The sequence below is a fragment of the Macaca mulatta genome, chromosome 17, assembly GCF_049350105.2.
Source record: "Macaca mulatta isolate MMU2019108-1 chromosome 17, T2T-MMU8v2.0, whole genome shotgun sequence".
Taxonomy (NCBI): Eukaryota; Metazoa; Chordata; class Mammalia; order Primates; family Cercopithecidae; genus Macaca; species Macaca mulatta.
This window is the reverse complement of record NC_133422.1, coordinates 71,189,355-71,333,533: the sequence shown is the minus strand read 5'-3', so window position 1 is coordinate 71,333,533 and position 144,179 is coordinate 71,189,355.

The window sequence follows — 144,179 nt, the reverse complement described above, 5'->3', positions numbered from 1 at the left end:
TTTGACAAAATTCAACAGCCCTTCATGCTAAAAACTCTCAATAAATTTGGTATTGATGGAACATATCTCAAAATAATAAGAGCTACTTATGACAAACCCACAGCCAATATCATACTGAATATGCAAAAATTGAAAACACTTCTCTTGAGAACTGGTACAAGACAGGGATGCCCTCTCTCACCACTCCTATTCAACATAGTGTTGGAAGTTCTGGCCAGGGCAATCAGGCAAGAGAAAGAAATAAAGGGTATTAGGAGAAGATGAAGTCAAATTGTCCCTGTTTGCAGATGACATGATTGTATATTTAGAAAACCCCATTGTCTCAGCCCAAAATCTCCTTAAGCTGATAAGCAACTTCAGCAAAGTCTCAGGATACAAAATCAATGTGCAAAAGTCACTAGCATTCTTATATACCAATAACAGACAGAGAGCCAAATCATGAGTGAACTCCCATTCACAACAGTTTCAAAGAGAATAAAATACCTAGGAATCCAACTTAAAAGTGATGTGAAGGACCTCTTCAAGGAGAACTACAAACCACTGCTCAATGAAATAAAAGAGGACACAAACAAATGGAAGAACATACCATGCTCATGGATAGAAAGAATCAATATTGTGAAAATGGCCATACTGCCCAAGGTAATTTATGGATTCAATGCCATCCCCATCAAGCTACCAATGAGTTTCTTCACAGAATTGGAAAAAACTGCTTTAAAGTTCATATGGAACCGAAAAAGAACCCGCATCGCCAAGACAATTCTAAGTCAAAAGAATAAAGCCGAGGCATCACGCTACCTGACTTCAAACTATATTACAAGGCTACAGTAACCAAAACAGCATGGTACTGGTACCCAAACAGAGATATAGACCAATGGAACAGAACAGAGTCCTCAGAAATAATACCACACATCTACAACGATCTGATCTTTGACAAACCTGAGAGAAACAAGAAATGGGGAAAGGATTCCCTATTTAAGAAATGGTACTGGGAAAACTGGCTAGCCGTAAGTAGAAAACTGAAACTGGATCCTTTCCTTACTCCTTATACGAAAATTAATTCAAGATGGATTAGAGACTTAAATGTTAGACCTAAAACCATAAAAGCCCTAAAAGAAAACCTAGGTAATGCCATTCAGGACATAGGCATGGGCAAGGACTTCATGACTGAAACACCAAAAGCAATGGCAACAAAAACCAAAATTGACAAATGGGATCTCATTAAACTAAAGAGCTTCTGCACAGCAAAACAAACTACTATAAGAGTGAACAGGCAACCTACAGAATGGGAGAAAATTTTTGCAATCTACTCATCTGACAAAGGGCTAATATCCAGAACCTACAAAGAACTCAAACAAATTTACAAGAAAAAAAATGAACAACCCCATCAAAAAGTGGGCAAAGGATACGAACAGACACTTCTTAGAAGAAGACATTTATGCAGCCAACAGACACATGAAACAATGCTCATCACCACTGGCCATCAGAGAAATGCAAATCAAAACCACGATGAGATACTATCTCACACCAGTTAGAATAGTGATCATTAAAAAGTCAGGAAACAACAGGTGCTGGAGAGGATGTGGAGAAATGGGAACACTTTTACACTGTTGGTGGGACTGTAAACTAGTTCAACCATTGTGAAAGACAGTGTGGCGATTCCTCAAGGATCTAGAACTAGAAATACCATTTGACCCAGCCATCCCATTACTGGGTGTATAACCAAAGGATTATAAATCATGCTGCTATAAAGACACATGCACATGTATGTTTACTGCGGCACTATTCACAATAGCAAAGACTTGGAACAAACCCAAATGTCCATCAGTGACAGACTGGATTAAGAAAATGTGGCACATATACTCCATGGAATACTATGCAGCCATAAAAAAGGATGAGTTTGTGTCCTTTGTAGGGACATGGATGCAGCTGGAAACCACCATTCTCAGTAAATTATTGCAAGAACAGAAAACCAAACACCACATGTTCTCACTCATAGGTGGGAATCGAACAATGAGAACACTTGAACACAGGAAGGGAAACATGACACACCAGGGGCTGTTGTGAGGTGGGGGGAGGGGGAGGGATAGCATTAGGAGATATACCTAATGTAAATGACAAATTAATGGGTGCAGCACATGAACATGGCACATGTATACATATGTAACAAGTCTGCACATTGTGCACATGTACCCTAGAAATTAAAGTGTATATAAGTGTGTGTATATATATATATATTTTATATATATATATATATATATATAAAATACCTGAAGCAGTTTAAGTTCAGTAAGGAATTGTGTGTGTGTGTGCGTGTGTGTGTGCACGTGCTTTGCTGTTTCATACTTGCTTGAATTTGACCTTTTTTTCTTTTCAATGACAGGTATTTATTATCTCAGAAGAATATGAATTATAATAATAAGGCAAAAGTAGGTGTCGATTTCAACCTTTGACTGTGAAAATAGAATCTTGTGGTCCAAAGACAGGTAATAGCTCTGAAAGCTTTATGTCAGAAGAACAACTTTTTTAAAATTTAAAACTATTTTTTTTGTTGTTTTTTAAAACATATTAAGAACAAAACTTGTGGTCTGAACTGAGATTTTAAGCCATAGGAAGTAAGAACTCAACATATACCCAGGTTAAAAACAGAGTCCCTGTAATTGAAGAGTGTGAGGAGTACAGAGAAGGCAAGGAAGGGCTCAGAGTCCAGGAGAATGGAATGACCTTTCTTCCTGCTCCCTCAGATGAGCAGCAGGCTCCTCTCTAGCCTGAGTCTTCCCTGCCTTGCCTTGGGTGTGAGCAGTGAGAAGAAAGGAGCTCCAGGGGAGGACTTACTGAACTCAAGGAGATTACCATGCAGGGAGTCCCTACTCGAGTATCCAACATAGAGCAGTGGCAGGTGGAGGAGATGGTGTCGTGGTGTGTTTAGACAGAAAGGGGGCCTGAGAGAATGTCCCTGCACAAATATCAGCTCCCAAGTGAACTGTCAGGATTCCACAGATTCCTCTGTTGCCTGTCGGGGTTATAGAAAACCAGTAAGGATAAAATTAAGCTGATGGCTGTAGGGTGCCCCCAAAGAGCAAAGTTGTGGCTATGTGTAAGGAAATTGGCAGTGTCCATGAGAGGAAAGGAAAGACTGATCAATAATAAGGCATTGGGTGATGTCCTTGGAGGCAATTATATGATTGGCCCAGGCTAAGGAAGAAATTCACAACTGATATCAGCCATAGCTACTTCAGCAGATGCCCAGAGGCAAACGAGACAATACATTCATTCGATAGATGGCATCAGAACCTCTGACTATCCAACTCCATGAGAACATTCAGCTTTCCCTGTACCCAGACACTATCTTGGAAGGGAAGCAGGAATGGAAGGCCCCTTGAGAAACAAACAAACAAAAAAGGGTTTGGGACCAAGATTACACTTTGACCAGTCTCCATTTTTGTCCAAAAGTGAAGTCCCCCTTTAGTTAGAAAGTTTAAATCATCCTGCCAAACCTGCCTGCCATCAGAGAAAAAAGTATTCGGCAACATTGTGAATGTATGGACAATAAAGAAAAGAAACTTTTGTGTTTTGCACTTTGGAGTATGGTGTGAATTTTCATCCTATTCCAACCTTCTGAAAAATAAGTTTTTCAGAACAGAACATTTGCTTCATAGATACAGTTGTGTGGCTGCTGCCCCTCCCAGTAACAGCACTAAGCTGAATGCTTGACTTCTTGGCAGATATAAATTCTGCGTCCCACTTCTTACCTCATTACTGTCAACTTTGGAGTCAGAAATCCTTTGAAAAGGCTTTGAAATATGATGCCAGTGAAAATATATTTTGTGCACCATGATGGATCAATTATTGTCTATATTTTTGAAGAGTAAAACCTGTTCTTTACAAGAGAGTCTTCCATATGTTATTGAGAACTATTTTATTACACTAAGGTCTAGGGTACATGTGCGCAACGTGCAGGTTTGATACATATGTATACATGTGCCATGTTGGTTTGCTGCACCCATCAACTAGTCATTTACATTAGGTATTTCTCCTAATGCTGTCCCTCTACCAGCCCCCACTCCCCGACAGGCCCCAGTGTGTGATGTTTCCTGCCCTGTATCCAAGTGATCTCATTGTTCAGTTCCCACCTATGAGTGAGAACATGCAGTGTTTGGTTTTCTGTCCTTGTGATAGTTTGCTGAGAATGATGGTTTCCCGTTTCATCCATGTCCCTGCAAAAGACATGAACTCATCCTTGTTTATGGCTGCACCTGGAGAACAATATTTAAAAGTAGATACATAATGGGATTTGTATGGCTTTAAGTTGGAGGATGAACCTGAGGTGATCCAGTTGGAGAAGCCAGTATCAGTTAAAAATAAATACTCTGATGTTTTAGGATAGTGTTCTTGAAGGAGTGTATTGTCTGTCCAGAACAAAGCACGGTTGTTTCCTCTTGACTGCAAAGGGTTTCTTGCTTCCCCTGATGTTCAAAATTCCTGCCATGGGGCTATTTATAGGTGAATCTGCATCAAGAAGTTCCATACTTATGGAATCACAGTTGTCATCTGAGTTTCAGGCTTTCCTAATACTCGTACCAGTTTTAGTTTCAATATTTCAAAAGAAATTAGCATCTATTCAAGAGTAATGAAAATACATTATCTCTTGTTAGGCACATACTTAGACCATGAATGAGATAGATTTGGGTTTGGAAATAAGAAAGAATTTCTTGCCTCTCACCAGTCTGACCTATAGCAATGATTCTCAAAGTGCTGTTATTAGTCCACCTTCACCTGGAAATGTGTTATGAGAAATTATTGAAAATGAAAGCTCTCAAGCCCCAGTCCGGACTGACTGAATCCAAAACTCTGGTGAGGGAGGTGAGGACTTGTGTTTTAACTGGCAGATGATTCTGATGCATGCTAAAGGTGGGGAACCATTAATCTATAGGACATTACTTAAATGTCCTGAAATTCCTTAAAATAAGAGGGATGACTGCGTATACAGAACACTTTGGTAAAAATATTTCCAAGAAGTAGTTGGATGTAATAATCTATTTAATATTACTTTCTTGACATATATCTAAAATGTTTAATTATGCATTTCCCAAAATGGTACATATAGTGTAGATCACTTTGGTCACTGTTTTAAATGTAAACATATGTGATAAAGAAGTTAAAGAAGAAAATACATGTAAAATATTTAGAACAGTGCTTAGAACTGTGCCTTGCACTTAGCTGAATGCTGTAAAAAGTTATAGCTCCTAATGGACATTTACTTCATGTAGGTAATGTGCTAGCCAGTTTTATATAAATTATCTTATATAAATATCCAATTTTTTAAAAAAATTTAAAGTTACAGGATACATGTGCAGGAAGTGCAGGTTTGTTACGTAGGTAAATGTGTACCATAGTGGTTTGCTGCACCTATCAACCAATCACTTAGGTATTAAGCCCCACATGCATTAGCTATTTATCCTGATGCTGTACCTCCCATTCCCACCCCCCTACAGCCCCCATTTGTGCGTTGTTCCCTTCCGTGTCCGTGTATTCTTTTTGTTCAGCTCCCAGTTATAAGCGAGAGCATTCAGTGTTTGGTTTTCTGTTCCAGTGTTACTTTGCTGAGGATAATGGCTTCCAGCTCCAACCATGTCCCTGCAAAGGACAAGACCTTGTTCCTTTTTATTGCTGCATAATATTCCATGGTGTATATGTATCACATTTTCTTTATTCAGTCTATTATTGATGGACATTTGGGTTGATGCCATGACTTTGCTATTTTGAATAGGGCTGTAATGAACATACACATGCATGTATCTTCATAATAGAATGATTTATATTATTTTGGGTGTATACCCAATAATGAGATTGCTGGGTCAGATAGCATTTCTCGTTCCGTCTTTGAGGAATTGCCACACTGTCTTCCACAGTGGTTGAACTAATTTACATTCACACAAACAGTGTAAAAGCATTCTTATTTCTCCACAGCCTCACTGGCATCTGTTGTTTCTTGACTTTTTAATAATCATCATTCTGACTGGCATGAGGTGGTGTCTCATTGTGGTTTTGATTTGCGTTTCTCTAGTGATCAGTGGTGTTGAGCTTTTCTTCATATGTTTGTTGGTCATATAAATGTAATCTTTTGGGAAGTGTCTGTTCATGTCCTTTGCCCACTTTTTAATGAAGTTATTTGGTTTTTCTTGTAAATTTAAGTTCCTTGTGGATTCTGGATATTAGACCTTTATCAGGTGGATAGATTACAAGAATGTTCTCCCATTCTATAGGCTGTCTTTTCACACTGATAGTAGTTCATTTTGCTGTGCAGAAGCTCTTTAGCTTAATTAGATCCCATTTATCAATTTTTGCTTTTGTTGTGATTGCTTTTGATGTATTTTTCATGAAATCTTTGCTTGTGCCTATGTCCTGAATGATATTGCCTAGATTTTCTTCTAGGGTTTTTATAGTTTTGAGTTTTATATCTAAGTCTTTAATCCATCTTGAGTTGATTTTTGTATAAGGTGTAAGGAAGGGGTCCAGTTTCCATTTTCCGTGTGTGGCTAGCCAGTTTTCCCAGCACCATTTATTAATAGGGAATTCTTTCCCTATTCCTTGTTTTTGTCAGGTTTGTTGAAAATCAGATAGTTGTAGATGTGCAGTCTTGTTTCTGAGTTCTCTGTTCTGTTCCATTGGTCTGTGTGTCTGTTTTTTTTTTTTACCAGTACCATGCTGTTTTTGTTACTGTAGCCTTGTAGTATAGTTTGAAGTCAGGTAGCGTTATGGTGTCAGCTTTGTTTTTTTTGCTTAGGATTGTCTTGGCTATACAGGCTCTTTCTTTGATTCCATATGAATTTTAAAGTGTTTTTTTTTTTTCTAATTCTGTGAAGAACATCAACGGTAGTTCAATGGAAATAGCATTAAATCTATAAATTACTTTGGACAGTATGGGCATTTTCGTGATATTGATTCTTCTTATCCATGAGCATAAAATGTTTTTCCATTTGTTTATGTCCTTTTTGATTTCCTTGATAAGCGGTTTGTAGTTCTCCTTGAAGAGGTCCTTCATGTCCCTTGTTAGCTGTATTCCTAGGTATTTTATTCTATTTGTAGCAGTCGTGATGGGAGTTCATTCATGATTTGTCTCTCGGTGTGTCTACTGTTGGTATACAGGATGGTTGTAATTTTTGCACACTGATTTTGTATCCTAAGTCTTTGGCTGAAGCTGCTTATCAGCTTAAGAAGTTTTTGGGGTGAGATGATGGAGTTTTCTAGTTGTAGGATGTCATCTGCAAGCAAAGACAGTTTGACTTCCTCTCTTCCTATTTGAATACCCTTTATTTCCTTCTCTTGCCTGATTGCCCTGGCCAGAACATCCAATGCTATGTTGAACAGGAGTGATGAGAGAGGGCGTTCTTGTCTTGTCTCAGTTTTCAAGGGGAATGCTTCCAGCTTTTGTCCATTCAGTATGATATTGGCTGTGGGTCTGTCATAAATAGCTCTTATTATTTTGAGGTATGTTCCATCACTACCTAGTTTATTGAGAGTTTTTAACACAAAGGGATGTTGAATTTTATTGAAGGCCTTTTCTATGTCTATTAAGATAATCATGTGGTTTTTGTTTTTAGTTCTGTTTATGTGATTAATTACATTTACTGATTTACATATATTGAACCAGCCTTGCATCCCAGGGATAAAGCCAACTTGATCATGATGGATAAGCTTTTTGATATGCTGCTGGATTTGGTTTGCCAGTATTTTATTGAGGATTTTTGTATCAATGTTCATTGGGGATATTGGCCTAAACTTTTCTTTTTTTGTTCTATCACTGCCAGGTTTTGGTATCAGGATAATGCTGGTCTTGTAAACTAAGTTAGGAAGAAGTACCTCCTTTTCCGTTATTTGTAATAGTTTCAGAAGAAATGTTTACATTTCTTGGTACCAGTTCCAATGGAAATGGAGGTACCAGCTCCTCTTTGTACTGCTGGTAGAATTCAGCTGTAAATCTGTCTTGTCCTAGACGTTTTTTGGTTGGCAGGCTATTTATTACTGCCTCAATTTCAGAACTTGTGATTGGTCTATTCAGAGATTCAACTTCTTCCTGGTTCAGAGTGTGTGTGGTGTATGTGGGAGAGTGTATGTATCCAGGAATTTATTCATTTCTTCTAGATTTTCTAGTTTAAAGTATTTAGTCTTCACAAATATAAAGTAACTTTCCAAATGCTACCTAATCAGTAGGTGATGAGTCATCTGTAAGTCTGTTGCCTAACTATAAACCGACCTCTCTGAGTAAATTCACTTTAAGGGCCCTCTATATGCGATGTGCATTAATGACCATGATGGGATCTTATTTTGAAATACTAGTCCCTTAGTAATAATCAGTGTCCAGATGACAGAATGTGTTTGATTAATATGAGGATTCATGTTGGAATAAAGCCATTGAGGAGGTGGACCATCATTAGTAGCATTTATATTTATGATGTGCTTAAGTATATCTTCCATATCCTATCTTTGATATGAAATCCTCTTCATAATGTGAGCACTTTAACTTTATTACCTTTCCCGTGACTCTATTATATATCACTTAAAGAACAGTCCTCATAACTAGACTGAGAGGAGCATATAATAAGAATAGCATTTAAGTCAGTAATTTGCTGAGTGAAATTTTTATTACATTATTACAAGAAAGATCTTTCCTGTAAAAACTAGAACTCTGTGCTACATTATGGCTATCATAAACATTGGTTTTGATAAAAGTAGTGATAAAATACATTTGTAAAATACTTTGTCATTCTATGTAATGTTAATTGGTATTTCAGTGCTGTATGAGTACAGATCAACATCAATTACATGGAATCTAATTGCCTGTAACAATTAGGTGTACCTAGCAATGTCTTGAGGGCTGATCCTATGAGTAGAAGTAGGGAAGAACAGAAACAGAAATTTAGGAGACCTAAATTCAATAAAAAATGGTAAGTTTTGGCTGGGCACAGTGGCTCACACCATTTATTCCAGCAATTTGGGAGGTTGAGGCAGGTGAATTGCTTAAGCCAAGGAGTTCAAGACAAGCCTGAGCAACATGGCAAAACCCCATTTCTACAAAGAATGCAAAATTAGCCGGGTGTGGTGGTACATGCCTAGAGTCCCAGCTACTTGGGAGGGTGAGGTGGGAGGATCGCTTGAGCCCAGGAGGCAGAGGTTGCAGTGAACCAAGTTCATGCCATTGCACTCCAGCCAGGGTGACAGTGTGAGACCCTGCCTCAAAAAAAAAGAAAAAAGAAAAGCTTTTATCATGAGCTCAGAGTTCCAGAGAGCACTGTTATTATTCAACCAAATCATTAAGAGGTCATATAAAATTTCCGGGTCATATAAGGCTCTTGCTTTCTCCTGAAACTAAACTTGACCTAGAGTAAAAAACTGGTTTCCTTTTTTTAAAAAGCATAAATAAGGATGAGTATTATAGGTTGAATCCTATCCCTCCAAAAAGATACATTGAAGTCTTAAGTCCCAGTCCTCAGGATGTGATGTAATTTAAAAATAGGGTCAGGGAAGATGTAACTAGTTAAGATGAGGTGATACTGGAATAGGGTGAGCCTTTAATCTGATTTGACTGGTCTCCTTGTAAGAAGACAGAGACATAGAGGGAAGACAGCCATGTGAAGACATAAACACACAGGGAGAACACCCTGTGACGATAGAGGCAGAGACTAGAGTGATACATCCACAAGCCGAGGAAAGCCTGGAGCTACCAGAAGCTGGAAGAGGCAAGGTGGGACACTCCCTTAGAGGTTTTGATGGGAGCCTGGCCCTGCCGGCAACTTGATCTCAGAGTTCTGGCCTGTAGAACTAAGACAGAATAAATTTATGGTGACTTAAGCCACCTTTGGCCAGATGCAGTGGCTCATGCCTGTAATCTCACCACTTGGGGAGGCCGAGGTGGGTGGATCACCTGAGGTCAGGAGTTCGAGACTAGTCTGGCCAACATGGTGAAAAGTCATGTCTACTAAAAATACAAAAAATTACCAATTAATGGTGATGGGCATCTGTTATCCTAGCTACTTGGGAAGCTGAGGCGGAAAATTGCGTGAACCTAGGAGGTGGAGGTTACAGTGAGCCAAAATCACGCCTCTGCACTCCAGCCTGGGCAACAAGAATGCAACTTGGTCTCAAAAAAAAAAAAAAAAAAAAAAGCCATTTTCTTTGTAGTACCTTCTTGAGGCAGCCCTAGAAAGCCTGCACGATGGGAGAGGAGAAAAATACAGCAGAAATATGTGAAGCCGGAAAGCCCCTCGGAAGCATTCGTTGATTCAGCAATACCAAGAAAGCTGACTTCCAAGTTCACTATGATGAAGGTCAGGAAACAATTTGATTTCCATTGCCCATTCTCCCTCTATCCCCCAAACTCAGAAATTGTTAATACGAGGTACCTATAGAAGCAGGAATGAGGGAGAGTAGCGACAGAAGGATGTAAAGGTGAACAGAGAATCAAGTAAGTAGAGAGACAAGGATTATCATGTAACACTGGGGGCTTTTGAAGAGAAAGAGATGAGGACCTGGAGAATTTTCTTGAATTCTTGGAATGTAGCAGTGTTTTTGCAGATATTATTTCTATTACGACCCAATAAATCCAAGCCAGGAGTAGTGAGCTAGCGTGGGCAGATCTTTTGATATTTTAAATGTTTAATGGTCTGACTTAATACAGTCTAAAAAGATTGGGCAAGGTAGGAAAGAAGACAATTTGTCGACGATGATATAACAAAAATAGTTGCATCTTAGCAACAATGTGATTTGACAGGACTCAAGAGGAAGTCAAATTGGAAGAAGTTGGCTTCCATGTAAATATTCTGGTTTAGGATAGGTTTGCAGGGAAAAGGGCACCCAATTAACTCTAGGTTTTGAAAAGTAAGGACAAAGACACTTGGCTTTGACCAGGAATTTGTCAGTTAATTCACTTTAAGACTGCAGTGAAAGAATCACCTTATTGTACCCAAATTGGAATAAATGTAAAACCTTTGAAACTTAATTTTAAGTATGAACATTCTAACAGCAGTTTATCAATGATTTGACTTTTCGGTTTGTCAGAATTCCCTGTATTTGGTGTTTTTCTTTACACAGATGTTTGTAAAAATCTACTTTGTATTTAATTCTTTTCTTATACTTACTTAATGAGGAACTTTTATTTTGAAAATAATTTGTTATCCTCCTAGACTGTTTTCCTACCTCAAACTTGAAAATAATAACCTTAATAGTGTCTGTCAAATGAATGAACCGAAATTTCCTTTAACGTGTTACTGGAAAAGTCCCAAATTAGATTAAACCATTAGGTATAATCCCACAAATCAAAAAATACATTTTTATAAAATGTATTTCTGTTTAATGGAAATACATGTATTTTTGCATAACTAATAAATTGTATAACTAATAACTACCTCTATTTCTGATAAAGATCATCTGCTTTTAAAGATTTTTAATTCAGAGAAATTATAGAATAATCATATTGATGATTAATATAGATGAATATTAATTTCCTATTACTTAAAAAGTATCTTGAATCTAAAACCCCAGATTTTTAATTTTCTTCCAATAGTCTCTCAGAAGATTCATGAAGCCAAATTGCATGATAATTAGGACAATGTAAATATTTCTAATTATGCATAAATACTTTGTGTCTAGAAGAAGTCAAATAATGCAAACTAAATTTAATTCCCATATTATAGTATTATAGCCTGTTTTTAAATTATCTATCCATCTATTTATATCTTAGATGGCCAGAACAAAAAAAATGTGTTTGTATGTTTTAAGTTTGACATTTCTCAAAATAAATGGAGTTCATTTGAACTGGTAAATGTGGTATTCAAGAAACACCTTAGATTTTAAAGAATTGGTTCACATGGAAAAAATACCACTATTTTGGTGGTTTATTTTTCCTTCAGAAAGCAGTTATAATGCTAACTCTTTTTGTTCACAATGCCCCATTTTCAAACCGTGTGGTTTAAAAAAGTGAATTTAGGTCAAGGGCTATTTTGAAAATCAAACAGGGTCACTACTTCTCCCACAGAATTATAACTAGTTGTGTAGTGAACCAGTTTTCATAAATGTTGACTGGATGGCATATATGTCTTTATTCAGGTATTGTAATGTTAATGCTTGTTTTAGTTGTAGGTTATGTTTATTTCAAAAAGATAGCATTACTTCACCTGCTAGCTTGATGTTCTTTTTTTAAAAAAAATCTTTTTCCTTTCTACTCTAGATGAATTTGTGTTCAAAAGAGGCTAGGCTACATAAATCAGAAATTCAGACTCAAATTTCCATAACAAACTGTTCATTTTACTGAAAAGTTAAATGGAAAACAATTTACTTGCAAAAATGTGATGAATATCTATTACATTGAAAGAATCATGACCTAATGGAACATATACAAAGGTGAAGCTAATATATAATAATTTCCATACATGCCAGATGATGCATTCTAAAATGAGGAAAATATCAACATTTTTACCACCAGATTTAAAAGCTAAAATTGTTTACAGTAAATTCCTATGAAGATAAATGTTCCCAAATATTAATGTCAAATTCAATCTTCATCAAATATGAACATAGATGTGCAATTTTTTTTTTCAAACAATGGCTATGTTTCAACTCACCATCACTATATAGGTTATTTTATTGTTTTGGAAGTAGGGTGGATTTGTTCTAATCAGTTCTCACATTCTTATTGTGTTCAGCTCTTCCTTAGGATCAGTGTTTTCCTAGTGAAATAGCTGTACTTAAACAGGCAGCTTCTAGGTGCAGACTAATGATAGCTAGTCCTCATCTAGTGCTTTCTGTGTGCCAGGCACTTTGAAGCCTGTTATACCTATTATCACAGGTTATTCTCAGAACAACCCACAAGGTAAGTACTATTATTATCCCCATTTAACACAGAAAGGTTAGGTGACTTGCCCAACCTTATGCAGCTGTTAAGTAGCAGAGACTCAATTCAGATTCAAGTACTCTGGTCCACAAGACTCTGCCCTGATTCATAATACTGCAGTCCAAGATTTTAAAGTGATAGCTATATGGAGTTATTCACTCACAGACCTATCATTAAAGATACTGATTTTGATAAACTGAGCTAAGCATGGAAGAGGGAGGCAGAATCTACTCTGATGTACCATGCAACTAAGGGAACTAACCCAATACATAATCATGTACTTGTAGAATTCATCCAGTGACCTGTTTAAAACACATTATTATTTCTGGGACGTTGACCATGATAAAAGAGAAAGGAGTAACTAGAAAGAGATCCCTAAGACTCACAATTGAAATCATCAAAGTTACTAAATGTTTTAAGTCAAAACAGAAGAAGAAAGTACTTGAGCCTATTTTGATTTTAGTCACAGAGGCATAAATTACTTATGTTGTATCTGACAGTTACAACAATTGAACTGTTTTCAGATCCCTCAAATCAATTAAAAATAAACATTATGGATAAGAGTTAATCAATAAACATGTCATCTGGTGCTTGATCACAGCCAACTGTCTGAAGAACTGAAACAACTGGCATTATCCTTCCTTCTGTATGTGAACACTGCAGGGCAGGAATAGCAAATAGGTTTCAGTTACTGCGCAGCTTCAGTAGCTTGCTAGGGCTGCCCAGGTGCCCAGGGAGCTGTGCTGCAGAAGGTTCTGAGGCACATCCAGAAACCAAAGGGAAAGAAGCTGCAATGAATTACCAGCAGTTACCAGGATATTTGTCATCCTGGTTATTAGGCAAAAGATCTTAATTCCAATAATTATGAAAAGAGTCGTCCAATTTAATGTGTAGTCTAATTCTCTTTACTTCAGCTTGCCTTTGTGTTTATACAACTCTGCCTCTGCCTCTGGAGGTTGTTGTCAGGGTATGATTTTTTTGTAATTCATAGTCCTTTAAGTGAAGGTATTATGGATGTATAGAACATTTTAATTGTTCAAGGTAACATCATAAGCCCTGTTAGGAAAATAAACAATTGAGGAAACAAACCTCAAAAACATGATTGCCTTTTTGTTGTTCTTCTGAAGAAGTTTTAGTACTAGAAAAAGAGTATTTTATTTCCTCAAAGAAGCAAAGCATAACATGCTTCAGAAAGAATCACGTATTTGCAATAAAGTGACTGGGTTGGAATTTTACTATATATACATAATCAGGTGATGAAAATTCTTTACATTGTTACTTCTGGTGCAAGTATTTAAATTTAGTGAAACATCATCCTATGAATAAGTCTCGCTATAGACTTCTTCAAAAGTGTTGATATTAGAATAAAATTAGTAATGAGTTAACTGTTGAAAATTATTCAGCATCTGGGCCTTAGAGTTGCCAAGAACCAAAGTGTGCTTTGGTTATTGGCTGAAATTCTGGAGCAGATGAAGGAGGAAGAGGAAGAAGAGTAGAATCCTATGCCAACATCAGATGAGCAAGGTGCTAAAATGACTAATGGGATGAAGTTACATACAGTACCCTTAACTCAGAAAACATTTCTGTTTCATAGTGCTAACTACAAAAGGAAAAAAAAAATACCCAGTAACTTTGAAGTTCAATCTTTAAAGATACAACTGTTAACACTTTTGGCTGGAAATTCAGAACTTTCTTCATCCCAATGAATGTGATTTTGTGAGTGCTATGGTTTGAAAGTTTTTCTCCTCCAAAATTCATGTTAAAATTTAATCCCCAATGTGGCAATATTGAGAGGTAGGGCCTTTAAGAGGTAACTGGATCATGAGGGCTCTGCCCTTATGAATGCATTAATCCCATTCATGGATTAACAGACCAATAGGTTATGTAGAGAGTGGAGTTGGTAGCTTTATAAGAAGAGAGATCTGAGATGAGCCCATTAGCATGCTAAGCTTCCTCACCATGTGATACCCTGCACTGCCTCAGAACTCTTCAGAAGGTCCCCACCAGCAAGAAAGCTCTTGCCAGGTGTGATCCCTTGATCTTGGACTTCTCAGCCTCCACACTGTAAAAAACAAATTCCTTTCTTAATAAGTTACCCTGTTTTAAGTCTCCTGCTATAAGCAACAGAAAATAGACTAAGATAGTGAGCATGTAGGTTATGGCACATTTATCAGTAGGCAAGAGGAAGTTGTCCAGTTTGATGAACATGAGGTGCAGTCTTGAACTTTGCTGGTCCTCACAGAAAAGCATAAGTTGGCTCCAATTATGCTAGATCTTCAGCAGGCACTATTTCCACAAGGGTTACTAATTGCTCTGTTTTGGTACCAGTTTACAACCATTGCTCCCAGAACAGCCCATGATGAGGGCTGTGGCATGCTGGGCATCTTAAGGGGTCATTCCTGGGCATCATTTTATCAATGAAGAACTATTAGAATTACTATCTTCATCTGAATTCCTGGTGTTAATATGCCTTTTCAAGTTTCTGTGCCATTACACATGGAATTTCCTCAACTGAAAATGTTCTCCTTCTTCTTTTCCATAAAAATTCCATTAATCATTGAAAACTAAAGGACAAGTGAAATAGATACTTTTCTCCTAAATCTGGCAACGGCTTTTGCTTTCAAGTCACTCCAGGGTGGGAGTCTCTCCTACTGTCATATAAATGGCACAGTTGACTCTTGAACAACACAGTGACCCAGGGGTGTCATGCAGTAAAAAATCCACAGCTAATTTTTCACTCCCCCAAAACTTAACCACTAGTGGCCTACTGTCAATCAGAAGCCTTACTGATAACATAAACAGACAATGAACACATATTTTGTATATGTACTGTATATGGTATTCTTATAATAAGGTAGAGAAAAGAAAATGTTATTAAAAATCATAAGGAAGAGAACATATATGTACTGTTCATCCGGTGGAAGTGGACCACGTGGATCACCATAAAGGTCTTCATTATCTGTCTTCAAGTTGAGTAGGCTGTGGATGTGAAGGAAGAGGAGAGGTTGATCTTGCTGTTTGTTTCAAGAATGCTAAAAACAAAAGAGATCGGGGAGGTAGAAGGGGAAGCAGGAGAGGCAGGCATAGTCCCTGTAATTTTTTTTTAATTAAAAAAATATTTTTTTAAATGTGTGAGACAGAGTCTCCCCTTGTTGCCCAGGCTGCAGCGCATTGGCTGGAGCACAATGGAATGATCTCAGCTTACTGCAACCATCCCCTCCCAGGTTCAAGCAATTCTCCTGCCTCAGCCTCCCAAGTAGCTGGGATTACAGGCATGCGCCACCACACCCAGCTAATTTTTGTGTGTTTAGTAGAGATAGGGCTTCACCATGTTGGTCAGGCTGGTCTTGAACTCCTGACCTCAGGTGATCCACCTGGCTTGGCCTCCCAAAGTGCTGGGATTACAGGCGTAAGCCACCATGCCCGGCATTTTAAAAAATTGTGATAGTTTTGGGGGTACAGGTTTTTGGTTACATGGATAAGTTCTTTAGTGGTGATTTCTGAGATTGTAGTGTACCGGTCACCTGAGCAGTGTACACTGTACCCAATATGTAGACTTTTATGTCTCACCCCCACTCCCAACCTTCCCCATGATATCATTCTTATGCCTTTGCGTCATCATAACTTAGCTCCCACTTATAAGTGAGGACATATGACGTTTGGTTTTCTGTTCCTAAGTTACTTCGCTTTTATTGAAAAATCTGCATATAAATAAATGGACCAGAGCAGTTTAAACCCATGTTGTTCAAGGTCAACTGTGTATATGCTAATTGTATTTGCTTAAATGCAAGTCTGGTCTTGGAAATTGATTTGCTCCAAAAGATAAACAAAAAATTTGAAGGAACTAGAATATTTTATAGGTGTAATTTACAAAAAGACTTTATCTTCTGCATACAAATTGTGGTTACTTGTGCATACCACTTTTCATCATTAGATAAACTAAGATGAAAGCTCCAATTTAAAAATAGTCTGTTTTCAAATATAATTGTTCCGTCAGGCTGGAGCTCTTTCTTGTTGGCGAAAGGGAGACAGGGACATTTCAATGTGTTTTTCTGCACTCTGTAAGACTGTAGCTCTTGGTTTTTTTTTGTTTTTGTTTTTGTTTTTGTTTTTTAATTAAACTATCTTTAAATAGGCCAAAATTTTGGCTTTACATTACAGGGCACGACATAGTTTTGTTAAGTACGCCCTTGCCTTGATGTCCTCAGAGCATTGTTTAGAAAATTACTTTTACTGGCATATTTCCTCTTTCACAGCACCCTTGAGAAAATTGCTACATGGAAATGGGAGGGTAATAACCCAGTCTCTTCCTAAAATTCTTAGGAAACTATATTCAAAGACAGATTTAATTAACAAAAGATACTAACTCATACACACACAAATATTTTGTTAGTAAGAGTCTAACCATGTGGTGTCATTGGTATTACTTTCACACCATTAATAACTTTAGGGAGGACTGCAAGTGAGACAGTGGGTCTGGTCTAGGAGTAGAGCTGCTGCTGAGTAATCATCTTCCTGGTGGGCCAGAGTATATTCCTGGAGGTTCTTGATTTTCAGACTTTTAACAGCTGGTAATTTGCTGTAGAGTCACAAGGGATTGTAGAAAAAGCAGCTGTGTTTCTTCCTGAACAAAAAAGAACTTCTCTGAAATTTTCTGAGTTTTTTGTTTTGTGTTTGCTTTTTTTAAAATTCAGGAATAGTAGTCATATTGAAAGAAACAGTGGTTGGCCTTTTATATATCATTTTACTATTTACACAGCACATTCCTAGATTTAATTCTCATAACTTGTGAAATGGGTATCATTATTAGGCACCAATTAAATTGGCTATAGAGCTTACACTGATTTTTCCAGTGGCCATGTCTGTCTTTGCTAATCCCATCCTTTCTATCGGAGAATTGATTTCTTTTTCCATCTCTGGCTCACAGGATCCAATATTTTTTAATGACCCACACTCTCTGGCTTAGCAATTGTTAAGGATTGGTCATGGTTTAGCAATTGTTAGGGATTGGTCATGTGACCCAAGCCAGTCAAAATCCTTCATTGGAATTTTATTTTGTAATATCAAATGTGTGCATGGTGGGCAGGTCAGTAAGTGGATATGAAGTAATTTTAGAGCTATTGACAGTCATGTCCCCAACAGGGTGGCATAGGCCTCTTTCAGAGAATAAAATCTACATGCAGAGAGAGACTGAGATAAACTATGGAGAAAGACAGACCCCACCTGCAGTTTGGTTCCATAAGTCAATTAACTACCCATTATGTGCTCAAGTCATTACTACCACTGAAGTGAATTGACACAATACTAATTCCCAATTTAAACTGGAGAAACTGAAATCTTGTCAACATAAATGACCTTTCAGAGATGTTAAAATGTGTTATTTTTTTCTTCCCTTTTAGACTCGTTTCTATTGAACTGCTCTTTCGGTTGTGCCATTAATGTAAACCGAAGGAAGCTAAAGAATAAAATTCTCATTATGTTGACTCAAGGCTCTTTCAACCTGCCATTCATTGATACTATACAGTGTTTCTCTTGTAGCTAGGGGGAGTTTACCTGAAAGTGTTTTCTCACATGTCATTATAAGGAAATGTGTCGATATAAGGCAAAACATAGATTCTCCCAAATAAAAAAGTTTATAGCTTGAAAACATTACACGTTTTAATACTGATTTTGTTTCCCGCTTTGTTTGGTGAAACAAATGTAAACCTTCAGCATCTCTTTAGCAACTGTACAGAACTGCACAGTACACATTTTCTACTATTCATCTCCCCTTGTTTTGTTTATATTTTGTGCATCTATTACTTTTGTCATCAAGTTTTGATTTTATTCCTTTCGTATTATGTGCATTTGTATAAATAGGAAATGAAATAAAAAGAATAATAACTAAGTATATTTCAGTGGAGTAGCTTGCTATGCTTTTTTCCAGACTTCCACTAAATATTATTGAAAACTGATACAGGCAGAAACCAGCAATGGCACTTCAAGTTAAGGATAGGGGAAAGGCCCTCTGTGAAGCCTTTTTCATTCCATGGGCCAGAACTTGCATTAATACCATATCTTTGGGAGGCGTATATTAAGATTCTTAGATAACATGGCATGTGTTTTACTCTCTGAACAGGAAATATATGCGTTTTCACTATTGAGATAGGAAAGGACTTTCGCATCTCATAATTTTCTGCTACTTATTAGAAATGGTGACTGATAGAAACACTGAGTTGAAAACAGCTATCATATAACTGCTTAGGATCAATGTTTCTGAGCAGGACAGCACCAGGAGAACCTGTGTTTCTAATTTCACTCATCTCTCAACACATAGTGATGGCGGCAAGAGGCAGACAAATGCCTAGGCAGATAAGGAAGGGTCCCCGGAGAATCTCCAACCTGCCCTGTAAGTATTTATGCCAGATGTTTTTGTGCAGAAGAGGGAGCCTGCACAGTCTCCTCTGGGCATGCCTGCAACTGCCTGGAGGCCCACAGGCACTGGGGGAATGGGATGGAGCCACCAGGAATTAGTGCCTTATGTAGGGGGAGGATCCTGGCTTCAGCTCATGAGCAGTGTCCTGGTATTCAATCTGTGAGGTGGGAGCCTGTAGTAGGACCCCCTCTTTCTTTGCCGAGAGCTTTCTTTTATGCTTAATAAATCCGTTCTCCTTCACCCTTCAATGTGTTCCCTTGCCTAATTTTTTCTGGTCATCAGACTGGAACCCGGTTTTAGCTGAACTAAGGAGCAAAAATCCTACATCAATAGGACCATCAGCTTTTCTCTTTCTTAATGCATTCAGAGACCACTTCAACCAGTGGCCAGAACAGCAGAAGTGTTTTGCATCTTGGGATGCTTAGCTATCTAAAGATTTTCATTGGCCCTGTTCATCTTTTCACATTATATTCCTGTTGGTCACTGTCCACCCTTAGAATGAGTTAGGTCTTAGATGACAAGCTGACTCCTGGTCCATTTAATTGGCCATGTGTGAAAGCAGGATATATGGTACAGAGCCTCACTGTGTGGGCAGTAGGGCACTACTGTGAGCACTGCTCACTGATTTTTCCAGTGGCCATGTCTGTCTTTAGATTGTCTAAAACTCAGTGAGCACTACTGTGGGCAGGTAGTCAACCTCACAAAAGGGTATGAGCATGGCAGACGTTTTGAAGATTGCCTAGTTCAGCACAAAGGCATATTTAATTTATTATACCTCTTTCTACCTTTATAAAATCCTTAAGGGTAAGAATTTACCTCATGAGTTTTTCTATATACTTTATGTTTTCATATAAACTACATTATTATTTTCTAAATACTTTGTAATTATTTTAATTTCCTTTTTTACTCACTAGTTTGTAGAAGGAGTTTCTAAATCTTCAGGTATGTTTTAAAATTACACATTTGATGTTGATTTCTAGGTACAGTGGTTAGAGCATAGCATGAAAAAATGTACTTGTAGAATTTCTTGAGGTTCTTTTGTGATTTAAAGTAGGGTATTTTTGGATAAATACTTTTCTTTCTCTATAATCTCTTACACACTGAAAGTACTCTATTTAAATATCTTGCCTGGGTCTTGTGTTTTGTTCATTTCTTTCTTTCAGTTTTTCCATATATTTTAATGCCATGCTATTTGTTGCACCCAAGTTTACATTTATTTTACTATATATGCTGTTGTGAACATATAATTATTCTGTTTGGCCTATTAAGTGCATTTGGCATCAAATTCTATACTGTTACCTTTTTAAATATACCTTCCTTTTTCCTTTTATTTTAAACTTCTGAGCCATTTTGTTTTAAGCACTTCTTTAAAACAGCACATGTTTGGAATATCTAGAAACTTAATCCTGATATATTTTCTTCATAATAAACTTTTAAAATTTGTTTCTAACTGAAGAAAATATTAATATATATTAATATATACCCAATCCTTGACTAGATACTCACTAATGAGCAAAATAATTAGAAAAGGGTAATATGTTCGAATAAACATTAAAAAGCATGTATTGGAAAGCCATGAAAATAGACAAACTGCTGGAAAGCGTAACCAGAACACCAACCTAAATTAAACACAATTACAAAATTTTAAGATAAGAAAATGAATATAACTAGAAATGTGGAGAAGAGTGAAAAGAGTGAAGTGTATACTTTATTCTTTCTGGATAACTTTATGGCAATGAATTGGAAAGTATATGTAGATTGGAGAGATACAGAATGCTTCTGAGCAATAGTGTAAAGATGTCAATATTCCTAATAGAAATTCACAATTTTGAGGTAATTCCTATTGTATACAATTGTAAATTGTTTTAAAATTTCCAGTGGGAAAATAAATTGGTAAAGCAATCATAAACTTTTTTTCTCTTCTTTGAATACATTTGAAATACTGTTACCAGATGGAAAGTCTTGACTGAGAGTTGTCCATGTTCTTGGTATGTTGAACAAAGAATTGAACAAAATGCACAAACAAAACAACAAAAGAACAAAGCAGAAGCAATGAAAGCACAGATTTATTGAAGTGAAAGTACACTCCACAGAGCAAGCAGCTCAAGAGCCCTAATTGCAATGTTCTTCAGGGTTTTTGTTGAACTAAAAGAATTTGTTAACACCCTGAGGTACCCTTTAGAGACCACCTATTGGTTACACACTATCTGAATGAAGGATTGGCCTGCAACCAATCAGAGGCTGAAGTGAAGGCTTGGCTGGCAAACGAATTAGAGGCATTTCCTGTTTCTGACACAGGGTAGGAGGAGTTTTGTAGAGGGAGGGGTCTCTGGTCCCTTGTCACTTGGGGATGGAGAGGTGGAGTTTTCCTTTCAGTCCAAATCTAAGAAGTCCGCAGCAGGTTGACCTTAGGCTTTCTGTCTCCAGACCCTATTCTCCTGCCTCAGTCTGAAAACCAATTGCAATCAACAGCAAGTGTGCAACAGTTTTTGGCTATATGAATGCATGAGAGAATAAATATTACTTGCATTATCTGGTATTAAGACATAGTAAAAAGACACAGTGGTTACAACAAGATGGTACTGGTCTTAGTGTCATACCAGCATTCTAGGTATGCATATTTAATAGAACACGGGATAGGTTTATTTAAATAGAAAATAATAGGTATCGTAACACAAATCTTGACATGTTATCATGGGAGGAGGTCTGTGAATAACTAAGTGACAAAGCTATTAAAAGACATTTATAGTACAATAACTAATACCCATTGTTTACCTATTAGGTACTTTTCTATGTGCTTTTCTAAATTGATAGTGAAACAATATTATAAAGTAGATATTATTTTCTCAGTTATAGATAGCAAAGAAGATGGTCAAAGAGGTTAAGTTGTACAGGATGAATAAGTTTAGAGGTTTAATGTACAGCAGAAGGACTAGTTAATATTACGTTGTATATTAAAAATTTGCTAAGAGTAGATTTTAGGTGCTCTAATGCAAAAAATGGTACATGTGGAAAGTGATGGACATGTTCATTTGCTTACTTCATTTCACCATGGATATGTGTATCAAATATCATGTTGTATGCCTTAAATTTATACAATGAAAAGTAAATGTTGTAGAAAAGAACATCAGCCAAGAGGCCTGGGAAGGAGGAGCCAAGGTTTATGTTAAGTTCTGACCCCAAGAGCCAGGTGATAAGTAATATGCCAACCAAGAAGGCAGGAGGCTCAGGAATCATCATATAGCCTTACCACATCCGTGGAGCCTCGTACAACCACGTATCTCAGTAGATGCACTTCTTAAATGCACCAAACATTGAGTCAGCTTGAAGGGCTTAATTTTACCACTTCTGGTCACTCTGTGTTCTCCAAATCAGTCTCATCAATTCCATTCCCAGTTAGTTGTAAAAGAAGTAGTTACTGCAGTTACTCAAATTATCTTTTTTTTAAAAAAAAAAAATAATAATGTTAACAGATCAGAAGACACTTTCTGCAAATCAATTTCAGCTGAGGACTCACAATTTGAGTACGCTTCAAGATCAACTTTTCACCCTACTTTCGCTTTATGTATTTTTTTTCCTTCATTTTCCTCACACATTGTCAGTGTGAGATGTCTATTTGTGGATTTGAGAGGAATCTTTACTGGAGCAGAAGAGATGGCTTTCTCCGTACGAAGAGGAACTCTGCACGGCTGGAAAGTGGGCTGTCTTACCACTGTCATAGAACACTCTGTGACTTGGACATAGTCAGAAAAGCATCTGGAAATCTGTAAATAACCACTGAAATTTTTGATTCAGTTCATACTAGAAACTCTCCCCCTCCATTATCAATGAATATTGGTTGGCGTTTGTTTAAAATTACAAATTGGAGCTAATCGATTTAGCGACTATCTTTTAAACAAAGGGAGGTTACTTCTATTATTTTCCTGTTGGGGCGGGTGGGGAAATAGTCAGAAATAGAATGGCACTTCAAGTACCTTGAGAACTATTATTAATGTTCTGACTCACAATCAAAGGCCACAAAGAATAACAGCTCCAATTCTGAATAACAGTTAAAATCCTAGAACAGGGGTAAAGGAAGAAGCAAATGAATGGAATTTTCTAAACAACCCAAAAGGGGAAAGAGAGAGGGAGAACCTGGAGAATCCTGTCAGTAGTAGAAATCAGAAAACAACCGGCATTCATCAGATTTAATTTCTGCAAACCAACCAGTGTCCTGGAAATCAGACATTTACTCAGCAACTCTGTGGTAAGCACCATGTATGACTTTTGAGGAAATGAGTAAGGGCATAAATACGTTTAAAGCGTAATATATGCATATTTATAATAATACCCGAAAACATAAATGTTCTAGAGTTTGCCTTAGGTGAAGACTACATAATGCGGTTTCAAGGGTTAAGAAATCGCCACTAACAATGAAGAAAATTTCCCACTTTCTGTTTACTACATCTGAAATTGATTTATGAGCACATACCCTAAGGCTTAAACTTAACTTCTGGAGAGAGGTAACTCATTAGTGTAAGGAATATATGCATGATACTAATGTTTTCTATTACGGGAGGGTCATGAGGTAGGAGGACAGAAAATAGTAAAGAGCCCTTAGCAATAGTAAGTTCACAGAATGATACCTCACCTCTTTCACAATTTTGTACAAACCTGGACATGCATATATCTCATTTATCTCAGCTGTAAGAGAATGGTTTTAAAAATGAAGATATTTTCTTTACTTTTTGTTTTCTTCTGTTCTTGTTTTGAGAATCTAGCAAATCTATAAATGCTGTCACAAGAAAAAAAATGTTCATATGTGCATTCATCTGTAATTTGGGGGACAATTTCAGGGATTCAAAGACTCTCTGAAATCTATCTAAGATGGCAGGTTAAGAACAAGTGATCAAAACATTTGTTGGCATCATTAGAATAATGGGGTGTTTGTTAGAAGTCCTGAATGTGACAAGCACTTTCATGTCAGTTGGGAGAAAAAAGGTCTGGAAATATAATTCCTGAGTGGTGTCTAGAGTGAGTTGGTTTGTCTGGTGTGAAATGTGCAAATGAATAAAACAGAAGACAAAAATCAAAAACTCATAACCGTACCCTGGTCAAGCATAATTTGTAGAATGCGAGTCACAGAAAAAAATGTGTTTCCTTCTCTCACTTGTCTCTTAGGCTGCTCAGTGAGCTAGAAATTCTCCTGCCCTTGCATGAAAAAGGGAGGTTACAGGACACCGCAGAATGTAAGCCAAAGGCTTAAGATCACTTTAAATCACCAAATAGTCTCGTTTGGTACTTAAAAGTACTAATTGTGTCATATACAGAAGTTAATGCTTCTAATTTCTACTGGCTGAGGGAAAAGGTGAGGGGGTTGACATGAGCTACAACCTGCTTTGATTCTCTTCCCCACCCATCTCACTAACCCTGATGTCCAATAGCTCTGAAGTGAGAATGTTGAAAGTGAGGGGATACAGGGGTATGAGAAGGTTCTTGCTCTTGTAAACCGTCTTCATGCTAGGTCTGAGTCAGGCAGGTTCAAACTCACTTTTTTCTTAGGGGTGGGACCCCTGCTTCTTCATTGCTGGAGATCTTTTATTAGCAGTTCCCTTGATGTACATGAGGAACATTTATCTGGCTCCTCATTTTCTTTGCTTTCATAGTCCCTAGGAACCCTGAACTTCCCTCTTTACAGGACAATTCCTCAGCATACCTCCCCGTGACCCTTTCTCCCTGATTCTAATCGTGAGAAGGAGTCATCATTCCTTTGCCCTGATGCATTTTTTTGATCAACATAGGAACCCTATTTCTTTTTCTTTCTTTCTTTATTTTTTTTATTATACTTTATGTTCCGGGGTACAGGTGCACAACGTGCAGCTTTGTTACATATGTATACATGTGCCATGTTGGTGTGCTGCACCCATTAACTCGTCATTTACATTAGATATATCTCCTAATGCTATCCCTCCCCTGTCCCCTAATCACACAACAGGCCCCGGTGTGTGATGTTCCCCTTCCTGTGTCCAAGTGGTCTCGTTGTTCAGTTCCTACCTATGAGTGCTACTTCCACTGCTGGGGTAGCTGGTTGGTTTGCCTTCTCCTTTCTGCAATTCTCAGGCAGGATTCAGACTCAAGTTATTAAAATCCCCCAGTTGCAGGAGTCCCATTTGAAGCTCAGTGGTCCTGTAGAAGTTGAGGTGATAAAAACAGCTTACCCCATTCCTCCTCCTAGGTAATGGTGAATGGCTCTTTGTACACTGGCAACTCTGTCTACAAGGTCTTTCTCACAAATTCTCTGTGGACATTTTATATTCTCTGTGAGGAGGAAGTACTGAATATTATCTTGAGCATCTAAATTTTTGCAAGTTCTATTGATTGATTAGTTCAACTTACAACCCATTTTTGAATCAGACATCCGTCATCATAGGCTAAAAATGAGACAAACTTTTCACCTGACAGAAAATAAAAACATATATGGTTTTGCAGAAAAGAAAACAGAAAATTAAAGCATAATTTTAGACAAAAAAGTTACAAATCATTACACATGGCTTTTATTTAACAAATTTAACAACACTGTTGCTGCTTTTCCAAGAACTTTATAGACTAACTCAGTCTTAAACATGATCAATTTCATGATGCAAGCACTATCATTTTAATCTCCATTTTCAAGTAAGTAAGCTGAGGTATAGAGAAGCTAAGTAACTTGTCCAAGATCACATGGCTGGTAAATGATAAATCCCAGATTTAAACCTAGGAAGTCTGGCTCCACTATGATTGGTCCTAGCAATTATGCTATACTTCTTCTCAAGGTTACTGGAGGCCCTACAGAATACTTTTTTTGTGTGTTTTTTTGAGATGCAGTTTTGCTCTTGTTGCCCAGGCTAGAGTGCAATGGCGCGATCTTGGCTCACACCACCTCCGCTTCCTGGGTTCAAAGCGATTCTCCTGCCTCAGCCTCCCGAGTAGCTAGGATTATACGCATGCACCATGCCCAGCTAGTTTTGTATTTTTAGTAGAAACGGGGTTTCCTCATGTTGGTCAGGCTGATCTCAAACTCCCGACCTCAGGTGATTCACTCGCTTTGACCTCCCAAAGCGCTGGGATTACAGGCGTGAGCCACTCCACCCAGCCAGCCCTACGGAATTCTAATAGGAGAAAGTATATTTCTTATCAATCTTTATTCCAGAGCCTCTAGTTTCAACCACTCTCTTGCCACCACTCTCAAATGCTTTGTTTCCCTGTAGCTCTGTCCTCTTACCTGACAAATCAGATCACATCAATTTTCTACCTAAAACCTTTGAGTGTGTTTAAATTACCAAGACCAGATTTCTTAGTGATGCATAAAAAGCCTTTCATGTTGCAGTTTCTTTTAAACTCCCCAATTTTATTCTGTTATTTTATCACACTCTGCTCCATCATACAAACCTACTTGCCCTGTGTCCTCAACATGCTAATGCCATTTACTTTCTCTATATCATGGAAATACATCTCTCATGTATACCCCTATAGTCCTCAAACTACAAATGGGTTGATTTTTCTACAAAGCCACCTTTGACCCTCTTATCCATCCATCAACCCATCAACCCATCAACCCATCCATCCATTCATCCATCCGTCCATCCTTTCCTGTATTCATCACATATTCACCAAGTGCCACAGGTTTCAGTGTTTCAGGTTCTGAAATACAATGGTGGCCAAAGCAGATACAAGTCTGCATTCATTCTGTGCTATTCTCTTCATCCCCAGAAATACATACATTTAATTTCCTAACACAGCATTGTGTAATAGTCTGTGGGCATCTGTGTCCTCCACTATGATCTGAGATCTTCCAGGACCCCCGAAAAGGTCTTTCAAGTAACATTACCTCCATATCCCCAGGTACCTAGTAGATTTCTTATCACATATTTGATGGTTAAGTGATGGATTATTAAGTAATACATGCATATATTAATGAGAGGTAAATGAATGGACGAATCTAAGAAAACTGTTCTTGCTACTTTTGTACTATTGTCTGATGGAGTTAGAAGTTGCTACTAGGCTCAGCACTCTAGGAGGCCAAGTGGGCGGATCACCTGGGCCAGACCTGATTGGGCAACATGATAAAACCCCTTCTCTACAAAAAATTAACCAGGCATGGTGGCACGTGCCTGTAGTCCTGGCTACTTGGGAGGCTGAGGTGAGAGGGTCACTTGAGCCTGGGAAGTCGAGGCTGCAATGAGCTATGATCATGCCACTGCACTCCAGCCTGGGCAACAGACTGAACGCCTGTCTCCAAATAAAAAAAAAAAAAAAAAAAAAAGGTTAGTACTAGGGGAACTGATAAGGAAGTTGTTTCTGGAGTCTAGGTTCAAGGGTTTACAGTCTGGACCGATTTTCTTACAGCTGTGGAAATAAAAGTGGTGGAACCAGAAAAGAGTTTGCCTTGGTTGGGAAAGCGTAAATATGATTCTCTCTGAAGGCTAGAAGAGTGCTGCCTTTCAGTTTTAAGACTTCATTTGCCGTCCAGAAAACTTTTTTTTTTTTTTGAGATGGAGTCTTGCTCTTGTCATCGGGGCTGGAGTGTAGTGGCGTGATCATGGCTCACTGCAACCTCCGCCTCCCTGGTTCAAGCGATTCTCCTGCTTCAGCCTCCCCAGGAGCTGGGACTACAGGTGTGTGCCACGATGCCCAGCAGCTAGTTTTTGTATTTTTAGTAGAGAGAGTTTCACCATGTTGGCCAGGCTGGGCTTGAACTCCTGACCTTAAGTGATCTGCCCACCTCAGCCTTCCAAAGTGTTGGAATTACAGGCATGAGCCTGCTGCGCCTGGCCCAGAAAACTCTTGAATTGATCAACATGGAAGATCCTAGCAAAGACAGGCAAAAAGTAAAAAGATTTTAAAAGTTTTTCCAGAACTTATGATTTCATTTTTTTCCATTAAAGGTTAGATGCTCGGTTTCTATTTCAAGGGACTCCAGTAAAATATTTTGATATCTGAAGACAAAATCAATGAAACACTCTACTATGCCAAGTTACCCATAGTCTTTTCATGAAAAATGAATTGCATACTCAAATACTTTAAAGGGAAAGTGTATTTAAGATATTCCTGTTCTTAATGTGAGTCTGTGTTGACATGTGAATTAAGTACTTAGATTGACTTTCAGCACATTTTCTTAAATCCATCATCTGGATTCCCAGAAAAACCTGTATTTTTGTTAGATTCTTTTATGCTTATCTAGTAAACTAAATAAAATAATGCTTTCTTTGATGTCACTGTATGAAGGATTAAATTTCCTCTAAGGAAATTATTCATATCCCTTCCACAATATGGTGAAAGTGATGAGTCACCTGTCATTGACCTTCACATGTTTATGTGTGCTTATCTAAACCACACATCTGTTCTTTATTTTCCAGTAAAGGGACCATATGCCCCTTGACTCACATATAAGAGCACAGTGTTCTAAAACAAACACACTGAAGTTAATTTGGGGATAAAATGAACTTTGAAGAGGATTCACATTCAATACTTGTAACTGTAAAAAAACAAAACAAAACAAAACAGAATTTATTCCTAAACTCAAGAGTGACATTGCATCTCTTCTCCCTAATACTCCAGTGAAGAAAACAGTTTAATAAACTATTTAAGAAAGCTAAAGAGTTAGTATTCAATACTAACTCTTGAATCATTCTTCAGAATAACTCTTGAAATATTTTCTCCAACTTAGGATTTTACCTTTATAAGCTAGCCAATTGCAGCCTTAGAACAATATCAGCTACAGGTTTGAAACTTACAAGTAAATAAATATTAAAAAATAATATTTTATGTTTGAAAAACTCTACCTTTCACATTATTAAACTCTACTTTCACATTATGTACTTTCCTATGCTCCTTATAACAATTTATTAAGGTAGAATGGACTATTATTATCTTGTTTCTGCAAATGGGAAAACTAAAGCTCAAAGAGTTGAAACAAATGGCCTGAATTGATAACGACAACACAGAAGACAGAACTTAAACCCAGGTCCTCTTCCAAATATGATGTTGAAAATCACAGTGATGGTTCAGAAAACTGAAGTGTAATGGTTTAGGTCACATGAAGATGTTTGTTCTCAACAAACACAAGTCACAATCATTGAAGCATATATCCATGATATTATCTATCTATCTTTCTGTCTGTCTACCTATCAACCATTTTCTTAGAAATTCAGGCAGAATTCAACCAAAGCACAGCCAGAGTAGAAGATTTTAACATATCTCTTATGGAATTTAACGGCTGGGGTTGATGAAGAGAAAAGGTGCAGAAGAGACTTAATATAGACATATTGTACTCCAAACCCAAGTCAAATGTATGATTTTCGACTCTTCATAGAAAACATACCAAAAATCAACCATACACTAGTCAACCAGATATGACAACCAGACTAGTCAACTAGATAAATTCCATAGTAAAAAAAATCTTATATGTTGTATTGAAAAGTATCCTACAAATATAATCACTTGAAAATATAATAACAAAGTGTTCTCTAAAATAGCCCAAATTGGAAATCAAGTTAAAATGAAAGACATTTTGAAATTAATGTCAATGAAATGCTATTATATATGTCAAAACTTGTAATGCATGGTTAAATTTATAATCTAGAGGAAACTTTATAGTTTAAAAGTTGCATCAATGAGCAGAAAATACATAATACAACTGAACTAAAAGTTAAATGTCTAAATTAGAAAAAAAGTACTAAAAATGTTGAGGGAAGGAATTAATGAAGACAAAGTGTTTTAAAAAAAAAGACTAATAAATTAGGTAAGAAGAACTACAATCACCATAACAAAAAGTTCCATATGGAAGGAAATTAATGAAGAAATGTTTTAAAAAACTGATGAATTAGGTAAGAAGAACCAAAATCACTGCCACGACAAAAAGTTCCATACAGGCCAAGCATGGTGGCTCACACCTACAATCTCAGCACTTTGGGAGGCCAAGGTGGGCTGATCAGTTGAGGTCAGGAGTTTGAGACCAGCCTGGCCAACACGGCAAAAACCCATCTCTACTAAAAATAGAAAAATTAACTGAGTGTGGTGGCATGCACATGTAGTCCCAGCTACTCAGGAGGCTGAGGTGGGAGGATCACTTGAACCTGGGAGGCACCACTGCACTCCAGCCTGGGCTACAGAGTGAGACCCTGTCTCGAAAAATAAATAAATTAAATAAATAATATTTTAAAAGTTACATACAGTTCTGGTTCTTTATTTTCTTTTAATTTTATTATTCTTTGAATTTTAATTTAGGTTCAGTGAGTGCATGTGCAGGTTTATTACATGGGTAAATGGTGTGTTCCTGAAGCTTGGTGTATGAATGATCCCATCACTCAGGTAGTGAGCATACTGCTGGATAGGCAGTCTTGAACTCGCCTTTCCTCCCACTTACCCCCTCAAGCAGTCCAGTGTCTATTGTTCCTATCTTTGTGTGCATGTGTATTCAGTTTTTACCTCTCACTTATAAGTGAGGACATTAAGTATTTGTCTTTCTGTTCCTTTGTTAATTCACTTACGATAATGACCTCCAGCTGCATCCATATGGCTTTAAAGGACACAATTTCATTCTTTTTTATGGCTGCATGGTATTCCGTGGTGTATACGTACCATATTTCTTTATCTAGTCCACTGTTGATGGCATCTTAGTTGATTCCATTTCTTTTGCTGGTGTGAATAGTGCTGCAGTGACCATACAAGTTCATGTGCCTTTTGGGTAGAATGGTTTGTTTTCCTTGGGTACATTTGTTTTCCTTTGAGCAAATTTCAGAAATGTGGGGTGAAATTACAGGAAGACCTTCTACTTTATACATATCTATAATATTTAAACTTATAAATTGTATTATTGTTATCAAACAATGTAATATATATAAAATGATAAAAGTAAAAGAAAATCATTAATTGGCAAAAAAAAAAAAAAAACCCACAAGACACAGTGGGATATTTTAATATATAAAAGGAACTTTTGAACAAATAAGATGAATACTCTTAAAGATTATAAAAACATTAGTCTCCCCAAATTACAATCAACTAAAGAATTTAACAATTATTCAACATCATTATTAATAAGAGAAAGGCCAATTAAAGTATTAGCATGCCATTTGGCATTTAATAGTTTGGCAATTTTTAAAAATATGCATTCTACTTTAGATGATTTTTTAATATACTGTTTATATACAATAACTTAAGAACCTTGAAATGATGCATACTCTTTAAACCATAATTTAAGTTCTAAGAGTCTCTGCCAAGAAAAATATCCAAGATATAGCAAAGAAACCCGTATCACAGGTGATCCTTATAACTTCATAAGAGTAAAAAGTGTATATAACCTAAATATTCAACAATTTGGAGTAGTTGTCTTAATTCTGGCAAAATACAGCAATGGGAACTCGTGACTATGTTATTCCTTGGGCTCTGAGGTTTCTTTTCTCCAACTTTCAGAGTCTCCTTATGTTTTGTGGATATTGTCTGAGGTTTTTAGTCATACTTAGCAGCAGGAATGAGGAAAAGTACACCTGCTCCATCTTTTGAAGCCAAAATGGAATACATTTAAAAACTGTAAAGAAGATCCTGGCTTACAGGATGATAGTGGTGATGGATATGTGGGATGCAGAAAATCCTAAGGGAACCCCACTTATTCTTTGTCCAGGTGACTGCAGGGGCCATTTCTGGAGTTAATGATTCCTGAAGAAAGAGGCTACATGTTTTCCTTAGAATATGTTTTAATAGGTTCAATAAGAAATATGATCAACAGGAAAGTATCTGTTATTCTTCTTTCAAAGGAGCAAATTAATGAAATGTGAGAGAACGGACAGAAGGAAAGCCAGATTTATGAGGAAGTGGTGATTATATTAGTGAAAGTAATAGGAAAAAGATGCATTAATTATTAAAAATTAAGATTTGGGATATTTATATAAATGGATATAGTGGCCACTATTCCCAGAATGCTGAGATGAAGGGAATTTCATCTTTGTGAGGACAATGTAAGTTTCAAAGAGGAGCTGTAGAAAATAACAGTGAAAAAATCATGAAAGAAATAGTAATAAAGTATGCCACACACATGAAAACTCATATTCTCTGAAACAGGGTTTTCCTCCTTATTTCCAGCTTTATTCTGTTTGGAAATTCCATCACACTAATTCCCTGAAACAATTGAAAGAATTATTTACAAAACTGATTCATGCAGAATTTCATGTTCTAGTTTGCTCATTAATTTAATAAAGCAATATATGCACTCTGGAGGACAGAACTCTGAAAAAAGCATCATAACTGAAAGATCCTCTTCAAATCTAAAATGATGGTAAAGTCATTCAAGAATAATAAGGATGTGACTCGCAGTGGAAGAAAAAAATGAACTTTGCAAATACAAGTTGGAACAATCCTAGTAAATATGCTAGCAAATTATTTCTGAGTGCTAGGTCACCCATGTATCTATTAACTTAAGAGTAACATATACATAGAAAATTACAGTGGAGATTTATAAGTGTGCAATAGTTATGACTGATAGTATGATTAAGTGTCTTTGATTTTGCACCATTCAGAATAGTCTTATGAATTATTTATTAAGCAGGTAAATTATTGAAATTATCTTCAATGTACTTTTAGTGTGAAAAGTATTTTACCGTATCTTTATTCATCCATGCTAGTGTATACAAGAAGCTGTACTAGAATCTGTGGTCCACATAAATTAACCATAAACTTTGCCCACAAGGTGTTGTGGAGTAACTTAGGTACCTTGAATTACTTTCTGGAGTGGGTGAGATATTTATTAAAAATAAGTAGGTAGTAATTACATTAACCAGGGTTCTCCTTTGCAAGCATGATATTTCACAAAATTAGCTGTTCTAGAATGTGTAAAAATGCCATGATGAATTCATCTGTGAGCTGCCCATTTCACTAGCAAGCAGTGACACAGATACCACAAGGATCTCTGGAAATGGGGCAACATATATTAGTAAGAATGTGATAGACCACGTGAAAATTCTAGCTGTGAAAGTAATTGACCTGACACACATTATTTAGTTGCTTTAAGCCTGAGTCATTAGCCAAATTTTGAAACCTTAATCCTAATTGAATCAGGAATCCTAACATTTATGTTCATTTGATGATCAGAACTGTCCACACCCACACAGCTTGCTATCCTCCTTGGGAAAATTATATTCAACTGTCTTCACTAATATGACTTTACAATTCCAGGAAACTTCTCAGGAAGATAAAAGTTGTAAATAAGGGTATTGTTTGTTTCAGAAAATCTCCCCACCTCCCCGAATAAAACATCCAAATGAACATCAGACATTCAACTTTTCAATAACTGGCATCAAACTACCCTTCTCCTTGTTACTCCGAAACCTCACCTCAAAATCTCTACCTTGCTCACTATACCTCAACTGTTATAGCATGATCCTAATCTAATACCAACCAAGCTCCCACCATGAAAGGTGAACCTTAAACCAAACTTCCAGACCTCTTAAATATTCCAACTTTACTCTCTACCTGCTAAGAAGCTACTAAGATTCTATCAAGATAATGCATTTTCTTTCCTTCAAAAGCAACAAAATCACTTTGTCCTGTGGACCCTTCATTTCAGGGGGACTTTCAGGGAGCAAGCATTTTGTAAGTTCTTAAGAAATAATAGGAAAATTACAAACTTTCAAATTAGGAGATGTGAAGGCAATGTAAAGAAAGGGGCCTATCATAATTATAGCAGATGAAAGTAAAGGACCAATTTTATACTAATTTTCACATAAAGAATAACTGCATGTGCTGACTATTATAGTATAGGACAGAAGAAAATTGAATTAAGTGAAACAGTGAAGACTGTAGATTATGTCCTAAAATAAAGTGACACCAACCCATAGCCTTTCCCTTTTAACCTTGGTGGCAATTTCAAATGGGAAAGCATTTAACTGAAACTGACTCTAGCCTTCCTGAATGGTTGAGAGAGAGCCTTTTATACTCTTCTAACCATAAGAGCCAGGATTACGAAAGATCCTCACCCATGAGGATGCCCAAGTTACTGTCCTATAAAGGGAAGGATGAAAGACATACTAAGCAAGTTCCGTTCCCAAATGGGACTGGAGCACCTCTAGAAAAACACGAGTTATCCGCTATCAATGCGAGCTCATCTAAAAGTCCAAGATAGCGATCAGTCATAGCTTTCCCTGATCAAGAGATTGAATTGCAACTGGAGCCCCCATCAGTGCCCCTCAGAAGCTTAGAGCTATTTCCCACCATCCCTTGGAAGCAATGGTGGTAAATGAACCATGCTTTCATGGGACAATGCCTTCTTCATTTATTTTTATTTTTATTTAACTTTTATTTCAGGTTAGGGATACATGTGCAGGTTTGTTATACAGGTAAACTCACGTCACAGGGGTTTGTTGTGCAGATTAATTCATCACCAAGGTACTATGCTTAGTACCCAATAGTTACTTTTTCTGCTCGCCCTCCTCCCTCCCTCCACCCTCAAGTAGGCTCCAGTGTCTGTTGTTACCTTCTTTGTGTTCTTGAGTTCTAATCATTTAGTTTCCATTGTAAGTAAGAACATGTGGTATTTGATTTTCTGTTCCTGCATTAATTTGCTAAGGATAATAGCCTCCAGCTCCATCTATGTTCCCACAAAAGACATGATCTTTTTCTTTCTTATGGTTACATAGTATTCCATGGTGTATACGTACCATGGAACAATACTTTCTTCAAATATTTCTCTTTGTGAGGTAGAGCAAAGCCTCATCCTCTGTTTCTTCTGCATTGTGCCCTTCCATAAAAGAACTTCATACCTTCCCATCATCGTCTGATATGCGTTTGGTTTGAGGGTAAAGGGTGAGGATGGTAAATAGTATGCTGGGAAAGGGCTATAGGCTTTGTTCAGCCATTGTATGGGGACTGGGGCTGTTAGCCATGAAAGTCACACCTTTGTCCATGTCGAGTTTTGGAAGGTCTGGACCCATGAAGAGATTAGGCATGACTACTGGGGAGGGCAGGTTTGGAAGCTGTTCATTACTCATTTAGCTGATATTGAGGGATTATTATTTGCTAGATACTGTGTTTGTGGTGATGAATAAAATGATGAGCAGGCAGGTTTTCTTCCTTCCTTCACTGAGCAGACTTTAACACTGAGGATGAACCTCAATAAAGGAATTTGACATGTAAGAGTAAATGTACATAATAGATATGGGCAGCCATGATGCTGTCTAGGAAGCTCTGCTGGCCACAGTCAGGGAGGTTGGAGAAGGCTCCCTAAGAAGTATGATTGCAATGGTACTTAAAGGAAGAGGAAAACTTACCTTGGCATAGTGATAAGGGAGGAGTATTCCAGGCAGAGGGAATAGCATGGATGAAGGTGAAGTGATAAGGACCACATTCAAGGGACTTCAGTAAGATCAATGTAGAGCAGGGTCTTGGATTAGGCTGAGGGACAGGAGGGGCAGATCCTGTAGGTGACGGAGACTGCACTCAGTTTCAGCCATTATCCTGAGAGCAGAGGGAGAAGGATAGGTCTGCAGCATGAGCAGTGGCCTCTAGAGATTGGAGAGTCAGGAATCTTGATTTTCAAGGATGGCAGAGACCTATGCCCACTCATGCGTGGCACCCACAGCCAATACAACAGACAAGTACTATTGGCTTTATTTTCAGATATATTCCAAATCACATCTCTTCTCACCTCTTCTGCATATGTCATGGCAGTGAATTCCTAATTTGTCCCCCTAGTAACTTTTGTCCATCTGCAGCCTATCATAGACACAGAAATCCAAGTGACTTTGTGAAGACGAAAATCACATGGTATTTTTTTTTTGACATACTCTTCCCCTCTATGGTAAGTAGAAATCTAAGATTATTTCCAGTATAGAAATAATCTTGGTGTAGATGCCTTGCACAACTGCTTTGTCTGAGTCTGAGAAGACCTGTGATTATGAGGGTCCCCAGTCAATTGACTTTAAATTAATCAAAAGGCACACTGTCTTGGGTGGATCTGACCCAATCAGGTGATCCCTTTAAAGAAATCAGAGACATCTGAGGCCATACAGATTCTCTGCTGGCCTGGGAGAAGCAAACTCCCATGTTGTTGAGATGACAATGTAGCAAAGACCTGAGTGTGGCCTCTAGGAGCTAAGAGTAGTCTTCTAAGCTTCGAAGCTAGCAAGAAAATGGGAAGCTCAGTCATGCCTCTGCAAAAAAAATCTATTCTGCAAACATCTTGAAGGAGCTTACGATGTATTTTTTTCTCATGTCTCCAGATGAGGATGCAGCCAGATAACACCTGATTTTAGCCTTGTGAGACCCTGAGCAGAGGATCTAGCTAAAATAAGTTGGACTCGTGAGGCATGGAAATTGTGGGATAAAAAATTTGTCTTTTCAAGCCACTAAATTTGTAATAAGTGGTTACACAGAAACAGAAAGTGGTGCTTAATTTGTCAGCACTTATATTGAGGAGTAGGTCTTCTTCTTTTTTTTTTTTTTTGCCTAAATGATATTTTTATCTCTAATACTTCAAACAGTATGTGGGACATATTGAGTGTTCAACAAATATTTGTCGAAAGAAGTTTCAGATTGAAGATGGCAGGATTCAGTGAGTGGATGACAATGTGGGCATGTGTGGAGGCTGATCACTCAGCCTGCTAGTCTACAGAAAGTAAAGAGAGTTTTTATGGTCAGTAAGAGGCACCTGAGAAGACTGTGCTTGAGGCCTGCCTGCATAAGCAGTGTAACAGGTGGCAGGACACCAGCACTCAACACTGATAGTGTGAACCAGGTGCACGACAGTGATGACAGCTTCCCCAGGGGCGGAAGATGGAAGACTTCCCTGGGCCACAGTGTTATGGGAGTCCTGGAATTACCCATACAAGGCAAGGCACCATGACCAGTGAACGATGTTGGTCCTCATATTCACTGACCATGGCAAGTGGGTGCTCAGAGCTGGATTTGATGTGGAGAAATAAATGTGGCAAACATTGCACCTTAGTGTCATGGGGAATTTCAGACCCTGTGTAAGGCCTGAGAGTCTTTGAACTTGGTGCTTGATTTTCACTCAAAAGAGAATCCTTGCTGATGAAATTCATTTTCAATCAACAAAATGATGATAAGACAATAATAAAGTGGAGAATTAATGACTTGAATTTCTGTTTTTTAAGCTTAGGGTAATGCTATTTGCATTTGACACAGAAATGTAAAACAGCAATGAATGGTAGGGGTAAAAAGCTTGAGCTTTGTGATCAGATGGCTTGTGTTTGCATTGCGATGCTACTGCTACCTACAGGATGTGATAGGTGAGTCCACAAAAAGACTCACCAATGCTATTAAGGCCGTAGCGCTTCACATTCACCTCCACATGACACATAACCATCTCGCTTCTTTGTGCCTTAGTTTACCTTTCTATAAAACAGGCATAGTAATAGCATCTACTTTGCCAAGTGGATTAAATTTGGTATTATATAAAGTCCTTAGTGGAATGGTTAATAAAAATTCATGGTTATTAATAGCATTGGGTACTTAATTAGACTCACTCAAGCAAGTCTCCATCTACATACAATTAAGGTCTAGATCTCTGAGATTTTTTAAGGGATAGAATCAGCTATGTCACATAGCTGGAGTCAGAAATTGTAAAATGCCTCTTCTTGGGTTTAATCTTGCTCTGTTCTTAACTGTATTTCAAGGCCATCAAGGTGACACATGCAAGCTGTTGACAGTTAGGTTTTGATGTACACATATACACACGCTGAACATTAAATAGATATTCCCTGTGAAATACTAGTTCCCAGAAAATAGTCTCCTCTGTATTTGATGAAATAATCTCCTTTCTAGGATGATACTTTAAAAGACCTGACCTTCATTGACATCACCCACATGCTAGATGAGATTACTGAGCCACATTGCAAAATTTCTGATATGAGATAGTAATAAAAACCTTTTTATTTGCCTTATATTTTGAGGCCTGAATATAAAATACAATTTCCAGACTTGACTACTCCAAGAACCAGTTGAAAAATTTGTACATGGTTTTGTTTCTATAAGCCAAATGTGTCTCTCTCACCCCTATATCAAAGACTCAACTTAATGAAAGTAATACAACAGGTTCAGAATCCAAGGACTATTTTCCATATACTCTGAGGATTACAGAATAATTTTAACCATCATAAATCCCACACATTCTGAAAGGAATGCATTCTGTGCACTCAGAGATTGGGTAGGTTTCAGCCCAGCCCTAAACATGTGGGTCAGGTGTCCTAAAAGAACTGCCCCAAATTGCCTGAGGAGGTTATATGCATTTATCTGAATTCCTCTGAGGAACAGATCTCCTCTGTAAGAGAACAGTAGGCACACAGGATATTTAGAGGCAAGAAAGTTTCCAAAGTATGGAACATGCAGAAGAAGAAAGACATCCTTGCACATCTGTTACAGCAGACTTCTCATGTCCTTTGTGACCATGAAGCCAGCATTTCATGCCAGGGAGTACGTCTTAAACAGACAATTCTCTCCATTGCTGCTTACTGGGAGTGGAGCACTTAAATCTCTCAAAACCTACCAACTTTATTTATACCAGAGAATTCTGCACAGGATCTTGGTGACCCATCATTTATCAGAATGATAAAACAATTTATTGAAACCAGTGAATTATTGTGTGAAGGGCTGCATTTGACGTGCAATCGCTAATTTTTATTTCCCTCTTATGTGTCAGTCAGACAAGCACTTTCACATATGTGGTCTTAACTATTTATGATTTTGCATATGAAGATACTGAAGCTCAAACTATTGCCTAAAATGTGATACTGGCATGAATATTTAGTTGCGATTTGAATTCAGGCTTCTATCTCAAAACCAGTATTCGTTGTGTAAAGAATATCTTTATATAAAGAATTCTTAGACTGTTCTGGCTGCTATAACAAAATACCATAAACTGGGTAGCTTATAAAGTACAGAAATTTATTTCTCACAGTTCTGGAGGCTGCAAGTCCCAAGATCAAGGAGCCAGCAGATTTTGTGTCTGGCGAGAGCTGGATTTCTCACAGGTGGCACTTATGTGTCCTCATGTGGCATCAGGAGCAAGGCAGCTCCTGGGGACTCTTTAATAAGGGTCCAAATCCCACTTACGTGAGCTCCACCCTCATGACCTCCTCAAGCTTCCCATTTTCTGATGTCACTTTGGGGGGTTTCAAGTTCAACATACAAATTTTGGGTAGACAAAAACATTCAGACCATAGCAAATCACTTTGAGATTTGCAGCATCATTGAAAGAGAACATGTTTGAGAAACTAATTTTGGAGGCAGAGAAGAATGTGATGTTTTCTTTCAGCAATCTCTGGCCTTGTAAAATAGAGGAAAATAAGTGATATTCAGTGTGAATATTTTTTTCCTGAAATGAGATGCAACAGATTTTGTGCTCAGTTAAATCTTCTTTCCATTATGTGTTCATTATTGAGTGTGAAAAGCTTTCCCCCCTCCCTTTTAGACTTCAGCATAGCCACATTTTAATTGTTAGAAACTGCTTTTTGATTTAGGGCCACCTTTACATAGCCTTTTCAAATTCAAGAAATAAGGTACAATACAATTGAGAAGCTTTTGCCATCAGCCTCGGCTGCAGCCTCTGAGAAGTGTGGGTGGCTGAGAGCAGCCATCCTCCACGGCAGGACTGTTTCAGCAGCTGTGCTGAAAAGCCAAAAACAAACATGACTCTTTCTGACCAGGAATTTCTCCTCTTTGATTCCTCATCTGCATAGAGTCTCTTTTTGCCAGAGGTTTTTGAATCCGTTGAGGGATGACAGGAGAAAAGGGTGCACTTCAGGTTACAAAGTTTGACTTCCCCTGTCTATTGATTTGTGGTACCATGTAGATTTGACATCAACAAGAATTAAGCATCAGCCAATAGTCGCATAGAGTCTTTACCTTCCTTTTCTTCCATGGGGAGTTACTTTAGACTGGTGTCTGAATATCTCTTACTTTTGAATGTTAATTTGGGTGATGTATGAATGTGAAAAGCTTGTGGTGTACCAGAAAGTTCATACAAGAAAATGATAAATGCTCTGTTAGCTTAATTACATTTTTAGAGTACTTTCATTCTAGGGGTTTAGGAACATGGATCTGAGGTGGCATTAACAGAATATGGATCCTGCCTCTACCACTTTTTAGCTCTGGCAACCTGAGCAAGTCACTCAAACTCTCTGTACCTCTATTTCTCTACAAACTAGAGACAATGATAGCAAATTCATGCAGTTACTCAAAATATTTAGACTCAATATATGTAAAGCAATAATACCATGTGTGACACACAGTGTTAGTTATTCTAAAATATGTTTCATTACCCCAATATGCACTCTAGCATGGGACTAAAGTATTTGAATCCAAGAATTGAATAAAATTCTTGATGTTTTCATATGAAATATGAAAAGCAATTTCTCTTTCTCTAAACTTTAATTTTCTTTATGAGCACTACATTTAATCAGAAATTTTAACCATGGGTGTTGGGATGCGGATTGATCTCTTTCTTTTAATTTGGACACGGAGAGATCTCATATTTCTTAATTAGTCTGCATCTTTGTGAGCCTTTCACCTGGCACTTTGCCAGCAGTATGTAGGAGTCAAGGGAAAATTACTGCTAACAGTTGGAGATGATATTCAGGAAGGTCTTTGTTAGGAATGAAAAGTTGGCATCTTTGTGGTGGTGCTAGGCTTGAATTTTAAGTGATCCTGGCTATGAAACACATGGATGGAGGAATTCCAGAAAATTAGTTTTCTTTTCTCTCATAGGAAGCGTTTGGTACTAACAATCCACAGAAAAATGGGGAGTGGTTTAAATACCAGGTAAATTCTCACAAAACCCTTTTTATATTGACAAAAGGTATGCAGACATTACCTTTAAGATAGCATTGTAGATAGAATTTCAGGTTAATCTCTTGAATATGAAAACTCAAGCATATGTTTATGAGATCAAGTTAAATATTATTGTCAACTTGATACAGCTATTGGTGGAAGCATTCTGTGAAACACCTAGATCAGCAGTAGGCTCATCGGTCCAGCCTCTTATGTATCCCACAGCTTCCACCAAGCACTAATGTGTCCAAAGGCTATTATAGACAACTGACCTCACACATAGAGAGCTCCCAACATGGTGTGATTCCAGGGGGATTGAAAACCACCTTCTTCATCCAGCTTATTAATACCTAGAGTTCTAATCTGAGCATGACATTGATTTCAATTCCATGGATTCTTTTAAGCATGTGTTTGTATAAAAGAATAAGGTGGTCCCAGCTACAGGAATCACTGACCTCTATGATACCAAATCTACTGCACACTTTTTGATATTCATTTTTATTTTACTTCAGAAGCATTTGACAGAACTGACTTTTTCTTCCTTCAGTATTCTCTTCTCTTGGCTTCCTTGACAACTTCCTCCCTCCCTCTACTTTGGACACCCTTTCTTAGTTTTCTTAATTGGCTTTATCCAATCAGTAAAGGCACTTCGAAAGCCTCTTTTTCTTCCTCTTTTCTGTCTTTCTTTTCATGACCTTTCTACTCTTGCCACTTCAGTACCACTCATTCACTAATAACTCTTACTTTTCTTAGGCTCCCCACAAAGCAGAGTAAGATCAAGGCTTGCATGCAGGTAGTGATTTGGAAAGTTATCCCAACCGGTGGCAATGAGGTATGCTGGAAATGAGACAAGGAAAGAGGAAAGACTAGATGCATTATCAAGGCAACACTCCTGCAGGCACTTCTCAGATCTCTCCACCCAGAGGAGAGTAAAAAGAAGTGTTCATTCATCAGCTGCTTTTCCTGGTTGTTCAAGGGTGGCTCATATAAGTTACTCCTTTATACTTCTGGGGTGCACATATGTGAGCCTCAGGCAGCCAACAAGAGATATATGGCATTATCAGACATTATCGGATTGGACCTGTGAAAATCTGATTGAAACTTGGATACGGGATACCAGCCATAGTTGTAGCAACTTTGGCCAGTGTAACAGATAGGGATGAAAGGTTGTAAAGATGCACAAAAAGGGCTGTTACAACTCCCAAGTACATTTCTCTAGCCCAGACTTTACTGAGCTCCAGACCCATGGAACTCCTTAGACTTTGCATATACTAAACTGATCATACTCTCCTTTTCCCAAAGCCTGTACTTCCCAAGTTTCCTGTCTTAAGAAGTGGTACCTAGTTTTTCATGTCACAAAACCTAGTCATTATACTTGACATTGTGCTGTCTTCAACTCTCCATATGAGTTCATCCCAAATTAAACCTCTTGGTGATTCCTTTCCATTTCTACAGCCACGACCATAGTCCAAACCACTGTTTTCTTTTACTTTGACTGTAATAGCTACCTAACATTTACTCTTTATTCCTTCCAATCTGTTCTCCACTTTGAACAGAAAAGACCCATTTTAAAAATGAAATTGTAAGCACATAACTAACTCTCAAGTCCCCTTGCTAGCTTCCCATTGCTAAACATAAAATCCAAACTCCTTAAACGTGGTCCGCACAAACTGGAGGATCTCTGGTCATCCTCCTTACTCACAAGGGTCCAATTGCACAGAGCTTCCTTGGATGTGTCAAATGACACAAGTCCCTTCCTTCCTCTATTTCTGCTCATACTCCTTTGCTATGTATGCCGTTTTCTGTTAATTTTTAAAATGCTGATTAACAGAGATATGTGAAACTTTGAAGGAAGGGATGAGGCAAACATGGGGAGGTCTAAGAGGGGAATAAGTAGTTAAGGAAGATGGAACTGAGGTCTTACTTAAATGTTTACTACTTTACAATTTTTATCTCAGTCTTGCATCCAAGTCTTCACTATTTATTTGCTTAGCCAACAGTTATTATCAGTTGTACAGCACTTAGTTTGTGCAAAGCAGCATCCCAAGTGATTTGACAACATTAATTCATTTACTTAATTACTTCTGTGTTGCAGAACACAGCAATGTTTCAGATTCTGGTTCCTTAATGTTGCCGTGCTCTTTAGACAAAATATTATACCTCCAGGAAATCTTGTGATTGTGTAGAATGAGTGGTTTAAACCTTGAGATGAAGCAATTACAAATTATGAACTTCTAGAAATACCTGACTCTTAAAAAATCTTGTTTATTTTTCATTGATATATTTAACATTTAATGAGAACCTTCTACATGTTAGGAGCTGTGCTACCATTGAGATGTGCTGCTAGAACCTAGATTCACTATGCTTAGACCTCACGTCTCCCCACTCTGCTGGAATTCCCTGCCATGTGTCCCTGTTTCCATTTTGGATAAATCTCTTCACACCTACCTGTCAACTTACAATAAGAAAATACATTTAATTTATTCCAAATTTCTTATGTTGGTTGGGATACAAGACCATTTACTATGTGTATGTGGCCCAGGCTATTTCCTTAGGAGTTAAATTCTAACCTCTTTTCACATATACTCCATCTTCAGCCATGCTGAAATCCCAGCAGGAGTATTTCACCTGAACTGCCCTCTCCTCTCCTTCCCCTGTCTTTGCATTTGCCCTTCTGCTTGCAAAGCTCTTTCCTCTTTTATTGCCCCAAAGACTCCACCCACTCTTTTTTTTTTTTTTTAACGCATGTACATAATTCAATCCCACTGTAAGTAGACATGTGCTTTTAAACTGATGTATAAAGGTGCTGTGTCAAAGGAGCAGGGACAGCAGCCCCAGGATGCAGGGTCAGCAGTGGATGATAGTCATCAACAAGATCTTTTAATATCTGTGAAATTTCTTGAGAGCTCACTGCTGAGCCAGTGACCACAATAATGATGAATCTGGTGGTCAGAAGGATGCTGAAGACTAGGCTACAGATGTTCAGGCACTTGATGGTGGAGGCAAAGGTTCACTCATGTTTAAAGACCCAGGCCAAATGCTGTCTTCTGGGAGGAAACCTACTTTGCAGAACTGGCCACTCTTTCCTCTGAACTCTCACATTGTTCTGTACTTGTTTTATTTTCTCAAAGATACTATCCTTTACATATTTGCAAGTTCCTAATTAGACTCAGAGCTTTTCAAGTTGACAAGTTATATAGCTTCCTCATTTTTCTTTTATCAGCATTTTGGGAAGAGAGACTATCACCATCATAACAACAAAGATAAAATATTGAAGAATAAACCCAATGAAAGATGTTCAGACACAGTATGAAGAGAGTTTTAATATTCCGTTGAAGAATAGGAAGTAACTTCTAAATAAATGGAAAGCCATTTCCTGTTTTTGGATAGAAAAATGAAATTATTATTGACAACTTTCCCAGAATTAAACAATAGACACCTTATACTTCAATTAAAATGTCAACATATTTTTTAAAAACTTGACAAAAAATCAGATTAAAAATTAATATGAGAATATTTTGAAACATTTTGATACTGAAAAGTAATTAACAAGAAATCATTTTTATTGTTTTAAAAGTACTATGGAGCTACCCTAAAATAATTTGCTAATAATGGATAACTAGATCAAGAAAACAAATTCAGAAATATACTCATAAATATTAATAATTTGATACAGAAAACATTTAAATTTGTTGAAGAACTAGTAGATTAATCAGAAAGTTCTGCTGGGCTTTGACTAGGTCTTTTTAAGCAAAGATGAATCCCTACTTGAAGCTTTATTCTGAAATAAATACCAGAAATATAAGTATATAAATATATGGCTCACACCTGTAACCCAACGCTTTGGGAGGCCAAGGCAGGTGGATCACCTGAGGTCAGGAGTTCAAGACCAGCCTGGCTAACATAGCAAAAACCTCTCTCTACTAAAAAATACAAAAATTAGCCGGGTGTGGTGGTGGACACCTGTAATTCCAGCTACTCAGGAGGCTGAGGCAGGAAGAATTGCTTGAACTCCGGAGGTGGAAGTTGCAGTGAGCCAAGATCATGTCACTGTACTCCAGCCTGGGTGACAGAGCAAGACTCTATCTCAGGGAAGAAAAAAATATATATAAATATAAAGAAATTCTAAAAGTACCAGAAAAAAATTATTTTATTTTAAAAACTCTTTAGAAAAGTCTTCTTCTAACCCACAAAGAGAGGAAAAGACATAAATTGGACCACATTAAGAATTGCAATGTTTCTTTTTTTAATTTTTGAAATATTATGGTAATCAATAAAACTTTTTTTGGTAATAACTGTAGTAATAAATTTATTACGCAGATTAATCATTCTTGAACTTACACATTCCAGAGGAGCAACTGGGTCTTTGTGTCACAAAACAGTGACAACTGAGGAAAATATTTGCAAAATATAAAATACATGCCAGACACACATTCTATTTCCTTAATACACAGAGTTCTTACAATAGAAAAATGAGCAAAGACTTGAAGCAACATTTCACAGAAAAAAATTACGGTGAATAGTCAGCATATGATAAGATGCTAAAATCACTCATAATATGAAAACTTGACACCGTTTTTGTCTATCATATTGTAAACACTAAAATATTTTATGATAGCCAGATTTGGCTAGAAGAAATAAGTACTTCCACATCTTGTTCAAAGACAAGTTGAAAATATCATGATTTCTTTTTACCCAGAAATCCCACTTCTCACAGGAATTTATCTAACAGTTTGATTTCCACAGGCATACAAGATACAAAGATGTTCACTGAAGTTCAAATGCGGGAACAATACAAATATTTCTCAATAGAAAAAGTACTAATATTCATACATTCTGCTGTTTTGCAACTGTGATCAGAAGTGGGTAGATTTAGCTACTTTGATGGAAAGTTGACCAATATATTGGTTAATAAGAAAATAAAATTATAAAACAGAAGCATTGGTATAGATAAAAGGACAGTGCATATAATGTGTAAATATATGTTTCTGGAAAGGTAGATATGAAACTGCTAATATGGTTAAGTCTGGAAATGACAACTGAGTGGCAAGAGAGATGGCAAGGAGACAATATCACCTTATACGCTTCTGCATTGTTTGAATTAGTTTAACTGAAGTTTTTTTTTTAATATGTTTTATTTTTTTCCTAAAATGGCAACTCATCTTACCTCTCTCACTTTACGCTCAGACAGTTATCCAGAAATAACTTGTTTGTTCTAAGACACATAGTGTCTGGTAAGTGATGAATCCAGGAATTGAAATATTCACGCTCACTTGATGTGACAAATCCCTTGGGGGGTTAAGTTTTATATTTATAGTTTGCTCTGACAGAAATATTAAAATCTGCATTTGCACGCCACAGCGAGGATGTTTTGGGCACAAACACAGGCTCTTGCTGCTGCAGTGAAGGGCAGATGCCTCCAACAGGAGTGACAGTATTTATTCTGGCATTGTGAAAATCCTCTTTTTTTCCTTGTCCTTTACTTTCTGCACTTCCCTCTGGGTTAAGCAGCAAAATAACTTTTACAGTGGTACCATTTTCTTAGTAGCTTCCTGGTAAAAATAAAAGGGGGAAAGTTTGACCTTTCTATGTGGTCTAATTACTGAACCTGGAAGCTTGACTCTAAACGGTGTAACTACATGTACAAGTAATTAGGTGAGTGCCTGTTATGATTCTCATGTTTGGTCAGAACTTTAGAAGGCTTGGAGGTAACAAATATAAATGAGAAAGAAATACATAAAGGATGTCCTTTCTAGGCTGTTTTTGTTCTCCAGAAGCACCTGTTTCTGGGATTTCAGTCAATTCCACTTACTTGGGTTAAAAGAGTAGAGCTCAGTATCCAGTCTCCACAGGGAGAAGAACCATGTTAACACTGATCCTTTTTAGCCATGTTTTCGGTGTTGAATTCCACACAATTGAATAGGCAATTTCCCCCAGGTGGTGGTTTTAAGACATGATTTCTTTAAAGATGAATTTTTCAATAATATTAAACGTAGAGTTTTGTATGTGGTGGTAACTGAGCAAACTTTATTCATTGCCACACAAGTTTGCTTGGTTAAGTGACAATAGGATACAGAGGACATAAGGAATTTCAACTTATAATATTCAGTGTTTATAATAAAGTTAGAACAACAAATATGTAGTCAAAGGCAAAAACTCAATATTTAAAGCAAGAATATAACAATACTTAACTCTGTGTTTCTCCAGACACTGAATACAGTAATTTAGCACAGTACATTGGCACTCTCAGAATTCAACTTGGCCAATTTAATAGGAGACTTTACTTGTTCCTAGAAATATATGTACTATATTTTTTAAATTGTTCCTCATAGACCTGTTTATAAGGAAAGCTAATTCATTTTTTGTGACTCCAATGTAAAACCATGAACAGGGAGGTATCTCAGCTACTTACCAGAAAAGAGAGAGATCTTAGTACTAGATTCATTTTTCAAAATGAAGTTTAGGTAATTTTATGGAGTTTGAATTCAAATTTTATTTTAAAAACTAGATCATGCTCAGTGAAAACAATTCCAAGAATTCAAAAGGTTATAGGGTGAAAGTGAGAATCTCCCTCTACTCCTTTCTACTTCACTTCCCAGAGTAAAACTCAATTCATATATATATATATAAATTACATAACTAAAATAGATATGTAAAATATATAATATATATATTTTATATATATACATATATATATATTGAGATGGAGACATGCTCTGTCACCCAGGCTGGATGGAGTGCAATGGTGCAATCTCGGCTCACTGCAACCTCCGCCTCTCAGGTTCAAATGATTCTCCTGCCTCAGCCTCCCAAGTAGCTGGGACTACAGGCACCTGCCACCAGGCCTGGCTAATTTTTGCATTTTTAATAGAGACAGGGTTTCACCACATTGGCCAGGCTTGTCTCAAACTCCTGACCTTCTGAACCGCCCGACTTGGCCTCCCAAAGTGCTGGGATTACAGACATGAGGCACTGTGCCTGGCCAATTCTTATATTCTAAAATATTTTTGTTAGAGATTGGTTTTCTTTGCTAAGATTTTCTATATTTTCATTGATTTCAAGATAATTTTCAATTGCTTGTTAAAGCCTTTATATGAAGGCAGCTTTTAAATCCTTGTCAGATAATTCTAGTGTCTGATTCATCTTGGCTCTGGCATTAGTTGATTGTCTTTTCTTGGCACAGTGGGTTACTTTTAATTGTATCATAGACATTCTGAAAATTGTGTTAGGAGACTCTAGGTCCTATTTAAATCCTTTATTTTAATAAGAAGTTACTTGTTTAGTTTTGGCCCACAGCTCTAGGCTTATTTTGTGGGCTGTGGTTCTAGCAACAATTTAATTTTTTTAAAAAAGTTGTGCACCTCAATGGTTTTTGGTATAATCGCTGATACATGCAACCATCACCATGGTCAATTTAAGAGCACTTCCGTCATACAAAGAGAATCCCTGTTCTCTGTGAGAATCACCTCCCTGTCTCCCCGTTACCCAGCCCTAAGCAACCATTCATTTACTTCTGTGTCTATAGAATTTCCTGTTCAACATTTTACATAAATGGAATCACAGAATATATGATCCTTTGTTACTCGCTTCTTTCACTTAGCATAATGTTTTCAAGGTCCATCTATGTTATAGCGTGTATGAGAACTTTATCCCTCTTTATAATTGAATAATTTTCCATTGTGTGGCTATACCAAATTTTGTTTAGCCATTCATCAGTTGATGGACATATGGGTATTTCCATAGTGCTGCTATGAATATTTGTGTACAAGGTTTTTGTTTGAACACCTTTCTTTGCTTCTTTGAGATATATGCCTAGGAGTAAAACTCCTTGGCCAGGTGACAGTTTTGTGTTTAATTTTTGAAGAACCGCTAAACTGGATGGCACCATTTTGCATTTCCACCAGTAATATATGGGGGCTCCAATTTCTCCACATTGTCACCAACACTTGTTATTTTCTTTGTTGTTGTTGTTAGTTTGTAAACAATTTAATCTCTAGAGGCTTTACACTGCTATTTTTATCTGCTTGGTTTATTTGGTGTCGCTGGGGCTCTCACTGGACCCTGCTAGTGCTACTGAGAGGAGGAAGGAATCTCCCGCAGCTGAGCTGCCTGCCTCTAGGTGGGGCAGGGAGTCTCTCCCTCTTCCAAGGGATAAAGAGTGCTTCTGGAGTCAATTCTTACTGTGGCTGGATCCCCTCTGAGGGTGCTGCCTGACTGCTCAGTGGCTCCGTGTGGGGAAGGAGAGTCTCAGGCCTGATGCAGAAGGAGGGCTTATTCCTCGGTGGCATATTTTCAGCACGAGGCTTGATCACCACCCCCGCATATGTTGCCTTGCTTACCTGGCATTGCTGACGGAACTCCAATTTGATTCAGGGGAGGAATGAGCCTATTTGGGTTGCCTTCCATTGCTAGACTGGAAATTTGGCATGCTGGGACTGGATAGCCTTTTTCTATTGGGTAGAGGATTGTAAGACCATTAGATACTCTGTTTTCCTGCCTGTCTTGGGATCACTAACCAGTTCGTCTTCCACTTTCCACCTCTCAGAGTTCTCCTTCAGTTGCTGCTTGTATTTCCAGAGTTTATAATTAGGCTTAGTGGGGAGGAGCTGGGAGAAAAGAATCTACACCCTTTTATCCAAACTGGAAATCTAATTATTTCTTAACATGTATGTCTCGTTGACTAAGCACTGAGTACTTAAGCATAGGGACCATGTCTTACTTGGTGTTTTCAGTGGTTAATTTAGTTTCTGACACATGGCAGGCACTTACTAAAGATGTGGTAATGAATTAACATACAGAATTTGCTCTAACTATATTTTAGTACAGTGAGCTTCTGTGCCCTGTTACTTAGCAGTGACAGTGACAACAAAGCCAGATTAGGGATCTGCTTAATAATGTAAAGATGTAACTTTTTTTCTCTGTACTTGGATAGCTGACATCACATCTATCCTTTAGTGTTACCTCCACTGCGTGCAAGTAAAAAGTGTCAGGAAGAGATACTGGAAATGCTTCGTGCTGCCATGTTATAAGCATCAGAAAATGTCTGAGTGTATTAGTCTGTTCTCATGCTGCTAATAAAGACATACCCAAGACTGGGTAATTTATAAAGGAAAGAGGTTTAATTGACTCACAGTTCCATACGACTGGGGAGGCCTCTCAATCATAGTGAAAGAACAAGGAATGTCTCACATGGTGGCAAGCAAGAGAGAGCTTGTGCAGACGAATTCCCCTGTATAAAACTACCAGATCTCATGAGACACATTCACTGTCACGAGAGCAGCATGGGAAAAACCCATCTCCATGATTCAATTACCTCCTACCAGGTCCCTCCCACAACACATGGGAATTGTGGGAGCTACAATTGAACATGAGATTTGGGTGGGGACACAGCCAAACCATTTCAGCGGGCAAAGAATTTTCTCAATGGATATTGGAAAATGGTCTATATACAGCTCTGCTGCTCGAGGCTTCTCTTAAGATCGAATAAGAAATTTTGTTCCTCTGATAATAAGTTTGTTTTTAAAACAGCAAGCATCCAGCATAAATCAAAGGTGTATTTTATCTCCCACTCTCTGACTTACTTATTTACTGTCATGACTTAATGGAATTATGGGGCAAAAACAAAATAAGTCTAGGTTAAGATTGTTTAATAGTTGTAATAATGTTTCCCTCTTTCAGGCTGTCCCCTTCTGTGAAGCCTTGAGCTAGCTACATTACTTTTAGTCCACATAAACTTCAAAAATCTCTCTTCTGTAGATGCAGAAATTGCAAATTAGAGAAATGAATTTATATTCTCTAAAGTAACACCATTTGTATTTAATAGAGTTTCAATCTCAGTCATCACTCTTTCATGTTTAGTGTCTCTAATAAGACAAAAAATTTCTAAAGGAAAGCATGAAAATGGAACCCATGACAAAATAGGATTTTATGAACACATTTTTTTCTTTATATACAAAAGTGTCAGAGCAATAGCTTAGTTAATGTTATAGGATGTTTTGATGTGATGATAGTAACAACTGCCTTTTAACAAAATAATGCACTGCTTATTAGCTCATTGAACTACAATAGAGAACATTGTTTCCAAAGGCAATAATGTCTTATAATACAGTGACTCTTGCCCTGCCCCCTACTGTGTTATTTTCCTTCCTCCAAGCTGACAAAGGCATTCAACAAAATGAGGAAATAGTGGAGGGCACAGCTGAATCAAATTTTGAAACAAACAGCCTAAGATAAGTGCGTCACATGAGAACAGCTCTTAATTGTTCTGTGATAATTCACTCAAAATATAATGATGTTGTTAGAAAGAATGAACTAGTTTCTTGCGGATTAAGAGAAAATCGTTTGTAGAAGATGAAAGGGCATCTTGCATTTGAATAGACAGAGAAAAGAACTGCAAGAACATGAAATTACTTTTTCGCCTGATAAGACATTTATCTGTGTTTCTCTATCCTCATGCTAAATGAGGTCTAGAAGACAGTCCTTTGAAAGCAGAAATGGTATTAGGTTGGAATTCTGTTCCAGCCACTCAGAAGGCAGATATAAATAAGCATGGCAGTGATGCTGGTTACTAATGAAGAGACCTCTTTTGCAAAAAGCATCTTAACTAGCTAAAAAAAAACTGCCCAGGGCTTTTCACCAGAAGCCAAGGCTCCATTCTATGTATACAAGGAAATAAAATGTGTAAAGTAGCCTCCCTTCACTGGAAGAATTTGGAACCTGGAATGTGTTAGCTCGAATCATGCTTCTAGTATTAATACAGATGTCAAAGCTGATAGTCATGGTATTTTTCCTTTGAAGATAAATCTAAAATCTTTCCAATTCACTCACTTTTTTGAACAATTCATCCTCCTGTAGCAGGAACCTAATACTCTAAAATAGATTCCATACTGAACTTATTCTTGAGCTTCCCTGATCTGTCTGCCATTTGCTATGCCTCTTCCAATGGAGAGTCTTCACCACACTGTAATGGTGATCCCCCCAGGCCTTCAGTCTCACCCATGCTCAATGGAATCATCAGTGGGTAGTATGTTTGGTGGCAATGGGATGAAGCAGAGGTCTTTGCCTGAAATAGTACAAGTGGGCTTCTGAGTACAGATGGCTCTCAACTTAAATGATTTAACATATAATTTTCAATGTTACAATGGTGTAAAAGCAATATCTATTCAGCAGAAGCATACTTTGAATTTTTATTTTTGGTCTTTTTCCCGCTAGGAATATGTGGTATGATACTCTCTCGTGATGCTGGGCAGCAGCAGTCAGCTGCAGCCCCCAGTCAGCCCTGTGAGCACAAGGGGGAGCAACAAAGACTGTACGATACAGTGCACCAAATTCAATAAATTCAATAAATTGCGTGAGATATGAAAACTTATAAAATAGGCTTTGTGTTAGATGATGTTGCCCAACTGTGGGAAATAATGTAAGTGTTGTGAGGATGTTTAAGGAAGGCTGGACTAAGCTATGGTGTTCAGTAGGTTAGATATATTAAATGCATTTTCAACTTATGATATTTTCAATATGCGATGGGTTTATTGGGATATATTTCCATTGTAAGTTAGTAAGTGAAAAATATTGGGGACTTTTTGGAATAAGGGAGAAGTTGTTTACCTTTTAACAAGGATTTCCCTAGAAATATGGATCTATCTGCTGTTAAAGAGAGAGTAAAATCCCAGGATTGAGACATGAAAGTGGGGCAGGCAAGCTGTAAGTGGTATGGCAGATGACTGATTCTGAATAAACCACCTCTTCAATACAACCCAATCATGCATAAATAAAATGCATGCTGTGTTCAATATATACATTCCTGGGCACTTGAGAAAATTAAAAACTAGAACATGGAGTAGTGAGACAAACGCTTGTAAAGGCTAGACTTTGGAATCAAATGCCCAAACCAATAAGGAGAACAGGAACCCAGGTATTAGAATCAGTGTCAGGGAGTGAAGGTAATTCTGATATTCCTAATATAAACTAGAATCCTCAAAGGGGACCCAAGTTACTTTGAGGATAAATAAATGTATAAATTCCTTTAGGAGGGAAGCATTCTGATTTTAGTCTTTAAGGAATCCATGGGGGAAAATTCAAATAAATATTGAATACAGATAAAAAAAATTCTGTAAAATTCAAGAAAAAATTATAATATATGAAAGTCAATGAAAACAAACAATTTAGACACACAGTACTTTAGATTTTGATATTATTACATAAAAGTATAAAGTAACTACAGGTCTACATCTGAGATATTGCAGATTTGGTTCCAGACTACCTAAATAATGTAAATATTGTAATAAAGTGAGTCACACAAATTTTTTGGTTTCCTAGCACATATAAAAGTTATGTTACACTATACTGTAGTCTATTGGATATGCAATAGCATTATTTCACACCTAAGTAAATGAACAATTTACATACTGTAATTAAAAAATACTTTGTTGCTAAAATATGCTAACGATCACCTGAGCCTTCAGTAAGTAGCAATCTTTTTGCTGGTGGAGGGTCTTCCCTCTATGTTGATGGCTGCTGACTAGTCAGGGTGGTGGTGGCTGAAGGCTGAGGTAGCTGTGGCAATTTCTGAAAATAAGATGACAATAAAGGTAGCCACATCGATTGACTCCTCCTTTCATGAAAGGTCTGACTATAGCACGTGATAGATGAGTGATAGCATTTTTTTGCAGTAGAACTTTTTTTTCAAAATTGGAATCAATCCTCTCACACCCTGCTTTATCAAGTAAATGTAGTATTCTAATTTCTTTGTTGTTGTCTCAGCAATGTTCATAGCATCTTCACCAGGAATAGATTCTATCTCAAGAAACTACTTGCTTTGCTCATCCATTAGAAGCAACTCCTCATCCTGTCAGGTTTTATAATGAGATTGCAGCAATTCAGTCACAACTTCAGGTTCCAGTTCTAATTCTAGTTATCTTGCTGTTTCTACCACATCTGCCATTACTTCCTCCACGAAAGTTTTGAACCCCTCCAAGTCATCTGAGAGGTTTGGAATCAATTTTTTCCAAACTCCTGCTAATGTTGACATTTCGACCTCCTCTCTTGAATCATGAATGTTCTTAATGACAAATATAATGGTGAATCCTTTCCAGAAAGTTTTCTATTTACTTTGCCCAGATCCATTGTAGAGATCATCATCTATGGCACCTATAGCCTTACAAAATGTATTTCTTAAATAATAAGACTTGAAAGACAAAATGACTCCTTGATTCATGGACTGCAAAATGAGTATGTTAGCAGGCATGAAAACAACATTATGTACATCTTGATCAGAGCTCTTGGGTGACCAGGTGCATTTTCAATGAACCCTCATATTTTGAAAGGAATATTTTTTTCTAAGCAGTAGGTCTCAACAGTGGGTTTAAAATATTCAGTAAACCCTGCTGTACACAGATGTGCTATCATCCAGGCCCTGTTGTTCCATAGAAAGAGCACTGGCAGATTCAACTGAGCATAAATCTTAAGGGCCCCAGGATTTTTCAAATGGTAAATGAGCATTAACTTCAACTTAAAATCACCAACTACGTTAGCCCCTAACAAGACTCAGTCTGTCCTTTGAAGCTTTGAAGCAAGGCGTCAACTTCTCTCTAGCCATTCAAGTCCTAGATGGGCATCTTCTTCCAATAGAAGGCTGTTTTATCTACATTGAAAGTTTGTTGTTTAGTGTAGCCACCTTCATCAATTATCTTAGCTGGATCTTCTGGATAATTTGCTGCAGCTTCTTTATCAGCATTTGCAGTTTTACCTTGCACTTTTTTTTTTAATATTACTTTTTTTTATTATTATACTTTAAGTTCTAGGGTACATGTGCACAATGTGCAAGTTTGTTACATATGTATACATATGCCATGTTGGTGTGCTGCACCCATTAACTCATCATTTACATTAGGTGTATATCCTAATGCTATCCATCCCCCCTCCCCCCCACCCCACAACAGGCCCCAGTGTGTGATGTTCCTCTTCCTGTGTCCAAGTGATCTCATTGTTCAATTCCCACCTATGAGTGAGAACATGTGGTGTTTGTTTTTCTGTTCTTGTGATAGTTTGCTGAGAATGATGGTTTCCAGCTGCATCCATGTCCCTACAAAGGGCATGGACTCATCCTTTTTTATGGCTGCATAGTAGTCCATGATGTATATGTGCCACATTTTCTTTCTTTCTTTTTTTTTTTTTATACTTTAAGTTAGTTGTGGAAATGGCTTCTTGTTTTAAATCATATGAACCAACCTTTCGTAGCTTCACACTTTTTATCTGCAGCTTCCTCACCTCTTTAAGTCTCATAGAGTTGAAGACAGTTAGAGCCTTGCTCTGGATTAGGCTTTGGTTTAAGGGAATGTTGTGGCTGGTTTAATCTTCTGTCAAGGTCATTCAAATGTTCTCCATATCAGCAAAAAGGTTGTTCCACTTTCTTATTTGTGTGTTCACTGGAGTAGCACTTTTGATTTTCTTCAAGAACTTTTCCTTTTCATTCATCAGTTGGTTAACTCTTCGTGCAAGAGGCCTAGCTTTCAGCTTATTTCGGCTTTCAACATTCCTTTCTCATGAAACTTAAATTATTTCTAGCTTTTGATTTAAAGTGGGAGATGTACAACTCTTCCTTTCACTTAAGAGGCTACCGTAGAATTACTAATTTACTAATTGGCCTAATTTCAATATTGTTGTGTCTCAGGGAAAAAGAGGCTAGAGGAGAGGGAGAGATATGGTAGGGAATAGCTGGTTGGTGAAGCAGTCAGAACACAATATGTATCTATTAAGATTTCCATTTTATTTAAGCATAGTCTGTGGTGCCTCAAAATAATTACAATAGTAACATCAAAGATTACTGATCACAGGTTACCATAACATGTAATAATAATTATGAAAAAGTTGGAAATATTTTGAGAATTACAAAAATGTGACACAGAAACATGAAGTGAGCATATGCTGTTGGAAAAATTGTGCTAATAGAGTTGCTCAATGCAGGGTTGCCACAAGCCTTTAATTTGTTTAAAATAAAAGGAACATCTGTGAAATGCAATAAAGCCAAGTGCAATAAAATGAAGTATTTTGTATGTATGCAATGTTTAGGAAGTAAAACATGTACAAAACTCATCAGAGAAAAAGGAAAAGGGACTTCATAAAATAATCAATAGCTTTGTTTTTGATCATTTCTAGGTGATACAGATCAACTCTTCCAGAGAAGATAAGCAAAGCTGGAGATGTGTGTGTGTATATGGGTGTGTATGTGTGGGGTGTGTGTGTATGTATGTGTGGTATATGGTGTGTATGCATGTGGTAGATGTGTAGATGATGTGTGTGTGCTATGTGTGAGATATGTGGTGTGTGTCCACCAGATTATAGGAATAAGTGAACAAAAGAGGCAGCTAAGAATTCCCGGGCCAAGACCCAGGTGAAACATAAAGATCTAAAAAGTGCACAAAGGGATAGCATATAATAGTAACCCAGAAAAATCTGGAATAGCTGTCAGAAAGCATTACTAGAGGTAAGAAAGCCACTCATAATGCTAAAAATTCACCTGTGCTGTGGTCTGAGTGCTCCTCAAAGTTTACGTGTTGAAATTTAATCCCTGTTTTGGTGTATTAAGAGGTGGACCTTTTCAGAAGTGGTTAAGTCATCAGGCAGAGGCCTCATGAATAGATGAGTGCCTTAGAAAGGGCTGAACTGAAGGGAGCTAGCTTAGGCCCGTTCCCCCTTCCATCTCATCTGCAGTGTGAGAATACAACATTCATCCCTTCTTGGGGACACAGCAACAAGGCACCATTTTAGTAGCAGAGACCAGGACTTCCCCCAATATTGAAGCTGCCAGTGCCTTGATATTAGACTTGCAGTCTCTACAACTGTGATAAATAAATGTATGTTATATATAAATTACCCAGTTTCAGGTATTTTGTTATAGCAGCACAAACAGACTAAGACATTCAGGAAGATATAATAATAACAAATTATTGTTATTGTATGAACCTAATAATTTGATCTCAAAATATGCAAAACAAACATTGACAGAACTAAAATGAGAAATAGACATATTCAAAATGATAATGGACAATTTTAAACATGTATTTTAATAATTAATAGAACAGTCTGGGTGCCGTGGCTCATGCCTGTAATCCTAGCACTTTGGGAGGCCGAGGAGGGTGGATCACCTGAGGTCAGGAGTTTGAGATCAGCCTGGCCAACATGGTGAGACGCTGTCTCTACTAAAAATACAAAAATTAGCTGGGCTTGATGGCAGGTGCCTGTAATCCCAGCTACTCAGGAGGCTGAGGCAGGAGAATCACTTGAACCTGGGAGGCGGAGGTTGCAGTGAGCCGAGATAGTGCCATTGCACTCCAGCCTGAGTGACAGAAAAAACTAATAAAACAAGTGGAGAAAAACCATAAAAAATAACAATTTTAAGTACTCATTACAGACTTAATGCCCCTAAAACATACTTCTCTGCTCAATAACTATAGATAGATTTTTTAAATGACAAATGGGGCAGTCAAAAAAATTGATCGTATGCTGCCACACAAATCATGTCTCAAAAATTTCAAATAAATGAGATGATACAGACTGTAATTTCTAATCAAGGTATAATTAATTTACAAATCTGAGAAAAAATCCATTAAAAAAAATGTCGAGAGCCAAGAAGAATACTTCTAAGTTCCTCATGGTCATAGAGGAAATCGCAATGGGAATTAGAAAATATTTTTAGTTGAATGAAAAATAATGTTACTTACAAATGTTTCATGTTTCTATTAAAATATGCTTATATGGAAATGTGCACCCTTAAAAGTACATAGACTGCACATGTATCCCTGAACTTAAAAGCTTAAAAAGTGCATAGACTAGTAATAAGAAAGGCTGACAATTAATCATCTGAGTTTCCATTTCAATAATTATAAGAAAATAGTAAATTAAACTCAATGAAAATAGAAGAAAAGAAATATTATAGGGACATAAATGAAAAAATATAAAAAGATTAGCAAAATTGTTAACTCTTTGGTCACAATAAAAACAAAGAAGACATAAATAATATCAGGAATTAAAAAGGAAACATTAAATAGTTTAGTAAAGCATAATAAGTTGGTAAAATTATAATCTAATGTATCTAATAAACAGAATGATACAACTTAGCAAAATTTGCATAAAAAAGAAATCTTTGTGGTTTTATGCTTATTAAATATAAATATGTTGACAAGTTTCCTAAAGGAAAATTATTGGCTAGTCCAAACGTCTCTAATCGGTGACTTATAGCAAACACTAAAGTAGGAAATGACGAATTTGCTTTGCCTAAAAATAAAAAATGGAAAGCAAGTACCTCAACTTAATATTTGAAACCAAAATGACAAGCATATGTGAAGCAGATCTAGTAGAATTTTTATGAAAAAATACCAGTAATTGAAAGAAAATCTTAATGGAGTGATTAAACAACACATAAAATATAACTGAAGAAAGAATGAGAAAAGTGGAAGACAGATGTAAAGAGATTACTTAGGCTGCAACATGGGAAAACAGAAAGAGGAAAGTAGTGAAGTGATGATCCTGGACATGAAAGATTGAATGGGACAGTTTAATAATATATCTTATCATGATCTCAGAAGAATAAATAAAATGCGGTGAAATGTTCAAAGAGGCATTGGTTGGATTCAAAGACACAGAGTACACCACATATTAAAAGCAGAATAGTTGAAAAACTATCAACTTAGTAAGTCTATACAAAACCTCGGGAAAAGGTAGCCAGAGAGGCACAAGAAACCTACAAAGAACCACACTTGAACTTCCAGCAGCCTTCTTAAATACTTGGAAGTCAAATAATAGCAGAATAAATCTTTCAGAGTACTCACAGAACATAACTGGGTTGAAATAAATATATTTTCATATAAAGAAAATCTAAGTTCATTTAGCACTAACTTCACTAAAGGCATATTAAAAGTTTTTCTTCAAGAAGAAGAAAATTTACCTGCCAGGTAAGATGCAAAAAAGAATTGTGAGAAAAGAAACTGGTAAATACGTTGCATTAGCTATTTAATGCTGAGTAACAAATTGGCTCAAAACGTGGTATTAAAACAACAGTAACCGTTGCTTATCTCAAACAGTTTCTTTGCCTCAGGAATTTGGAAGTGGCTTGGATAGATGGTTCTGGCTTGGGGTCTTTCATGAGGTTGCAATCATATGCGAACTGGGGTTGCAGGCAGGTAAAGGTGTACATGTGGCCAGAGGATCCACTTTCTAGGTGGCTGGGTCACACAGCTGGAAATTAGTGTTGGGACTAACTTTCCCTAACAGTGCTTGGGTGTTTTCACAGTGCAGTGACCAGACTTTTCCAGAACCAGTAATCCAAGCAGCACCAAGGTAGAAGTTAGAATACTGGTATAACCTATTCTTGGCAGTCACACACTATGGCTTATACTACATTCTGTTGACCACACTGGTCAGTCACTATTCAATGTGAGAGGACATCACACAAACATGTATACATATAATTAGAGCCAATCATTGTCTTCATAACATAATAATAATGATGTGTTCCTTTTTAAAAGAAAAGAAAAATTAAGGATAAAATTATCATTGGCAGGAACATTGTCAGTGCTACATTATTCAGTCTTTTAATTATTCAGTAAGAGGATAAAGAAACTGATTTACAGTTTTGTGCCCATGACAGCATTTTAATAGTAGCCAGTTACAAAATTAGCATATGTTATTAAGTTATGAATTTCTTAGGAAAGAAAAACAGAGGTGACCAAATTAAAATATAATTAATTGAAAAGATAAAATGGAAGAAGCATAAAAAATGGAACAGTTCCAAAGCACAGTGAAAATGGTAATCAGTTCTGATATATTAGTAATCACATTAAGTTAAGAATAAACTTTCCAGTTAAAAAATGCCAGTTTGAGTAAAATATATCTATTTTAATCATATAAAACATGAAGATGTAGAAAGTTGAAAATAAATGGTTAGATGATATATATGAAAACATCAGGAAAATATAAAACAAATAAAAATGTGTGTAGCTATATTAACATAGAAATATAGAGTAACCAAGAATAAATTTTTTATATGTAAAAGAAGCCTTTGTTGTTCATATATATGTGTATGTATACGCACACATATATGTATACACATACATATGAACAATTGATTGTATTGGTTCAGGGAAATTTCAATCAAAATCCCAACAGATTTTATTTTTGCATCTTGAAAAACAGATTCTAAAATTTTTTTGGCATAGCAAATGCTGAAAAACAGGAGTTTCCTGAAGAAGAAAAATAATGTGGGAATATCCCCTTGCATATTCCAAGACTCATTATAAAGCCACAGTATTAGCTAGAGACATGCTATTCAATTAATGCTGAATATCAAGGTGACATTGATGCTGACACTCTTGGGGACCACACTGGAACTGCTGATGGAGAGCACACAACAGCGAATGTGACGACTAGGTCAGAGAGAGGGAGTATATTCAATTTTATCAGATAATCTCAAACAACTTTCCAAAATGATTAGACCCATGTCTATTCCATCCGCACTGAGTGTGAACTCCCACTGCATACATCTAAGATTGATTTTTCCACCTTATCTTTTGCTCACAGGGTACATCTGTAATGGTATTTTATAGTAAATATTGCAAGAGACATGTTATTCAATTGTCCCTAATAGGCCAGAAGCAGCCCATGGATATACAGAAATTATATATAACACGTGGCATTGCAACTACTTAGGGAAGAGTAGACTAGAAAATAAATGGGGCCAGAATATTTGTTTATCTCTATGGGAAAAACAATTGGATTCCTGCCTCATATCATATACTAAAATAAATTCCAGGTGGATTAAAGACTGGAATATTAGGGGCAAAACTTTAAAACATTTGAAGAAGATATTTGGGTGAATGTTTATGACTGAAGTAGGATATAATTTTCTTAACTAGGACTCCAACCATAATGAAACAGAAAGAAATGGCATAAAGAAAAATACTGATAAATTGTATTGTATTAAAAACAACACCTTTGCATTAAGACATCATGGAAGTGGAACATACGCAACAAAACTAGAAGACATCTGTAGCAGACGCCACTGATTAATTATATTAATTCCCAGGATATATAAAGGATTTGTATTGATTGGGAAATAGTGGAAATGCTGACAATATTAAGTGCTGATGAAAACGAAAAGCAAGAGTACCGGACAATCTAAACATTCATTCTAAGTAGACATCCCAAGGAAATATTTCTATGTGTACTAGAAGAAATGTGTAAAAACATGCAGAACATCCCAAAATATGTTGAACATGAGCACAAAAATGCATACTGCTGCAGACTGAACTCTCTCCCCACAGTTCATATGTTGAAACCCTAACTCTGAGTACCTCAGAATGTGACTCTGTTTGGAGGTAAGGACTTCCAAAGGAAATTCATTTAAAATGGAGTCGTTAGGGAATGCCCTAGCCAATCTGACCAGTGTCCCTTTAAGAAGAGGGGATGAGGACACAGGCGAGACATCAGAGTTGTTCACACATGGAGAAAGGCCATGTGAAGACACATTCATCTATAGTATTCATCTACAGTAAAATGGGTGTTAAAATGTGCTGTATTAAAGTGAGGCAATATTATACTGGGGTGAATATGGATGACCTACAGTTCCTCATACTCATTGGGTAAATCTCTTTGAAATGTAATGTTGAGAAAACAAAGATTTAGAAGCATATTTTGACCAAGATGGTCTATTTCCTTTCAGCTTGACTAAACTTTAGAAAGATTTCTTCCTGACCTAAGCTCCTGATCTCCCTTTTCTTAGTGAGTTTATTTTAGAAAACTTGCAATTGTAAATTCTTTCTCTGCCCTTTTAAGATGTAAATCTCCCAGCCTCTTGCCAGTTTTACAACATAGCAATGTGTTTTGTATGATTTTGGGAGATTTGACACGTAATCACCAAAAAAGATAGGGCCCTTATCTCTCAGTCTCGGTGCGGGGGAAGGAGCCTAACTTCTCCTCTCCCTCATTTCATGCCAATTAGCAAAAATAGATGACCTAACTATTTAGTAACCTCCAGGCTTATGTCCTTCAGAACCTTTGCACCAACTTGACCCGGTATTGAAAATCTCGCCTGCCTTTTGTTTCAACACAGTTCACTCTATATTCCACATTGCGATAGTTGTGAACCTATTGTGGTCATCTTGAAAAAAGTCTTCCTTGCCTGGTTACCTTGTCTGGTGCAATTTTACTTTGATAATGTAAAGTTTAATATCATTTCTTAAAGATTTCCATCAATAGAAATATATAGTTTGGAGGTTTATATACACATGGTAAAACCATTTTTAAAAACTGCAAAATTAAAGGCCTGTATTTGGAAGCTGATTTTCTTTGGGTCAGGTAGTATACACAGAATTAGTGATGTTCTAGTTCTTAAATTAGTTCCGAAGTTGTTTCACAGTTCTATAGATCTCTCTCTCTCTCACATATATATACACATATATATGTGTAACAATATATGTAAATATATTTAAATATATGAGTACCACCTAGTAAATAGAAATAAACCAAAGAAATTGGGACTGACTTTGAGAAATCATTTCAGAAACTAGAGAAAGGAGCCAAACAGAAAAATAAAGCCAAACAAAAACAAATAAGTAACCCCAATAAGTGGGTGGGAATTGGCTTTCCGCATTGTCAGGTTTTTTTTAACCATAAACCACATTTGTGATGCACTTATACTTCAAATAGGACTTTAGTCCTCTATAGATCAAATTGTAGCCTAATTATAGCAAATCAAATCAGGATTGCAGCATGAATCCATCATCATCATCATCATCATCATAATCATTCTCACTAATATGTACTTCAATTCTTACATATTAAACTTCTTTTACCAACAAACCCCTGAACATCTTTTAAATTTTTGCTAAAAATAATTTGAAGCAGGAATATAGATAAAGCCAGAGGAACCGTCAGCAGTGACACAGTGATAGGTGGACTTTCTGAGGTACAGCTTTTAATGTAACTCAGTGCGAGGGAATCTTAGTCGCTGTGTTTTTCTATTCCAATGCTCCCATATCCAGGAGAATAAGTGTGATTCATTAAGCACAGAAAAATACCAAGTTATGGCAGGTGGTGCTTGGGAACAGTGGCATTCCGTTTTGAGTCAGCTACAGAAGTTTGAAACAGAGTCAATCTGAGTTTGACTGACAGATGAAATGGTGGTCTCATGTAATCTTCACTGTTACGGAAGTAAATGCTTTTCTAATCATAAAAGCTGCATGGTTCTGGATATTAGCCCTTTGTCAGATGAGTAGATTGCAAAAATTTTCTCCCATTCTGTAGGTTGCCTGTTCACTCTGATGGTAGTTTCTTTTGCTGTGCAGAAGCTCTTTAGTTTAATGAGATCCCATTTGTCAATTTTGGCTTTTGCTGCCGTTGCTTTTGGTGTTTTAGACATGAAGTCTTTGCCCATGCCTATGTCCTGAATGGTACTACCTAGGTTTTCCTCTAGGATTTTTATGGTATTAGGTCTAACATTTAAGTCTCTAATCCATCTTGAATTAATTTTCGTATAAGGAGTAAGGAATGGATCCAGTTTCAGCTTTCTACTTATGGCTAGCCAATTTTCCCAGCACCATTTATTAAATAGGGAATCCTTTCCCCATTTCTTGTTTTGGTCAGGTTTGTCAAAGATCAGATGGCTGTAGATGTGTGGTATTATTTCTGAGGACTCTGTTCTGTTCCATTGGTCTATATCTCTGTTTTGGTACCAGTACCATGCTGTTTTGGTTACTGTAGCCTTGTAGTATAGTTTGAAGTCAGGTAGCGTGATGCCTCCAGCTTTGTTCTTTTGACTTAGGATTGTCTTGGAGATGCGGGCTCTTTTTTGGTTCCATATGAACTTTAAAACAGTTTTTTCCAATTCTGTGAAGAAACTCATTGGTAGCTTGCTGGGGATGGCATTGAATCTATAAATTACCTTGGGCAGTATGGCCATTTTCACAATATTGATTCTTCCTATCCATGAGCATGGTATGTTCTTCCATTTGTTTGTGTCCTCTTTTATTTCACTGAGCAGTGGTTTGTAGTTCTCCTTGAAGAGGTCCTTTACATCCCTTGTAAGTTGGATTCCTAGGTATTTTATTCTCTTTGAAGCAATTGTGAATGGAAGTTCATTCCTGATTTGGCTCTCTGTTTGTCTGTTACTGGTGTATAAGAATGCTTGTGATTCCAGAACCTACAAAGAACTCAAACAAATTTACAAGAAAAAAACAAACAACCCCATCAAAAAGTGGGCAAAGGATATGAACAGACATTTCTCAAAAGAAGACATTCATACAGCCAACAGACACATGAAAAAATGCTCATCATCACTGGCCATCAGAGAAATGCAAATCAAAACCACAATGAGATATCATCTCACACCAGTTAGAATGGCGATCATTAAAAAGTCAGGAAACAACAGGTGCTGGAGAGGATGTGGAGAAATAGGAACACTTTTACACTGTTGGTGGGATTGTAAACTAGTTCAACCATTATGGAAAACAGTATGGCGATTCCTCAAGGATCTAGAACTAGATGTACCATATGACCCAGCCATCCCATTACTGGGTATACACCCAAAGGATTATAAATTATGCTGCTATAAAGACACATGCACTCGTATGTTTATTGCAGCACTATTCACATAGCAAAGACTTGGAATCAACCCAAATGTCCATCAGTGACAGATTGGATTAAGAAAATGTGGCACATATACACCATGGAATACTATGCAGCCATCAAAAAGGATGAGTTTGTGTCCTTTGTAGGGACATGGATGCAGCTGGAAACCATCATTCTTAGCAAACTATCACAAGAACAGAAAACCAAACACCGCATGTTCTCACTCATAGGTGGGAACTGAACAATGAGATCACTTGGACTCAGGAAGGGGAACATCTCACACAGGGGCCTATCATGGGGAGGGGGGAGGGGGAAGGGGGGAGGGATTGCATTGGGAGTTATACCTGATGTAAATGACAAGTTGATGGGTGCAGCACACCAACATGGCACAAGTATACATATGTAACAAACCTGCACGTTATGCACATGTACCCTACAACTTAAAGTATAATAATAATAAATAAATAAATAAACTGTAAAAAAAAAAAAAAAAAGCTGCATGGCCCTTTGACAAATATCCTATGAGTTCCTTTCCCTCCTCGTGTTATAATTTTCATTTTTTTCACCTGATCTTAGCTTAGGTGCTCTGAATTTCCAGAAAAAGGAAGATTAGAATCAGGATCATGTGTAGAATAGTCCAATTTAAAAATCTGGGCTATAGTAGAGTTTATTTTAATGTACTTTCTGTCCTTACTTCCTCTGATGAATGCGAGCCTCTAGGCAGACAAGCACGACTTGAATGTTAGATTCCAATACTCTGTCTCCCAGTGATCTTGGACGGTAGATAACATTACAGAATGGGCATCAATCAAAAGTGTATAAGATTTTGTAGTGAAGAAGTTTATCTAATAGAGAATCAGTGGAGTGAGGCAAAAATTGCTGTAAAGTAGTAAGGAACTAATTTATTCAAGTTATTCTTTCCTATTACTTTAAACTTAAATACCTAATCAAAGTTTGAACATTTGCCATGTATAAAGCATTGCACTTAAGGAGATAAGTTCTGGGAATTAAGTTTGGTAAAAACAATAGGTCAAAACCTATTCATCAAGGCTAAACCTGTTACAAATTAAAAAAAAAATACTCAACTCTATTTAATTAACTTTGCTACTAGAAGTTAGAAGTTTTGTGTAACAACCATAGATAACAAAAATTGTTTTAGCTGGAATTTGACAATAGAGGCAAATATTTGCATAAACAAAATTGCTCCTGGAATTAAACTTGTAAAAGCAAATAAGAGGCATATTTCCTCATTGCAACAATGCTCAAAGTTCATAGAAATAATCTTTAATTTTATGTGCAGAGGAAATTGACTTTGCCTTTATGGTTTGCTATCTATATTCATTCAACCAATCATTTCTTAGCACTCATTGTGTGTCAGGCACAATTCCTGATGCTGAGGATTTAAAAATTAAAGTCTGTGCCACCAAGTTACTCATTAGACTAATTGGAATGATTGAAAAGTGAACAGCTACCATTTTCTAGTCCAGAATGATCAAATTATACAAAATTCAATCACTGACAATTAGGCTCAGCTTAACAAACAAATTAGAGAGGAGGTGTGTCCTAGCTGTTTCAGAAATAATCAGGAATTGATCGGGTGGGTGGCAGAACAGGAACTCATAGTTGGTTCAGGTGTGACCGTGAAAGGGTAGAGCATTCTAGGCAGAAAGAGCTAGCAGGTCATTCATTCAGGAAGGGAAAATTCAGTCCTGAAAACACAGTGTGAGATCCAGAAAATAAAAATAACAGTTAATCCATTGGGTGCCTGGGTGAATTAGATCCTAAACTTGCACTGACCTCAAGACAGTCAGACACTCAGCCACTTTTTGTCTGTGTCAGGGCCAGTTCATTCATTCATTGGCTTCTAATTCTAAGTGATTTATTCTTGATGTCTCTATATGTTCTACACATTCCATACATTTTAATTCTTAGCAGTCATAGATCTTAAGATCTAAGAAGTATGTAGGGCAGTTTTTAAATTCCCCAAAACTTTTAGAACTTTCAAGAGAGGCAATATAATATGCTGAACTTCCCAGTATCCTAGAGATACTCATGTATCAAAATTACCCCCTCGTAGCCCAAGGTTATCCATCAGAACTCCTTAGATTTCACTACAGCTTATTACAGTGAAAAAGCACCCACGTGTCCCTAAGTACGTATTCAATTTATGAGCATCAAAGGACAGAAGAGCATCAGACAGATTTAGATACATTAAAATGTAGTCTCTATGTTTATAATGATATGCAGCCACATAAAAATAATATAGCAAACACCTTGTACTACAAAACAGTTGTGGTGAAATTTTTGACGAGAAAATATCCCAGTTTGAGAACATTAGATTAGACATGAACATAAATTAAATATATTATTAATTCATTTGGAAGGGTTGAACATTTAAGAAGTCTGTTTCTACCAGTAGAAACAAAGATGGAGAACTGTCAGATAGTTGTGAGTTGCTCAGAATTCTTCTTGGCTTCCAGAAATTCAATTGGAAACAGATGTCTGCCCACAAAGTGAAAATGATCTTATTAGTAAATGCGTCTTTAAGTGAGACACACTGACAAAAATGATTCTTTAGTGGACTTCCAGTCAAAGGAAAAGAAATATTAGACAAGTTAGAAAGTATGTCATAGTGCTCTAATTCTAGAAGTTGAGGGTGGCAATTTACAGGCAATTTTCAGGGATGCTTGAAAAAACATTTTGTAATTTATGATTCGTTTTTTGTGACCAGTTTGATGAGCAAAAAGAAATGGTTGATGAAATTTACTAACCATCTGAAAGAGTGTCCAGATTCCATGCTTTTTAGTTCTGTTTCAGACCCTAGTATATTTACTTTTGGTTGGTCAGAAGCACCAAAACAGACTTTACAACAGGAATTTAAGAAAATAAAAAGTATCTGTTCTGAAAAGAGAAAAAATACTATTATTGATAAGAAAATAATCAATTTTACTTTATCTGTATTTATTATTGATTCTTTGTATAGCTTTTGTTTTAAATTTCCTATGTTAGAACAGATTAGTTTTTGCTTTCTCTGCATTTTGAATCAAAATTTTAGTGGCAGTTTCATATATAAGTGTTTAGTTAGGTATTTGGAGCTGTTTCAAGGAGGATGACTTATGTTTCTTGACTTCCAAACATGAATGAAGAAATATATTACATGGCATTATGTCACAGCTTCTCATGTCATACTTTTGACATGGTCCTCAATAGATATTTCTTGATTTTATTGAACCAGAGAGGGGTGTGGTAAGTTTAGTAATTACCACCAGGGGGCAGCAGAGGCTGTAGGATCTCAAAACATGGACGTGGCTCTACTGGCCAAGATGGGTACAGCCTTGCACTGTCCCTCCAGTTCTGCTGGGTTGTGATTCAGCTCGGGGTGATCATCAGAATGGTACAGGAAGTTCTTAAAAAAAAATTCTGGGAGCACATAAGTATCGAATCATAGTCTTTGAAGAAATGGCCAGAACATGTCTAGTTTCCAAAACTATTGGTTATCTTCATACATGAGAACAGGTAATGACAGAAGGGTAGGAAAGAGTTACTCTGCAGTTGGTAGAAAAAAAGATTAATCTCCAAGAAGAATGCCTGCGTCCTGTGGGTTGACCCTAGGGAACTGTGGAATTGCTACTGAAGCGCCAGGGTTTGGTCTAGGTCCTGTTGCGTGCTGCACAGAAAGCCAATCACTGAGATGATAAGTATTGTCAGAGAAGAAGGCTTTAATTGGAAACTGCAGCCGAGAAGATGGGAGATAATATTAAACACATCTCTCTCACCAAGTACAATAGGGGAAGGAATGTAGCTAAGTATAGGAGGGCTAAGCAAGAGAAGCTGGTCAACAGGAGGCAGGTGGTTGACTAGACAATCATGATGGGTGAGGGGTCTGGGATCTCATTGTCCAGATGTAGTGATCTGGTAAGTGTCAGCTACTTCATACTATCTGGGAGGTCTGATGGTCAGTTTCCTGAGGAAGGAACTCAGATAAGACCAATGCAAGTTTCATACTTTAAGACCAGGAGAGTTAATATCTACGTGTATTCAAACACAGTAAAGATCAGTTCTGTGGGCCAGTTGGGCCAGTTTGAGTGTTATGGACTATAGATGGGATTTTCAGGGGCTGATTTGGGGATATTGGGTTTCATATTCTGTAGTTACATGGCAGAAAGAAAAGTAAAACAGACTTACTTTTACTGGTAAGGAATACCTACTGACTTGTTTTAGCTGTAAGTTGACCTACAAAGAGTTCTACTTACTCTCTTTTGTTCTGGCTCTAACTGCAGTTGCTCCCATGCCTCTAACTTACATCAGTGATTTCAGTGTTCACTTACATATAGAAATGCTTCCCTCTTTGGTTCCCTCTTTATTAAGTTTTTAATATTTGCATTAAAAACATTGATGGTGGTTAGGACACAAAGTCCTGATTCTGTCTCAGATATACTACCCGCCCCCCTGCGCCTTTTTCTGAGATAGAGTCCCTTGTACATTACCATCCTCTTACTGTGCTGGACTCAGGAGTATGTAACTATTTCTTTACATCTTCCAAGATCAACTAAGAAAATAGGACAGGTGTGGTGGCTCACACCTGTAATCCCAGCACTTCGGGAGGAGGCTGAGGTGGGTGGATCACTTCAGGTCAGGAGTTTGAGACCAGCCTGGCTGACATGGTGAAAACCCGTCTCCACTAAAAATACAAAAAATCAGCTGGGTGTGGGGGTGCATACCTGTAATCTCAGTTACTTGGGAAGCTGAGGCTGGAGAATCGCTTGAACCTGGAAGGGGGAGGTTGTAGTGAGCCGAAATCTCGCCAACTGCAATCCAGTCTGGGTGAAAGAGCGAGGCTGTCTCAAAAAAAAAAAAAAAAAGGAAAAAAAAGATATATACATGTATATCTTTGAACAGATTGAATCTACAGTGGTCAAACAGTAGCTGGATAAAGCCTGGGACAGCAAAGGGGATGTAAGCACAGAAATGTTCAATGTTCTATGGAATATTACTTACAAAATAGGGTTTGTTGTCTGGGCTCACAAGCTTCATTTTATCCAGGATAGACTCCAAGAATAAAGGAGTTTTTGTGATATTCAGTTCCTCTAATTCTTTTTGGAGCACTGCAAGCTCCTCTCACAGCTAAGTTAATGAATTTGAATTTTATTCTGAGCGTGTTGGAAAGACTTTGGAGGATTTTATCCAGGAAAAACAGGTTCAGTTTATGTTTAAAAGAAAGGAATATAACTGCTCAATGATGAACAGATGGTAAGGAGATAAAAGTAAAAGCAAGAAGATCAATTAGGAAAAAATCATCATCTTAGAGATGATGTCACTTACACTGTGACAGTAGTGATGGAGATGGATAAAGTAGACAGATATAGTACATGCTTTCAAGTTTCTAGATAAACTAGGTCTATGTTTGGTAAGGTGTGGGGGCAGAATTTTGGAAGACAATGGTTGGAAAGCCTGTTCTTTTTCTTTCAGTGCTGTTGTATAGGTCTGTGAGCTGCTGCTTGTGCTCAGACATTACTATGCAAACTGGGTAAAGAAAAAAATGAATTTGTTCTTCTAAATACTACATTCATTAATTTAAGGAGATTAAAGTGTTTTCTTATACTCAAATTTGTTTTCTGAAGAAATGACATATTATGAAGAAACACAGAACACATGTGCCCTCACCCTACTTTATATGGAGATAGGAAAAGAGTTCACCAGGCAGGATCAAGCATGCTGTGAAGGATGACTGGTGGATTCTTGCTGGAAGCACTGACATATGCCCAGAAGTTTGTTCAAACCAGATACAATATTGCATGTCTGGTCCTAAGATCAGCCTATCTACACATCAAGGGTGAGGTATGGATGTGTTTTATTGGAATTGGGTCATCACTAAATATACATTTTTCAGTTTTCTTTTATTGTTCTGTTCTTTTTCAGTGAGGTTCTTTTTTCTTTTTCTTTTTTTTTTTTTTTTGTCTTATGGTCACATGTGTGAGTGATTTTAAAAAGAATGTAGCATCATCATCCTGAGAGAGGACTGACCTGAAGATCTGGGTATCTGTGTGAGATTTGTCTCTTGCCAAATAGCTGGACAAGTCACTTAGCTCCCCTGGATAAATGTCTGTGATATAAGGAGTTTGATTCAGTGATCTCCAAATGTCTTCCAGCCCTAATAATTTGTGACTCTGATTTTTGAGGTTCATGTAGAATCAGTGTGAACTCCTGACACCTTCAATGGGCTGCCAGTTTTTCCCTTAAATGAAGGAGTCTCATTAGCTGCATTTGTATCAGCAGTCTCAGAGAAACACAAATATTTGAACTTTCAAAGCAAAGAGAAACATAATGGCTACAGGTTGCTGCTTCAATTCCACTGGAAATATCTGTATTTCCTTCCGGGTTTGTTGCATTCTCATTTTGGTGTTCCTTGGGATTGTGATAATCATTTTTTAGCTATCTTCTTTGTATTTTTTTATGTGCCACCTGCCTATTATTTCTCTGTCTCTCCTAAAAAATAGATGAGTTAGTCAGAAGTGAATTGTCAAATGCCCCTGAGTCCAGGGCGTCCATGTTCTCTTTGCTGTCTCGTGTGGCATGGATCACAAAGACCTTTGGTTACCTTGCATTGTCCAATTGCATTTTTTAAGGATTTACGTGGTGCATGGCATTGGACTAATAGTAATGTTCTTCAGATTTCTGTTTTCTTTGTAATCTAATAATCTAATTTAATGCTAAGGCAGATTAATATTATGTAATATATACCACCATTATATATCCATAATAATTAAGGTAAATATGTTTTAAAAGATTATACAGACAATAGGTTAGCAAGAAGAATTTCTCCTAGAGAAGCTAAGTTAGACATAGTGAGGCATGTTGACCTAGCAGGCAAAAAGAAATGGATAATGAGGCTGGGAACAATGGCTCACACTTGTAATCCCAGCACTCTGGGAGGCTGAGACAGGCAGATCACCTGAGGTCAGGAGTTTGAGACCAGCCCAGCCAACATTATGAAATCTGGTCTCTACTAAAAATATGCAAAAATTAGCTGGGTGTGACGGTGGGCGACTGTAGTCCCGCCTACTCAGGAGGCTGAGGCTGGAGAATCTCTGGAACTTGGAAGGCAGAGGTTGCAGTGAGCCAAGATCGTGCCATCGCCATTGCACTCCAGCCTGGGTGATGGAGCAAGACTCCATCTAAAAAAAAAAAAAAAAAAAAAAAGGATAATAAGTAGTTTCCTTCATGAGCCCAGAGCATCCAGACAATCCTACTGTTTCTTCTTGAAGGTCATAAAATGCAACAAGAAGCTTAATCTTAGGCGCTGTGGCAGTTCATAAGAAGAGCAGCCAGTGTGCATTCAAGATATATAAAGTGGAAGATGTTGGGTGAATATTACCCCCTGCCTTGTGAACTGAAAACCCAAGTTAATTAACAGGCTGTAGCTTCCTTCTGTTTCTTTGGGTAAACTTCAGAACTTACAGGATTTTGATAAAGAGTTGGGATTTTCCAGGGGCCAATGAGACTGGCATGTTTTGTTACTAACTTGGATGAAATATGTGGAAGTTTAAATTGCTCATCTGTTCTGCTCCTTTTATCCAGCTTGTACCAGAAGTGACCATTCCCACGTTGTTCTAACTCACCCCAGTCGGCAGTTGCCAGTTGCCAGCTTTGGTGGTGGTTGTTTTAGAGGTTGCTTTGTTGCCAATGCAAAGTTGATAGTCGATTCTGTAAATCGTTTATGTGGGGGCTGACTCCATACTGAGTATAAGCAATTAGTGGGTTATTTAGTCTGAACATGGTTTCTGTGCAGGCTGGGATAATACCCATGCTACTCTGTTAAATTATGGTTAGGTTTTTGTCTCATTTGCGTTAAATACCAGAGGCATGCATCCTGAAATAGAACTTAGCCAGGAAGTTATTCTTTGTCTACAAACATGAAAGTAATTGGCACCCCCACCTCCTTCTACTCTCCTAAGACCATCCCAAGCAGCTGCAAAAGGCATATTTGATAATGGATGCACAGGAGGAGAGCAGCACCGATTGCCATGGGAGACATAAATTAAAGCAGTAAACACAACAGAAAACCATTAATGAAGACTCCTTCGGGCCAGAGCAATTGCAATGAACCTGAAACTTTTCTGCAATTAGTGTGTGAATTCTGATCCAAATAAAAGGTATATTTATTATAAGATGTTACAGAAGTGTGGCATCTACCGTGGCTTAGAGCATGGAGGAGATGCACTAGATGAAGCATAGATAAATGATAAAGAAAATCCTGTCACGAGTTTGCTGACCTTATTTAGATGTTAAAGTTGACATTAGAACTACATTCTACAATTTAAATAAAGTACATAATTTGAGTTAATTTATCCTTAACTCGCCAAAAGTTTATAAAATCTAGAGTCCAAAAGTACCAGGTAATGTGTTGCCAAAGGAAAGTGGGTGGATTCAACCAACAATTGAAATCAGGTTTCATGCCCAGAATGTGTTTCACCTATACAGATTTGTCCCTAGCTGAAGAAAGAATTTTAGTGTCTCTGGTGCCTACCACAGTTAACTTAAGCACATGCAAAAGCCAAGTTTGGTAGACTTTAATTGCATTTTCCTTAAAAACATTTGGTGCACCAGATAAATAATTTTAAGGCCTGGATAAAAATACTCTACAAATATATGATTAAATTTTGCCTTTAAATACACAGACTCAACTCTAGTTAAAGTCATGAGTACTTGCAGATGGGAAGCCACAGGGATTTGGTCATATACTCAGTGGAAAATGGTAAAGACGAGACTTGTATTTTTAGGACAAGAGGGGAAAAGGAGGTGGTCTGGGCCAAGGCAGTATTTTGTAAGTGAAAAAGACCTTATCACATTTCAAGTTGTACTTTTTTTTTTTTTTTTTCAGTGATTTTTTATTTATTTATTTATATTTTATTTATTTATTTATTTTTATTTATTATTATTATACTTTAAGTTGTAGGGTACATGTGCATAACGTGCAGGTTTGTTACATATGTATACTTGTGCCATGTTGCTGTGCTGCACCCATCAACTCATCATTTACATCAGGTATAACTCCCAATGCAATCCCTCCCCCCTCCCCCCTCCCCATGATAGGCCCCTGTGTGTGATGTTCCCCTTCCTGAGTCCAAGTGATCTCATTGTTCAGTTCCCACCTATGAGTGAGAACATGCGGTGTTTGGTTTTCTGTTCTTGTGATAGTTTGCTAAGAATGATGGTTTCCAGCTGCATCCATGTCCCTACAAAGGACGCAAACTCATCCTTTTTGATGGCTGCATAGTATTCCATGGTGTATATGTGCCACATTTTCTTAATCCAATCTGTCACTGATGGACATTTGGGTTGATTCCAAGTCTTTGCTATTGTGAATAGTGCTGCAATAAACATACGTGTGCATGTGTCTTTATAGCAGCATAATTTATAATCCTTTGGGTATATACTCAAGTTGTACTTTAACTCATGACCTACATTTTGTCTTTTAAATGCTATGTCAACATGCAAAGGCAGAGTAGCAAGAAAGTTGGAGGTGTGGAATAAAACTGTGACACACAAATACTGTTTCCTTCTTTACATGTTCAAAAGAGAACAAAGGATTCTAATGGAAATGCTAAATCTTTTGCCAAATAAATATGTTTAATCCAGTAATGAAATGGTTTATTAAATAATTTTTTAGAAATGTTACATTAAGATGGCTGTATAGAACATAGATTTGGGGAATACAATTTGAAAGACATTGCATATAGATATCTGACTCAAGAAATTATTTTCTAAAAAATATATAAAACTTAAATACCGTTTTTCCATGGTATGCAATTGGCAAAATCCAAACAGTTGGAAAAATCTTATGAAACGCATGATCCTTTTTTTCTCTGTAAAAATGTTAGAATGGGGTCAGGGAAGAGCCTCTAGATTAAAAGAGATTTAAGAGATGAATCAGCCAATTTTAATATATAGACCTTATTTAGATTCTGATAAATTGTAAAAAAAAGTTGCACAGCACTTATAAGACACTTTACAAAATGTAACCAATGACAGCATATTTCATAATGTTAGAGAATTCATTTTATTTAGGTATTATAATGTTTGAAACGTAATTTCAATTATTTGGAATACATACTGAAATCTTTACATATAAAATAAGTTAAAGAATTTGACTCAGAAATTTGGTCTTGGAAATAAAGCCAACGGACAACTCTTAAAACCTAATTTCAAGTATTTTAAGAAATTCCTGTCACAAACAAATACATTTTTAGGTTTCTTGGTATTTACAAATGATTGCATTCAGGAGAAAATAATCTTTCCTACTAAGAGAGTAAAGGGGAAAACCACGCATTCAATTTGTAGAAAAAAAGCCATTTTAGTTATTTCTATTTTTATTCGTGGCAAAGTATACCCGAGTTGGCCTATTTTTCCATTTAAGCCTATTTATTATTGCCATCCAACGTTCATTAGATGTTTTTGCTCCTCTGGGAGAAAATACCCTTTAATGCCCCTTTCTAACTACAGGGCTATTGTGCAGAGATGCTACCTGGTGTATATCTGGAAGATAGCAGATTGTAGATCCCAGGTAGGCTTTGTGGGGTCATACTGCTGGATGAATGACTTTGAGGATATCACTTCCCATAACTTTTTTTTGGGGGGGGGGTATCATGTTATAAGTTTTTTTTTATTACACTTTAAGTTCTAGGGTACATGTGCACAATGTGCAGGTTTGTTACATATGTATACATGTGCCATGTTGGTGTGCTACACCCATTAACTCGTCATTTACATTAGGTATATCTCCTAATGCTATCCCTCCCCACTCTCCCCACCCCACAACAGACCCCGGTGTGTGATGTTCCAAGTGTTCTCATTGTTCAGTTCCCACCTATGAGTGAGAACATGCAGTGTTTGGTTTTTTGTCCTTGCGATAGTTTGCTGAGAATGGTGGTTTCCAGCTTCATCCACGTCCCTACAAAGGACATGAAGTCATCCTTTTTTATGGCTGCATGGTATTCCATGGTGTAATGTCCCACATTTTCTTAATCCAGTCTATCATTGATGGACATTCGGGTTGGTTCCAAGTCTGCTATTGTGCATAGTGCCACAATAAACATATATGTGCATTTGTCTCTATAGCAACATGATTTATAATCCTTTGGGTATATACCCAGTAATGGGATGGCTGCATCAAATGGTATTTCTAGTTCTAGATCCTTGAGGAATCGCCACACTGTCTTCCACAATGGTTGACCTAGTTTACAGTCCCACCAACAGTGTAAAAGTGTTCCTATTTCTCCACATCCTCTCCAGCACCTGTTGTTTCCTGTCTTTTTAATGATCGCCATTCTAACTGGTGTGAGATGGCATCTCATTGTGGTTTTGATTTGCATTTCTCTGATGGCGAATGATGATGAGCATTTTTTCATGTGTCTGTTGGCTGCATAAATGTCTTCTTCTAAGAAGTATCTGTTCATATCTTTCGCCCACTTTTTGATGGGGTTGTTTGTTTTTTTTCTTGTAAATTTGTTTGAGTTCTTTGTAGGTTCTGGATATTAGCCCTTTGTCAGATGAGTAGATTGCAAAACTTTGCTCCCATTTTGTAGGTTGCCTGTTCACTCTTATGGTAGTTTCTTTTGCTGTGCAGAAGCTCTTTAGTTTGATTAGATCCCATTTGTCAATTTTGGTTTTTGTTGCCATTGCTTTTGGTGTTTTAGACATAAAGTCCTTGCCCATACCTATGTCCTTAATGGTATTGCCTATGTTTTCTTCTAGGGTTTTCATGGTTTTAGGTCTAACATTTAAGCCTTTAATCCATCTTGAATTAATTTTTTTTTCCCAGTTTAAATGGAAATTTTATTTATTTTTATTTATTTATTTATTTATTTATTATTATTATTATACTTTAAGTTCTAGGGTACATGTGCATAACGTGCAGGTTTGTTACATATGTATACTTGTGCCATGTTGCTGTGCTGCACCCATCAACTCGTCAGCAACCATCAACTCGTCATTTACATCAGGTATAACTCCCGATGCAATTCCTCCCCCCTCACCCCTCCCCACGATAGGCCCCGGTGTGTGATGTCCCCCTTCCCGAGTGCAAGTGATCTCATTGTTCAGTTCCCACCTATGAGTGAGAACATGCGGTGTTTGGTTTTCTGTTCTTGTGATAGTTTGCTAAGAATGATGGTTTCCAGCTGCATCCATGTCCCTACAAAGGACACAAACTCATCCTTTTTGATGGCTGCATAGTATTCCATGGTGTATATGTGCCACATTTTCTTAATCCAGTCTGTCACTGATGGACATTTGGGTTGATTCCAAGTCTTTGCTATTGTGAATAGTGCCGCAATAAACATACGTCTGCATGTGTCTTTATAGCAGCATGATTTATAATCCTTTGGGTATATCCCCAGTAATGGGATGGCTGGGTCATATGGTACATCTAATTCTAGATCCTTGAGGAATCGCCATACTGAGTTTCTTCACAGAATTGGAAAAAACTGTTTTAAAGTTCATATGGAACCAAAAAAGAGCCCGCATCTCCAAGACAATCCTAAGTCAAAAGAACAAAGCTGGAGGCATCACGCTACCTGACTTCAAACTATACTACAAGGCTACAGTAACCAAAACAGCATGGTACTGGTACCAAAACAGAGATATAGACCAATGGAACAGAACAGAGTCCTCAGAAATAATACCACACATCTACAGCCATCTGATCTTTGACAAACCTGAGAGAAACAAGAAATGGGGAAAGGATTCCCTATTTAATAAATGGTGCTGGGAAAATTGGCTAGCCATAAGTAGAAAGCTGAAACTGGATCCTTTCCTTACTCCTTATACGAAAATTAATTCAAGATGGATTAGAGACTTAAATGTTAGAACTAATACCGTAAAAACCCTAGAGGAAAACCTAGGTAGTACCATTCAGGACATAGGCATGGGCAAAGACTTCATGTCTAAAACACCAAAAGCAACAGCAGCAAAAGCCAAAATTGACAAATGGGATCTCATTAAACTAAAGAGCTTCTACACAGCAAAAGAAACTACCATCAGAGTGAACAGGCAACCTACAGAATGGGAGAAAATTTTTGCAATCTACTCATCTGACAAAGGGCTAATATCCAGAACCTACAAAGAACTCAAACAAATTTACAAGAAAAAAACAAACAACCCCATCAAAAAGTGGGCAAAGGATATGGACAGACATTTCTCAAAAGAAGACATTCATACAGCCAACAGACACATGAAAAAATGCTCATCATCACTGGCCATCAGAGAAATGCAAATCAAAACCACCATGAGATACCATCTCACACCAGTTAGAATGGCGATCACTAAAAAGTCAGGAAACAACAGGTGCTGGAGAGGATGTGGAGAAATAGGAACACTTTTACACTGTTGGTGGGATTGTAAACTAGTTCAACCATTATGGAAAACAGTATGGCGATTCCTCAAGGATCTAGAATTAGATGTACCATATGACCCAGCCATCCCATTACTGGGTATATACCCAAAGGATTATAAATCATGCTGCTATAAAGACACATGCACACGTATGTTCATTGCGGCACTATTTACAATAGCAAAGACTTGGAATCAACCCAAATGTCCATCAGTGACAGACTGGATTAAGAAAACGTGGCACATATACACCATGGAATACTATGCAGCCATAAAAAAGGATGAGTTTGTGTCCTTTGTAGGGACATGGATGCAGCTAGAAACCATCATTCTTAGCAAACGATCACAAGAACAGAAAACCAAACACCACATGTTCTCACTCATAGGTGGGAACTGAACAATGAGATCACTTGGACTCAGGAAGGGGAACATCACACACCGGGGCCTATCATGGGGAGGGGGGAGGGGGGAGGGATTGCACTGAGAGTTATACCTGATGTAAATGACGAGTTGATGGTTGCTGACGAGTTGATGGGTGCAGCACAGCAACATGGCACAAGTATACATATGTAACAAACCTGCACGTTATGCACATGTACCCTAGACCTTAAAGTATAATAAATAAATAAATAATAAAATAAAAAAAACAAAAAACAACAAAAACAAAACAAAACAAAAAAAACAAACCACCACACCTGGTGAGAGCTATTCACTGTCAGAACAGCATGGGAAAACCCATCCCAGTGATTCAGTTACCTCCAACTGGGTCCCTCCCACAACAGGTGTGAACTGTGGGAGCTACAATTCAAGATGAGAGTTGGGTAGGGACACAGCCAAACCATATCAGCATGTCATATACTGGTATCTGTAGTTTTATGAAAAAGTGTGGAATAAAATTATAGGTAAACAAGAAGTGAAATATTTCCCTATAAGATTTTGGAAGGCTCTGTTGAAGGCTGTCCTCTGTTCAGTTGTGTCTCACAAACCCAAAGCATCTTAGTTTATCCCTGCATTTACTTGTTGCTTTCTCCCTCTGTGTATGCCCTGGGAGGGTAGTAATGGATGATAGAGTCAAATCCATGAGTGAGTGATAGTTGGTCCGGATAACTGGGGTAGAATATAATTATCCATTTGGCATCAAATTTGCATCTTCCTTACCCAGGATCCCTCATAAGCACTGGAGAGAAGCATATTCATGTCAGGTGAATGCCCACAAGGCTAGCATCGTGTGGCAAAAGTTTCAGAGTCAGAGTTGATTCTCAAATGTGTTTGTTCAGAGCACTTGACTTTTAGTGGATTATTTAACTCAATTGTAAGTTTATCTCCAAATGAGGGTAATAATATCAAACTTATGTAAATGTGAGAATTAAATTAGATAATAGATTTTAATGCCTAGTACAGTGCCTGGCTATTAATAGGGCACAGCAGATGCTAGTTAATATTATTTTTCTTCAATAGAAATATAATTAAATATTTTGTTTTAATGAAATGATTCTTTATGTTGATTACTCTGGTTTTCTCAGGTTTTTTTTTCTTTTTAAGTTAACAGTGGAATTTGCTTTCTTTGAAATCTCATAATCACAAATGTAATGTTCTTTATTGTTGGCCTCGAAGATTTTCTCTTAAATGATTAATGTCATTTAAGGGATGTTAGAAATGATCTATCCTCACCTGTTGACTCTGCAGGTGAGATTATGGTAAAGCGGTGAGGCTGAGTGGCACATGGTCTCAAGTACCAGTTAGTGACAGCTCTGGCAACTGCTCAACTGTCTGCTACTGTGTCCAGTTATCTTTCCAGAGAAACTATAGTGTTTTTAAATCAAGTCCTGATTGGACTATGAGATAGACAGTTGACCCAAGGTACACTCATATGCTTGTCATTCCTGTTAAAATGGATTTATGACTCACAAATGTTACAACCTGAGGTTGATGTTAGAACTCAGAGGGTATGTTGCAGGAAGGGACAGTATGGTGGCACCCAAACACACACAGCAGCAGAGAAAACCAGCCAACACAGTGAATAGTATGGAAGATCAGCCTGTAATCGTCCAGTAAACTCCTCTATTTTACCTCTGTTAGTTGTAGTGGATTTCTTCTACTCAAAACCAAAAGACCCTTGACAAGGACCAAATTAATTATTTTTATAGCACTGAGTAAGTATTTAACTGACAATTTATACCTTATTAATAGACATTAATTAATGCAACTTGGATTTCGATTTCACAAATGTGTTGGCACCTTAGACATACTCTTGTCTTTCATAAAATAAAGCCATCTGCTAATAGCTCTGTTCAAAGTGTAAAACATTACTTAAGCTAACACAGAGCTTCTGAAATGAAAGTATGAAGAGAAAGGCTCCTTAATTTTCTAATTGCTCTTTCTTGCTATTGAAATTAGCCAGCATTTTATCTTTAATAAGAACAATTATAAAGAGAAACATTTGCCAGATAATTTAAAGGTTAGTCACTATGGCATGACTAATGTCTATGGGAAAAATAATCAGCAAATTGCTCCATTGTTACAATGAGAGTAATACATTTTCTCAATGAATACCTGGGATATTTAACTCCTCACTTTAACTCCTCACTCTTCTCAGTGGATCTGTAGCCATGTCTGGTACAAAGTGGGAATTTGATGCAGTCTCCTGCTTTTGCCTACAAAAAAATGGCAAGACTTCATCTTTCATTTACAACATTTTGCTTGTAACAAAGAAAAGTTTCTACTTTGATGATCAATTTTTTATATTCCAGTAACTTTTTCTCATTAGCTGGTAGGTGAGGAAAAGGATCTGAAAGTATGGGGGTGGTGCAATAGCATTAGAATTGTATCCCCACATTGCCCCAAATGTGTCCCATGGGAGTTGAGGGTGGGAGAACTCTTCACTGCCATTTATCAGTGACCCTTAGCTTAGTCCCTGCCAGCATTTGGTTCTTTTCCAAAACATTTGCATGTATATGGGGGAATGGAAGAAGTGGTCTTAAAATAATAACCTTTTTTCATTTGGAAAGCTTGAAGAAATGAAGATTTTACTCTAGTATAACTAATGTTTCTTAAATAAGATGGTTAATTTTTCAGGTTGAAGAATCAATTTCCTAAAGCTAAACACCCAGTCAGCTGTATGGCTGGCTTACAGCATCCTCATGATGGCCACATAATAGAAAAACATCTGATGTATAGTTAGTGTTTCCCAAGCCAAAGCACACATCTGTGCTCCCAGGATGTCCCGATGCAGATGCTGTCCTTTTCCAGCCAAGTAGTGTGTTCTGCCACTTATTATAATAAAGCCCTTTGAGAGGCACTATGAACTCGACTCGCTAGCCATATTCATCTCCACCAACTAGTAATGACTAGTTGATTTTTACAAATTGCATATTGAATTTTGCACATGCTTTGCTCTTTGAAAAGGCAACCTTCCCATATAAAGAAAGAGAAGGCCATTTGTTCAGCTGCAGTGTTTGGTACCTTATTGTAACAGTTCTGCTTCCTGATAAAATATAGAGCCAAATCTGAAAATGTGCAGATAACTGGTTCTACCCAGGCCACTTATCTGTAGAAACCTGATAATTTGATTTTTGAATAAGCTCTCCAGGTGTTCTTAAGCAAGGTGAAGTTTGAGAATCATTGATTTAGAGGACTTCAGCATAAAGTTCTCTCCTAGTAGAACTGGTTTATTGAACTTCTTGGATTTTCCTGTGATGTGGCTGCTCTGCTGGGCCTGTAGTAAGTCTGCCTAGCTTTGGAATGCTTTATGAAGATGTCTTTTGTGGCTACCCACATTCTCCAAAATGTCTTTACCTCCACTCTCCTGGCTTTTTTTTCAGTTAGTCCTAACATGTGCTGGAGAAAATAATATCATTCACTGTGCAACATCAAACCCTTACATACATATAAATAAGGTTCCCCATTTTTAGCCTAGGAGGAGAAATGCTTATACCAGCTTACACATACTTATTCATGTCTATCTGTCCTGTCTTTAACAGAATTGCTGAACATCTATGAAGAACAAATAGCATCTTTGGGAACAGTAAGACATCTGTCATGCTCAAAGGAGGTTATAAAGATCTGAGTGTGGTGATACAAACAGGTGTGCTGACAGGCACTGGGTTTGGCATTGAGGTGATTCTAATGTGAGCAGAGTAATGTGAGCAGAGTGTGGTACTCGAAGACCTTGATGTTTTGAACTTGGACTCCGGTGCAGGAGTGGAAGGGTTGCACTTGAACCCACACACCATGGCATCTGCATCATAAACATTCATTGAGGTCTGGGAGATAAGGAGGCTAGTGTAAGGGAGGAACCACTTGGTGTCATTTGTTAGGGAGACGACTGTGCTACCATTGGAGGATAGAGAGCCAACTTACAGCAGTAGAACGTGCTCTCTCTCTCTTTTCAGTTATATTATCCTGTTTTTCCATGTGAATGTTAATCTGAGTCAGCATTTCCCACAACTGAAAGCGAGATGGCAGTTGTAACAGAGGATGGAATGAACACCAGCCTGAATGCTTGCCAGTCGGTGTGGCTGAACTCTTCTCAGCTTGGAAATTCAGAGCAAGGAGTAATCTATGTGGATTGAGGCTTTTCCTTCAGGATCTGCAAGTTTGCCTCCTACTCCTCCCGATTTTAGACAAGTCTTCATCAAACCGTCTGGACAGAAAATACTCCATTTTTATCCTAAGACGAAATAAACAAATAGCAAACCTCTAATGAAAACATACAGAACCTGTTGGTTATAAATTACTTTTTAAATTTTATTACAATGTCGTATATACTCACTCACTGTAAAACATTAGAAAACATTTCATACAGGAAGAATAGCAGAAAATTTATCTTCACCACTTTTAACTTCTTAAATTTAATGTTGAATCCCTTGTGTTTTTTTCCCTGTCATACATACTATGCATGCACATTCATATCCACCACTTCACCATATTCACTTCTTTTCGCTTTCATACACAGCTTTCATACTTGCAAATATTTAAATTTAACTCCATATTCTATACATCTTTCCCTTTCATTTAATACTCATTTTTATCATTATTTGAATGGCTGAGAATGCCTTATTACTTATGAATGTAACACAATTTCTATAAGCAGTTCTCTGTCTTTGGACATTAGATTATTTCTATTTCAGTTTGAGTATGACAATATATACGCATGTAACCAAATATATCTCAAAGTATTAAAATTTCCAGTCAGAAGATCAAAATGATCCTTTTGAGACAAAGGTATAAGTTATAGTTTGGCTGATGGGCTTTAAATTCTGGCAGTTGCAATGGTTAAAATCTCACAAAACTAGGCAGAGTCTTAAAGAAAATAGTCCTAGGCTTTTGGCTGATGAAATATTTTGTACTGCTCTTTAAGCACAGGGAATTAATCCAGTCTGCAAAGTGAACTAAATAAATAAGAGACCAGGCAGATTAATGGTTTGCAGACAGAAAGGTTCGGGGAAGATCTGGCCTTACTGTGATTGATGTTCTCCAAGTGGAAAATGATAACATGCCTGGCAAGTGCTTAACAATCTTAAAAAATGGACTTCCTCTTTCCTGCGAGTAAAACTTTCTAAATACCCTTATTTTAAAATTACTGTATCAAATCATATTATTTTTATTTTGGAATCTTTTAAAAGCTATGAAAAGATACATTTAATACAACTTCTCTAGTGAAATCATAATCAGCATTTCTCACCAAAGAACAATTGTGGGAGGGAGGATTCTTTTCAGAAATACAAAGAACAATGCCAAGTTTCTGATTTTCAGAGGAATTGCTTAAATAAGGCACAGAAATGAACTAGGGATAAAACAAGTTATGAAAAATGTTCGTTTTTCTCAAAAGAAAGTATACGGAAAAGTTCATTCAGCAAAAGATTAGGTTCAGATTTTTAAAGAAATGTATGTTGGGATTGCTGAACTGTCCATTTTATTTATATTATGATTCTTGATTTTTAAATATTTTATTTAACTGTGGGGGCTATGATCGATTGATTAAAATAAAGCCCTAGCTTTTGCAAGTTTCATGCTATGGAAAAGTCAATACAGACTCCATTTTACGATTTAAGAAATAGGAAAGAAAATACTTTCACTACCTTTCTGACATACAAACATTCCTGGATGTCTTTCTCCTTCTCATTAGTAAAAATTCCATGACTATTAAAGCTTTATACATGCTTTTATTTAAAAGGTATTATATCTTTGCTATTGTGAATAGTGCTGCAATAAACATACGTGTGCATGTGTCTTTATAGCAGCATAATTTGTAATCCTTTGGGTATATACCCAGTAATGGGATGGCTGGGTCATATGGTACATCTAGTTCTAGATCCTTGAGGAATCGCCATACTGTTTTCCATAATGGTTGAACTAGTTTACAATCCCACCAACAGTGGAAAAGTGTTCCTATTTCTCCACATCCTCTCCAGCACCTGTTGTTTCCTGACTTTTTAATGATTGCCATTCTAACTGGTGTGAGATGGTATCTCATGGTGGTTTTGATTTGCATTTCTCTGATGGCCAGTGATGATGAGCATTTTTTCATGTGTCTGTTGGCTGTATGAATGTCTTCTTTTGAGAAATGTCTGTTCATGTCCTTTGCCCACTTTTTGATGGGGTTGTTTGTTTTTTTCTTGTAAATTTGTTTGAGTTCTTCAACCCAAATGTCCATCAGTGACAGATTGGATTAAGAAAATGTGGCACATATACACCATGGAATACTATGCAGCCATAAAAAAGGATGAGTTTGAGTCCTTTGTAGGGACTTGGATGCAGCTGGAATCCATCATTCTTAGCAAACTATCACAAGAACAGAAAACCAAACACCGCATGTTCTCACTCATAGGTGGGAACTGAACAATGAGATCACTCGGACTCAGGAAGGGGAACATCACACACCGGGGCCTATCATGGGGAGGGGGGAGGGGGGAGGGATTGCGTTGGGAGTTATACCTGATGTAAATGACGAGTTGATGGGTGCAGCACAGCAACATGGCACAAGTATACATATGTAACAAACCTGCACGTTATGCACATGTACCCTACAACTTAAAGTATAATCATAATAAATAAATTAAAAAAAAATAATAAAAAAAAAAAGGTATTATATCATGCTATTTTTTATTTTGGAATATTTTAAGAGTGATGAAAAGATACATTTAATGAAACCTCTATAGATATAGTACTTCAAACCAGAGAACAATTTAGCAAAAGATTATGCTAAATAGAACTACACTTAAATATGTAGGTGGCTTCTCCAACAATTTAGAAGTGAGGTAAATAAAGTTACCTCCTAAGAATTATATTTCCTTAATGAAGACCAGCTTGAATGTATTTAATCTTTAGTAATAAAGAATTTAAAAGGAGAATGGTTAATATAGCATAGAAGTCAAAGGAATAAACCGTGAAAGTGTGTATGTCTAGCTCTCTTCAGAAAGATGCTGAGTGGGAGCTGTAGGAACATGCCTGTTTCTCAGAGAGGAGATCTGAACTGTGTTGGGGATGCATTATTCTTCTGGGCTTGACACTTAGAAATAGGAAATGACCAACTGGTTCGTAAATAAGAAGTGTTACAGCTTACCACCTACATTTTCCTTACCTCTGAAACAGAACCACTAGTAAGTAACTTCTACTTTCCTTGTCTTGGAGTATTTTTCGCCCTTTCCTGGTTGAAATATAGTATCTATATAATTCTGCTTCTAACATGGTCATGGAGAGATGCATAAGTGCTAGAATGTCTCTGTATCCGACTCCCTAAGGGAGGCCAGTAAAAATCCTAAGGCTCCAAGTGTTCATAAGGATGGGATGGAAGGCAAAGATCGGTGGTTTCAGCGATAAGCTGATGTAGCCCAGTTCTCCAGAAAATACAATCTAGTGATGACTGCATTTTGATTAGAAGGGGCTTCCCACTGGAGAGGGCAGTGTAATGCTTGAGACCCATGTTAAGTCAAAAGGGGGCTTTTTGAACAGCCTGTTTCACATGTGACTCAGTGGTCTCAAGATCCTGCCAGTCTGATTTATATCTGTTTTCTTTGACATGGTGTAGAATTCTGAAAGTCCAAGGATATACGAAAGTGGGGTACTGAAAATGGTATCACTATGGGTTAGCAAATTCAGTCAACATTCAGGATAAATTAGTCTGTTCCCTCCTATTGTTTATCTCTTTATCTTTTTATCCTATATTGTGGGTTGTTTAACTTCTCACTTTTCTTTTGAAAAATTTTTAAACTTTCATCTATTATATTTATTTTTTTCCCATACCATTTAACTATTTTTTTTTTTTTTTTGAGAAGGAGTCTCGCTCTGTCTCCCAGGCTGGAGTGCGGTGGCGTGATCTCCACTCACTGCAAGCTCCACCTCCCGGGTTCACGCCATTCTCCTGCCTCAGCCTCCCATGTGGCTGGGACTACAGGCGCCTGCCACCGCGCCCGGCTAATTTTTGTATTTTTAGTAGAGACGGGGTTTCACCGTGTTAGTCAGGATGGTCTCGATCTCCTGACCTCGTGATCCGCCCATCTCGGCCTCCTTAACTATTTTTTTTTTTTAAATGGAGTCATGGTTTTATTTCAAGAATTCAATATCTTTAATTATTTTTCTAAAGATAATAATTTTACTTTTTGAGTTTTTTCTGCCCCATGCATTTTCTCTCTTATTTTGAGTTACTGTGTATGAATGCTGGTGTCTTTTTGTGAGTTTTGGTCTTCTTTTTGGAGTTAGAATGATTTCTTTTTCTCTTTTTTTGGTGGGGGGCAGGGATGGAGTCTTGCTCTGTTGTCCAGGCTAGAGTGCAATGTTGTGATCTCAGCTCACTGCAACCTCCACCTCCTGGGTTCATGCAATTCTTGTCTCAGCCTACTGAGTAGCTGGGGCTACAGGCGCCTGCCACCACACCTGCTTAATTTTTGTATTTTTAGTAGAGATGGGGTTTCACCGTGTTGGCCAGGTGGGTCTTGAACTCTTGACCTCAGGTGATCCACCCACCTCGGCCTCCCAAAATACTGGGATTATAGGTATGACCTGCTGCACCTGCCCAGGAGTTAGAGTGATTTCTGACTGCCTCCAAAGTAAGGCAGTAAAGTGTTGTGTCTGTTAGACCAGCTATAATATTGAGGTATCCCCAAATCTATTATTTTCTTTTTTTTTAGAGAAGATTCTTCGATCTTCTGCCTTGATGGGCAGGGCATAGCCAGTAAGGATGGGTGAAGAGGTCTCACTCTTAGGCACGAGTGCTGCACCTCACCCCTTACCCTCTGTGCCTGTCTCTGAGCCAAGACCTTTCTGGTATGATTTCTGCAGGGAGTAAACCTCTCACTTCTTGCAGGGGTATAGGAGGAATAGTCACCATGGTTGAACAGGGTGAAAGAGGGACTAGTTCCTCTGATAGCTCCATGTCTAAAGTGTCAGCCTCATATGTTTTAGCTGTCTTCGTTCTCTCATTTCTTACCCTCCTTGGCATCCCAATTTCTGGCTGCAGCCCTTAGCCTTTTCTGGGTTCTGGGAGGTGAATTGGCTTGTTTCTTATATGGCACTTTTTGTATTCAGATGCTAGTTTTCCACTTTCTCCACTCTCCTAGGTTGCTTACCATTCCCCTATCTGCTTTTCAGTTCAAATATGGATTACTAGTACCCATCACTATGTCTGATCCTACCCTCTTTGTCCTTGAGTGTTTACCACTTTTCTTCTTTAGTCTCTTTCTTGAGTCATCTCAGGACATCTGTAGCCCAATTCATGTTTGTCCACATGCCCAGGTTTAACTTCCATTGGAGTGTGCTTTACAACAGAAAGGAAGGCTTGTAACAGGTTTGGACAGGGTTTCCTGGGCCATTTCTTTCTTTGGTGAAGCTGCTTCCTCAAATCTTAACACCAGAAATAGCCTATTACTTCCATACCTTCATATCACAATGCAGACTCTGGTCCCAGAAAAAAGGAGGGCTGTGTTTCCTTCCCCCATACTCTCATTTCCTGTCCTGGTAATGAGATTCTTCGATCTTCTGCCTTGATGGGCAGGGCATTCCACAGGAGGACATGATCTAGCCTTGTGGTCCCAAAGTTAAACAGTTGTCTGGCTGCTTCACCACACTTCCCGCATTCTGAGTGATTTAGGATTAAGTTACATCACATGTGACATTAGCAGCCCTGGATATATTGCTCCAAGCTCCATTCAATTTCTTTTCAGCCTCTTCTTGGCAGTAGTTTAGAAATCTTGTGGTCCAGGCTAAAGCTGGTTCTCCCTCGTCAAAGACAGTTGGAGACAATGTGTAGGAATGATGATCAGTGCAACAGAACTAGCGCCTAGTACTTGTAGAGCAGTTAAAACCATTTCAGCTCAGGAAACTGAGAAAAGAACTGAAGTTTCTTCCTTCCCTTCTTCTCCTCCTCCTCCCTTCTTCTCCTCCTCTTCCCTTCTTCTCCTCCTCCTCCCTTCTTCTCCTCCTCCTCCCTTCTCCTCCTCCTCCTCCCTTCTTCTCCTCCTCCTCTTCTTCCCTCCCTCTCCCTCTCCCTCTCCCCCTCCTTCTGCCTCTCCCTCTCCCCCTCCCTCTCCCCCTCCCTCTCCCTCTCCCTCTCCCCCTCCCTCTCCCTCTCCCTCTCCCTCTCCCTCTCCCTCTCCCTCTCCCTCTCCCCCTCCCCTCCTCCTCCCCTCCTCCTCCCCTCCTCCTCCCCCTCCTCCCCCTCCCCATCCTCCTCTTCCTCCTCCTTTCTTCTTATCCTGATCATGAGGAACGAAGAGGTCCCAGCCTTCCCTTGGAGGAATCCTGCTCTGTTACAATTCTGAAAGCCAGGAAGATCTCCATTACCTCTAACCTAAATTGCCTCTGACTTAATTCAATGCTATTTTATTGTATTCAGTTCACCATGAAAAGGGAAAATATAGTAAGTTTCAATTTCATGGAAATCCTTCATACACTTGAAGATGATCATTAAGCCACTCCAGGTTTTCCTTCTGTAGCCTAAGCAACCCTAACAAAAATCTTTCAGAAATGATTTTTAGATTGTGTTGGAGGAGTGATACTTCTTTCAATAAAATGTGATCTCGATGCTTCCAGAATTCTTTCATCTCTGTTGCTTTTCTGGCCATACGATTTTTTTTTTTCTAACTAAGCGTGCATTTCAATCCTACTTTATAAACTTCATTTACAATGTTTAGCACTTACATACTCAAAACATATGGGCCTGAAAAAGTATACAACTTTACTCTAAATTAAAGCAGACACCACAGCAATTCAAAAGTGATCACTAACTGACTTTGGTCTTATGAAAACAAACTTTGGTCTCTCAGGCTGAGTTTCTTCTTTCAGAGGTTCTCAATTGAGAGAACAGCCTGTGTATAGAAGAGTGTTTTTGCGCAGACACTGCTTGAAAGCAGTTAGCATTAAGTGTGCCTGTGTGGTTAGTGCAAGCTAAACAAAGAAACAGTAAAAGCACAGCTTTAATCAAGTCCAGTTGAGAAGAAAGTCTTAGGGATTGTGTCTGGGATAAGAAGAATTATACTGAAAAGCAATTTTCTGCAAGCTTCACTAATAACATACATGTATCTCACAGTTTCTATTTTCAGTGAGAAAATATGCCATAAAATGACTAATAAGTGTCCATGGTATTTCTTCTTTATTTTTAATTTTTGTGGGCCCATAATGGTTACACATATTTATAGGGTACATATGATATTTTGATATAAGTGTATGATATGTAATAATCAAATCTGAGTAATTGGGATATCATTCACCATAAACATTTATTATTTCTTTGTGTTGGGAACATCATAAGTCTTCTCTTCCTAGCTATTTGGAAATATACAAAAATTTATTGTTAACTGTAGTCTACAAAAAATTGTTAACTATTGTGCTACTGAACACTAGAGTTTTATTCGTTCTATCTAACTGTACTTTTGTACCCATTAACCAACCTGTCTTCAATCCTTGCCCCAACAAACCTTCCCAGCCTCTGGTAACCATCATTCTATTCACTACCTCTGTAAGATCAGTTTTTTAATCTCCCACATGTGAGTGGGAAACATGAAATATTTGTCTTTCTATGCTTGACTTATTTCAGTTAACATAATGTCCACCAATTCCATTCATATTGCTGCAAATGACAGGATTTCCTTCTTCTTTGGGGCTGAATAATATTCCATTGTGTGAATATACCATATTTACTTATTAATTAATCTGTTGGTGGAGACTTAGGTTGATTCCATGTCTTGACTATTGTGAATAGTGCTGCAGTAAACATGAGAGTGCAGATATCTGTTTGATATACTGATTTCTTTTTTTTTTTTTTTGGCTGTATGTAGAGGACAGTGGGATTGTTAGATCATATGGTAATTCGATTTTTAGCTTTTTTTTTTTTTTTTAAGTACCTCAACCTTTATTTAGGTCACTGCTCACTACACGCAAGTCCTAAAAAAAAAAAGGTTTTTTTCATACATATAGGCTTATCATTTATAACAGTAAGTTATAAATGATATTTATATCATTTATAGAGATTCATTATAATACAATAAAGAAAATTATCAAAATACCATAAACTTTCACCTGCCTTTCTTCAAGGTTACAGTCTCAAATGACTCATAAACTAATCTGCAATGAGGTCTACATAAAAGTGAAATGATGGTATCATAGTTAAGTGTTGTATCATTTTATCACTGCCAGTTAATGTAACAGTATTTATCTAACAGGAACTTTTTATAAAACTTAACTATTCTTTAAAATACTCTAGCAGGAAAAATAAAGTGGTGGGGGAATTAAAAATAGATAAAACAAGAACAACGAAAATTTGAATTGTTAAAGTAAGGTGATGGATATAGGGTTGCATTACTATTCTATTTTGCATATGTTTGAACATTTTCTATTATATGATATTTTGAAAAGGTGTTAAGAAAAATAAAAAGAAATATAAACCTGTGCACAATCATTCATCATATCAACTAATGTAACACAATTAAGCTAATAGCCACTTTTTCTTTTTCTTTTTTCTGAGGCACAGCCTCGCTCTGCTGCCCAGGCTGGTGTGCAGTGGGGCTATCTTGGCTCACTGCAGCCTCTGGCTCCTCAGTCCAAGCGATTATCCTGCCTCAGCCTCCTAAGTAGCTGGGACTACAGTCACGCGCCACCATGCCCAGTTAATTTTTGTGTTATTAGTAGAGATGGTGTTTCACCATGTTGGCGAGGCTTGTCTCGAACTCCTGACCTCAAGTGATCCACCCACTTTGGCCTCCCAAAGTGCTGGGATTACAGGCATGGGCCACCAGGCCCGGCCCAGTTTCTTCCTTTTTAATTTATTTATTTATATATATATATATTTATTTATTTATTTATTATTATTATTATTATACTTTAAGTTCTAAGGTACAGGTGCCTAACGTGCAGGTTTGTTACATATGTATACTTGTGCCATGTTGCTGTGCTGCACCCATCAACTCATCCTTTACATCAGGTATAACTCCCAATGCAATCCCCCCTCCCCCCTCCCCATAATAGGCCCCGGTGTGTGATGTTCCCACCTATGAGTGAGAACATGCAGTGTTTGGTTTTAAAGAACCTGCCTACTCTCTTCTTAGTGACTGTGCTAATTTAAATTCTCATCAACAGTCCATGAGCATTTCCTTTTCTCCACATCTTCACTAGCATATGTAAGACGACACTTGTATTTTTAGGACAAGAGGGGTAAAGGAGGTGGTCTGGGCCAAGGCAGTATTTTGTAAGTGAAAAAGACCTTATCTCTTTTCAACTTGTACTTTAACTCATGACCCACATTTTGTCTTTCAAATGCTATGTCAACATTCAAAGGCAGAGTAGCAAGAAAGTTTGAGGTGTGGAATAAAACTGTGACACACAATAGTGTTTCCTTCTTTACATGTTCAAAAGAGAGCAAAGGATTCTAATGGAAATGCTAAATGTTTTGCCACATGAATATATTTATACCAGTAATGAAATGGTTTACTAAATAATTTTTTAGAAATGTTACATTAAGATGGCTGTACAGAACATAGATTTGGAGAATATAATTTTAAAGACATTGCATATAGATATCTGACTCAAGAAATTATTTTCTAAAAAATATATAAAACTTAAAAGTGTAATGTTTTTCCATGGTATGCAATGGGCAAAATTCAAAGAGCTGGAAAAATCTGATGAAATGAATGATCCATTTTTTTCTCTGTAAAAATGTTAGAACGGGGTCAGGGAAGAGCCTCTAGATTAAAAGAGATTTAAGAGATGAATCAGCCAATTTTAATATATAGACTTTATTTAGATTCTGATAAAATAAATTGTAAACAAAGTTGCACAGAACTTTATAAGACACTTTACAAAATGTAACCAATGACAGCATATTTCATAATGTTAAAGAATTCATTTTATTCAGGTGTTACAATGTTTAAAACATAATTTCAATTATTTGGAGTACATACTGAAATCTATACATATAAAATAAGTTAAAGAATTTGACTCAGAAATTTGGTCTTGGAAATAAAGCCAATGGACAACTCTTAAAACTTAATTTCGAGTATTTTAAGAAATTCCTGTCACAAACAAATACATTTTTAGGTTTCTTGGTATTTACAAATGATTGCATTCAGGAGAAAATAATCTTTCCTACTAAGAGAGTAAAGGGGAAAACCACGCATTCAATTTGTAGAAAAAAAGCCATTTTAGTTATTTCTATTTTTATTCGAGCAAAGTATACCCGAGTTGGCCTATTTTTCCATTTAAGCCTATTTATTATTGCCATCCAACGTTCATTAGATGTTTTTGCTCCTCTGGGAGGAAATACCCTTTAATGCCCCTTTCTAACTACAGGGCTATTGTGCAGAGATGCTACCTGGTGTATGTCTGGAAGATAGCAGATTGTAGATCCCAGGTAGGCTTTGTGGGGTCATACTGCTGGATGAATGACTTTGAGGATATCACTTCCTGTAACCCTTTTTTTTGGGGGGGGGTACCATGTTATAACTACACTTTTTTATTACACTTTAAGTTCTAGGGTACATGTGCACAATGTGCAGGTTTGTTACATATGTATACATGTGCCATGTTGGTGTGCTACACCCATTAACTCGTCATTTACATTAGGTATATCTCCTAATGCTATCCCTCCCCCATCCTCCTACCGCAAAACAGGCCCCAGTGTGTGATGTTCCCCTTCCTGTGTCCAAATGTTCTCATTTTTCAATTCCCACCTATGAGTGAGAACATGCGGTGTTTGGTTTTTTGTCCTTGCAATAATTTGCTGAGAATGGTGGTTTCCAGCTTCATCCACGTCCCTACAAAGGACATGAACTCATCCTTTTTTATGGCTGCGTGGTATTCCATGGTGTATATGTGCCACATTTTCTTAATCCAGTCTGTCATTGATGGACATTTGAGTTGGTTCCAAGTCTTTGCTATTGTGAATAGTGCCGCGATAAACATACGTGTGCATGTGTCTTTATAGCAGCATAATTTATAATCCTTTGGGTATATACCCAGTAATGGGATGGCTGCATCAAATGGTATTTCTAGTTCTAGATCCTTGAGGAATTGCCACACTGTCTTCCACAATGGTTGACCTAGTTTACATTCCCACCAACAGTGTAAAAGTGTTCCTATTTTTCCACATCCTTTCCAGCACCTGTTGTTTCCTGTCTTTTTAATGAACGCCATTCTAACTGGTGTGAGATGGTATCTCATTGTGGTTTTGATTTGCATTTCTCTGATGGCCAGTGATGAGCATTTTTTCATGTGTCTGTTGGCTGCATAAATGTCTTCTTTTGAGAAGTGTCTGTTCATATCCTTTGCCCACTTTTTGATGGGGTTGTTTGTTTTTTTTCTTGTAAATTTGTTTGAGTTCTTTGTAGATTCTGGATATTAGCCCTTTGTCAGATGAGTAGATTGCAAAAATTTTTTCCCAATCTGTAGGTTGCCTGTTCACTCTGATGGTAGTTTCTTTTGCTGTGTAGAAGCTCTTTAGTTTAATTAGATCTCATTTGTCAATTTTGGCTTTTGTTGTCGTTGCTTTTGGTGTTTTAGACATGAAGTCCTTGCCCATGCCTATGTCCTGAATGGTATTGCCTAGGTTTTCTTCTAGGGTTTTTATGGTTTTAGGTCTAACATTTAAGTCTTTAATCCATCTTGAATTATTTTTTGTATAAGGCCTAAGGAAGGGATCCAGTTTCAGCTTTCTACATATGGCTAGCCAGTTTTCCCAGCACCAGTTGTTACAGTTAAGTCTTGAATCCATTTTGATTTTATTTTTCTATGCAGTGAGTGATACTGTCTCGTTTCATTCTTATGCATGTAGATATACAGTTTTCACAGAACAATTTATTGAAGAGACTGTCTTTTCACCCATATAGATTGTTGATGCCCTTATTGAAAATGTGTTGGTTGTTAATATGTGGATTTATTTCTGAGTTCCCTATTCTGTTCCATTGGTCTATATTTCTGCTTTTGTGCCATTACCACGCTGTTTGGTTACTATAGCTTTGTAGTATATTTTGTAGTGTAGTAGTGTGATGCTCCTGTTTTTGCTAAAATTAGCTTTTGTTATTCTGGGTATTTTGTATATACTCATAAAATTTTAGGGTCGTTTTTTCTGTTTTTGTGAACAATGACATTAGTATTTTGAAAAGGTTTGCATTTTATCTATAGAATGCTTTGCTTAGTATGATCATTTTCAAAACATTAATTCCTCCAAACCATAAACATGAAATGTCTTTCCATTTTTGTGTGCTCTTCAATGTCTTTTATCAATGTTTTGTAGTTTTTATTGTAGAGATCTTCCATGTCTTTGGTTAAGTTTATTTGTAGATTTTTCTTTATAGCTCTTGTAAATGGGATTGCTTTCTTGACTTCTTTTGTAGACTGTTTGCTTTTAGCACACAAAATGCTACTGATTTTTGTATGTGAATTTTGTATCCTGCAATTTTACTGAATTTATTTATTAGTTCTAACAGTTTTCTGGCAGAGTCTTTAGGTTTTCCTAAGCATAAGATTATGTTGTCTGTAAACAAAGAAAATTTGAGTTCTTACTTTCTCTTTGGATGCCCTTTATTGACTTTCTTGGCTAATTTTCTGACTAGGACTTCTAGTACTATGTTAAATAAAAGTGGCAAAAGTAGGTATTCTTATCTTGTTCCAGATGTTAGAGGGAAGGCTTTTAATTTTCCCCCATTGAGTATAATGATAGCTGTGGGTTTATTGTACATGGGCTTTATTATTTGAGGTATGTTCCTCCTATAAGCAGTTTGTTGAGAGTTTTTATCACGAAGGAATATTGAATTTTATTGAATGCGTTTTTGGCATCTATTCAAGCGATCACATAATTTTTATCTTTGATTCTGTTAATGTGACATATCACATTTATTGATTCACATATGTTGAACCATCCTTGCATGCCTAGGATAAACCCCACTTGATCATGATGAATTCTTCCATAGCACAACAGATATGTTTCAGAATTCAGTTTCCCAGTATATTGTTGAGAATTTTTACATCTATGTTTATCAGTGATATGGGCCTGTAGTTTTGTTGTTGTTGTGTTTTTGTCTGATTTTGGCATCAGAGAAAGCCTGGCCTCATAGAATGAGTTTGAAAGTATTTCTTCTTCCTCAGTGTTTTAGATTAGTTTAAGTAGAATTGTTACTATTTCTTCTCTTAAATGTCTGGTAGAGTTCAGCAAACATTCTTAAATGTGTGGTAAAGCCATCAAGTCCTCAGCTTTTCTTTGATGAGACACTTTTTATTATTGCTTTCATCTTGTTACTGGTTAGTCATGTGTTTGGGTTCTTTATTTCATCATGGTAAAATCTTAGTAGGTTGTATGCCTCTTGGAATTTTTTCCTTTGGTCTAGGCTTTCCAATTAATTGGCATACAGTTGCTGATAATAGTCTCTGATGATCCTTTGAATTTCTGTAGTAATGTTTACTTTTTCATCTCTGATTTTATTTATTTGAGCCTCTCTTTTTTTCTTAGTCTAAATAAAGGTTTTACAATTTTGTTTATCTTTTCAAAAAAATCCAACTTTTTGTCTTGTTGATCTTTTCTATTTTTCTTTAGTATCAATTTTACTTATTTATGGCTGATTTTTAAAATTTATTTTCTTATACTAATTTTGAGTTTGCTTTCTTCTTGCTTTTCTAGTTCTATCATTAGGTTGGTTGTTTGAAGTCTTCCTACTTTTTTAAAGAAGGCGTGTACTGCTATAAACTTCCCTGTAAGAACTGCTTTATCTGTTTCCCATAGGTTTTGGTATGTTGTGTTTCCATTTTCATTAGTTTCAAGACAGTTTTATATTTCTGTCTTAATTTCTCTGTTGACCACTTGTTCATTCAGGAGCATGTTGTTTTATTTTTATGTATTTGTATTGTTTCCAAAGTTCCTCTTGTTATTGATTTCTAGTTTTATTGCATTGTGGTCAGAAAAGATAGTTGCTATGATTTTGATTTTTTAAATTTGTTAAGACTTGCTTTGTGGTCTAATACATCTGATCTATCCTTGAGAACATTCCCCGTGTTGATGAGGCGAATGAGTATTCTGCAGCTGTTGGGTGAAATGTTTGTATGTGGTATTTTGACATGATTGACCTTCAGATTTCAGATATGCACTCTTAACTAGGAACCAATATCATATAAAAAGGTATACTACATTTATTAGTCTGTCTTCATGCTGCTGATAAAGACATACCCGAGATGGGATAATTTATAAAGAAAGAGACGTTTAATGGATTCACAGTTTGACGTGGCTGGGGAGGCTTCACAATCGTGGTGGAAGGTGAAAGGCGTGTCTCACATGGCGGAAGACAAGAGAATGAGAGCCAAGTGAAAGGTGTTTCCCCTGATAAAACCATCAGATCTTGTGAGACTTATTCACTACCATGAGAACAGTATGGGAGGAACTGCCCCCATGATTCACTTATCTCCAGCTCGGTCCCTCCCATGACACAAGGGAATTACTAGAGCTGAAATTCAAGATGAGATTTGCATGAGGACACAGCCAAACCACATCACTACATAAGAATTATTTAGTAAATATTAAGTCCTGAAAATAGAAACACATACTTAATTATGTCTGAAATATGGGAAGCTATTTATTTCATGATCCTTGTAATGGACATTGTCTATTTTTATGTTCAGAATCTATATCTATATTATCTGTATCTATATCATCTTTATGAAAACTCCTTTTACTAAGAAAAACCATTGCATGGGATTTGGATGGAGTGACTTCCTCTCCCACTCCCATGCCTGACCCCTATAAAGGGTTAGACACATGATACAGGACTTGTGTAGCTGAACACTATATTCCCTTAGTCTCAGTGACTGCCTCATGAGCAGACATGTGTTACAAACAGTGGTATTTTTAGGATTTTTTTGACCAGTCCCAAATAAAGAAAGATGGACATTTGGGGTATTAAAAATCCCTGATATACAAAGAAGCAAGAACTACTGTGTCAATAAATTCTGCCCTCTAACTGACGTTTTTTGTTTTTCTTTTTTGTTTGGCTTGGCCAGTTTGATTTGAATTTCTATGGCAATTAAAAGTCCAATTAATAGGATCCACTGGAAACATTATATACAAGGACAATGAAATCTGAATTCACAAGTGATTTGTCTAAGTCAGCACACACCTGGTTAGCAGGGGACCTATGCTTGACATTGAGCTCTCTTAATATTTGTTCTCTGATCTCGTATTTCCTGGTTACCTGCAATGTATCAGACTCTGGTGGCACGGTGGTAAGCCTCTCCTCATAAAGCTTACAATCGATTTCTCTTTACTTCTCCATGTCAGTCTGAGAAATGTTTTGATGAAGCTGTATATTTCTAAACAGTTTAGTCTACAAGACAGTATTTCCAAAAGTACTATTTTGTTACAATAAATTTAACTGCAGAGGATATAGTGAAAGGTTTTCCATGGAAGCATAAATATTAAATTTAAATCTTAAAACTTTTTAAACCTTTAATTTTATAGCTAAAATAAAATAAGAAGTAGGAAAATTAAGCCACTCTCCTGTATTCATACTCTCTTCAGTTTATTAGAGTTTTGTTGCTTAGTTCATTAAGAAGACTACATACAAGAAATAGTGAACTTTTTCTTAACCATATTCATATAATAGATGCAATATATCTTTTGTTACAAACACAATTCTTAGAATCTTACCTTAAATATCTTAAGTGCTATATAAATACTATTAGTGGAATGATTACTATGAAAATGTGTAATTGCCAGCTGTTTGTATTGCGATAATGATACAAGAAACCTAAGATTCTTCTGATTCTTTCACTGTGCCTCAGTGTTTCAATAACTCTTCACCTCTTGCCTAATTCAAATGGCCCCAAACAGTTAATCTCCAAACCTCCCATCAAGGCAGGGAAACCAAGTTCTAAAATGACTAAAATGAAAATGCTAAGTCTGATGTCCACCTGACTTTTTATCTATTTGATTCAAATGTTTATTTTCACATACCAATTTATTAGGCAAAGGAGGCAAATAGATAATGTACAGAACTTTAATTATTAAGATAGATCTATTCTTAAATAAGCAGGTGATGTTTTCGGTTTTTGCTTTAAATATGTGCAATTTATTTTATGTTGATTAAATCTAAATAAAACTGTTTACAAAACCAAAATGTATGAGATAGATCTAAATAAGCCAATTCCTACTCACAGGAAAGATGTCCACAATGTATTGAGTGGATAAAAACATATAAAGTGATAGCCATATCTTTTGTTAAATACACGTAAGTGGAAAATGTTAACTTTGACTGTGGGAATACAAGGAGTTTTCACTTTTAAGTTTAAATGCTACCAAGATAACTCCCAATGATTCCTACTTCCTGCAATGAGCATAGCCAAGATAACTCCCAATGATTCCTACTTCCTGGGATTCACTTTCTTTGCAGTTCCCTCCCATGTTGTATCAGGGTTTTCTGTGACCAGCAGAATGTGGCAGAAGTGAGGATATGTCACTTATTAAACACATCTTGAAAAGAATCATTTCTTCCTTTTTATTTCTTGCTTGGATTGTTTTCTCTGGAGGATACAAAAGTGGCTTTATGGCAAGGTACACATGGAGGACTGAAGCCTCCTGCCAATAGCCATGTAAGTGAGCGATCTTAGTAGAGGATCCTCCAACCACAGCCCAACCTTCAGATGACTGCAGCCCTGTGTGACATTTGACTGCAACCTCATAAGGAACCCAGAGAACCATTCATTTGAGCCATTCCCATATTCCAGATTCTTAGAAACTGTGTATAGTAATAAATATTTGTTGTTTGAAGACATTAAGATGTGGGGAACCTTGTTACATAGAAATAATTAATACAACTTATATCACTTTTCTATTTATTATATGTGTGATTATATATATTCATACAGACATACATACACATAAAACAGCTGTATTGAGGTATAATTGACATATAAAATATATAAATTATATAATTTGTTGATTGTGTGCATGACATAAATGGTGTATATACATGTGTGTGTGTATATATATACACACACACACACAAACATGTATATATCCTAAGTCATCACTAAAATCAAGATAATAAACACACTCATCATGCCCCCCCACAATTTCCTTATGCCCTGCTGTTATCATTCCTTCTTGACCTGCTGTATTCCTGTCATAAGGTAACCACTGTCTACTTTCTTTTACTATAGATTATTTTGTATTTTCTAGGATTATGTGTAAACAGAATCACACAGTATGTACTTACTTGGTTTGACTGCATTCACTCAATCTCAATGAATTATTTTGAGATGCATTCACATTAATCCATCCACATAGAAATAGTTCATTCCACTTTATTGGTGAGTAGTAATGCATTTTATATATAGTATTGGATATCCCACAATTTGTACATTCACCTGTTTATGGGAATTTGGATTCTTTAAAGTTTTGGACTATTAAAAAGCTTCTATGAATTTTGTGCACAAATCTTTACTGAATATTTGCTTTCTTTTCTCTTCAGTAAATACCTGGCAGAGGAAATTATATCATAGGTGTATATTTAACTTTTTAAGAAACTGCCAAGCTGTTTTTAAAAGTGTTTGTGTCATTTTACATTCCTGGAGAGTTTCAATTTTTTCACATCCTTGGTCATATTTGGTATAGTCATATTGTTAAATTTCAGTCATCCTAATAGATGTGTAGTTGTATCTAATTGTAATTTTAATATGCATTTTAATGACTAATGAGGTTGAACATCTTTTTCATGTACTTAATTGCTATCCATATTTTTTGTGAAGTGTCTGTTAAGTCTTTTGCACAATTTTTTATTGTGTTGTTTTAAAAATTATATATTCTTTTTATGTTCTTTATCAGAGATATGGTTTACAAATTTTTGTAACTTGCCCTTTGATGCATTTAATAGTGTCTTCCTCAAGCAGGAGTTTTACATTTTTGTGAAGTTCAGCTTATCAATTTTTTAAATAAGATAATTATTTGCTTTTCTGGGGAAAACTTTCAAATAAAGATTGGCAATAAGTGTTTTTAATAATAAAAGTTATATAGGAAAATGCAGAAATCACCTACAAAAATTAAAATCAGCCATAATATCACTGGCCAGAGATAATCAGTGGTTTTCTAGCACACATTTCATCCCTCTACCTTTTTAATAATGGAATCCAAATATGTTCTTTTGAAATCTGCTTAACATATCATATCACAAATGAGTTTTCATATTAATATATTCTATAATGTAATTTTTAATAAAGCCATAGTGGTATCCTCAAAATTCAGAAACATACAGAATGTATTCTTGCATATCAGTCAAATTCAGAAAATTATTGAAAGAAATTTAAAACTGAATAATTGATAATTAAATTGGAGCTTTTCTTTAAATTATTTAAAATAGAAAAGGATTAACTTGTGACTGCTTTTCTTTTGGTATATTTCAGCATTTTTAGGGTTTCTATGTTAGTAATGTACCTAAATTTATAATTACACTTTCCTACATATAGAAGAGAAAAATAATTTTGGAATTGAGTTTTTTTTTTTTCCATTACAGTGGAGATTTTGATATAAACAAATATTTAAAATTCAAGATGTAGTCATTTTATAAGGAGACAGGAGATGAAAATTAGGAGGTATAAATGAAAATGTTTTGCCTAAAGTTGCTGGATCCTGATTCCCATAGTCACTCAGAATAATGTTGCTGGAACCTATCCAACATTATACAAACTTTCAGGCTCATTGAAATGGAGACAAATAATATATTTTGAAAACTGCATGAAATCCATCCATAAATAACCAAATTAAGCCTTTGAAGATGGAGATAACTTTCTATAAGATTCAAATCAATTCCATGAATGATTCAATAAGGCTGACAGCATTTCAGCCATCCAAAACCATCCAGACAGACTGGAAAACACGTTAATCTTCTTGTAGAAAAATGTGACCCAAGAGAAATGAAACTGTATTAATTTGGTTTGTTGTTAGGAAAAAGTACTAGCCAAGTTTTACAACTAATTTTTCCATTTTCACTGTGAAAGAAAATGAAAGTAAGGAGGCTATAAGTCAGTTCTACTGGGTCAGTTATGACAGGTGTTTTAACACCGTTTTGTTTTCTTTCTTGTCTTTTTTTTTTTTTTTGACAGAGTCTTGCTCTCTCGCCCAGGCTGGAGTGCAGCAGTGTTGAGAGTTGACAATGTGCTAGCAGCCCTCACTCTCAGTGCCTCCTCGGCCTCAGCGTCCACTCTGGCTGCACTTGAGTAGCCCTTCAGCCCGCCACTGCACTGGGGGAGCCCCTCTCTGGACTGGCCGAGGCCAGAGCCGGCTCCCTCTGCTTGCGGGGAGGTGTAGGGGGAGAGGCACGGGCGGGAACCGGGGCTCTCTGCAGGCAAGTCCAGGCCAGCGCTAGTTCCCCCGGGGCTCGGGCGCAAGCTCCTCGGGCCCCACACACGAAGCGGCAGGCCGGGGCCACGGGCCCAGGGCAGTGAGGGGCTTAGCACCCAGGCCAGCAGCTGCAGAGGTGGTGCCGGGTCTCCCAGCAGTGCCGGCCCCGGGGTGCTGCACTCAAATTCTTAGCTGCCTCCCCGCAGGGCAGGGCTTGGGACCTGAAGCCCACCATGTCTGAGCTCCCGCCCTGTGGTGGGATCCCACGGGGCCCAGCCTCATGACAGGCACCGCCCCCTGCTCTGGGGCACCCGGTTGCATTGACAGCCTAAGGGCTGAGGAGTGCAGGCACGGCTAGGGACTGGCGGGCAGCCCCGCCTGCAGCCACTGTGCAGGATCCACTAGGTGAAGCCAGCTGGTCTCCTGAGCTGGGTGGGGACTTGGAGAACTTTTCCGTCTAGCCCTCTGTGTCTAGCACAAGGATTGTAAATGCACCAATCACCACTCTGTGTCTTGCTCAGGGTTTGTAAATACACCAGTCAGTACTCTGTGTCTAGCCCAAGGATTGTAAATACACCAATCAGTACTCTGTGTCTAGCTCAAGGTTTGTAAATACACCAACTGGTACTCTGTATCTAGCTAACTCTGTGTCTTGCTAACCTAGTGGGGACTTGGAGAACTTTTCTGTCTAGCACTCTGTGTCTAGCTCAAGGATGGTAAATGCACCAATCAGCACTCTGTCAAAATGGACCAGTCAGCTCTCTGTAAAATGGGCCACTCAACAGGATGTGGGTGGGGCTAGATAAGGGAATAAAAGCAGGCTGCCAGAGGTAGCTAGCGGCAATCAGCCTTCCACACTGTGGAGGGTTTGTTCTTTCGCTCTTTGCAATAAATCTTGCTGCTGCTCATTTTTTGGGTCCATGCCACTTTTAAGAGCTGTAACACTCACCGCGAAGGTCTGCAGCTTCACTCCTGAAGCCAGCAAGACCACGAACCCACCAAGAATGAACAACTCCAGACTTGCCGCCTTTAAGAGCTGTAACACTCACTGTGAATGTCTGTGGCTTCACTCCTGTCAGTGAGACCAGAACCTACCAGAAGGAATAAGCTCCAGACACATCTGAACGTCTGAAGGAAAAAACTCCGGACTCACTGTCTTTAAGAACTATAACACTCACCCCTAGGGTCCGCGACTTCATTCTTGAAGTCAGTGAGACCAAGAACCCACCAGTTCCGGACACAGTGTGATCGCGGCTCACGGCCACCTCTGTCGCCCAGGCTGCAGTGCAGCACTGTGATCGCAGCTCACCACAGACTCCATCACCTGGGTTCAAGTGATTCTCCTGCCTCAGCCTCCAAAGTAGCTGGTATTACAGGTCCATGTCATCACACCCTGTTAATTTGTGTATGTGTATTTTTAGTAGAGACAGCGTTTCACCATGTTGTCCAGGCTGGTCTAGAGAACTCTTGACCTCAAGTGATCCGCCTGCCTCAGCCTCCCAAAGTGCTGAGATTACAGGCGTGAGCCACCACGCTGGACTAACACAATTTTCCAAGAGCAAAATGCCAACAGAGGATGCTAGATGAGGCCGCACTGATAGGATTTTGTAATTAGAGAACTGGGACACCCACATGAGTTTTGACCAAGCTGAAAATTGTTAAGTATTGACCAAATTAGAAATAAATATGTGTATTCTCCAGTGGAAAACTACAGTCTTAGAAATCATGCTAATGAATGTTTGGAAGAGATACTGAGCACTTTCCCTGCCTTTTAAAATCCTCCCTACAGCTCATGGTCTGAAGCCCTAAACCTACATTTCCCACTCTCCTTTGATGTGGGATTTAAGTTTAATTCCGACAAAGGGATCAGTGATAAGAGATTTGAATGATAGAATTGAAGTGTTTTTTGTTGTTGTTGTTTGTTTTGTTTTTTTCTCTAGGAGCAAAACATGAGATGTTCTGCAGGATATAGACGTAAGGTTTGCAGCAGCATCTGGGTGAGCTTCTACAAATCACCTGCTATAGGCAACTGTAGGCTTCAGCTGAGAGCTTCAGGGATACCTTCCTTAATTCCCAAGCTTTCTGTTTTTCTGAAAGTCTGCAGTGGCATTCTGTGACCTTTATTCTTCCAGTCCTATTAACAGCTTTTTAAGTATCCAGTTCTCTTTAAGTATCCCTTCCTGCTAAAACAAGCAGAGTGGTGTCTGTTTTTCAGCAAAGGTGTGACAGATAGAAAGTTTAAATGTTAAGGTTACTTGATCGAATTCTTAGTGTCCACATATGGTGTACACACTGAAAATTTCATATAAGGCAAATATTTTCCATAACTTTGTTTCCTGTATTTAAGGTTGACAAGAAGCATGAGCAGTGGCATGGTTCTAGCTGTTCCATAACAAAATTTTGTTTACACAGTGTATTTAGAGGGTAAACGTGCAGGTTTCTTACATGAATGTATTGCATAGTGGTGAAGGTTAAGCTATACTGTACCCATCATCTGAATAGTAAACATTGTATCCAACCAGCAGTGTGTAAGCTTCCTTTTTCTCCACAACCTCACCAGCATCTGTTATATTTTGACTTTTTAATAATAGCCTTGCCTGCTTTTTACTGGGGTTATTTGCTTTTTTCTTGTTTAGATATTTGAGCTACTTATAGATTTTGGATATTAGCTCTTTGTTGGATGCATAGTTTGCAAATATTTTTCCCATTCTGTAGGTTGTCTGTTTACCCTGTTGATTGTTTATTTTGCTGTGCAGAAACTTTTTTGTTTAAGTCATTTTTGTCTATTTTTTTTAAATTTATTTATTATTATTATACTTTAAGTTGTAGGGTACATGTGCATAACGTGCAGGTTTGTTACATATGTATACTTGTGCCATGTTGGTGTGCTGCACCCATCAACTTGTCATTTACATCAGGTATAACTCCCAATGCAATCCCTCCCCCCTCCCCATGACAGGCCCCTGTGTGAGATGTTCCCCTTCCTGAGTCCAAGTGATCTCATTGTTCAGTTCCCACCTATGAGTGAGAACATGCGGTGTTTGGTTTTCTGTTCTTGTGATAGATTGCTAAGAATGATGGTTTCCAGCTGCATCCATGTCCCTACAAAGGACACAAACTCATCCTTTTTGATGGCTGCATAGTATTCCATGGTGTATATGTGCCACATTTTCTTAATCCAATCTGTCACTGATGGACATTTGGGTTGATTCCAAGTCTTTGCTATTGTGAATAGTGCTGCAATAAACATACGAGTGCATGTGTCTTTATAGCAGCATAATTTATAATCCTTCATTAAACTAAAGAGCTTCTGCACAGCAAGAGTATTTTTGTTTTGTAGTGCTTACTTTTGAGGACTTGGTCATGCATTCTTTCCCTAAGCCAATGTTCAGAAGAGTTTTTGCTAGGTTTTCTTCTAGAACTTTTACAGTTTCACGTCTTATATTTAGATCTTTAGTTCATCTTGAGTTCATTTTTGCATATGGTGAGAGGTATGGTTCCAGGTTTATTATTCTGCATATGGCTATCCAATTTTCCCAGCACCATTTATTGAATAGAGTGTCATTTCCCCACTGTATATTGTTGTTAAGTTTGTCAAAATCAGTTTGTTGTATGTGTGCGGCTTTATATCTGGGTTCTGTGTCTATTTTTATAACAGTACCATGCTGTTTTGGTTATCACATCCCTGAAGTATAATTTGAAGTAATTTGAAGTCAGGCATGTGATGGTTTTTTTTTTTGTTTGTTTGTTTGTTTTTTTTTTTTTTTTTTTTTTTTGCTTTGGGTTGCTTTGGCTGTTCAGGCTCATTTTTGGTTCCATATGAATTTTAGGATTTTTTTCCTAATTATGTAGAAAAATGACATTGGTAATTTGATAAGGGTTGTATTAAATCTGTAAGTTGCTTTTGGACAGTTATGGTCATGTCAACAACGTTGACTTTTCCAGCCCATGGGCATGGGATGTTTGTGTCATCTCTAATTTCTTTCATCAGTATTTTATAGTTCTCCTTATAGAGATCTTTTACCTCTCTGGTTAAATATATTCCTATGTTTTTATTTTTTGGTAGCTATTGTAAACAGGATTGCCTTCTTGATTTGATCCTTAGCTAGATTGTTATTGGTGTATAGAAATACTACTGATTTCTGTATATTAATTTTGGATCCTGAAACTTTACTGAATCAGTATATCAAATCTAAGAGTTTTTTGATGGAGTCTTTAGGTTTTTGTAGATATGAGATCATGTCATCAGCAAACAGGGATAATTTGACTTTTTGACTTTTTCTTTTCCAATTTGGGTGTCTTTTTTTCTCTCTTGTCTAATTGTTCTGGCAAGAACTTCCAGTACCATGCTGAATAAAAGGGGTGAAAGTGAGCATCCTTATCTTGTTTCAGTTCTTACAGGGGGTGCTTTCAACTTTTCTCCATTAAGTATAAAATTGGTTGAATAACAATATTTTAGTAGGAGTGTTGGAAACGTACATTCCTCATGAAGACAAAATATTGTGATAACATTATCTGGAATAGTTTTCTAGATTGATTATTTCAGGTAATTATCTGGTATAATTATCTAGGTTATCTAGATTTTCTGGGAGTGGGGGTGTACAAGGAGAGAAAACCTAGGACTTACAGTTCTTTCTTTTAGCTCCAGGCAAGATTGTTTCAGAGAAAGTTCTTATAGCAGCAGTCCAGAGACCAGAAAAAGACCCAATGAGAAAAAATATCCTGCCATAAAGTGTTACGAATGGCCAGATTTTTCTTCTGAATCAGTAAACAATAGAGAACAGAGAGATTTTTTTAATTTAGAAAAGGAACAATTTTAATCAGAGCTTTGATTGACCCTTTATCAAATACTTCACTAAAAGGACTAACTTTAAAAGAAATGTTTAGGACTTCTAACTCTGACAACCAAACTTAGTTGCAGGGAAACCATTTAGGGAAAAAAAAAATGACATATATTGCAGGTCACACATTTTATTCAAAATTTTAGTAGCTTTATTGAGCCTCCCAGGGGAAAAGATACATCCTTAAATCTTAAGATTGTCTCCGTTATTGAATGAAATACTGGCAATGAGAAAACAGGTGCCACTTTGCAGTCATTAAAATATTAATAACTGAAGTTATTTGAGAGTAGGAGCACAAAGGCTGCTCTTTTGATCTTTTATCTATAAATTATGTGATGGGCTGAACTGCAGAATTTCCATGGATACATGTTAGCACGCATTTATCATTACACATATCTGACATTTAAGATAAGACTACAAAACAGCATTTGGGAACATAAAGCCAATAAAACAAACAATCTGAGCATTAATGAATTCAGAAGCTTGCCATGTTCCTGAATGGAAAAACAATATTTTTAACTGGCTAATTCATGTCATGTTAATATCTACATTTTCTATAATATGAATTTAAATGAGACATTTGTTTTTCTTTAACCTTTCAAACCTTATTCTGTACTTTATGTGGAAAAATAAGGACAACATAGCCAAAACATTTTGAAAAAGATGTGATGATTACCAATTCGGTGCTACCAAAGACTGAAAAGTATTGTAAGGGGCAGAGTGGCATAACAAACACGGCTTAAATAAATCATGCTGCATTCATGAAAGAGAATACGCCACAGCCACAAGAAAATTAGGTGCACAAACTGACCAGAAAAATGCTGGTGATACATTGTTAATGTGGGAAAAAAATCCTAGTAGACCAAAGTGTTTCACATGGTTATATTTATGTAAAAACTGCACATGCATCTATAGACATATATGCAAATGCCTTCATTAGTGTAGAAAAACTTGGTAACACACCAAACTTCTAATGTGGTCATATTTAAAACATAGTGGGAGCCAATGTAGACATGTTCTTCCTAGTTCGTGTATGTGGGGTATGTGTGTTGAAGCGCACATGTGTGATATTTAAGGTGATGACTTTATGGGTAATTTCCAAATTTTTTGGTATTTTCAGTATTATTCAAATTAAAACACAAAGAAATCTGTCATATACTACTTTCTATTAGTGCACACACTTATAACTATACATTTATGCAAGAAAGAAACTTTGATATTTATAAACATGACTGCTGTCTTTTAAGAAGCGCTCCCTTTTATAAAAATGGGCTTTGTTGCACTGAGAAATTTTGGTTTTGTGAGGACAATTTGGGATCAGGAGTCAGGAAAACCTGAATCATGATTCAGGTTTGCATGATTGCTATGATTCGGATGTGGCTTGTCACTGACAAAACTCATGTTGACATTTAATTGCCAATGTAAAAGTGTTGAGAAGTGGTGGGACCGTTAAGAGGTATTGTGGGTCCTGAAGGATCCACCCTGCAAGAGGAAATTAATGCAATCTCACTCTCAGTGGAACTGGATTAATCAGGAGACAGGTCTTTATAAAACAAGGCCTCCTCTCTTATTTGGTCTCTTCACATGAGCTCACTTCCTCTTTTCTGCTTTCTGCTTTCAGGGTGACATTGCTGTGACAGGCTGACATTGCTGTGGGCAGGAACTAGAGGGAGAACAATCTAAGAGACCTGATTCTCATCAGAAAGAGAATCTGCTATAATCCTCATCTTGAGAATGTATAATCTCTAATCCTCATCTTAGACTCACCTCTACCTGGTGACTTACCGGTAAGCAATAACATGTGACTGAAATAGAGGTCTTGGAGCAGCCAGGCGTTTGCCATGGTGGGTTTGTTAAAATCAATATCACATTTATTTAGATAAGAATACCAAGTCATACAGAATGTTCTCCCTGGCAAACCGGGTTGAGATGGGAAAGGAAGCTGTTTAATAAAATTTCTAATTTCTCTCTCTCACTCACTTTGATTTCTAATCTACTATATGTAAAAAAAGAAGTCTTTTTCTTTTCTAGTCACTGAGGTCAAGGTGCATTGGACTTTATTGAACAAAATGGATAGCTAATGAACATTGATAGGTTGTCCAGAAATTGTCAGTCCTGATCTCCTCACTACAACAAAGACCTTGCTTATAAGGCTCCTTTATATATGGCCTGCGTAAAACACCTGCTATAGTACTTGGAAGAGAGCATGCTCAATAGACGACAATTGTTAAGTAGTAGTAGTAATAGCCTGAGATTATTCCAATTAGTTTGAAGTGAATAATCAATACAAATGAATGAAGTACCTGCTAGTCATAATTGCATGGGCGGACTTTCACCTGCTTGTAAGGATATGTTGCATCAGATACTCGTTGGTCTACACCAATATCGACAAGGTGAATGTACCCACTTTGATTGCTTTAGAATGACAGGACGCCCACTTCTTCCCTCCTGAGCCTGAGGATAAGCAGTCCCTGAGGCACATTACTAAATGCAAGTTTTGTTAGAAGGAGGAAGGGAGGAATGGCTACTAGACAAGCAACCAACAGTGTCTCTTACTATCCTCAGCTTTCCCACTTTTTTGTCTGCCACTTCCTAGCAAACCCCATAACCATATGGTTCTGAATTTAGTAGATGTGTGATGAAGTGAGCATTAAGAATTTCCATATGGAAGTCTTTTCTGTATATCTCATGCAATTTTATGCTTTCAGACTTTCAGACATGCTGCTACCTTTGCTTGTCATTCCTTTATGTTTCTCATCTTATTCAGTCTTCAGATTTAGCCAAAGTATCCTTTCATTCATTTATTCAATCTAAATCTGACAAATATCTATTGTCTGTTATATGTTAGGCACGGAAAAATTATAGGCACAGCCTCTGATGGAGAAGATAGAGACATAAATCAACAATTAAAGCACAGCATAGAAAATGCTAATATGGAGGTAGGCATCTTAGCCCCTAGTCACCAAACCCACCTGAGATAGGAGGATAAACTTGTTGGAGGAGGAAGGCTTAAATGGTATCTGGAAGGATGAGGAGTCACTAAGGCAGGCAGGAATAATAGTCCTGCCTATGTTCAATGTACAGGATTCTGAGAGAGTATGTGTGATGGTGAATTTTATGTGTCAATGTGACTGGGCTAAAGGATGCCCAGATAGCTGGAAAAAATGTTATTTCTGGGTATGTTTGTGAGGGCGTTTCTGGAAGTGATTAGCATTTGAATCAGTAGATTGAGTAAAGAAGATCTGCCCTCACCAATGAGGGTGAACATTATCCAATCTCTTCTGGGCTCAAATGGAGCATAAAAGTCGAAGAAGGGCAAACCCTTTCTTTGAGCTGGGACATGGATCTCCTGACCTTGAGCGTCAATGCTTCAGTTTCTAGGGCCTTTCCCATGCAGACTGGGAATTATGCCTTTGGCTTCTCAGGCTTTAGACTCAGACTGAATTACACCATCCCCTTTCCTGGTTTTCCAGCTTGCAGACAATATATCATAGGAGTTCCCTGTCTGCAAAATCATGCTTCTTTTTTATTGTAACTCATTTCCCAAGCCATGCTTTTTTAGGTCCCTGAGTCCCCACTCAGACAGGAAAGCTTGTCTCTAGATGTTTCCAGTCTGGACTTTGTCTGAACTAATGTGCCTCGGCTGATTGCTGCATGCCTATAACGGTTGCCTAAGAGAGTGTCCATGTGTGTAGATTTTTGAAAATGCTGGTGGAAGAACTCTTACTATGGAATTGCTTTAGATAGTCTTCCACCTTGCCTTTAGTAAAAGTAAAATTTAAACTTAGAACAGTCATAAGTCATTTAATGATAGGGAAATGTTCTGATAAATGTCATCAGGCAATTTTGTTGTAGTGTGAACATCATAGACTGTACTCACAGAAAACTGGCCTACTACACACCCAGGCTATGTGGTACAGACTGTTGCTCCTAGGCTGCAAACCTGTATAGCCTGTCACTGTGCTGAATATTGTGGGCAATTATAACACAATGGTATGTGTGTATCTAGACATAAACAAGATACAGTAAAAATACAATATAAAATGTAAAATGTATACACTTACATAGGGCACTTACTGTGAATGGAGCTTGCAGGATTAGAAGTTGCTCTGGGTGAGTCAGTGAGTGAGTGGTGAGTCAATGTAAGGCCTAGGATATTACTGTACACTACTGTAGACTTTGTAAACACTGTACACGTTGGCTACACTAAATATATATAAAATATTTTCTCTTCAATAATAAATTCATCTTACTGTAATGTTTTTACTTTATAAACTTTAAAGTTTTTAACTTTGACTATTTTGTAATAACATTTAGCTTAAAGATACAAGCACATTGTATACTTATACAAAAATATTTTCTTTATTCTTGTTCCCTGAGGCTTTTTTCTATTTTTTTAAATTTTTTTAACTTTTTAAACTTTTTTTTTTTTTTGTAAAAACTAAGACATAAACACATTAGTCTAGGCCTACACAGGGTCAGGGTCATCAGTATCACTGTCTTCTAGCTCCACATCATGCCCCACTGGAAGGTCTTCATGGGCAGTAATATGAGTGGAGCTGTCATCTCCTATGATAATAATGTCTTCTTCTGGAATACCTCCTGAAAGATCTGAAGCTGTCTGACAGTTAATTTTTTATTTTGTAACTAAACTTTTTATTTTGTAACTAGAAGGGGTACACTCTAAAAGAACAATAAAAGTGTATAAGTATATCAACCAGTAACATAGTTATTTATTATCATTATCAACGACCGCTATTCTTTATTATCCATGGGAGAATTGGTTCTAGAACCTCCCTAAGATAACAAAATCCATGATTGGTCAAGTCTCTGATGTGAAATGTCATAGTATTTGCCCATCGTCTATGCACATCCTACCATATACTTTAACTCATTTCTAGATTACTTATAACCCCTAGTATGATGCAAATACAGTAATATGGAACTGTCTCCCCACCCAAATCTAATGTTGTAATCCCCATTGTTGGAGGTGGCACCTGGTGGGAGGTGACTGGATTATGGGAGTGGATTTCTCACTAACAGTTTAGTACTGTGTTGTTGGTACTGTCATGATAGTGACTGAGTTTTCATGAGATCTGGTCATTGAAAAGTGTTTGATGCTTCCCCTCTCTCTCTCTCACTCCTGCTTTCACCAGGTGATATGCCTGCTTCCACTTCGCCTTCAGCCATGATTGCAAGTTTCCTGATGCTTCCCCAGAAGCCAGGTAGATGCTAGCATTATGTTTCCTGTACAACCTGCGAAACTGAGTCAATTTAACTCCTCTTCTTTACAAATTACTTAGTCTCAAGTGTTTATAGCAATGCAAGAATGGACTAATACAGACAGTAATATCTAGTACTAGGTAAATAGTTTGTTATAACTGTATTGTTTAAGGAAGAATGACAAGAAACCAATCTATACATGTTCAGTACAGATGCAATTTTTAAAAAATATTTTTGATCCACCATTGGTTGAATCTGTGAATGTAGAACCCACAGATATGGAGGGCCTACTCCGTATGTATTGCATATGATACACTTTTATACAGCTGGTAGTGCAATAGGTTTAACATCATCATCATGACAAACAGGTGAGTAATGTGTTGTGCTATGACATTATCATGGCTACAAAGTCACTAGGCAATAGGAATTTTTCATCTCCATTATAATCTAATGGGCCCACTGTCATATATGTGTTAGTCATTGACCTAAATCTTATCATGTGGCACGTGACTGTATTCAATTATAATAGCTTTTTGGACATTTCTTTTTTCTGACTTTGGGATTAGTATTTTAGTATTTCTTCCTCTTACATTGTATACTTTAAAAATATTTTAATAGTTTTTTCATCTATGTCTTCTATTGTGAGATGTGTGTTTTATAATATTTGGAAGTATGTTGGGTCTTCAATTAGAAATAATAAATATTAAATGGTATAAAATTAGTTTAAGGTTTAAATTGACAAAAGCCATTTAAAAGAGATTTTAAAAATTTATATGAATGCCCTAATGGAACTCCAGTTACATGTCATTACCTTATATATCAAGCAGAAATAAATCACTATTAATTATTGAAATTTTAATGATTTTAATTGTGAATATAAAAATGAGAGGAGATACAGTAATTTGTATGAATTATTTGATCACCCATCCTTGAAAAAGAGACAACAATTATATTTTCAAATGTGAGTCAGAAGCAAAGCAGAGAATATTTTATTTATGCTTATTTAACAAGTTAATTGTAATCTAATGTGTAAAGTATTAAATGAAAATTAAATGACTAAATCTCTTCATGAGAGATGAGTGATATAATTGCACTGTTTCCATGAATATAACTTTTTTTATTATTTATACTTTAAGTTCTAAGGTACATGTGTACACCGCGCAGCTTTGTTACATATGTATACATGTGCCATGCTGGTGTGCTGCACCCATTAACTCGTTACTTACATTAGGTATATCTCCTAATGCTATCCCTCCCCTCCCCCTCCCCCCACCCCATGACAGGCCCCGGTGTGTGATGTTCCCCTTCCTGTGTTCAAGTGTTCTCATTGTTCAATTCCCACCTGTGAGTGAGAACATGTGGTGCTCGGTTTTTTGCCCTTGTGATAGTTTGCTGAGAATGATGGTTTCCAGCTGTATCCGTGTCCCTGCAAAGGACATGAAGTCATCCTTTTTTTATGGCTGCATAGTATTCCATGGGGTATATGTGCCACATTTTCTTAATCCAGTCTATCATTGATGGACATTTGGGTTGGTTCCAAATCTTTGTTATTGGGAAGAGTGTTGCAATAAATTATGTGTGCATGTGTCTTTATAGCAGCATGGTTTGTAATCCTTTGGGTATATACTCAGTAATGAGATGGCTGGGTTAAATGGTATTTCTAGTTCTAGATCCTTGAGGAATTGCCACACTGTCTTCCACAATGCTTGAACTGGTTTACAGTCCCACCAACAGTGTAAAAGTGTTCCTATTTCTCCACATCCTCTCCAGCACCTGTTGTTTCCTGACTTTTTAATGATTGCCATTCTAACTGGTGTGAGATGGTATCTCATTGTGGTTTTGATTTGCATTTCTCTGATGGCCAGTGATGATGAGCATTTTTTCATGTGTCTGTTGGCTGTATGCATGTCTTCTTTTGAGAAATGTCTGTTCATATCCGTTGCCCACTTTTTGATGGTGTTGTTCCTTTTTTCTTGTAAATTTATTTGAGTTCTTTGTAGGTTCTGGATATTAGCCCTTTGTTTTTATGATTTTTGATCTAACATTTAAGTCTTTAATCCATCTTGAATTAATTTTTGTATAAGGTGTAAGTAAAGGATCCAGTTTCAGCTTTCTACATATGGCTATCCAGTTTTCCCAGCACCATTTATTAAATAGGGAATCCTTTCCCCGTTTCTTGTTTTTTTCAGGTTTGTCAAAGATCAGATGGTTATAGATGTGTGGTATTATTTCTTTTTGTGAACAGACAAATAGGAAAATAGACTGTTATTGCATGTGAAAGTCATTAAACAGAATCAATTATCGATGAGCATAAGCTTATTATTTTCAATTTTTCGGTGATGATTAGATTTTTTAAATTGCTTTTAAAAATTCACCCAGAATGACATATTTCATTTTCTAGTGTTTCTGTGTATATTCTATATTTTGCTAGTACTTGGTCACCCCTGTTGCATGATAATGCATAACGTTGAACCAATTTACTAAAATCTATGTAATTGAACTCTAATTCATCAATGGCAATATAAAATTTGCCTTAAATCAAAGTCTACCCTTTGTATATCTGTAGGTTTTGGTTTTATTTTTTTGTGACAAGAGCGAACCGTGATGTAAGCAAATGTCTTACTCTTCAAAGTTGTGACCTTGTAATTTAGTCATTTATAGACTCTTATCTGAACCAGTAGCTTTATGAGGAAACATCCCAAGAATTAGGATGAGAGATATTGTATCAGCTGCCTTTGGGCTGACTTCAGATGGCCATTATCTTATTATGAAACTACATTTTGTAAAAAGATGTGACAAAATATTCATGTATCAGAACTGTCACCGGATTTGAAAGCTTCAGTAAAATAGTTTGATTGGATAATGTTGGAGCCAAGAGTGACTTCTAATAGCAAAAACAAACAAAAAACTAAAATCTCCAAAAACTCTTCAGGCAAATTATGCTGTAGAATAGTGGAAACCCATTAGAATATTTTGTCAGTTATGTGTTAGCTGCTCACCATCTTCATGCATCTCCTTGGATAAGCCAATCAAGCCTTCTAAATGTCTTTGCTCATTTGCAATATAAAAAAGTGGACTATTATTAAATATCCCTTGGGCCCAAATTTTCTATGATTCAATAAAGCAAGACAAGAATAAGCAAAGTGCCAAGTTTTATTCCAGCTAATATAGCCTTAAGCCATTCACATGTACACATTCACATTTTATGTCACATAGATAACATAAAAAATAGGAGGAAAACTTTAGGACCATTTCAAATTAAGGTTTGTAAAGAAGCCCAGTAGTAAAGTAAGTGTAAGAACACTTCCATATGAAAAATCGGAGTAAGTAAAAACATAAACATAAGACATGGACAATTCAATTTTAATGCTGTTTTCACACAAGAAAGGCCTTATTCATCCCAGGCCTAAGAACCTAAATTATTTCTCCAAACTAAGACAGGGTGTGTCCGGCTTTTCATGGAGGAATCACATCTCAATGCAAATAGAAAGGCTTTCCCATATGATCCACAGCAAAGTAAGAGAGAGGCTGGTAGGTATATTCATATTTCTTGAACTTTAATTCAGTTCCTTTTACTGCCAATTTTCTTTAAAAAAAAAGTATTCTTAAATCATTTTAAATATTGAAAGATAAGAGAGGCAAAAGATCTTTCAAAAGGATCTAATGGCTAATTGTTTGGAACTATCAAGTTGTTATGTGATAGTCCTGATAAATGAAGTAAAGATAGATTTTGGCTGCTCCTCAGTTTCTGAAAGGCAAAAACTACAGTTTAATTTATCATTGCCTTTAATATATATCTTAGATTTTTAAAATTTCAATTTAGTTCCTCCCTTTGCACAAAAATCTAATTTTACTTCCTCAGTGAAACGGTTTAAGCAATTTGAGTGTTTTCTGCTACAATGTGCATCAGAAATGTTTATGATGTAAACATCAAAAACATGTTGGAAGTAAAATAATCTCGTAACTTAAACTCAGAGTATCTTTTTAGTGCTAGTACAGACCAAGTTAAAATTGCTAATTGAAGTTTAATAGATTATAGCCTAAGGACATTGTCATAAGAGACTTTTGCTTTTTTCTTCTGATGTCAACACAGTGTGTCAAAAATGCTTCCAAGAATAAAATGTTTTCAGTCTTTTTAGTTTATTAGCAAACATTTGTTACAATTTTAATCCTCTCTTATGGAGAGCAAGTACTAATTAAAATGCAATGAGTAACCAACCATTGCACAGCTGGTTGCCATCTCAGAGAGTTAGTCAAGCAGCCATTTCGTTTACAATATGACATGAATGGTCAAAAGTCAGATTGTTGACAATCATATCATATGCTGTGGGCTTAGATTTTGCTTGTCATTTCTAAGACTCTCCTGGGAAGTTGTACATAAAATAGTTTCTGCTTAAAGTTAGAAGGAAAATTTTGTTCTTTGTGTTCAAGGAAAAGGAGTAATTTATTTGTGGGAAGTTATAACAGTAATTGTTTAGGTTATTTTAAATACCTACATATGTATACACACCATATAGGTCTGTGTGTGTGTGTGTGTGTGCAAGCAATTATATTATATGTAACTACTATACTCTACAATTTATTTTCTCCCTTGCTCACACATTCTATTTAGCACTGTTTATCTCTATTGGTAAAAATTCCAGATTGCCAGAAAGATGACATTTGAGATAAAGTATGTGAAAATGTTTGGTAAAATGCTTAATGCAGCTAAGTTTTCACATATTTGTGGAAAAATTTTTGAAGGTTTTATATCTCTTTTGGTCTTTTTCTTTTTCTAAAATTATGACATGACTTGCTATTAGTGGAAAATACTTGCGTTATCTCACACATACCATTACACAGCAATGTGCCATTGTCAAATTGCAAAATCTTGAAACCTATAGCAACAGCCTTCCAAATTATATCCTTGATTTTAGGGACCATGATAAATAAAAGTGAAAAAGCAGGCAGGCTCACCTTGAGAAGAGGGGAACTATATCAGAAACAGAAAAACAAGGAGATAGTAATTCAGAGACATGGGCAAAGGAAAATAATGGATTTTAAGAGAGATCCACAATGAACCTACATCATTATGGTTCCCTCAATGAGAATGACTTTCAGAACTGCCTTCTGAATGTTTCTCATTTTTTTAAAATTTAGTTTTTATTTTTATTTTTTAATTATAATTTAATTTCTGTGGTACGTGTGCAGAGTGTGCAGGTTTGTTACATAGGTACGTGTCGTGGTGGTTTGCTGCACCCATCAACCCATCATCTACATTAGATATTTCTCCTAATACTATGCCTCCCCTAGCCCTCCAGCCCCTGACAGGCCCCAGTGTGTGATGTTCCCCTATCTGTGTCCATGTGTTCTCATTGTTCAACTCCCACTTATGAGTGAGAACATGCAGTGTTCTGTTCTTGTGTTAGTTTGCTGAGAATGATGGTTACCAACTTCATCCATGTCCCTGCAAAGGACATGAACTCATCCATTTTTATGGCTGCAAAGTTTTCCATGGTGTGTATGTGCCACATTTTCTTTATCCAGTCTACACTGATGGGCATTTGGGTTGGTTCCAAGTCTTTGCTATTGTGAACAGTGCTGCAGTAAACATACATGTGCATGTGTCTTTATAGTAAAATGGTTTATAATCCTTTGGGTATATACTCAGTAATGGGATTGCTGGGTAAAATGGTATTTCTAGTTCTAGATCCTCGAGGAATTGCTGCACTGTCTTCCACAGTGGCTGAACTAATTTACATTCCCACCAACAGTGTAAAAGCGTTCCTATTTCTCCATATCCTCATTTTTTAAAGTCTGACTTAAGAATCCTTTCTTCGCTGAAGCTGAGATTACTGCAAAAATATGATTTATCCCAGTAGTTAATCCTGATGCCAAGCTGTCCATTGACAAGAATATTAAAGTCCACAATTACTTCATTTCAGGGGAATCATAAAATACATATCAGGCTGGAATAATTTCTTCCTGGACAATGTTGACAGTTACTGAAAATTCAATTAAGGTACATTTCTTATTAAAGCTGAGAAAAGCATTATGAAAATTTGTTCTTTACTGCTCTAGAAATATGTTGACTGTTCTAATTTGGTTTAACTTTAAACTTGTTCTGATGAGATTCTGCAAAATGGGCCATTGCTTTCAAGGAAGAAAACCCTCATTAAAGTCAAAGCAAGGAAAAAGTCAACATAAGTTGTCACTTGCAATACTCGGCTAAATATAAGAAGGTAAATGTCCTAACTGTGAGTCTCTGAAGTAGCAAAGGAAAGGAGATTGCCTAATGACCATTTATGAAGATTAAGGATACTGATAACACAATTTAAGAACATAACTGTCATTTGCATAGGATGATATAGCTTAATAAACATATTTAAAATAGAAGAGATTAGGTAGCTTTATGAATTCCATTTGGTACTGATTAAATTTCGGTTACATGAGTTAGAAAATACTCATTTTCTTTTCTACAACTCAAAGGTTATTGTTTAAATTTTTCCAAAAGTTCCAAATAAGTAAACATAGAATAAGCCTCATTAGTCTCCTGTTCGGAAAACTGTCCTGGCATTTCCTGATATTGCCACTGCCATTGGACCTATAATTAGGATTTCTATTCTGGGCAGCTTCCCAAATACAACTCTAAAATAAGGCCAGTTTGTGGGCATTCTGAACAAATGCCAGCCACTAAAAACCAGTGGTAGATAAGGGGCTGCCTTGGCTAATTGGATTATATACACAATTGCTGACAAGTTTTCTCTTTTTCTTGGTTCCAAACTTATTGATGAGAGTATTGATTATTTTACAACAATGTTGAGTCAGAGAACTAAAAGTGGCCTTGGAAGGATATTTATGACTCACTTCTTTTCATCTTCAAATCTTCAGGCAGGTTGGCAGGCAGGTCAAAAGAGAAATGAAGGAAAAAAGTAAAAGAAGCAAAGAAAGGAGAAAGGGAAGGAGGAAAAGAAAGAGAGAAAGATCTCTGACCACAACACCTAATAATGAGTCATTTGGTTCTCAATGGAACTAAAACTGGATTTTAGAGTTTTTAAGTCATAATCGAAGGATGAGAGGAAGAGAATAAATCACTAAAATAAACAATGTAGGAAGAAAATACTTTTTTCAGATTTGTTATAATAAGCAAACATTATGTAACAGCTTCTTGCAGATGTATTTTACGAAACAGAGGAGACTAAACTAAAATCCCCAGCAAATGTAAGATTGTGGAGAAGAAAACAATTGAAAACAACATTCTTTATTGGGCTGTTATGTTTTACTGCATGTATTACCAGATTTCTACAGACAGAATAAAGCTGGCTTTATATTAGAGCCATAAGCCCTTCAACTTTTGATGGTTTCTAGCAGTATATTTCATGAAATGCACTCTTAGACATCTATACAAGTTTGGCATTTATTTCTATCCTTAAAATATAAGTCAAGATTGTCATTTAGGTCTTATAATACAAGAAAAGCTGTCAACTGCTTTGTAAGACAACGTGTAAAAGGGGAAAACTGCATTGCCCAATGGGCTGTATATTTAATCATATTTGTTGCTTTTTTTAAATAAAAATGTAATATAAATTTACATGTATAAATTTATGTAAACGTATACATGTAGTTTATTTTAAAAATATTTTATAATTAGTAAGAATGTATGAAATTTGCTAAAAATAATTATAAAATATTTGGCCCTCATTCTTTCCCATATTGACTTCATCTTCTTTTTACTAAGTCTCCTTCAATCTGGACCATCTTAGGCTATTCTTCTTTGCAGTCAATGGAGATCTGTTATCTTCTCAAATACAATACTTCTTCTCTGACTTTTGTTCTTTAGGTATCCATTCTCCACCTGTGTATTCGTTCCATCCCATCCATAGGATCTTCCTGTACAACTTACCGATTTGCTCTAATAATTCATATCTTTTTTGAAAGACAAAAACCAAAACTTTATTTGCTCACATCTCATTCTAGCCCTACTCACATTTTCCCTTCCTCTGTGTTGGCAAAATTCTCATCACTGGCTATACTGCTATAGTGTTTCTACTTTCTTACCTGCCTCTCCCTCTTTAACTCACACCAGTTGGGATTTGCCCCTTACTTTTCCCGAGAAACACCTTTTGCTAAAATCTCAGAAGTCTAGCCAAAAGCGATGGGTCTTTTAGCTGTTAGCCTAACAAGCTTATCCTTTTTTTTTTTTTTTTTTTTTGCGTGGTTGAGACACCATGCTTTGTAGTCAAGTGTTTTCTAGCCTCTGAACTGCTGTCCTCCCTAGTTCTACAACAGTTGCTTCCTACTCTAAGCTATTTCTAAATATTGGAATTCTATAGTCTAGTTTCAGACTGTCCTCAGTTTTCATTCTAACCTTTCTCACTAGATGACAGGCATCTATTTGCCTGATGTTTAATACCATTTAGAAGGCAATGGCTCTCAAATTCATACTCCCAACTATGACCACTCTCACAATAGCTAGACTCTTTTTATAGTCAACTTCTCATTGACATCTGATGGATATCAAAAAGGCAGCTTAAGTTCCTTAACATATCCAAAACTAACTCTCAATCTTTGAGCCAAACCTAACCTTACTCTGTCTGGTCTTTGTGTTTTAAGTATTCATTAAACTTGAGTCAGAGTAACTTGAGTTACTTGAGTCAGAGAAGTGGAAGGGATCTTTGAGATCTCCCTTTGCCTGTCTTTACTTGCCACATTAAATTTAAGAATGAGTCCTGCCACTGCTTCCTCAAAAATATATCTGGAATCTACATATGTTGTTCCACTACAACTGTTACCACTTGAATCTAAGTTAAATTCTCATCTTGACTTCCCTGTTCCCTCTTTTTTTTTCCCACCCATTCCTCTTACAACAATGAAGTTACCATGCCCCATGCTTATTTCATGTAGAGTCATGCATTGCTTGTCACTGGGGATACCTTCTGAGAAATGCATCATTAGGTGATTTTTATCCTCTTGTGTATCTTATAGAATGTACTTACACGAACCTAGATGGTATAGTCCTACTACACACCTAAGTTATATGGTATAGCCTATTGCTCCTAGACTGCAAACCTGTACAGCACGTTACTATACTGAATACTGTAGGCAATTGTAACACACTGGTAAGAATTTGTGTATCTAAACATAGAAAAGGTAATCCATTGCACTGTGACATTATGATGGCTATAACCTCACTAGGCAATAGAAATTTTTCAGCTTTATTATAATCTTATGGGACCACTGTCCTATATGCGATCCATTGTTGACTGAAATGTTGTTATGCATCTCATTACCATATTTTATACCCTCTTTTATTACTCATTGTATTTAGAATAAAATCCCAATTTGTAAACATGACCTAAAAATGTCCTATATTATCATACCCTTGCCTTCCTCTCTAACACTGTCTCATCACAGTTGATCATTACATCTCAGTGACGTTTCATTTAATTACTCTAATGTGTCAAGCTCTTCCTTGCATTAACGTCTTCATCACTTCCTTTCCTCTACCTGAAATATCCTTCCTTCCACATGATCTTGGCAAATGACCACTCATTCTTCAGGCATTAGCTGAAAGTCACGTTTTGAGTTAATCTGAATAAAGTTGCTTCTGTTGTTTTCATACAGACCACTGTTATTTTTAGTAAAAATTAGTTAGCATATTTATTTTTTGCTAATGCTTGTCACTTGACTAGATGTTAAGTTTCAGGATAATCCATGCCGCCTTTTTAAAAACCACTTTATATTTAATACCTAGCACAGTGCTGGGCACAGAGTAATTGTTAAAAATTCTTGAATAAATGACAAGGTAACAAAAATAAGTTTTTGTTACCTTGGCAACATAATTTTCCTCAGCTTTAGTAATAGGATGACGTTAGTACAAATACACTGACAGTTATTGTGGGGGCTGAAGGAATACCATATCCAAGGAGGTGGGAATACGGTTTCTGAGAAATGTACCATTTTGTCATTCTTATTTCTTATTTTTCTATCTGCAGTGCCAGGATTAACACTTTCATTCACATTCTTTTACAAATCTGTATGTAAATCAGACTTCAGTGCTATTCTCACCAGAAATTTCTGCAGTTTCTAATTTGAAGGTTAAATTATGTTTGGACCAACAAAACATACCTACCCTCCGAGGATCAATAGAGAATTATATAAAAAATAATTTAAATATGTTTGTTGTAAGTTGAATTGTGCTCTACTAAAATTCATATGTTGAAGTCCTAATCCACACTATCTCGAAACGTGAACTTATTTGAAAATAAGGTCATTGCAGCTACAATTAGTTAACCTAAGGTGAAGTCATTCTGGAACAGGGTGGACTCCTAATACATTATGACTGATGTCTTTGAAAAAGGGAAAGTTTGGACACAGACACACACATATGTAAAGATGAAGACAGAGATACACCAAGGAATGTCAATGATTGATAGCAAACTACCAGAAGTTGGAAGAGAGACACAGAATAGATTTTCCTTCATAGCCTTAGGAAATACTAAACCTGCTGACACCTTGCTTTTAGACTTCCAGCCTTCAGAACTGTGAGACAATATATTTCTGTCATTTAAGCTAGCCATTTTGTGGTATTTTGTTAAGTTTGAGTAAACTAATACAATGTTTAATTCTTTTGAGTCATTTCATTTCTGGCAATATATTCTAGATAAATAATTGCATGCTAATGAAGATATAGTAAAAATGTCAATGGAAGCATTAGATATAATAGTAAAACTAAAAATTATATTGTATCTACACAGTAAAATACAAATCCATTTAAAATATATTTTGAGCAAATTTTAATGACACAAGCAAAAGCTTATTCTACAATATGAAGTTTAAAAAATGACAGTGAGACTTCCGCTTTTGATTAATATGAAGTAACAAGGACTGAATTTACTTCCTGCCTTTAACAACTAAGACACCAGCTAAAGAAAGTATATGACAGAGTGACAGTCAAGATACGGGATCAATAAAAAACAATGATCCTTAAGAGATAAGAAGCAAATTAGATAAGCCCTATGATTTACCCAATTTACTTCCTGAAGAAAGTTTTCAGGCTGTGGCTTATGGAGGAGAAATCCAGGCAGAATCTGGAGGTTTCTTTGAGTTGAGGAAACCAAGCTGGGAGTTTCCAGAAGCCAAGGCAGATGGCATTTACTGGACAGAGCACCATAAAGGTGAAAGCAGCACAGAGGCAGCTTTGGAGGCTTACAGGTGGTCCTCCTTCAGTATTCAGTTTGAGTGCTGTTTAGCTCACACATGTGAGGAAACTACTAACAGCTGGAGGAAAGAACCATCTGAAAGGATTAGAGAGAGTCATACTCAGATTTGGCAGGACCAAGATCAGCATCCGTTCCTAGCAAGACTTGAGAAATGTATAATTCATGGCTCAGTTAGCATACTAAGAAATATCTTGCATTAGTAGTGGGAAAAAACAAAGAAAATGTAACTGTTAATGAAAAAAAATCAATCAACTGACACTGACCCAGAAATGATACAGATACTAGAATTAGTAAACAAGGATATTAAGATACTTATGACTGTATTCCAAATGTTCAAGAAACTAGAACAAAGATTTCACTTGATACACAGAAACATGGAAGATAATATATAGATGCTCCTCAAATTACAGTGGAATTATGTCCCAACAAACTCAGAATCAGTTAAACACATGTCAAAAATGTACTTAAGGCTGGGCGCGGTGGCTCACCCTGTAATCCCAGTTCTTTGGGAGGCTGAGGTGGGCGGGTCACGAGGTCAGGAGAATCGAGAAACATCCTGGCTAACACGGTGAAACCCCGTCTCTACTAAAAATACAAAAAAATTAGCTGGGCATGGTGGCACGCACCTGTAGTCCCAGCTACTGGGGAGGCTGAGGCAGGAGAATGGCGTGAACCCAGGAGGTGGAGCTTGCAGTGAGCCGAGATCGCGCCACTGCACTCCAGCCTGGGCTACAGAGCAAGACTCCCTCTCAGGAAAAAAAAAAAAAAAAACTACTTAAATACCCTAATAAACCCATCATAAAGTTAAAAAATTGTAAGTTGAACCACTGTAAACTCAGATGCTCCTCAATTTGTGATAGGGTTATGTCCCAATAAACCTATCACGAAGTCAAGAAATCATATGTTAAGTCATTGTAAGTGGAGAGGCTCCTCAACTTAAGTTAACTTGTGGTAAACCCAGTGGTAAACCATTGTAAAGTCAAAAAATCATTAAGTCCAGCTATTCTAAGTCGGGGACTGTCTGTATTTTAAAACAACCCAAATTCAACTTCTAGAAATGATAGCTGTGATATCTGACATGAGAAATACACTGACTAGGATGAATGACAGATTAGATATTATAGAAGAAAACATTATTGAGCTTAAAAACACAGAAACTCACCAAAATTAAACACACAGAGAAAAATACTGAAAAATATGAATAGTAAGTTTTATATGCAAACACATGAAAAATATGAAATGTGGAATAAATTGAAGCAGTTAAGAATATATAAAATTCTAGTTATAAAGGAAAAGAAATGTTTGGGGGAATGTATTTAAATAAAGACTGATTATTTTCCAAATTCAATGAAAGCTGTAAATGCATAGATTGAAGAAGCTCTATAAGCCTCAAGCACAAGAAGGGTTAAAAAAATACACAAAGGTGCCTCATTATCAAAATTCTTAATGCCAATGATGAGGAGAAAAATCTTAAAAACAGAGAAAATAAAAATTAGGTACAATGGGAAAAACATGACATCAGATTTCTATTTGGAACAACTTGAGAGAGACACAGAGAGAGAGAAATAATAACTTTAATGTATTTTTTAAAAACCAACAGGAGCAGGTTGCTTAATTTCCATGTAACTGCATGGTTTTGAGCAATTTTTTTTAGTCTCAACTTCTATATTTATTGCTCTGTGGTCTAAGAGTGTGTTTGGTATGATTTTGGTTCTATAAAAGGACTTATATCTAGAATATAAAAAGAACTTTCAAAACTCAATAATAAAGAAGCAAGCAACCCAGTGCAAAATGGATAAAGAATTGCACAGATGCTACACCCAAGAAGACATCCATGTCAAAAAATTACATGCTCAATATCTTTAGCCACTAGGGAAATTTGAATGAAAGTCAAAGTAAGAATATACTGTGTAGTTAGTAGAATTTTTGAGTAAAATAACACATCGTGCATAATTTTTATATAAAATTCTAGAAGATTTATGATAATCTATTGCGACAGAAAGCAACCAGTTGTTTCCTTGGGATAGGTGGAGGGTAGGAGAATCATCTGGAAGGTAACAATGGGTATGAGGAGTTTTGGAGAGTGATGCTATGTTCATTATTTGATTCTGGTGATGGCTTGGCAATGTATTTATCTGTCAAGATATTTCAAATTGTACACTTCTAGTATATACAGTTTATTGTATATTTACTATACCTAAATAAAACTGTTAAAAAGGGAACCTACAAAATGTTGGTAGTTTTATCACAATGATATAAAAAAAGCAATTCATTGCTAATCACAGAAAACCTATTTAAAATTGAAATAAAAATATAGTGGATTTTAAATAATGGCATCATGAGTGAATTTTTCTTCATTACTTTATTATTAAAATATGTGAAAATGACGTGTGTGCTTTAATCTTCAAGAAAATGAAATATTTTCATAGGTAAAAAAATGCAGAGGTTTAAGTGTGAACTAACTTTTCTCTCAAGTGTAAAATATACCTTTATTTCTCTTAGTTTTGCTTTTTTTTTTTTTTTTTTTTTTTTTTGAGACGGCATCTTGCCCTGATGCCCAGGCTGGAGTGCAATGGCACAGTCTTGGCTCAAGTGATTCTCCTCCCTCAGCCTCCCAAGTAGCTGGGATAACAGGTGCGTGCCACCACGCCCAGCTAATTTTTTGTATCTTTAGTAGAGATGGGGTTTCTCCATGTTGGCCAGGCTGGTCTCAAACTCCTGACCTCATGATCCGCCCACCTTGGCCTCCCAAAGTCCTGGGATTACAGGCGTGAGCCACTGTACCCAGTCTCTTTTGTTTTAAAATAGAATGTCAATAGTAATATAGTTTTCCATTAGACAGCGCCCCCTGCAAACACAAACACTCAGAGAGATAAAACTAGACATTTTCTGTTTCACAGGAAAAAAAAAAAAAAAACTTGATGTGAATGGAGATGAACCAATAAGTCTATATACTTAAGATTTTGCTGGATGGGAAAGAAGCTTGTTTTGTGGCCTTCAAAGGTTCTGAAAAATTAAGATTTTCATTGTGAAGGCAGACTTACAAGAAAAAGGAAAGGAAATTAGAGAAGACTCATTAGCCAGATGGGAAACAGAAGAAAACAGGAAAACAAAATAAAACAAAAAAACAAAACAAACAAAAAAAACACCTGAAAAGAAAGACAAGAGGAAGCAGTAAAGATGCAATAGTGACTAGAAACTTGGACAAATGAAGAAGGAATAGAGATGGAAGAAACACATGACTGACTTACTCCCTAGTTGATATCTCTTCTGTCTTTCTCTGCCTTTCTCCTGCAAGAGCCACAGCAGCAGAATTGGGAGCCATCTGGTCTCTATTTGCAGATTCGGCTTCATCTGGGGTCTGTGGTCAAACTTGCCTCTAGGGAAATATTGAGAAGTCTCAATTCAGGACCCACCTGGTGTGCATCCTAAAAGTGTTAGCAACTGGGATAGGGCTTAAAACCCACACCTCCTCCTAAAATTCTATCTTTAAATCCTATTTTGATATTTTCTTTTTTCCCTTTTTTCACATCTTTGTACATATTTGGTTGTACTTTATATTTACTTTCTTTAAGAACAAGGATTATGTTTAGTTCTTTGTAACTTACCTTTTTTTGCCTCAGGCTTTCCATGTATGAGCGCTCAGAAAAGTTATTTTAAAAGAGTTGGGCTAAATAGATTTTCAGAGTGTTCAATGTCAAGATACATTTCCTGTGAGTTCTGTTTAATGTGCTGCAATTCCTCTGTATAGACTAAGTCTCTCAGGCTCAAATCTGAACAGGAGCAACAGATACATTAAATATATTATTTAGTACATTTTTGCCTTTCAGTATCAAACAGTCATCACATTCATAAATTTCCAAGGATATTCTCCATGTCTGCTTAAGAAAATAGTGAAAAACATAGTATGGTTTTATCTTTTGTAGAAAAAAATGGTTAAATATACCATTTTGAGAAACTCATTTCTGTGAACTAGCCTATGGAAGAGACAACAGCAGTTAGAAACTTGGCCACTGAAGAAGAGACATAGAGGTGGAATAAACATATGGTTCAAATAGTGCTTAATAACTGGAGTGTTATTGTATTCTTTAAAAATCAGAGATCTAATTCTTATGATTCAATTGGAAGGATGTTCAGTCCACTGATCCTGTTAGCTAGGGGAAATCTCAGTGTTAGAGTTCTTTGTCTGTTTCTGCTGAAAGCTATGAGAACTCTTTCATATGTGTGTCAATGAGACAGTCTGAGGAAACTGCAGTCTTCTGTTTTATCAATGTAGACATTTGATCAGAGGCCACATGGTTCATGTCTCTAATAGTTAAGGCAAAGTAGGGCATCTAATTTGGTCACAGTTTGTGTCTTCATTGCACTGATGTCATTTTTATTTAGTAGCAAATGTGTTTTAGGTAAAATATAAGACACTGTTCATGACAGATAAATGCCCTCTCTAGTTAGACATTCATGTGATTAGAAGACATATAAAAGAACATATCTCAGAAAATGAAAGCTTACTCATTGGATGTAAGTTTTATCTTGGTCCAGTTAACCTTTGAAACACAGCAATGTTGGATTTTTTTCAGAGATTTTCTTTCACTTGTAATATGAAAATTACCCACAAAGTAGGATGATTCTTTTAAATTCTTAATAACACTGAAGAAAAGTGAGAAAACATTTTAATTCAGTTGTTCAGCTAAAAAGTGAATGGTAAATGAGTGGGGATTCATTCCAGTCATTATTTGTAGTTCCTATTTAAGGTGCTTCACCATGACACATAGTCATGGCCTTCTTATGACATCTTCCTCGTTTAGGTAAAACATTAAGTTGCCAAGGCCGGTGCGGTGGCTCATACCTATAATCTCAGCACTTTGAGAGGCTGAGGCAGGCGGATCACCTGAGGTCAGGAGTTTGAGACCAGCCTGACCAACTTGATGAAACTTTGTCTCCACTGAAAACAAAACAAAACAAAACAAAAAACAAAAATCCTTGCTGGGCGTGGTGGCAGACACCTGTAATCCTAGCTACTCAGAAGGCTGAGGCAGGAGAATCACTTGAAACCGGGAGGCAGAGGTTGCAGTGAGCTGAGATGGCACCACTGCATTCCAGCGTGGGCAACAGAGAGAGACTCTGTCTCAAGAAAAAAAAAAAAAAATTAAGTAAGATTAAATTGCAAAGAGCAACAACATCTGAAGTAATAAGTTGATGACTGGGATAACTAGATTCATATGCTGAGGGAATATAAGCTCTTGGTGTTGGAGAAGATACATTGATGAAGGATAAGAAGAGGCAAGAGTTATTTCTGAGGCCTCTGTTCTGTTCCGTTAGTCTATATATCTGTTTTGATACCAGTACCATGCTGTTTTGGTTACTGTAGCCTTGTAGTATAGTTTGAAGGCACGTGTATACCTATGTAACAAACCTGCACATTCTACACAGGTATCCCAGAACTTAAAGTATAATTTAAAAAACAAGAGGCAGGAACAAATGGAAATTCTAAATAATTACTGTAAAAGGAAAACTATGAAGGAGTAAGAGATGTTATACTGGCATAATTAAAAAGACTTTGAACAAATCAAAGACATAATACTAGAACAAAAATTTAGCTAGACCAAAGGAAAGATATTACTTTTGTTGAAATACACTCAGGGAAATATTCCAAGAACCAAAATATGTCACTTGCATTATGTTTCCTAAATAGTAAGCCCCATTGCTAGTTGTAGGGATAAACATTGGTAATAGGAACCTTGGAGAAATATCAGTTTTGGTTAAAGTCATCTTTTTAATCTGAATTTTAAAAGAAAAATGGGAGGAAATGTACCAGTCCTACTTTTGCCAATTGGATAAGCAGGCAGAAGTTTATTGGATTCAAAGTTTAGCTTTTATCACAGTCTACATTATAATGTATCCATGCCATGTAGTAAACTATAAACTTTCAAAGGACAGGGGGTGGATTTTTGTCATCTTTGTATCTCCCCCAATTCCTTACGTTTATACGATACTGAATAGTATTTTACCGTAATACATTTCCTCCCAGTCTACTGACTGGCTGAGAAAGCTTCTCTGAGCATTAGCCCTAAAAAGTCGTAGCATGGTCAGGTAGGGATATGCATCTACTCTTACTAATTGTAGTATTTGTTTTCTATAAAGTGGCTACAAACACTGAATTAGTGAACCCTGCTTCTAGAAGAAATACAAGATTAGGTCCTGCACATCTCATTTTCATCAACCGATTGATACATAGCCCTGTTTTATGTGTGTTTCTGTTTAGGGACATCTTATGTAATACATATTGTTGATTAATTCACATTGAACTCACAATTCACAGCTATATAACTCATGCCTGAAAGAAGCTTCTCTAACACACGCACTTTCTCCATGAGGTACCTCACAACCTGCTTGTGCCTAGGAACACTAGACAGAGCCTCAGGACCATGCTTGGGGGCCATTTTAAAAGGCGGAATCACCACCCTCAAAAAAAAAAAAAAAAACTCAAAAAATATGAAAAGTGGCAGTAAATAGACTAGGAAAAAAAAAATACTTGTTGATAGTAGGAGAGCTAAAACCAAAAGGCCTTGTTTGACATCAGCTGGGAATATCCATATGACACAACTCAAATTTCTCACTGCCTTGTGCATATCCACAAGTGATCATGAAAGCACGGAAAGTATTGGTTTGGGGAATTAAGTGAATTTGCGATTAAATAACCTGAATTATTGGATCTGGGATTGATTGTACCCTTGTTTCTCCAAGGAAGCTAAGAATGAGATAAAATGAACATAGGCAGGGACTTAGGAGCAAACTTGACTCAATTCAGCATTCAAGTCCAAATTCACGCACATTTATTTTTCTAGCAAGGGTTACTTTACCAGCTTTGGAAGTTTAGGATACACTTGTTGTTTCCAGCAAAAGTCCAAAACATAAGTCGCTTTCTGGATTTGGCACCTGCTGCTCGGTCATGCACTGACCTGAAATTCTCACCTCAGAAGGGGACTGACGTGTGTTGAGAATTGAGGCAGACTACTGGCTGCCTATTCATTCTTTCCTTCTTTATTAATAGAACTCAAATTTGTTGGGAGATTATAGCAATGAAACCAGTTAGAGAATTACATGCCCAGATGCTTTTGAAAATATGGTGATTAAATGGCCAATATCTGACCAATGAGATGTAAGTAGAAGTTGGCTTGGTCTTCAGGAATAACTTCTTAAAATAAGAACAATTCAGTTAGTGTGGATCCCATTGCAACTTCTTCCTCCCTATTTAGCCAGAAAAAAGATAGAAGCTGAAGCATCAGTAGCTATGTGACTTTGACCTTGTGGATGACAATCCCTGAGACTAGTGGAACGTAAAAATAAACAGAGCCTAGATTTCTGAAAATATGGAGGTGCACTGCCAGCCCTGCATTTCCTTCCTCCAGGCTTCCCACTCAAAGGAAACACAGAGAAATGTTTCTAAGGTTTTTTGCTTTGTTTTGTGTTTATACGCTACTTACTGCTGAGTGCAATTTCTCCTCCTCCCCCTCCTCATCTCCCTCTCCTTCCTCCCCTGCCTTCTCTCCCCCTCCTCATCCTTTTTTCCCCGCACTTCTTTTTTTTTTTTTTTTTTTTTTTAATTATACTTTAAGTTCTAGGGTACATGTGTATAACGTGCAGGTTTGTTACATATGTATACTTGTGCCATGTTGCTGTGCTGCACCCATCAACTCGTCAGCACCCATCAACTCGTCATTTACATCAGGTATAACTCCCAATGCAATCCCTCCCCCTTCCCCCCTCCCCATGATAGGCCCCGGTGTGTGATGTCCCCCTTCCCGAGTCCAAGTGATCTCATTGTTCAGTTCCCACCTATGAGTGAGAACATGCGGTGTTTGGTTTTCTGTTCTTGTGATAGTTTGCTGAGAATGATGGTTTCCAGCTGCATCCATGTCCCTACAAAGGACACAAACTCATCCTTTTTTATGGCTGCATAGTATTCCATGGTGTATATGTGCCACATCTTCTTAATCCAGTCTGTCACTGATGGACATTTGGGTTGATTCCAAGTCTTTGCTATTGTGAATAGTGCCACAATAAACATACGTGTGCATGTGTCTTTATAGCAGCATGATTTATAATCCTTTGGGTATATACCCAGTAATGGGATGGCTGGGTCATATGGTACATCTAGTTCTAGATCCTTGAGGAATCGCCATACTGTTTTCCATAATGGTTGAACTAGTTTACAATCCCACCAACAGTGTAAAAGTGTTCCTATTTCTCCACATCCTCTCCAGCACCTGTTGTTTCCTGACTTTTTAATGATCGCCATTCTAACTGGTGTGAGATGGTGTCTCATTGTGGTTTTGATTTGCATTTCTCTGATGGCCAGTGATGATGAGCATTTTTTCATGTGTCTGTTGGCTGTATGAATGTCTTCTTTTGAGAAATGTCTGTTCATATCCTTTGCCCACTTTTTGATGGGGTTGTTTGACTTTTTCTTATAAATTTGTTTGAGTTCTTTGTAGGTTCTGGATATTAGCCCTTTGTCCGATGAGTAGATTGCAAAAATTTTCTCCCATTCTGTAGGTTGCCTGTTCACTCTGATGGTAGTTTCTTTTGCTGTGCAGAAGCTCTTTAGTTTAATGAAATCCCATTTGTCAATTTTGGCTTTTGCTGCCGTTGCTTTTGGTGTTTTAGACATGAAGTCTTTGCCCATGCCTATGTCCTGAATGGTATCAGAAGGCAAGAAATAACTAAGATCAGAGCAGAACTGAAGGAAATAGAGACACAAAAAACCCTCCAAAAAATCAATGAATCCAGGAGTTGGTTTTTTGAAAAGATCAACAAAATTGACAGACCGCTAGCAAGACTAATAAAGAGGAAAAGAGAGAAGAATCAAATCGACGCAATAAAAAATGATAAAGGGGATATCACCACCGACCCCACAGAAATACAAACTACCATCAGAGAATACTATAAACACCTCTACGCAAATAAACTAGAAAATCTAGAAGAAATGGATAATTTCCTGGACACTTACACTCTTCCAAGACTAAACCAGGAAGAAGCTGAATCCCTGAATAGACCAATAGCAGGCTCTGAAATTGAGGCAATAATTAATAGCCTACCAACCAAAAAAAGTCCAGGACCAGATGGATTCACAGCTGAATTCTACCAGAGGTACAAGGAGGAGCTGGTACCATTCCTTCTGAAACTATTCCAATCAATAGAAAAAGAGGGAATCCTCCCTAACTCATTTTATGAGGCCAACATCATCCTGATACCAAAGCCTGGCAGAGACACAACAAAAAAAGAGAATTTTAGACCAATATCCCTGATGAACATCGATGCAAAAATCCTCAATAAAATACTGGCAAACCGGATTCAGCAGCACATCAAAAAGCTTATCCACCATGATCAAGTGGGCTTCATCCCTGGGACGCAAGGCTGGTTCAACATTCGCAAATCAATAAACATAATCCAGCATATAAACAGAACCAAAGACAAGAACCACATGATTATCTCAATAGATGCAGAAAAGGCTTTTGACAAAATTCAACAGCTCTTCATGCTAAAAACTCTCAATAAATTCGGTATTGATGGAACATATCTCAAAATAATAAGAGCTATTTATGACAAACCCACAGCCAATATCATACTGAATGGGCAAAAACTGGAAACATTCCCTTTGAAAACTGGCACAAGACAGGGATGCCCTCTCTCACCACTCCTATTCAACATAGTGTTGGAAGTTCTGGCTAGGGCAACAGGCAAAAGAAAGAAATCAAGGGTATTCAGTTAGGAAAAGAAGAAGTCAAATTGTCCCTCTTTGCAGATGACATGATTGTATATTTAGAAAACCCCATTGTCTCAGCCCAAAATCGCCTTAAGCTGATAAGCAACTTCAGCAAAGTCTCAGGATACAAAATTAATGTGCAAAAATCACAAGCATTCTTATACACCAGTAACAGACAAACAGAGAGCCAAATCATGAATGAACTTCCATTCACAATTGCTTCAAAGAGAATAAAAGACCTAGGAATCCAACTTACAAGGGATGTAAAGGACCTCTTCAAGGAGAACTACAAACCACTGCTCAGTGAAATAAAAGAGGACACAAACAAATGGAAGAACATACCATGCTCCTGGATAGGAAGAATCAATATCGTGAAAATGGCCATACTGCCCAAGGTTATTTATAGATTCAATGCCATCTCCATCAAGCTACCAATGAGTTTCTTCACAGAATTGGAAAAAACTGCTTTAAAGTTCATATGGAACCAAAAAAGAGCCCGCATCTCCAAGACAATCCTAAGTCAAAAGAACAAAGCTGGAGGCATCATGCTACCTGACTTCAAACTATACTACAAGGCTACAGTAACCAAAACAGCATGGTACTGGTACCAAAACAGAGATATAGACCAATGGAACAGAACAGAGTCCTCAGAAATAATACCACACATCTACAGCCATGTGATCTTTGACAAACCTGAGAGAAACAAGAAATGGGGAAAGGATTCCCTATTTAATAAATGGTGCTGGGAAAATTGGCTAGCCATAAGTAGAAAGCTGAAACTGGATCCTTTCCTTACTCCTTATACGAAAATTAATTCAAGATGGATTAGAGACTTAAATGTTAGACCTAATACCATAAAAACCCTAGAGGAAAACCTAGGTAGTTCCCCGCACTTCTAAGTCCTTTCTGAGCCTCGTCACCTCTCCTTCCTATCTCCTATTGTTTAATAATCTCATTTCTGTGAGATTATTAAGCCTCACAGGGCTTTTCGGTTTTTGATTAATATTCTTTCAAAGTGTCCATAGCGTCTATGCTTTCTTCTTTCTCAGTTTCTTCTTTGATCTCCTTGCTGAGAGTTCTACTTCTTTTAGTTCCTCCATTCAGGGCACGTATTGGCCCTTCTGGATTCCTGAGCTATTGAGATTTAAAACCAACCAGCTTTTGCTTCCTCCTCTGATGGATGTTATGCCCACTCAGAGTATTTGTCCTTACCGATTTGTACTCTGAGACTGGGTGGCACTTTTTCATCTAAATTTGTTGAGACTGTTTTCCAAATAAAGACATTTCTTTATTTTCCTAGTTGCTCTGTCTGTTTTAATGAAAGTATTTGAGCTTATTAAAATGTTCTGGCATTTCTCATGATCATGTCTGTCTTTGGAAGTTTAATTTACATCCTATCTAATGGTAGCATGCCCTATGCAACAGGCATCTTCATATACATTTTGTTATTTCTCCTTCAGAAAACCCTTGGGATAAGTGTTATTCATCACATAGTCAGATGACAAAGTGAAAGTCCAGAGAGGTTAAGTAATTTGCCTAAAGTCAGCAACATAAAAATTGATATAATCCACATTGGAAGTTGTTTCTGTTTACCTCATTATTAAATGCAACGTAAATCCTTTAGTAATGAATCTGAAAGCATCATTTCATAGCTTTGCTGTCTTAGAAGGTCTCTTTGCATGGCCTCAGAAATATCACAGCAAACTTTGTGATTTTTGACACTGATCCAAGGTTCACTCATTCTAATTCATGGCTGTAAGTTTTCAGGTGGAAACGTATCTGGTCTAAAGGAGAGAGAAGTATTTTTGTTCGTAAAAATCTAGGCAGACTCTGGTTATAGCATTTCTCTCGTGTGTGTCTCTCATGCACCATTGCAAACATAAATAGCTTTGTAGATAAAGAGAACACTTGGTCATCATCCTCTGTCTAAGAGTATCATATGTGCCTAAAAGTACACCTCAGCTTTCTGATTGCAAGTTTAACAATTCTACTTCCTTTACTCCTGCACAGAAATTTTAAAAACAAAAACACTTGTATCTCTTTGCAGAACTTTAACTGGATTCCTTTTCCATATCTGTGTTCTTCTATAAGGTACACACACACACAGACACACACATATATATATACACATATATATTTGGTTTTTATTTTAATGTTTTTTGAGACAGAGTCTTGCTCTGTCCCCCACGCTGGAGTGCAGTGACATGATATCGGCTCACTGCAACCTCTGCCTCCCCGGTTCAAGTGATTCTCCTGCCTCAGCCTCCCAAGTAGCTGAGAGTACAGGTATGGGCCACCATGCCTGGCTAATTTTGTATTTTTAGTAGAAATGGGGTTTCTCCTTGTTGGTCAGGCTGGTCTCAAACTGCTGACCTTAGGTGATCTGGCCGCCTCAGCCTCCCAAAGTGCTGGGATTACAGGCGTGAGCCACCGCACCCGGCCAACCTCTGCTGTTTTCCCTCATCTCGCAGATCATTTTCCTTGCTAAATCAATAGCGAGCTTGTTCTGTTGAGACTCAGTTTCTGGATAAATCCCAATCAAATGTCAAATGGTGATTATGAATATACCTACATAGAGCAAGGTTCATTGCTACCTCATTTACTATCTGATAAGCAGGACTGATGCAATGAGCATGGGTTCACTCAACTCATACTGACTTATCAGTATTATGAGAGGGTCCACATGTATATCTTAAATTTTGCTTAAAGTTGTGCTCATCTGAGCATATTGTATATTGGATCCAGAGCCAAAGTTTTGTTTGTTAGTGTGTCTTTTGTGAAATAACTGAGATATTTTCATTAATCAATTATGCTAGCTTAAAAAATAGGAATATTGACTACAATCAAAAACATAATCCCCACTCTATTCAGATATGGCTCTGTCTGATGTAAGCAATGGTATAGGAATTACTCTATCTTCAATATATAAATAATAAATTGTGTACCCATAATGGTAATTTTTTTGGAAAATCAACTAAAAATAACAAATCTCTTTTGTTTGATAATCTCAGTATGGCCCATGCCAAACATTCTAAGGCACCTAGAAAATTAATGCAAAAGGTCTATAAAAACTTTATGAATATTTTTCTAAAAGGAACTCTTCCTATATTACTTTTATAAGCTGTGTTAGAAGTTCACATTCCAGGTATATGAGAAGCTAGATTATTCAGACCACGTACTCCACTGAAAACAACTCTGGATGTTTTATAGAATATATTTTTAAGGTACTTTTTAAAGTATTGCAGAACTGACAATAGAGTAAGAAATTATCAAGCCAAAATCTAAATAAAAGTGGGAACACAGACACGTTCTGAGTGGGCTTCTGAGACTGGTTTTGTGCTGATGACATGTTGCCAAGCTTGTGAACTTGAATTTGGGTATTGGTGGTCTCCTGGGAGTGAATGAAAGATTGTTTGACACTGAACAGAGCCAACTGGAATGCAAGGCAAGGGATGTCATCACTGAGAAGTTGTAATCACCAGAATTCCTTCCTATGGATATACAGCCTACATTTACATCTCCTGATTTACCCTCTACCGCCCAAAATCCTCAAGCTGTGAATTCACAAAGAAGAAAATCACCATGTGCGAAAATCAACAGGAACAACAAAACAGAAACAGACCCATAGGACTTCAAATGTTTAAATATCAGGCCGGGTATAGTGGCTCATGCCTGTAATCCAAGCACTTTGGGAGGCTGAGGTGGGCAGATCACTTGAGGCTAGGAGTTTGAGACCAGTATGGCCAACATGGTGAAATCCTGTCTCTACTAAAAATACAGAAATTAGCTGGGTGTGGTGGCATGCCTATAATTCCAGCTACTTTGGAGGCTGAAGTAGGAGAATCGCTTGAACCTGGGAGGCAGAGGCTGCAGTGAGCCAAGATCGTGCTGCTGCACTCCCGCCTGGGTGACAGAATAAGGCTCCATCTCAAACAAACAAAGAAAACATCAGAAAACGATAAAACAATGATCACTAAATTAAAAGAATAAAAACAAGCTTAGAAAAACTAACAAGAAAACATTATAGAGGATTTCTTCAAAATAGAAATTTTAAAAATAAAGCAAATATTAACAAATATAATGGTTAAATATATCAGCCAATATGAAATAAGTAAAATGGAAATTCATAAGCTAGAAGGTAAATGAGAAAAAATTTCTCAGATTGCCACCTAGTGAGGCACAGTGGTAGAAATACTAAAAGCAGTTAAAAGAGATAGGGTTTGATACACGTAAACTCAGTTTTGAAAATATCAACAATTTCAATCCAAAATTAGGGGATTCTAATGAATCCTAAGGAAATTCCTCCAGAAGAAAAATTATTTCAGGTTTTCACCTGAACTGAAACTCAGTTCAGTTTCACCTGAACTGAGACGCAAAAGGAATAAAGTACAAAAAAAATCGGTAAATATTGGTTTTGTCTAGATGCATCTTGGTTGTGTAAAAGAATAGCAATTTCTCACGAGATTAAAAAGAGAAATGATCTATCCAACAACAGCGTCACATAATCCGTAAGTAAATAAGTGAATTGTGTTAGTTTGGGACCTCAAGAAGCAGATATTGAATGGGATTAGACATGTAAGGGATTGACGAAGGAAAACATCTATGAAAGAAAAAGTGGAGCAATCAGAGAAGGTGGGGAGAACCTTCAGACCACAATATAATTCAGACACATATAAAAAGTGAAGAGGAAAAACTACAGGATAAGACGATTATCAGACTGCAACACGTGCAGTATTTAAGAATGATTCAACCAGGCCTATGAGGACTTCTCAAGTAAGAGCTGCCCAATCAGGGAATTCTGCATTGCATAGGAATGGGCTGACACTACAACCCCTATTGTGGTCTGTCTGGGCAAAGCATAGTAGTAGCCTAGCGGAAGTGTGGCCTTGGTATGAAATCAGTGAATGATCCAGAGAGGCCATAGCTGGGGCTGAAAGTCATCTATGCTCCCCACAGCAGGAAATCTGAGATACATATTTCTATGGCTATCACATGGAGTTACATTTGCTAATGTCCTTGTATTTTGAAAAAGGAAGATAAAAATATTGATTAGTATAGATTAGACTAATAAATTAAGCATAGGCATTGTAATTTTTGGAGTAACCACTAACAAAAATTACTTCCAAACCAACAGAGTAGAAAAATCTTTATGAAATTTTTATTTCTTTCAAAATTCTTTTAAAAAAAATTTCAACATTTTCTTCCTCTAAGAATGAACACAGAAATATCTAAATGCCTTAGGAAAAATCCAATTTAGAATTTGAAATTTATTGGAAGGTGTGTGTGGAATGCCTATGAATTTTCTTCAGTAAATTTGGGTGAGTGAAACAAGGTCAAATGCCTTGAATTTTTATGATAAAACAAAAACAACTGTTTAAACTTTTTATTTCTGAAAACAAATGAGATATTATATAACAGTAGTCATATTTTATTGGACCTTAAAATTAAAACAGAACTTAAAATAGAACTTTATTTGGTGATAATGGATAAAGTGAAGCCAAATCATTATGTTGTATCTTTACTGTGATTAATAGTAACCTGGACAAGCAATAAAGAGAAATGTAAAGATACACACACACGCACACAAATCTTCATATATATATACACACACACATATTTTGTTGTTGTTTTGTTTTTGTTTTCCAATAAAAAGAAGCATAATCTTTCTATAGGAGTGACAGACTTTCAAAAAAATCTTTTAGCATGGATAATGGACATATATTTAAGAAACAAGAATAATCTAATGGAATATGTCATAGTTGTTTATTATAATATGAAGATATAATCATAATACATTTTTTGAATGGACTAAGGGGTTCTTTATGATGCACTTAAGCAAAAGCTGATGTGCATTTTGATCTGCCCAATTCTATTTTCATGTCACAGCAAGGAAGTTTTAATAAACTCCATAAGAACACCTCAGTTTTAATGATATCTGTGTCTTCAGTTTCCAGATGTTTGTGACTCAGCTTCAAAATGGATCAATGCTTTTCAATTTTCCCTGGGATGACTTTCCCAGCTACTGTGGACAGTAGTTAGTAATCCTGGGCTTGCAGCTGACCACACGATTCCTATGCTGTGGACTGAACCTGACACTCTCCCCATCAATAACCCAAACATCTTGAGTTCACAGATGTTTATAGATTCCATATTAGCAAGAAGCATCTTTGAAAACCTTCCCTCATTGTGAAGCTCTAAATGGATATTTTTTGTTCTATTAAGATATGGTTTATATACAAATGTTATTTTGTGCACAAATCTTGACTGTGAAGAATTCAGTCATACTTTATTTCCTGTGTTCATTCATTTGTCATGGGGATATTTGATGGCAGAAATGCTGGGAACCACTAGCTAATACTTCCTATTACCTTTGACCAATAATTCCTGTGCTTTCTCAGACAGGGTATGAAGCCAAATAGCGTTGCTCTTCCTCCTCCTCCTCTCCCTTCTCCTCCTCTCCCTTCTCCTCCTCCTCTCCCTTCTCCTTCTCCTCCTCCTCTCCCTTCTCCTTCTCCTCCTCCTCTCCCTTCTCCTTCTCCTCCTCCTCTCACTCCTCCTCTCACTCCTCCTCCCCCTTCCCCTCCTCCTCCTCGTCCCCCTTCTCCTCCTCCTCATCTCCCTTCTCCTCCTCCTCCTCCCCCTTCTCCTCCTTCTCCTCCTCCTCCTCCTCCCCCTTCTCCTCCTCCTCCTCGTCCCCCTTCTCCTCCTCGTACCCCTTCTCCTCCTCCTCCCCCTTCTCCTCCTCCTCCCCCTTCTCCCCTTTCTCCTCCCCCTTCTCCTCCCCCTTCTCCTCCTCCTTTCCCTTCTCCTCCCCCTTCTCCTCCTCCTTCTCCTCCTTTCGCTCCTCCTTCTCCTCCTTTCGCTTCTCCTTCTCCTCCTCCTCCTTCTCCTCCCCCTTCTCCTCCTCTGCCTTCTCCTCCCCTCCTTCTTCTCCTCCCCCCTTCTTCTCCTCCCCCCCTTCTTCTCCTCCCCCCTTCTTCTCCTCCCCCCTTCTTCTCCTCCTCTTTCCCCTTCTCCTCCGCCCTTCTCCTCCGCCCTTCTCCTCCGCCCTTTTTCTCCTCCTCCTCCCCCTTCTCCTCCTCCTTGTCTTCCTGCCCATTCCTCCCCTCCTCCTCTTCCTCCTAGTTCTCCTTCTCTTTCTCCTCATCTCCCTCCCCCTACTCCTTCCCCTTTTCCATCTCCCTCTCCTTTTCTCTCCACTTTCTTCTTTCTCTGTCTCTCTCTCTCCCCAGAGACATTTCCTCTACAGATCTCAGCAAGGCAAAGAAAGGAAAACTTAAAAAAAAAAAGAATCCTGATTCTTTTTCATTTTGGTAAGGTGAAAGAAATTCTGACTCCTTCATGATTAAAGTTTTCAGAAGAAATAATTTTGTTAAACACTTTGTAATGCTGCTGTGTTTCAACATCATTCTGTTGAAAAGGAGAAACAACTCTCAGATGACACTTGGTGGTGTTCTGACAGCTAACAAGGGAGGCATCATTGTGATTCTGAGGGCTTTTCATGTCACTGAGGCTGTTCTAGGATTCTGATTGATTTTTAGTTTTCAAATCTCCCTTTTGTTAAAAGGGTACAGCTTGTTTTTCATATACTATAAAAGCCCCATAAACTGTCCAAAGAGATAGTTGGGGGTTGTTTCATCCATCCTTCTAAATAAGTCATAAGATCTTTTTAGAGAGCATTCAACAGTATGATATTGGAGCATGAATCAGACGTTTGCCAAGCTGGAACTTAAAATAGGAATTGTTTAATAAAGCAGAGTTGAGAAGATACAAGGCTTATTTAGTTTAAATAAAATGAAATCCTGTATATGAAGTGACTAGCATAATTTCTTCATGGAGGTAGCAAACATTCGCTGGTTAACCTCCTACATCAAAGATTTACTTGCCTTTCATGGTTTGGTGAGGAAGGGGGCGTGTACCCTCACCACTATCTATCTGTTTACACTGCCCTATCTATTTCTTAAGGTTGGTGAGTGCTGCTGCTCCGGCAGCTCTTCCCAACTGGGATTGACAGGAAGGAAATTTCATACAACGCCTTGGCCAGTCCTCCACCAACCTCTTTGTTTCATGTAGTGGGGCAAGACCCAAGGAATTATAGGGCCTTTCAGAGGGCCAGATGGAATGTCTGATACCTTTGTGCATAGCTCTATATTTAGTTCTCAGTACATAGCAGAGATGGTTTACAATTTTGGCAAAGCGATCTAAAGCCCGATGTTACTTTACATTAGAATTACAAACATCTATTATGGAAAAATGAATTTAAATGATATGAATCATGTATACCTAAGCATAGATTTAGACTTATGCATCTTGCCCTGTCTTTATATGCTTGAATTTATATCAATTGAATCATCTTCATATTTTTCTTGGAAATATTATTTGATCTGGAAACATTGATTTAGTCCTGAGCATATTTATCTCAGTCTTTAACATTGTGCTCACTCTGCTATTCAGAGCTTCCTTTCGTGACATATCTGAGAAATGCTAAAGAAACATCAGTAATGCTTGGGCCTTGAGACGTCAGTCTAAAGTGAATAAGTGTCTGCTTTTACTAACATCATTAAGAATTTCCTCATTACCAATACTGACTATTCATTCTGTGGTTTAAAAGATAATTTTATGAAATCATTTTATATTTAAAATGATATTGCATGATTTTGTATTTTTCACTTTAAGTTTAAAAATTGCCTAACCTAATACATTGAAGTCATTTTTGAATTTGCTATATTTCTGACTAAAGACAATAATCTTAAGAAAAATGCTACTCTCACGTATGTGGTTCTCTGTATTGATTTTATAGTCTTTTCATATTGTCTTCATTAACTTTAAGTGATATTTTAACTCATTGTTTTAATGGCTAACATTAGTATACAAACTTTTTAAAATTTTTCTTAAATACCTGTTTTCATAGTTGTGATACTGGTCTTACACATCCTTTCTAGATGATATTTAAACAATTTAGAGTACTGTAAAATTGTCTGTTCTCTGTCTCTGGATCAGCTGAAGATTGATGTGACTGAGGTTTGTATGTATTCAATTCAGTTTTGTCCTTTGCCGTATGGATTTTGTTTGAAGATAGTTCATCTAGCCTGGATATCCAGTTTTGGACCCTGTAATGCTTTGTCTTCCTTAAGTGACCAGTTTCAGATAAATTATTGCTGCTTTAAAAGACAGGATTATGCTTGTTTCATATTTTTGGTGATTGATTATTAAAGAAACATTGAGGGCTTTTTCAAACTGTCACATAACAACCTGATGTTTTCTCATTTGAAGTCCACAATTTACATTACTGACCTTCAACATCATTGGCAACTGTTTGTTCATTCAGTGATATGTGACAAGCCCTGTCACCTTATTGGGTTAAGATTTGGTTTCTGTTTTTCCAGATCAGATGAGACTAGCCCTTTCCCTGCTTCTCTTTCCCATTCACATTATGCATAATCCCTTCCAAGTATCTTGTCAGGTGCTGAAAGCTATCTTCTCATTCAACTGAGTACTTCATCATGGACAAGCTCCCCAGGCCTACATGAGTGGAGGTAATAATGTAGAAATTGCTCCATAATATGTGAGCTGTCAAATTGGAAATCAAAATATTCACATGAAGATAACAATATAAACTGATAAATCATGTTCCGTGTAAGCAGAGAAAGACATTTTCAAAGATGTCTGTTTTCAAAGTCACCTGTGAAAGATTTAAAACTTTGATAAGGCAGAGCACGGTGGCTCACACCTGTAATCCCAGCACTTTGGGAGGCCAAGGTAGGTGGATCACCTGAGGTCGGGAGTTTGACACCAGCCTGACTACCATGGAGAAGCCCTGTCTCTACTAAAAATACATAATTAGCCACACACGGTGGCACATGCCTGTAATCTCAGCTACTTGGGAGGCTGAGGCAAGAGAATCACTTGAACCCGGGAGTGGAGGTTGCAGTGAACTAATATCATGACATTGCACTCCAGCCTGGACAACAAGAGCAAAACTCCATCTCAGAAAAAAAACAAAAACAAAAACCAACAAAAAAAACTTTGATAGGCAGCAGAATCTTTTTTGAGAGAGGCGAAAATTGAACTGGCTCATAAATCTATGTGAGAAATTGTCCCACTGCCAACCTACCATGGATGCTAAAAGTACCCAGATGTCCTGAGGTCAGCAAACAGCTCATTGTTTTCTTAACATGCAGTCTATACATCATTACCAGGACACCATGGCTTACATTGCAGGACTAAGAGTTTCCCAGGATTATGCTGGTCATGTAGAGTAAGCCTTGAGCATCTGTTCTTCACTGAAGATTTTTTTTCTGGGGGGCCTTGATTTTGTTTTGGAAGAGACCTATAGATCAGAAATCTGTTATGGAGTTGCATCTATCCTTGGACATCACTCTAGTGATATCAAAACACTTTTTTCCATCTCAACACACTTGTCTTCAAAGTTTCCCAAAACCTCCTTAACTGATAGAAAATATTTACTACAAGATTATTAATCAAACTTACTGTGTTTTTTACTTTCTGCTACCTTTTTTCTTCAAACTTAAAGATAATAGAAGAGCAAGAAACAGTGAGAGGCCCATCAGAAACTGAACCCCAAGCATTGCCCATTGGCAGTGTATACCAAATGCCAAACACAGTACCTGGCTCAAGTAAGCCCTCGATAAATGCAAAGCTATCATGTTTATGATATAATGGTTTTTGATAAAGAGGTAAAGCAAATATAGAGATGATAGACATTATTATTGCCATATCATAGGCTAACAGGTTGCCTTTTGAAGGAGTTAGATTTAATATGTCAAGGGAAGTTGAGTTACCTACATAGTAATTCACTATAATATACTGTGTTAGAATAAGTTCTATTTGTCTCGTTTCATTCCTGATGCTTTGTATAACTAATGGAATCTTGGCATTTAATTATTTCTCTTAACATTTTATTGAGTAAATAATCTCAAAATATACAAAACTAGAGACAATTATGATGCATTTCAAACAATTTCCAGTTGTTCCATGATTCAGTAATTATTATCTCACATTCAGTCTTGCTCCATCAATATCTCCACCTGTTCATTGAGACACAAATTATTTTAAAGTCTGTATCAGTATGATATAATTTCATCATAAATACTTCAGTATGTATTTTATGCTGATAAGACTTTAAAAAATTGTAACCGTAATATAATCACACCTAAAAGATCAATCATTTTTTAAAAAGCGAGTGAATTCAGGACAGGCGTGGTGGCTCACACCTGTAATCCC